The sequence below is a fragment of the Lampetra fluviatilis genome, chromosome 16 (assembly GCF_964198595.1).
Source record: "Lampetra fluviatilis chromosome 16, kcLamFluv1.1, whole genome shotgun sequence".
NCBI classification, from domain to species: domain Eukaryota; kingdom Metazoa; phylum Chordata; class Hyperoartia; order Petromyzontiformes; family Petromyzontidae; genus Lampetra; species Lampetra fluviatilis.
In genome coordinates this window covers 13753407-13897585 of record NC_136290.1, presented here as the reverse complement: position 1 = coordinate 13897585, position 144179 = coordinate 13753407, and the positions used below count along the sequence as shown (strand labels likewise).

The following is a 144179-nucleotide window of genomic DNA, read 5'->3' as shown; positions in this document are numbered from 1 at the left end:
AGGAGGAGGGGGATGTCGTCATCGTGGTCGTCACCTCGTGCAGCAGAGTCTCAGTGGACGAGAGGCGCTGGCGCTGCTCCACCACGGTGGACTCGAGCTCGTGCAGCTTGTCGTTCTGCACCTCCACTTGCTCGGTGAGCACGCCCACCTGCGCCGAGACAGAGACAAAGATCCCCCGTGTAGCCTACCCACACTTTAGCGGGCAAGTGCAGGTGGCGAGGGCCGATTATAAAAGGCAACAGCGGGGACCATCGTCGATGCTGATGGCTCCTACCCCCACCTCACCGGGTACTCATTTAATGGCCAGGGCTGGTTGGGACGTCATTCGCCTCTGATGTCGTTCGCGTAGCGTATGCATGTTGAACTTCTTTCGCACCGTACGTAGCCAACCGGAGGTGCGGGAGAAGGACAACAAACTTTACACGACAACAAACAGTTCTAAAGTCATTAGTTTTCACTCTAGACTTAAACGTGCTTGGCTCCAGTGACTTGCTAATATCGGAGCGTTACGGTGACCACCGCCGTCTTTGTTCGATGCTTTGCCAAAAGCCGCTGCCTCCGCTGCTGCTGCGAGGATCACCACCGGATTTGGCGTGATGGAGGTTCATGATCCAATTCGCCACCGCTCCACCCCCGTGCCGTGACGCGGCGCAGCGGCTACTTGATTTAAAAGCGGCGTCACTCCACGCCTCTTGGATTTAAAACGCAGATGAGAGCCGCTGTGCGTTTCTGTGTGCGCTCGTTAGAGTGGGGAAGAGAGCCACTCATCCTCTTGTGGGGATCGCCACTCAATTTCGATCCCACGTGGTCCTCTCAATCAGCGATCTCGTGGAATCGCTTGAACCCCCCCCCCCCCCCTCAATCGCACGTGCCGGGGAAAAAACATCCATCACTCACCATATCCTAGAATCTCACCCAGATCTGAAAACAACGCTGACCGAACACAGTGGAACAACGCGGACATTCCCGATCCTAACATCATCAATCCCCTTTGCCTTTGCCATTCCTTGAGGACGTTGGTGGTGGAACCATCGACCGCATCGGCACATCACCGGAGTGCGATTGTGGCCGTGCGGCAAAAACAAACTGCGGGTCACTGTGGGCGGCCAATGTCGTCCGTGCTCGTCCGGCGGGGGGAGGGGGTCACCACGCGACACCAACTCCCTCCTGGGGCCCTCTCGTGGCCAGCAGACCTCGCCGTTGGCATTTGGCTCGTGAATTATGGACGCCTGAAACGTGAATTCCTCGGTGATTTGCGGCGCGTGTATTGTCGTCGGTACTCAACGTCGCGGCGTACACAGCCACCGTGGCGCCGCTCGGCGTGGAGCAGACCGAGCAAAAGCTAAGGCAGCCCACCCACCCAAGTAGCTCAAGGGGGGTGGGGGGCGGGGCGGAAAAATGAGATCACGGGTGGGAGAAAGGCGGCTGGTCAAATGTTCGAGCCGGCACCTGCAGAGAGAGCGATTCCTGGTCGCTCTCGACGTGAGACAGACGGTCCTCGCGAGCCGGGTACGACCTCACCAGGCAGTTGGCGCCCTGCAGAGAGGCGTGCACCACACAAAGAGACAAAGATCCACCGGATTAGCCTTCAACGGACTGTTGGGGAAAGGGCTGTAAGCGAGCACCTATGTCGGCCGGCATCAGGGTGGACACTCCAGCTCCCAAGGGTGAAGTCGCCACTTTCGCTTCGTGTGGGGAGCGTACCTGTTCGTGTGTGCGCGTGGTCCAGGCTGCGTGGGTGTGTGTGTGTGTTTGTGTGGGTGTGCATGTCTTTGTGGGTGTGTGTGTCTTTGTGGGGAGCGGTGGTGGAGAGGTTAGCGCACTACGCTACAAACTCGGCGACCCGAGTTCAATTCCCCCCATTCTGGGCCTCCCCTAGGTCGATTCAGCTTTAAAAATGTGTACCCGGAGCAGTGTGTAAATATCAACATTGGGAAGACAAAGGCGGCCGAGGGTGGTGCCGGCAACCCACCACCTTGGTGCGGACATGCCGCCCTTCATAGGTGCTGCGCGCGAACAGCACTTGCTCCAACTGGCATGTGTGGGCTCGACGGGGGAGCGTTGTGTTGCGTGTGCGTGTGCACACACGGGTCTGATTGTAGTCAGGCGGTAACAATAGAACCCCGTGGTGAATTCTCGCATTCTCACAAAATGAGTGAACAAAATTCTCGCCGTGTTCCGAGCGCCGCCGCCGCCGCCGCCGCAGCAGCCCTCAAGGGATTGTACCCCGTGCTGTCAACATAACTCGAGGGGTAACTTTTGGAACGAATCAAAGCGGATCACCGCAGTGTCTCGTGGCTCTGTTTATGGCTCTCAAACCAGACCCGTGCAGCTCAGATGCAGCCGCTGATACAAACGCATCGCCAGCGCTGAGCAACATCTCACAATAACAATGACTGCTACTGACGACGTCAACCTGGAACATCGTGCTATCGCCTGTTCGTCGTTGTCAGCTCAGCGGGGCGGTCACCACAGACCTCGGGACCATTTGGACTTTCCTGTTCGAGAAAATGCGAACGTGTTTTTGTTGCCAAATCTACAAGCGCCCCTTTGCATTTCTCCGTGGTCGAAGTGGCGCCGATTGGGGAGCGATCCTTCCCGGTCGTGGTGGTTCCGTGAGTCGCACTCCGCCCGCAAAGACTACTCACTCAAACGTTGGTCCGGTGACAAGTTTTTTGGAGGACTTTTTATTTATGTGTGTTCATGTAGAAAGGTCTGTCGTGGAGGCGACATCTCCTAACTTTCCGAGGGTTCGTCGGCACGGCGTGGTTTTCCACGTTACGTAAAATAAAGACAAATCAAGTTATATAAATGTTCTGCACTCACTGATCTGTCATCCTAAAAAACTCATTAATTCTCCAGTCTCTTTCAGCGCACAGCTTCCTCCAGACGGCTTTACGCCGAACACTAAATGACATTTAACATTACGATTCATTTCAGGCCCTGCTCTGGTTTAGTTGTGGATACAAATCAATTCTCCAATCCACAACATCACCCCACAGCCTACGCGTGCTGGCGTCACGGCGCTTGTGCAAGCTGCTTATGTAAGATGTGCATCTTTATTTTCGGATGGTGCGATATTCATTATCTGGAAATGTTGTTGGCTTTGAACGCCCGATAAGTATAAAGTGTTTTTTTCTAATTGCCTTTTGTTGACTCGCCACATGAAGAGACATGCCGCAAATCGCTTCTGCCTACACATACACTCAACGCCTTATTCTCCTCTGTGGGCAAGTCACTTAAGCAATTATGCTACTCGTGTACCTGCTGCAGCTGCCACTGTGGTTGACAGCTGTTTGGGTTTGACCCGGGCAGTCCGGTAATTGGCATCTGTGTTGGGATGGCAGGAATTCGATTCGCACCGGGATCTGGTACCGGCATTGCTGTTTGATCTAAGGTTGCGCTAGGGAGGCTCTACAGGAGGAAAGTTGGCAGACCTGCAGGCGAATGAGACAAAAATAACCTTGTAAAAGAATGTTGAGGATATGGCCACACGTTTACAGGCGACGCCACGTGGGGGCTGGAGGAATGCTGCCGAGCGGCATTTGCACCGCTCGCTCTCGCTGCGCGCCGAACTCAGAGACGGCGTCGCGTGTCACCGTCGTGCCGCGTGAGAGACGTGGGGCAATCCTCCACTCGGAGCGCGATCGCACGGAGCGGGGATGGGGGCGAGACCGCGCACGTGGGACCACAGCCTGCGGCCTCCCCTAAGCACGAACGTGGGCAACGTCGCGTGGTCTTGTGAGGAAAAAAACAATTCTATGACAGGCAACGTTTCGGACAATGGCCCTTTTATAACAACGTGAAAGGGAGAGGTCACAGTCGCGGTTGTTTTGCGTTCGAGCGTGTAGTCGAGCATGGGGTCGAGCATGGGGTCGAGCGTGCAACGTGAATTGTATCGATACTTTTCGATTTAAAGCTGCTTTTGTGACTGCAGGGATTCATCTTCTTGGTTCTTTCGGTAAAGTCACGTAGAATGGAAATAATAAAATAATAAGTGAGAATTATTTTATTATGTTTATTATTTTATTATTTCCATTCTACGTGACTTTACCGAAAGAACCAAGAAGATGTATCGATACTCTTAGTTTTTTTCGGTAAAGTCACGTAGGTAAAAATAAATAATGAAAATAATAAAAACCAATAATAATTGTGATTTGTTATTTTATTTCTATTATTATTTCTATTATATCTGTATTATTTATTATTATTCATTCTTACCTACGTGACTTTACCGAAAAAACCTAAGAGTATGAATCCTTGCAGTCACGAAAGCTTCAAATATAGAATTGTATCGATGCCTTATATGGGCAAGCGCACACCCAGAGTAACATTATTTGGACATGAGACACCTACTTAACGTTGTTATAATTCAGGGGGGGGGGGCGAGGAGGAGGGGGGGGGTCTATATTTTCTCGGCAGGGCCCCCAGCAAGGCGGCGCTCTCATCCGGACGCTTCCCGTCAAAGTCCAGGCGGTGATTTCCCCGTTGGTATTTAATCGCTGTGCTGCCTTAGTCACCTTCCCTGTTGCAAAACTACTACTACTAATAATGATGATGATGATTATAAGTATTGTTATGGGAAGCGGTGGCGAGCTGCATTTAGCAGCATCCAGCGCCGTAATTAAAAGCGACTTTTCTCTTATTCCCTTCGACGCCTTTCCTCGCTGCACACGGAGCTGATGAACGACGCTTGCAATTGGGCTGTCAACGACGTCACACTCAACGTTGCGTCACCCTCGCTGACGAACCGGTTTGTGTGTTGCATATACACACATCTGTGTGTATAAAAGTACGTTGCATATTTAACTATATGTCATGTAGGCATGTATAATGTATTTATACACACGCTAGACAACGAACAGCAATGACTCCCCCGCTGTTACAATAACGTTGTAATTAATGGATTTGTAAATGTACTTACAAAAGATAATCCTGCGATATGGGCTGTGGTGTCGAATGGAGAAGATGAATTGAGAGTGGGGAGAGTGAGACGTGGAGAGAGTGAGAGAGATGGGGTGAGTGCGAGAGATGGACAATTTATTAAAAAAATATTACATAGAAAACAGGGGGAACATATACATAGAGTAGGGAGAGAGGGGGTAGAGAGAGAGGGGGGGGTAGAGAGAGGTGGTAGAGAGAGAGGGGGGTAGAGAGAGGGGGTAGAGAGAGAGGGGGGGTAGAGAGAGGGGGTTGAGAGAGAGGGGGGGTAGAGAGAGGGGGTAGAGAGAGAGAGAGGGAATGGGTAAGTAGGAGGAGAGCAGAGCGTGAAATCGTTCGTGAAATCTTTCGTTCAAAAAGGGGTGGGGGGCATATAAAGCAAAGCATTGAAAAAAAACAATAAAAAACCAAATGATGAACGAAGCAAAGTGCCGACTCCACCGAACATCTTCTTGTTTCCTCTGATCGTAAACAAAAGAGAGTGAGCGAGAGGGATGGAGAGAGGGAGAGGGAGTGTAGAGAGGAAGATAGGGAGAAGTGAAGAGATCGAGACATGGACAGAGGGAGAGGAGGAAGCGACTGGTTTTAGACTCAGGGGGAGAGAGAGACGTCAGGTTGTATGCACATTCTAAGTATGTATGTTGAACTTATTTAGCCAACCGTGATAATAGGAGGTCCGGGGGAAAGGAAAAGCAACTCGACTCAATAAGCGGTGAGAAAGAAGTGAGTTAGAACGATCCAGACCGGTCAACATGAGTGAATTGGACCCATTCTCACCGGTTTTGATACTGCCCACGTTTGCGTTGCTTAACCAGGGCGAGAACTCGAGCGAGCCGGAGCATTAGTCTGCCAACGTTGATAATATCTGGCTGTCGCCTGATGAAGCTGGTTGTAATTACTGGCGAAACGTCGTACTCAGTTTGTAAATGTTGTGGCTTGGCTCTCCAACACACATCCGGTGTGCTGTACTAGTGACGAATTGGCACGTTCTGCTTACGTGACAAACCTTACTCGTTGGCTGTGTCGGGTGGTGGCGGGTTTTAACGACACATTTATATATTTACGCGATCTAACCACAAAAAAACCTGCATTATGGATTATATTGGTCGCGAAAGCCTACGTGTTAAACCAACTTTGTTAAGTTTTGATATCCAGTCAGTGTGAGGGGGCATACATGATGTGGTGTGCCGGGGTGGTCGCTGACCCGGGCAGACCCGGCTGAAAATAAAAGTCCTGCAGTCAATCTTGCTTGGCTCCTGTGAATGTCTGTGGTCCGCGTGGTTGGTCGTGTGCTCGTGTAGCAATTAACGCACTGCGCTACGAACACGGCGAACCGAGTTCGATCCCCCCCCCCACAGCCAACATCCGCGATGAGCAATGGAATCCGTCCTGGGCATCTCCCTAGATCGACTCGGCATAAAAATGAGTACCTGCTGCGGTGTGCAAACATCAGCATTGGGGCGATGGAGGAAGGTGAGCAGGCGTGGTCCTGACCACAGCACCCACTCGTGTGCCGTGTCAGCCTTCGCTCACAACTCCTGTCCCGACAGTGTGTGGCGACTACATGGGGAACCTTTGCCTTTGTGTGAGCCTGTGGCTCAGCGCAAAGCCACCCCGGTGATATGAGGAGTCGCGTTTGTTCTCTTCGTGTGGCTGAGCTCTAAAGTCTCTTTGAGGCCCTGTGATTCTGACACAATCACACCCTGGATTGCGAGGCGATATGGACACTATATATGAGAGTGTGTGCACGCTCGTGTGTCGGTGTGTGTCTCACCGTCTGCGTGTGTCTGTACGCACAGGGACTGCTCGCGTAGCGGTTAGCGCGCTGCGCTATGAACCCGGCGACCCGGGTTCGATTCCCGCTGACGGCCAACACCAAGTGACGATTATCTGAACCGGTTCTGGGCCTCCCCTAGGTCGACTCAGCCTTCCAAATAAGTACCTGGTACGGTGTGAAAACATCGGCGCAGGTGAAGAGAAAGGCGGTTGGGAATGATGCTGCCAACACAACCTCCTCATGCAGCACCGTACAGATCCTAATAGGTGATCGCTAACAGCACTTGCCCCCACAGTCTCCATGTACATATGTTGCACTTCTTCCGTATCGTACGTAGTCGACCGTGATAATCTGAGGTGCGGGGTTAAGGACAGCAAACTACAACACCAAAAGCAGTTTTAAAGAAATGAGTTTTAAATTTGAAAACGAGCGATCTTTGTCTTTGTGTTCCCGTACGTGCGTGTACCCGTGCCGTGTGCACGTGGATGCGTGCAGTGTACCCGCGCCGTGTACCCGTGCCGTGTGCACGTGAATGCTTGCCGTGTACCCGCGCCTTGTATCCGTGCCGTGTATCCGCGCCGTGTACCCGTGCTGTGTACCCGCGCCATGTATCCGTGCCGTGTACCCGCGCCGTGTACCCGTGCTGTGTACCCGCGCCATGTATCCGTGCCGTGTATCCGCGCCGTGTACCCGTGCTGTGTACCCGCGCCATGTATTCGTGCCGTGTACCCGCGCCGTGTACCCGCGCTTGCCGCACCGTGCTCGCGTGCAGCCAGCCGAGCAGCGCCCTCACGGTGCCCGGGGGCAGCTGCCTGCGGAGGCCCTCGCGCTCCTCCTGGCTGCCCAGCCGCTCGAGTCGCTGGCAGAGCTCCTCCGTGAGGTGCACCACCTGCAGCCCGGCCCACGGCGCCACGGCCTGCGACTCGCCGCCGCCGCCGCCGTTCCTGCTCGCCAGCGCCCAGCTGCCGGCGCCACCGCCCGTGTCCTCCAACTCCTTCTCCGTGTGCTCCGACTGAGCTGTGTGTGAGAGCACGAGGTCATGGCGGGGAGCGGTGGCGCAGTAGTTAGCGCGCCGCGCTAGCAACCCCTGGCGACCCGAATTCGATTCCCGCTCGCGGCCTCAAACTGGGACCTGTTGCGGCGTGGGATCTCGCGGTCATCACACGCGCGCGCACGCAGTCACAGTGGTGAGTTTCCGCCACGGCTGAACCCCCAAAAATTGGCATATGTCCATCCGGATTGCGCCACATCTTCCAGCCTAATATCCGACGTTTCGCTCCACGAAGCTTCTTCGGTTTCTGCCTCTCAGTCGTCAGGCTTGGTCGCCGTGAATGTCCCCTGCGAGGGCCGGTGGCCTGTCCCGAATCCAAGCACCGCGCGATTGTCTCTCATTCAAATTCGCCCTCCGCCTCACCGCCTGTTCCTCTTTGTCCCTCGGTGCAATTCCCAGCGTGCACCTCTTCCTGTGCCTTCTTTGCGCGTCGTTCATCCTTGAACGATTGTCTTCGCGTTCCGCGTCAGTGTTGGGTTGTCTCTGATCCGTCATATCGCGGCTCGCAAGCATGAAAATAGGTAACCCTTGCACGTCTAAAGTTGTACATCTAACTGTTGTTCAGCTGGGTCAGAACTCAGGGGGGGGGGGGCGAGGGTTCGCCTGGGGTCTCATTTGCCAGGGTGAGCTGGGTCACCGGCATGTTGCTTTTCGTTGTCAAGTACATTTCAATTTAAAAAGCACCTCGCCCTTCTTCACGATACACGAACTCTCCACGTGGTGTGTGAGTAAGGGCCATCACACGAAACGTCGCCTATTAAATGCATTATCGTTTCAGGGCCACGGCGCTATTGACGAATGTAATAATAATTTGCATTGCTAATTTGGCTCATATCATCCGTACATCGCAATGCGCCGCTGTGTATGGAAAGCCAGGAAATGCACAGAAGCTGCAGGGTACACGACCAGAACTAGCCGGGGAGTAGAGGCCGCGTGAACGAGGCGAGTGTCGAGTTTCTCGTGTTAGGAGAAGGCCGGCGTTCTCTCTGAGAGCAGTGGTTCACGTCCCGTGTCCGCGAGGCCGTGGGGAGTCGTCCGTGGATCTGATGCCAGGACGATTTTTGGCACGCAACACCAGACGGTGTGTTTTTGTTTGACCGCACGGTTCTCCACGTTGAGGGGTGAACAGTGGCCCGCGAGGCCAGAACGGCTGGGAATCCCTGCCCTAGAAGTGGCCTCTCTCGATCTCCCCTCGAGAGCGGAGGTCCCTTCACTGCCAAGCAGCAGCGCGAGCACTTGCAGGGGCTGCACCTTCACCGCTACGGACACCCGCGACGTAGGACAATATCTACCGGCACCTTAAGCCTCCCATGTGTCACGCAGGCACACACCAACACCAAGAACACACAATCTGTTCTTTGCAGCCAAAAATATATCTAAATCCCAGCGCACAGGCGTGTCCGTGCGTGCGTGTAATGACTCTGCGGAGTGGATGCGGGAGCGCAGCGGCGAATCCGCGCTGCGCTAGGAACCCGGCCACCCGAGTTCGATTCTCGCTCACGGCCACCAACACAAGTGACGATCATCTGAACCGGTGTTGGGCCTATCCTAGATCGACTTAGCCTCAAATGAGTACCTGGTCCGGTTTGTAAACGTCGCCACTTGTTGAAACAAAGGTGATCTAAAAAATCTAAAGTCTTTTTTTTTTCCCCAGTTAAGGCCCACTGAGCTATGTCGCTCTTTTTCAGAAACGACCTGACCACAAATGATACCTCAACGAAGTGGCTTATCGTGTGGAAATATACACAAGCCAACTATCGGACGTGGTGCTGGCCACCCACCCCCCTTCTATGCCGTGCCGGCCTTCATAGGTGCTACTCGCCAGCAGCACTTGGCCCATCAGTCTGTCACGGCTGTACTGCAGTGGGGGGGGGGGGGTGTCGTCTTTGTCTAACGACTGCCAGTTCGCACGGGCGCGAGGGCCATTGTTTGTCCGTGAAACCACGACGGATGGACGAGCCGGTTTAGTTCCCCTCCAGCTGACACGCAGAGGGAGATAGAGAGAGATGGGGGAGTGGAGTGGAGCGGCGGCGGCGGCTCCACGTTCGCGCATACGCGATCCGCGGCCAAGCGAGATAATTCCCTGCAGCAACTCTCGCCCAGTGGCACGGTGGGTTTGTTGTTGTTGCTGTTGTCTCGCTGCTGGGTTCCTCCTCCCGCCTGTCCCCTTCACCAAGGGTGGCGGTGCTCTGCCTGCCCCTATTCGAGGGCCCTTGGCAGAAACACAATTTTAGCTCCAATTGAAAGGGAGGGGTGTGTGGGGGTGGGGGTGGGGGGCGGCTGAGTTGGGGGTGGTGTGGGTTTTTCACTTCATGAAAAGAAAGCGAGCGAGATGACTCGAGAAGGTATGTCGATGAGAGGGACACGGTGTCAGGTTCCGAACGCTCCTCTTGGCGTGCCACATCCGTCTCGCTTGATATGTGTCCTAAATCTACTCATCACATGACAGGAATATCGGGTGCGACGACTTCGGGTTCGTATTATTATGGATAGGCGGTACCGCGTATTCTAGTGGTAGTGCCTTACGCCGATAATCCCTACTCATAGCCAGCCTCGTAGCAGCGTTTCTAGAGATATCGAGCGATTAATGAAGCCCTGGATCGAGATGCGGTAGTGAGATGAGAAAGATGCCGACAAAATAGTGTCATCGTGTGGGATGAGAGAAAAGAGATTGATGCATTGGCCTGGTCATATTCTTGTTTTTTTCGGTAAGTGACTTTACCGACACAAGCAAGAATATGAATCCCTGCAGTCACGAAAGCTTTAAATCGAAATTTAATAGCCAGGTTATGTTTTAGTATCTCGTTGTGTTGAGCAGGATTTGAATTGCAGTCTGTGTTTAGGGGTAGCCCTATTGTTGCCATGAAGCCAGCACCCCCCCCCCCCCCCCCGAGCTATTTGGTGCCACGAAGTTTTTTGCTTGCCCATCCCTCGCGTTGCCACTGGGTGGCATTTCTGAGACGTGAGCTGCGGGATTATTCTTCATCAAGAACATCATCATCCTTGATCAATCAATCACCGCTTGCAGGTGTAGTAGCACCTTTACAAAGGGGTGGTGGCTGACCGTGCCGTGTATCACCTGGATTTTAAGACGCTGTGGAAAGTAAGAGGCATCCAGAAACGTGTGCCCGGCATCGACAAAGTTGCGTGAATCTGGTTTCATGCACGCCGATTGGATGACACGCAAATGTTGTTTGCTTATTAATCGTGTTAATAATTGACTTCACACCGACGCTATGATTATTCTGTGTTGTATATCGTATAATGTTACGTCTAACTAGGACCCGTATCTAACATAAAGAGCAAGTCATTGTTTCTAAACATCTGGCAGTTCACCAGAATTGGTTCAAGCGAGCGTGACTCTGAGTTCTGCTTCGTCTGCAATTCATGCTAATTACATTATTCACTCCCAGAAGGCCATGCGACTGATGGGATGTGTAAAACATAAACAGCAAAATCTGCACGGACTGATATTGGAAGTAAGATCAATCGTCTGTGTGTCTAATATTCTGCCTGTATTCTCCACAACGACACTCCTAATTACTTGGGTGATATTGGATTATACCACGCGCCCCCGATCTTTGCTTTAAAATACAGGGAGAAAAAGAGTGTGTGAGAATGTGATATCGATATGACGCTCTGCCTCTTCACACCTGGGCAGCCGTGTGTGTATGCCAGTCATCTCAGTCAATCCATGGCACCTGCTGGGTCTGGTTCCGTGACCTCCTCGACTCTTCACGCGGCCTCAGTGCACCCAGCCTGGCACAAGCTCTATGGTGAATTCACCCTCCACTTAATGGGGGAACGGCGGTTTTTGTTGTGCGTACATGTGTGGTTAGTGGTGGCGCATTGGTTAGCACACCAATCCATGAACTCGGCCAACCTTGTGTTTGATTCCTGATCATGGGGAACGTCAGTGGGAAGTTTTGTCGAAACCTATTCTGGGCCTCCCCTAGGTCAGCTGGGTGTGGCGCTGGCTACACCGCCTTGGATCGCGACGTGCCTGGCTTCACAGGTGCTACTCGCTAACAACACTTGCCCCAACAGTCTGTTAAGGCTATACCGGGGTACCTTTGTCTTTATCTTTGCATGTGTCAACTTGTGAAAGTGTCCTATTATGAGATTAGGGGCGTTGTGTTTGCACAGTGGGGGGAGATGTGTCGCAGTGGTGAACATCCTCCACGATCAACCCGGCCACCTGAGTTCAATTCCCGGCCACGGCAGACATCAGTCTGGAGCTCCCTTGCCCGAACAGCAGCCCGTGATGTCGGCTCCCTGCTCCACATACATCCATGCAGGTTCACGCTCCTCCTCCTCCTCTGCTCGTGACTGACAGCATAGGCACTGCACAAACCCGATTTGCATATTGTAGTCCCGCAGTTGTCACGCCACCGTTCCCCACAGACGGTGTGTACACTCGCATCACTTACCCTGCCACGTCATCTGTAATAACAGGGGGACTTAGGGGATATTTATCTCTTCGCGACCATGTGTGGGAATGCGTGTGTACGCATTTGCTGGTTAGAAACATTCGGGCATGGCCTGCCTACGATCTATCCTGGGCTTAACCAGACTGGATTGTGTGAGGGCCTCAGATCTTTGAAAGATCTGGACACAGTCCCATCGGTAAGCTCCTCTGGCAAGCGAGGCTGCGTCGATTTGGTCATGTAGCCCGCATGCCCAGCCATTGCATGCCCAGCCATCGCATGCCCAAGGAGATTATGTTTGGCCGGATGAAGAGTGCTTAAGGGGCGCGGCACGGGCTAGAGAAGAGATCGGCACACTTGGTACGGAAGGATGCGGAACTGATTAGACGTTCAGATGACTGGCACCAGCTGTTTCAAGATCGGCCTCTGTGGAGGAGGTTCGTGAAGGACGTTACTGGGGAGTTTGAGGCAGTCGTCCCCCAGTAACAACGGAGGGCAGAAGATCGACGCTAACAACAACGAGTAGAGCGCCGTGCGGATACAACGCGTAAAGTTGGCACAGTGGAGAGCTCAGTTGGTGAATCTGCCATTCAATCTCAGTCAGTCAACCCATGGCACATAGGTCTGTTCCGTGACCTCCTGCTAGTGGGCCTTCGACACTTCACGTGGCCTCAAAGTGCTCCTAGCCTGGCACAAGCGCCGTGGTGACGTCACGGCAACTTAGTGGTGAATGGCGAGTGTTGTGTGTGTGTGTCCCTCGAGTGGCACTTATCTGCAGTGAGTGACCATGTGGGCGAGTGGCCGTGAGAGTGAGTGACGGCATTCGCGAGTCGTGTAACGAGTGTCACTTGATGGGCAGTGTGTGCACACTTATCTGCTGTGTGTGTGTGTGTGCGCGTGCGTGCGCGTGTGTAATGAGTGTGTAATGCTTCTGGCTTAACCCGTCTATCGAGACAGCTGCGCTGGCCTCCGCCCAGATCCCCGTGCCTGCACTTGTCCCTGCACATCACAGCGCGCCCCGTTGCACAATCGCTCATTGTAGGCTGTACGCAACAATAATAATAATAATAATTTCCGCGTTTATTTTCAGCATTTTATCAAAAAAATAATTTTGAACCAACATTTTCTTTCCTGTTCCTTCAGACGGCGATGACTCACTTTTCCAGTCGTATGAAAATGTGATCGTGATTTTGTGTTGCTGCTGCTGCTGCTGGACTTGCTGATGGGTCGAGTAAGATGTGGATATGCGTCATTGGACCGTGGGCTTGGATTGTGTAAGTGGCGTGCGTTTAAGAGGACTACCGGTCGGTCTTGTTCCGCCTTCACAGGGCGCGATCAGAACGAGAGCCAAGTGGCTTCTGCCAAAACTATGATTATAGTTTTTTGCATTGTCTTTTCTTTTTACCTCGGCTTATTCCGAGAGTATTATCGGCGTCTTGTCATTTGTGCGACTCACAGCCTCCTCCCCCCTCCCTCCTCCTCCTTCCTATGTTTGTTTTACCAGGTAAGGCCCGAGCTGCGTAGCTCTTTATTCAGAAGCGACCTGGCTATTACAAATGATAGCTCAACGAAGTGGCTTATCATCATGTGGTAATGTATAGCAGCCAATTGATATAAACGCATGTTTCTAAATGTGGAGGGAAAAGCCAGAAAAATCCACGCGACCACGGGGAGAAAGACACGCAAACTCCAAATATACAGCAGCAGGCGTCAGGGTCGAGATGGAACCCACGGCCTCCTATAAACCAGGCGAGGTAGTTAACATCTCGCCACGGCACCAAGAACCGAGACCATGGCCATTGCCCGGCCTCGTATCATCCCACTGCTACTGCACATTCGCAGCAGCAGTTGCAGTGCTCAAGCTGCATACACTTTTAAGAGACACTTTAAGGCCCCACCCAGCTCTTTCCTAAAGGCCCCTCCCTCTTTCTCAGAGGCCCCTCCTCTTTATTAAAGACCCCCTCTTTCTTAAATGCCCCAGCTCTTTCTCAGAGGCTCCCAACTCTTTCTTAAAGGCGCCACCTGTTTTGTTTTGTCGCCTGGCTTGTGAGTCGCCACAGGAGTCACGGTCCCTGACATCCGTGAAATATTGTGCGTGCTGCGAATTGCATTTTAATCATTACGATTATTCTTGTTCAGATACAAAGTGTCCCCGTGTATACATAAGGGCCGAGAAAAGGGAGGATGACCGAGATGATTGCGGTGCTTCTGGGCAGCTGAACTCGACGATGAGAGCGCCGTGCCAATGCGTCCTTGAGAAATGAAACAAGTTCTAGATGTGCGCGTGCCACCTGCTGTGCCGTATGGATTGGAAGTGCGACCACGGGTGAAAGGGAGCGAAGAAAGTAAACGAGCTTAGACACGCGCAGAAGGCCACGAAGAGTTGCAAGCCTTTGGATTCGACAGAGAGACGGGACCGGGGGAACGCACGTGTGAAAGATCGAACGAACGCGCTCAAAGACGGCGCGTTGACTCTTCCAGAAAGTACGCGGGCCTGACCGGGACACGGTGGCTGATGGTGACGATGTTGATGATAATCACAACAGCGTGGTGGGTGAGTGTAGTCCTGCATCGACCTGGCGCCAGTCAGGAACGACGTGAAGGTTGTCGCCTCCGAAGGGCTCTGATGACATGGAACGTTGGGCCTACGTTGGAAGGCATTGATCCAACGTCGGTCCAACGCTGGGCCAATGTCGGTTGACGTTGACCCAACGTCGGTCCAACGCTGGGCCAACGTGGCATGTTTAATGGGTAGCGCGCTCAATCAAAACACGTTGCTAATGGGGCAATCGGGACTCTGTGAGCATCACATCCGTCCTCGTTCACTGGGCCCGTGAGCTGGCCTCGATGCTCAAATCCCGGCTGCTCGCTAATTGCGCCCCGCAATGACAGCGAGCGCACGGTCGCGCGCTATCGTTGCTGAGCGTTAATTACACGGGCGCGTGCGTGCGCGTGTGCGCGCGTGCACACGCGTGAATGTGCAGGACAGTAGTGCAGTGGCTAGCGCGCTGCGCTACGAACCAGGCGACCCGTGTCCGATTCCTGCCGCACGGCCACCAACGCGAGTGACAATTATCTGAACAGGTGATGGGTCTCGTGTAGGTCGACTCAGCCTTAACTGCGTAACTGGTGCAGCGTGTTAACATCAGCACTGCCTGGACAAAGAGGGACGGATGTGGTGGTGTAGGCCACACCCCCCGCCCTCCCCCCTATGTGCCGTTCTGCCCTTTAAAGTCGCTCGCTAACAGCACTTGCCTCGACAGCCTGTTGAAGGCTAGACGGGGGATCTTTGTCCGTGTCGTCTTGTGTAGCCGTGTACAGCGCGGGCATCATTACGACCCCGCACTCAATGCTCGCTGCGCAGCCGCTCGCTAATCAGAGCCACAATTACGGGACGAGGTTGTTTAGTAATGTTTATTTATATATTTATTTGCGTTTCTCTTTTTTTTCTCTTCTCCGGGTAAAATTCGCACTACGCCCAAGCGTGAGGCGCACGGGCAGACACGGCCTCGGAGAGGCGGAGAGGCAGGGTGGGAAGGGAGCTATCGAGGACGCCGTCGCAGCAATTAAATCTAAGCAAAGCCACAGTGGCCATTCGCAGCAGCACCTCCTCCTCCTCCTCCCAGGGTAATTCCATCGCTAGACAAACGGCGAGCCCGGTGATGCACCCTGGGCTGAAATGTCATTCTCCTCGGCGGAATGCGCACTAATGGGCTTAACTGCGGCGACCGCGGGGGGGGGGGGGCACTTCCAATGCCTGAACCCCCCGGCACTCACTTCTTCTTCTGCTTTCGTATGCAATTGTGAAAAGCAACAGTTTTTATTTTTTCTTAATGATCGTCCCCCCCCACCTCATGTCCTCAACGCCTCGTCTCTGGTAGTGCGCTCCGACCGCACGTCGCTGGCCCTCGCGTCCGCGTCTCGCTGCCTCTAACGCCGCCTCGTTAGCGCTAACGAGGCGTCGCCACGTGCTCGCCAGGCACGGCCTGTGCTGTCCGTGGCCGTTGAGGAATGCATTTCATCCTTTGTTCTTTATTCGTGTGGGTCTCGTTGCTGTTGCTGCTGCTGCTGCTGTTTTTGTCGAAACGTATATGCGCAAATCGGACGCGTCGACATCAAGGCAAATTTTCGATTTAAAGCTTTCGTGACTGCAGAGATTCATCTTCTTGGTTCTTTCGGTAAAGTCACGTAGAAGGGAAATAATAAAATAATAAAAATAAAACATAATAAAATAATTATTTTATTATAATAAAAATAAAACCTAATAAAATAATTATTTTATTATGTTTTATTTTTATTATTTTATTATTTCCCTTCTACGTGACTTTACCGAAAGAACAAAGAAGATGAAGGCTAATTGTCACCGAAGAGCGAGACGTTGGTAGATGTCCAGTTGCTGTGTTCCGAGTGACGGCGGCACGCGGTGATTCGCGGCTCTCGGCGCCTCTGCGCTCCCCGTCTTCGCCCACTGAATTCGTGCTGCTCACAGCAGCATTGGTGCATCGGTGCTCAGCCCCTGTTTGCGGCCCTGCAGAGTGTGTGGTGACACATCCGCATTCATATGACGGGGGGGGAGTATATCCGTAAAAACAACCGCGGTTGACTTCCCCACACAGTGGTGCCTATTTTATCGACCCCAAAGGGATGATGATGATGGGCTGAGTCAACCCTCCCTCACCAGGATTTGAACTCTCGTCTTTCCGACTGCGAGCCATTTTATCGACCCCAAAGGGGATGATGATGATGATGATGGGCTGAGTCAACCCTCCCTCACCAGGATGTGAACTCTCGTCTTTCCGACTGCGAGCCGCTCGCTCTGTCGCTGAGCCAGCTGGTGGGTTGAGGATGTTACTGGTCAAACGAGGAGTCATCAATTTTAACCGAAGCAACGTTGCACGGACGTGTTTGTGGGTAGCTTTTTTGTTCTTTCCGATGAGAAATGGAGAGGGGCAGGAGAAAATAGATCAGAGAGGGAAGGGCGTTGGACAGAGCGGAGACAATGCACAAAGAACCGCGGTTCAATGCTGAAAGTCATTCACAAATTTGGTAGCGTTTGAAAACGGTGAGTTTATGAATGGAGGGAGGATAAATCAGACAGAATCACCAATGGATGGATGGATTCGTGATTCGATGGCTTGATGGCGGGATGAGGTTAGCGGGTAAATGAATGAGGGAAGGGGAAGGATGAGACATGGATTGGTGAATGATGGATTGGGTGGAGTAATGCGATGGATATATGGAGTATAATTCATGGATAGCTAGAAAAATGTATGGACGGATGTATTTATGGATGGATTTAAGGATATGGATAGATTGATATATATTGAGAAATATATGGACGGATGAATAAACACGTAGATTTATGAACTAATGGATTTATGAATTAATAGATTTATTTATGAATGGCTGAATTGAAGAAGAATGGATGGATATAAGCTAGGATGGATGGATATGAGGAATGGTTTGATGACTAGATTAAACGATAGATGGCTTTCTGGAGGGATGAGTGGATTATTAAAGTCACAAATGTATGATTCAATGATTGCGTGAACGTGTGGCGCTGCCCACGAGTACCTGCTATGATTCCATCCACCTGCTGGATCGCAGCCGCCAGCATCCGGCTCGCATCCGACTCCATCCTGTGGGAAACGAGAGCCGTGCCACGGCGCCATGCGCGAATTACAGTGACTCAATAATTGTCATAATTAATCACCAATATGCTTATTTATCCAGGAGAGCAACACTGAGTCATAGTATCCATGTCCAGACGGCTCCTGCTGCTGCTGCTACATTGGGTGTTACTTTTAAAATGCCTTCAGCCAATTAATTTTGAGTTGTGTTATTATCATTGCGGAGTAAACCGGAGCGCCCGGAGAAAACCTACGCCTTGCGCGAGGGGACAACACTCTATCCCCGTACAGACGGAACAGCTGGTGATTAGTCCCCACTGCGCTGCAGCGCATTGTCCTGGTGAGCCAGGGTTACGTTCTCTCTCGACGCCCACGGGAAGGAAGGGAGTTCCCCAATAATCCGTGTGCGGTGATCCACCAACCCCGCGCTGTTGCCTCTACAGCGAGGGGTGAGTGGCAGCCACGTGCGGCATAGCTACCACCACCACGGCGCGGCTTCTAGATTTGAAGCTTTCGTGACTGCAAGGAATCATATTCTTAGGTTTTTTCGGTAAAGTTACGTAGGTAAAACATCAAAATTAATGAAAATAAAATAAAATAAAAACAAAAATCACGACGTTTCGGAGGCAACACAAGATGACGGAGACTTGTGTTGCCTCCGAAACGTCGTGATTTTTGTTTTTATTTTATTTTATTTTCATTAATTTTGATGTTTTACCTACGTAACTTTACCGAAAAAACCTAAGAACACGGCGCGGCTGTTGTCGCGATTATTAATATCGTTGTAATTTTACATTTGTTTCTTGTCCTGTTTGTTTTTTTGTGGGGTGGGGTGGGGTGGTGGGAGTTTGTCGGCTCGTTTGTTTATGCTTCTTCTCAGTGGGGGGTCGTGAGTGGGTTTGTGAACAGACAAATCGCTGAATAATTGAGAGAAAATTAGCGATGGGGGGCCCCGCGTGGCGCCGCAGGACGCCATTGGCGGAGTTTGGTGGTCGCCCGCGTGGGCTCCTCTCGCGTCCAGGGCTGTTGGCGAGCACCTATTAAGTAAGGCCAGAGCCGCACCCGAACGCCTTTGTCTCCCCGGTGATGATGTCTACGCACCAGGTGCTGCACTCGTGTCAGGATGAATCGCTTTAAGGGGAAGCCCAAAATAAGTTCAAGGATCGTTTTGGAAATGTCTTGTGCATGATGTCTAGTGAACCAATCACACTGTCGCTGCTGACTCGCCCCCGTTTGGGCCTCATCAGCAGATCCAGGCCTTAGCCGGGGGTGGAGGCTACGCTGCACGTGGTAGCCTGTGACCCAGCACTTTGGACGCAGCAGTCAGGGTTGGTGGCTCACATACAGATGGGCTGTGAAACTCTCTTCGCGGGGAAATCGAAGAGCTGCCATGCACTGGCTCGCTAGGAACAAAAAAGCGGTACGGAAATTGTGGACTAATGTCCATCTGTACCATCTGTATGGGATAGAGCGCTGCCCCTCGCACACGTGGCTACTTCCCGATGCCTACCACATGTATACACACGTATTAGATTGCCGATAACAAATTTATATATATATAGTAATGCAGAGCTTAGTCAATTGTCGGTCGTGCTGGCTCATCACCGCCTGGGTGCCGCTGCCTTCCAGCTTTGTCTGTGGTTCCTCGGCGATTGTGAGACGCAAAATAAAATAACCATTAAATAAATTACTTTGGGTTACCAGATGTTATTTCCAAATTATTCTCAACAGTGGTGCCCTGATAGACTAAAGTTCAGCAGAGGAAATGAGTGGCCTCCTTCATACGATGAGCACGGTTGGCTACGTACGGTACGAAAGAAGATCAACGTCCATACATAGCACCCATTTCTACAGAGGGCCCTTGCCTATACACATGTGGTAGTTCACCAGCTCTGGTACAAGGAAGACTCACTTTGCTGATGATACACTGAATGTTAAAACCAGTCCTTGCCTATCAACACGTGGTAGTTCACCAGCATTGATGGATATGGCGAGACAAATGTGGTCCTGAAGGTCGCAGTCAGTCTCGTGTGCGCACGTCTTTCTTTTTGTTCCACACGCGCACGGAGAGAGAGAGAGAGAGCTCGTCTTCACGTCACGGCAAAAGCCAAGGCAATGACTGTTATATAATTATCAGGCCGCTCTGGAGGAGATAAACTTTGTAAAGGGAAAACACGGGACGCGCGAGAGAGAGCAGGGAGAGAGTTTGAATTAAGGGATTTATAGCCAAGAAAATTAAGCGTCTTGTAATTACCAGCGCGATAATCATCCGAGCGCTTTCTTCACGGAACGCATTGAGACGCGAACACGAGCCAGGCTCTAAGACTACACGCGCGTGCTGCAGCAGCAGCATCAGAGACGGAGACAGCGCCCATCAAGTCTCTTAGACTGTTGGGTCCAGACACGGGCTGTTACTTAGCGAGCGATATATTCACGCCGCGAGTACTGCGGCACGGAGAGGGGTGACGTGGTCACCGGCATCCTCACTCGGTCGTCCTTGTCTCCCCCAGTGTTGATGCTTACAACCACACCAGATACTGAACTGATTTGAGGCTGAGTCGATCTAGAGGAGTCGAAGTGAGGGAGGGGGGGTTGGAAGGGTAGGGGCGGCGGCGGGGGGGGGGGGTGAAGGGGAGGGGGCGGGAGACGGAGGCGCCAAGACCGGTTGAGATGTCACTCGCCACTGATGTTGGCCGTGAGCGCAAATCGAACTCGGACCGCCCGATTCATAGAGCAGCGCGCTGACCACTTCGCTCCACACTCAGCTTACGCACAGCACGTACACAGCAGACACAGCGTACACGCACAGCACAGACATAGCCAAAAGACAAAAGTCCCCCGTATAGCCTGAACAGACCTTTGGCGAAAGTGCTGCTAGCGAGCACCTATGAAGGACAGAACGGCGAACGACGGTGTGGGTGGCCAGCACCGCGCCCGGCCGCCTTCGTCTCCTTCATGGCGATGTTTACACACCGCACCGGGTACTCATTTGAGTCGACTTGCTCAGACATACAATAGACACACACACAAACACACAGACAGACACACACACAGACACACACACAGAGACGTGTGCAGAGGCACGACACCTTATAATAAAATGCGTGAATTTACAGAAAGGCTGGCTTACTCTGGTCGGAGCGGCGGCGCGGTGGTTAGCGCACTGCGCCTCTTTAAATCTGGCGACCCGAGTTGGATGTCCGCCCACGAACGACGTTGTCTCCTACTGTAAACGACTCGTTTGACAGGTAAACGAGTCACGGCAGAGTTTGCTGAACCGCCCACGATACTAATCCAGGTGAGGCTTACCTGCCCTCATTTCCATACAGCGCCAAAGTCGCCACCCATAATAGCAGTGACACAATCGCACCTGATGTGTGAGCCCGTCCCTTTCTCGCTCCTTCTCTAAAATCCCTCTTGTCTCTCCCCCTCCACCCAAAATATCACCCCCACGCCCCCTCCCCCGACCCGCCCCACCTCTAAGCAGCATGGAAGAGGAGGCCAAATAACCCTCTAGAGCTCCCTCGAGTGGAAGTTGTTTTTTTCCGGTAGCAGCGGAGCGAACTTGCGATTGCAGCGCTGCGCCTTTAGCTTCGCAAATCTGCGTCGCGATCGCACGTGCGGTTGTTTTAATTGAGCGCTGAGACCGGGTCTCAAACTCAATTTAGCCCGGAGCTAAGGCTCGCCTACTGTACCACGAGCTTTCACATTCAGCCTCACAGTGACCTCGTGTGGAAAATTCATCCGCTGCTGGATGAGGGCATTTCCTCCCCACACCGCGTGTGCCACGGTGGGGTTCTTTGACCCCACGTCACCACTCGTGCCAGTGCAGGTTGGTGAAGTGGCGATGAAGGTGGTGGTGGTGGGGTGGTCAAGGCCGGTTCTGACATCACAAGCACTGCTGTTGGCGGCCGTGTTCAGGAATTCAACTCACACGGACAGGGTCTCATAGCCGCACTGGGCTGCTATAACAGGGTGCCGGCAACGAAAATAAACAGAAGAGAAGATTTATTGTTTGAATTCGGCACAAAAAAACCCCTCCTCATTTCAATAGCCGCAATGCAGTCAATGTGCGGTGAATACGAGACCGGCGGTGGTGCTTAAGAAAGAACGTCACGAAGCAGCCGTCCTTCAAGAGCCACCGCACGCGGCTACGGAGCCGCAGGTTGCCGGAGCCCTTGGGCTATAAACACTGGCTGGAGGCGGTGTGAAATGTTGATTAAAATTCTGCGTTTTCCAATGCATGCCTCCCAAAAAACATCAGTATAAAACATATACACATTCCGTGAAAGTAGTCTTGCGCGTATGCATTCGGGTGAATGCGGTTGAATGATCTGCAGAGCGGGTTACGGCTGTGTGCTCCCAGAGTGGTTGACGAATATTGAGGAACGCGTGGCCTCGCGTTGCGATCTGCGCTCGTGGTGCACCACGTGGGGTGGCTGCCCGCGTGATGCGGGCGACGTTGGTTCATTCATCCCGATGCGTCTCCTTCATCAGAAGCACAATCGCAACGGCATCTATTTAATCACACGGGAGGAATCCGGTGAGCTGTTAAGCTCTTTTTCACACGTGTCCAGTCGGATTTCGGGTCAGAATGTTACAACAACAAACAACAACTAACAATCACACAAACACGATATGAGGGCAAAGCATAGGACAGGTAAACACATCACTTAGAATATTTACGAAGTAAACTCATATTTTTTTCTTTTTAATCTTACCAGGTAAAACCCACTGAACTCTTAACTTATTTTTCAGAAGCTACAAATGATAGCTCAACAAAGCGGTTTATCACGTGGACACTTATGGCAGCAGAATTATCTAAATAATCTAAATGTGTGTTTCTAAATGTGGGCGGGGGGGGACCGGAGCACCCGGAAGGAAAAAAAACATCCACGCGATTACGGGAGGGAGACACGCAAACTCCAAATATACAGGCATCATGGTCGGGATCGAACCCTCGACCTCCTGCATACCAGGCGAGGAAGACATGTCTCCCTAAGTTAACAACAAAATACATAGCATTTAATATTGTTTGTATTTACACATCCCAGCGTGTAGCCGCATTGATTCAAAAGCAAACAAAACTCTGGTTTTGTCATTCAGTGTCTCATCAGCAGAGCCAGGCCTCTGTGCATCATCATCGCTGGCGGATTGCCAGGAGTTGATTCAACGCTCTCTCTCGCGGCAGTGGAAGCGATGAACACGATTCTTTAAAACACCCCCACCCCTTCCCACCCCTTCCCACCCCTTCCCACCCGTCTCTGTTCACCCAGCGGTAGAAGGGGTAACACCACATTCTTGGTTCTTTCGGTAAAGTCACAAAGATAAAAAATAAAAATTAAATAAACAGATTAAAATACAATTGAAAATTTTAATTATAAATTCAAAATAAGAAAAGCAAAAAACAAATGAGTCTACGATCGGCTGGTCGCGTGTGGTGGGGTAAAGTGTGGGCATACTGATACGTCTTTCCAACACGTGGAATATTAGAAGGCTAGGCCAAACTCCCTCCAGTGTATGAAACCATCACGTCAGGGCAGCATTCTGTGGGTTTCGAGGGGCCCTCTAAAGCTCTCCCCGCGAAGCCCTCTCGTCATTGAGCATTCAGCTCCTGATCCGTCCGCTGACCTACAAGGCGCTCATTGGGTGCGCTCCGCAATATCTACAGGAGCTGATCCGTGTTCACTCTCTAACGAGGTCCCTGAGACCTTCAGATCTCCTGCTTCTAAGCACGCCGAGGTCAAGGCTCATTTTCTGGGGCTGTTGCCAATGCAGCGCCTAAAGCTCTGGATATATATTTTAAGTCCTGTCTTGAACACTCACCTTCTTAAAGTGGCCTCAACCTCCCCGAGCTCTGGCAGTGGACCCTGCAGGCTCTGCGCATTCCCTGCTTGACACGCACGGCGGTGGCGTGCTGCAATCTACGGATGAAATGCGACACTTTATACAAATGTAAAGTGGCGCATTACCCCAAGCCTCCGTCGCCACGTCTTACCATCCCGCTATATAATAATTCTAATAACAATTATTATAATATATATTGGTTATATTAATTGTAATATTTAATTATTACTGATAATGACTATAATAATCCACCCAGCGCCTGCACTCCTTGATGAGTGACGTCAGGCCATCATCCCTCCCTCTCCATAATCATGGGGGATTTTTTTGGGGAGGTTAGATCGCGTAAATATAAATATTTTGTCGTTAAACCCGCCACCACCCGACACAGCCAATTTGCAAGGTTTGTCACGTAAACAAAAACGTGCCAATTCGTTACTAGTTCAGCACACCGGTTGTGTGTTGGAGAGTAAACCCACAACATCTACAAGTCGACCGCGACGCAGGGCTGTGCGTTGTTAAACCATCCCTCCTGGTGTGCTGCGCCAGCCCAGGTTTCATTCAAAGACGTAAGCCGATACACATCCGGGAGCAGGAGCGATCCTGTCACTGCCAGTTAATTTCAAAATATTCAATCGGGTTGTTTGTTTCCATCTGCGCAGAGGGTCCGATGGGGGGTGTGTGTGCGCGCGCGTGCGGGTGTGTGTGCGCGCGTGAGGGTGTGTGTGTGTGTGTGAGGGTGTGTGTGTGTGTGTGCGTGTGTCGTTGCTAACCCGCGGGTTCGCGTATGAGTGATCGTCTTCTCTCCAGACACACGTCGAGAGAAGTTCTCTTCAAATCTAGAGCAGGAATCGCCGCCACATGTTGGCTCAGAGGTGAAGGCGCAGCCCTGCAATTGCTCGCTCGCGCACACCGCTGGTGGAACGGCCTCGAGGAGAGAGCTCCCTCTAACGTAGAGGACGCGATGGGTTAATCCACTCGAAGGGTAAATTGTGGCTCCTCTTCCACGCTTAGCAGACGTCTTTTCTTTAGAACTGCTCTTTGAAATTCCGTTTGTTTCGTTCCCCATACACCACGGTTGGCTACGTACGGTGCGAAATAAGTTGAACATGCATGCATAGGAAGAAGTTGGAGTAGACTGTCGAGAGAGGCGGGGGCGATATTTAAGAGATGTGCTCAGAGTTTCAGCTGCAACGCGGTGAGATTGAACCGACGACCTCTGCTCAGCGTGCTGAGCGTTAAACCGCGAAAGCATCAATGCATCGCCACGCGTGTGATGCACAGGGCATCGCCATTCTCCAGTTACCCAATCGTCATCATCGGCAGCCACGTTCTGTCCGCTGCTGGATGGAAGACTCACGACGCCATCCCACACATTTCACTTGACCGCGTGAACTGATCCCATTGCTTCAGCGCGCGTACACACAAACAAACACACGTACACAGGAACGTATCTCCAGTGTAGCCTGCACAGGCTGTTAGGTCAAGTGCTGTTCGCACACTCACATATATACACGCACATTCACATATATTCACACTGCCATATACATTAACTAAGTGGCTCTTGTGTCAGGCTAGGTGCAGTTTGAGACCACGTGAAATGTATATACACAAAGGCAAAGATCCCCCGTATAGTATTAACACACTGTTGGGGAAAATGCGGATAGTGAGCACCTATGAAGGCGGGAACGGCACACGAGGGGGTGGGTGGCCAGCACCACGCCCGACCGCCTTTGTCTCCCTAGTGGCAATGTTTACACACCGCACCAGGTATTCATTTGAGGCTGAGTCGACCTAGGGGAGGCCCGGGACCGGTTCAGATAATCGTCACTGGTGTTGACCGTGAGCGGAAATCGAACCCGTGTCGCCTGGTTCATAGCGCAGCGCGCTAACCGCTACACCACCGCTCCCCACATTACCACTATACACACACAAACACACACACATGTAGATGGACATGCGTTATGGCCATGTTGTTCACCTGGCCTGTCACAACCACGTGGTTCAACCTGAGAAAGCCCAACCACGTGGTTCCGCTGCAGAAGATTCGTTGGACCAGAACTAAGAGCGAATGGAGTTGATTTTCTCGCAAGACGCGAGGTGGCAGTGGTGCAGCACGGGAAACCCAAAAATCGCTTTCATTCAAAAGTAACAAAAACAAGTTGGTTATACCGCGTTGGCATATGGTGCATACAAACACAAACAACGACAACAACAAACTTAACACACTCTTCAATGCCAACTGCTCTAATATATATCAGCCGACGTTTCGGGCAATGCACCTTCTTTATTCACAATTTACTCCTTTGCCCGAACATGTGCTGTTTTCCAACTGCTCGTGCAAGCCCATTTACTCTTCATAACGAGGTGAACGATGCCATAGCAGACATGTTAAAGTTGTGGAGCGGGTGTTGTCGAGTCGACGCAGAGATGATGATGATTGAGTACAATGCGAACAGGGGGGGGTGGGTGGGGAGGAATTTCTCCAGGCGCGACTTCAGCCTGATTGTAATCGAGTTTAGCAGTGGGGAGTTCGTGCCCGGTGGTGATTGCTATCCCAGTGGGCGTGCTCTTCCAATGCGAGAAGAGGAGTGGGAGCAGTGGAAGTCGTATTAGCGTTGGTGTGTGCGTGCATTTCCAATTGAAGCCAGGCAGGAAATATGCAATATTGCACCCCCTATTTAATGAAGGCCACTCCCAGATCTGTATCCGATGGCTAAACATCGAGGCAAGGTTCGGTCAAGAGGGAGCCCAGCAGAGCAAAAGAACCCAGGGGCACGCTGACGTGAGAAGCCAATTTGCTGGTGTAAGAACTCCTGCTCCACAAAGTACTATGTTAAGACGATGCAATGGTCAAACATTTATTTTGTAGGGGGCAGCACGGCGCATATCTTCGACCCGTGAAGGGGCTCTGTTTATTACAAAAAATAACACTGGTCAACACACTTTTTCTGGCGTAAGGTATTCCAACGGTTCTAAGGTAATTTTGGGGTGCTGATTCCAAATCTGGCATCAGTTTTTGTCTATCACATCAGGTTTTTGAGATGTCAAATATTGCATTTTCAATAAACACTGCAGAAGAAAAATATTAAATAAATGTGGATATCTACATAAAATGATATCATAAACACACTATCATAAAAATACAGCACCATATTTTAACACTAAAGCAGTCACTGACTCGCAACAACTTGCAATCATAAGTGACACAGTTAATTTCGGGTAAAATCAATGAAAATGGGTATACCGATATCATAAACTGAGATGTGATAGAGCAAATCTGAGATCAGATTTGAAATCGGTATCCTGAAATTATTCTAAAACAGCTGCAAAAGTCCAGGCTAGAAAAAAATGTTGTTTTTTGTTGACCAGTGTAATCGTAAGTTGTGTGAGAACACCTGAGGCATGAATAGTTTAAAGAGGGTAACAGGTGGCGATTTGAATGGTGACTAACTGACTGACTGCGTGTGAGGGTAATCGTGAAGGGAATGTTTAGTCGTAGTCGGGGGAATGAACACCGCACGGTCTTCTGGGACCAGGGGCGAGCGACACTGGACGTCCACCAGACCGAGGTGTGCGCGACCATTGGAGATTCAAGATCCGGGTGGACACGAGGCCCAGGCGCGAGCAATGGAAGGTGGCGCGGGGCGATCGAGCGGCATCCGCCTCCCGTGACGGCTCGAGGAGACGTTGGCTTGAGAAGTGGGGACTCTCTCTATGTCTGTCACGTGCCACCGGGAGACGAGTGGACACGGGCCTGAGGCCAGGGGAGAGGAGTTGGACACTCTCTGGAGGGGAGGCAAGCAAGAGCTCACCCGAGGGTTTGTGCCTGCTGATGTGGATTTGCAACGCGGGGCAGTTACGTGTTAGACACGTGCATTGACCAGAGTGGTGAAGTATGGTCAAAGACATGGGGGGGGGGGGGAGGTCCTCGTCCGGCAGTGGCGACTACGGGCTGAGCCCCGTGCGTGTTCACAGAGGGCAGTGTTGAGAGGCAGATGTGGAGGTGTCGCGCAATGCGTCGTTAGCAATCGTGATTGTGTCAACTCGTAACGCGCCAGCACTGCCGCCGCACGCCATCCGCATCTCGCCGTCGTCGAGAGTACGACTTGGGGAGGCGCCACGAGGAGGAGCCACGGACTAGCGAGAAGGGCAGCAGCCGCGTAGTAAACGCCAACGCCCACAACAATTGCCCAAGCTCCGCGGTCCCCTATTCAGGCGTTTTTGGCCAATTTAGCGAGTTGTTAGCGTGGACAAAAAAAACGACACTCGGATAATTCACTCGTGAGAAGGGGAGCAACGCTCTATCCCATACAGATGGAGCAGGTGGAGTCCACATGTTTTGATGTCTGTCCTTCTGGCGAGCCAGCGTACGGCTCCTCCCGAATAGATGTCCACGGGAAGGGAGTTTGACCTCCTGCGCGTGGTGACCCACCAACCCTCGCTGCTGCCTCCACAGTTCCGGGTTCGAGGCAGCCGCGCGCAGTGTACCCAGGCTCTCGGCGGTTGCCGGAATCAACGCCGTGACCCCCTTGACCCTTTCCTCCACCACGGTAGGTCCGTTCTTTCCAATACATATTTTTGTATTTGTTTTACCAAATGCGTAGCTCGGCATACACACACCCTCACCCTCCACGTGCAGCCCTCTTGCCCCACAAACCCACTCCGCTAACTGCGATGAATGAAAACGAAACTAAATGAGGTTAATGAAGTGTGCGAAACTAAAATAGCTGCCGCGGTGTTTTGGACATCCCAGGCTGAGAGGGCAAGAGAGAGAGAGAGCGAGAGGGCGACGGCGGGCGGTGCCGTCCGGAGGGGGTGAAGGGGCAGTCCGCGGTGTAAAGTCCAGCGGCGTGGTAGCGTCTCTCTCTCTCTCTCTCCACGCTGTCACAGACGCAGACACGCGCGCATTGCTATGCAAGGCCGACCACCCGTCCGCCAGGGATCGTGAAGACACGGGAGACCCCGTCGGAGGGCGTCGTCGTGTGAGAGTGACACTCGTCCGAGAGGTGAGACCACGGAAGGTCTGACCGGTCATCGGCGAATGAACTTGAAAACGCAGCCGAGAGGTTGCAGCTTGCCGTGTGTGGGCTGTAAGTTTGTGTGTGTGTGTGTGTTGGGCTGTGACAGTTCAGGAGAGCGGTGGCGCAGCGGTTAGCGCTACGAATGCGCCGACCCGAGTTCGATTCCCGCTCACGGCCAACATCAGGTGACGACTATCCGAACCGATCCTGGGCCTCCCCTAGGTCGACTCTGCTACGAATGAGTAACCTGGTGTGCTGTGTAAGCCTCTCAAAGGCGGCCGGGTGTGGTGCTGGTCACCCACCCCCTCGTGTGCCGTTCCGGCCTTCAAAGGTGCTCGCTTTCCAGCGCTTGCCCCAACAGTCTGTCGAAGCTTATACGGGGGATCTTTGTCTTTGTGACGGTTCACTCCCCTTGCAACTGACCCTACACTCTACCCACAGAATGGAGGAATTCTTATGATTTAGGGTCACGGTTTTATGGGGTTTTTCCGTCTCGTTTTGACTGCCTCGTTTGTCCCCTTGCTGGTTGTTTTGACACCAAGTTCGTGGATCGCCTTAACCAAAGACATCGTCCAAGCACTCACAAATCGTCAAATGTAGGACTGAAATAAATTCTGTTCAGATGAATGAAGTTTGATACGATTGTTTTTTTTTTCCCCACCATCAGGCCTCGTGGTATGAATTGCATTCTCCAACTTTTAACTTATCTTTCTGGCCTCTGTGCTATAAAACAGGATAATTGCCTGAAAAGTCGCATGTTAATTGACGAATGTGTCGAGAGTTGGTTTCTGTATTGATATGCGAGTACCACCGTTGTCCCGGTATCTATGAATTTATTTCGGACCGTACGTAGCCATCCGTGCTTATTGGAGGTGCGGGAGAAGGACCACAAACGAATCAAAGCCGTTGTAAAGAAATGAATGGCAAGGGATGATTAGTGGTATCAATGATGGTCATTATGGTTATAATTTGCTTCATTGGCCTGAAATGTAACCATCAGCAAAATGATGTGCGTGAAAATGAATTTAACGCACGAAACAAATCTGAAAATAACAATTGATTCTTGGCGACCAATCAGTGGCGAGAATCTATTCCGGTCGACGCTTGCGTGGCCGCGTAGATTGAGGTTCTTGATCGTGGCTGCTGCTGTGGTCCAGGGGCGGTGAGGAGCCCCGGTTATAAAAACGCGTCTCAGAGGATGTTCACCGCCGCGGAGATGGAGCCACGAGATCAAGCGGTGGCCTAAGGGGAGGAGGGGGACCTTCATCCAGCAGTGGAGAGCTGACGGTGACCCGTTGGTACCGCGTCTAGCGACTGTATCGGCACATTGCTGAAAATGCAGAGGAAAGCCAGGAGCAGTAGACCCCGGCATATCTCTGAACTAATATTAGCACAGCGCACTTTGCTCTTGCCAAGTTGTAACAGTGAGTAGGGCGTCAATAATAATAATAATAGTTGTAGTCACTTTTACAGCCCTCCTTTGTTAATCCGCTCCTGGACGAAGGCATCTCCGCGTCGTGATCGGTCGTGGTGGTTGTTTGACCATACTTCACCACGCTGGTCAGTGCGGTTTGGTGAAGCGTATAGGGCGAGGTAGGACCGAGTCAAGATATTACTCGCCGCTGATGTCAGCCGTGGCCGGGAATCTAACTCGGATGTCCTGGGGTTCATGGCACAGCTCACTAACCACTGCGCCACCACCCTGTGACGACGATTGCCACCCGCCCCGGTTTGACCCGGGCAAAATGTTTGGTAATTATTATTGGCATCCTGTGTTCGAGTGGCTAGGAATTAATTTGTGCCGAGATCAGACGTCGGATATTGTGTTGCGTTTAAAATATATTCGCTAAGTGACCAGATGTGTCCTCTCCCGTTCGACCTGTGATGGACAAGGGTGTCTAGAAACCCGAGTTCCACCCACCCCCCATCGCATAGCTTGCCATCTATAGTTCGCGTGCGTTTTATTGCGTGTTTTGTGTGTTATTTCCATGGCAGGCTTGGGGAAGCACTCTACTGGGTTTGTGTAACGCAGTCACGCGGCGAGATTCACATCCGAGTTACTGCGCGGTTAATGATGCAGAGGGCAGGGCGCGCTCGCTAGGGTCGTGCCTCCGTGGGTCCGCGTTTATGAGACCACAAACCCCGTCCCCCCCCCCCCCCCCCCCGATTTTTCAGTCTCAGGTGACGATAATAATACTACAGAACGACGACGATTGTGCGATGAGTAAGGCGCCCGATCTGTCACTGACATCGCAGTGACCGTGACTTCGAGGTGGCACTTTGGATGCCAGGAGAGCGATGTGGTAGGGGAGGGGCCTTGGAGAGGCGGCGGCGTTCAGGAAGATGCGCGGGGGGTGGCGGGGGTGGTGGCTTTAGAGTGTCGTCTCTTTTGAAAGTCGGTGTCGATTGAACTCTGATGCTCGTGTACAGCAGCAGTAAGATGACGATGGCCGTGTTCTGGACGGCAGCGGGAGTCATCCATGGAGACATTTTAAGTGGAGATCGTTGTGGCTTCGTCATCAGATGCGTACACACACACACACCGATTCATAATCACAAACCTACACACACACAGCTCCATAATCACAAACCTACATACACACACACACATACAACGATCCCCTTGTGAAGTAGAATCGGGGCTGTAGGAGCAAGTGCTGTTAGCGAGCTCCTATGAAGGCCGGCACGGCACGCGAGGGGGGGTGAGGCAGGCCAGCACCACGTGGCCCCGCAGTTGCGATGTTTCTACATCGCACCAGGTGCCCGTATGGGCCGAGTCAACCTCGCAGAGCCGCAAGCCCGGCTCGAATAATCGATGCAAGGAGCTATGGCGAGATTCCGTGCACTGCGGAGATGGGGCGAAGCAATCGTCTCGCGCGCAGGCGCTACAGGGGCTGGGTTGCGTCGCGGGACGGCGCAAGGTATCTATCGACCGCGCGCTCGGTGAGTCCTTCAACCAGCAGTGGATCAAACATGTCCGTCGACGATGACGATGCCGTGTCGCAAGCGCCGCGAGCCGGGGCGCTGCGTGTGTTCGCTGCAGGTGGCTGGGCCACGGCGGGTGAAGTGATGGATGGAGGGGTCACCCTCCGACGCGCCGCGGCTCTGGAACAGATGGACGGCATCGTAGCAGGTGCCGCCGCCGCCGCCACCACAACACCCTTTGTGGCGGGGGGTAGGGGAAAGGAGGGGTCCCGGGGCAGGGGTCCCGTGTGATCCAAGACGTTCGCAGTACCAGCGGTCGCCGTCCACGCCACTCGTGGTGACATTTTTGCGGTTGAGTTTTTTGTTTTCGTGCGCGCGCGCGCAGAGATTCGCCCGTTGACGCGTGGCCATGCGGGTGCCCGCTATTGGTAGATCCAATTGTTACGTGAATTAGAAGCTCGCGAAACGTCGGACATCGTGGGGTGGGGCGGGTGGGGGGGCAAAAGCACGACCGCGAGAACCGACGGAGCAGCGGTAGAGAGAAACCAAATCGATGCACGGATAATGATAATAGGACTTGCTGTGCATCATCTGTAAGGGACTAGCGGATATTAGGGGAATGGACGAAAACACTTTTGAGTTGTCATACGCACAGACGTGTAGCAGCTCGGCTTCACGTTCCCCGTTCAAATCTGAGTCAAGGATTGACTCAGGCCATCATCCATCCAGGGTCGCTAAAATAAAAAAAACACTTATTGGGAAAATCAACAGTGGCTGTCCTTTCAATGGACTTGCCGCTGTCACAAGAAAGTTGAATTTCCAACACGGGGCTCTACGGCTACTCTTCGACGCTGACCCAGACGTCTTGGAGGAGGTCTGAGTAACCCACACTTGACCCCACCACACATCGATCTGCCGACCTACTCCTAGAACTGCGGTGCGTTCGTTTATCCTTCCTGGGTGGCCCGGTGAGGTGGGGGGTTTGTTTATAAATGCCGCGCCGGGAGTTGGAATCGAACCGTCGTCCTCTGGGTTGCATGCCAGCGTGCCGACCATCAGAGCACCGCGTTCCCGACTGTTAATTGTCATCGGCGACGCGAGTAATGCGCGTGCCGTCTCCTGTAAACTTGCCCATGGAGGCGTTGGGGGCAGTTTGTAAGCGGGCTTCACGCGCCATCGCTGTCACGTGTGGGAAAGAAACCCCCGGTTCAACACTCGCCCGGGGAAACGATCTAACGCAGTGGCTGCGTGTCAGAGGCGGTTCGTCGGGAGCAGGTGGAGAGTGGTGGGGGCAACGCGTGGCTTGCTCACACCTCTCCCGAAACGTCTGTCCCACGTGGAGGAGTCGACCAGATACCCTCTAGGGCAGTGGTTCATCACCTTGACTGCAGCCTTGCACCCCTTTGGTTCTCAATCGTAAAAAAAAGTGTAGAATGCTAATAACTAGATAGGGGTTGATGAAACAAAGTAAGTTGTTACTTACGTGCCCGTAAATTAATTTTTTGTTTCGATGAATTACCCTCAAGTCAAATCTGGCCATGTCTCGCACCCCCAGAAAGGGCATCTCGCTCCCCAGGTGAAGAAGAATAAGAAAACCGCTGTTCTAGAAGGAGCTCATTGGAACAGTGGCGTGAGCGAGCAATTGCAAGGCTGCGCCTTTACCCCCTTCAGCTTCATCTACAACTCTGACACTGATCGAGGTGGGGTGGGTGGGTGGGGAGTTGTGAACGTCCCAGCGACAGACAGCGCAGCAGTGGCTCGGCTCCTCGACCGCGCGAGGACGCGGCACGGCCGCCACTCGCGGTTCGCTTCACGGAACCGCGGCGCTGTCGGAGAGCCACGCAGGGGCGGCTGCCACTGGGGGCGCCCTTCCAAATGCTTTGGAATGCGATGCGAGAGGCTTCGAAGCGCCGATCGCATCTCGCGCTCTTTCCGAGTCGCGATCGGTGTCAAAGAGAACGTCTCTAGTAATCAGACGTCATTATCATCATCATTATTATTTTATATATATAGCATGATTAATTACAAAGTGTTCTTCCTTAACGAGCTGTAGATAACGTTCTTCTGATAAAGCTGTCGGATTAAAATAAGAGCACGGGAGAAATGAGGAATTGGTCAGCGGAGTGTGTACATGCGAATCTATTAAATACAACCGCATTGAATCCATTGAAGATGTTTAGTTCTGAGATAGATTGGAATGGACAGCGGGAACGACGTGGCTAGCACGGCGAGAGGTCTCCTGCACGGCAGCGCTCGTCACCTCTCTGCCCTCGTGTGTGTGTGTTGCCCGTTCGTCTCGTCTACGCGGCGTTCTTTTGGTCTGGACTCGCTTCCTTACTGAAATATTATCTCAAAGAATCCCCTTCGTTCGCTGAGCCTCCAACTTCCTTGAACGGTAGGTGCGTTTCAGATGAGAAATTACGGTTGATGGCGCAGACGATTACGATGATGATAATGACGACGATGGTGATGACGACGTTGAAGATAACGAAGATGATGATGACGGTGATGATGGTAATAATGACGACGACGAGTACGTTCCTCCAATCCGCCGGATCACTGTCGAGTCCCCCCCACTCTTCCCGGCTGTCGCCAGACAACAAAGAGGAGGAGTTGGAGGACACGGGCGGCGGCGCCGGCAGCTGGGCGCTGGCGAGCAGGAACGGCGGCGGCGGCGGCGAGTCGCAGGCCGTGGCGCCGTGGGCCGGGCTGCAGGTGGTGCACCTCACGGAGGAGCTCTGCCAGCGACTCGAGCGGCTGGGCAGCCAGGAGGAGCGCGAGGGCCTCCGCAGGCAGCTGCCCCCGGGCACCGTGAGGGCGCTGCTCGGCTGGCTGCACGCGAGCACGGTGCGGCAAGCGCGGGTACACGGCACGGATACATGGCGCGGGTACACGGCACGGATACATGGCGCGGGTACACAGCACGGGTACACGGCACGGGTACACGTGCACACGGCACGGGTACACGGCACGGTTACACGGCACGGGTACACATGCACACGGCACGGGTACACGCACGTGCAGTTACACGCACACATTGGTACCCGCACGGGTACAAAGACAAAGATCCCCCGTACAATCGTAAACAGACTGTTGGGGCAAGTGTTGTTAGCGAGAAACCCCGGGTACAGACACATGGGCACGTGCACATACGTACTGGCACACACTGCTCAAAGTGGCATACAGTGTATGGGACATGCACGGCTACATGCCGACGCATTGGTAAGCGCACGGACAGATGCTTGGCTACACCACATTGGCGCAGCCCTGGGCGCAAGCACGGGTACACATGCACATGGGTATACATAGTGGGTACGCATGGACACCAGCGTTGGTGCACATGTATGTTGGCGCGCGCGTGCCCGTGTGCACGTGCGCGCGCGTGTGCGCGTGCGGCGGGCCCGTCGCGGGGATCGAGTAACGGCCGCGTCGCCGCTCTGCCAAACAAAACACAACAACGGCAACATCGCGTACACACACACACACGCGCCATCAGATGTAGCATCTGCAGCTAATAAGGGTCCGATTACCGACGCAATTGCGTTAGATCTCGCTCGGCCCGCTCGGCACAGAAACATGACCCCCGCGTCTCCGTTATTAGCGGCACCAGCGACCTCCTCCTCCTGCTTCGCTCTACCGCCGCGCAGCGATTGGCTGGGAATTTGAGGGTCTCGGAGGGAAAAAAAGGTCACGCAAAGCTTGTGGGGGTCCCTGATTGCTCGCATGCGTGGTTAGAATTAAACATTTTAACATTTGAATTCATTTTCAACGTGGATTTACCCCTGCACGCGTCTCCTCGTTCACTCTACTCCCCTCCACTCACTCTCCTACCTCTCCCATCTCATCTCACTCGACTCCCCTCCACGCACTCTCCTACCTCTCCCCTCTCATCTCACTCAACTCCCCTCCACGCACTCTCCTACCTCTCCCCTCTCATCTCACTCCACTCCCCTCCACGCACTCTCCTACCTCTCATCTCACTCCACTCCCCTCCACACACTCTCCTACCTCTCCCCTCTCATCTCACTCTACTCCCCTCCACGCACTCTCCTACCTCTCCCCTCTCATCTCACTCGACTCCCCTCCACGCACTCTCCTACCTCTCCCCTCTCATCTCACTCCACTCTCCTCCACGCACTCTCCCACCTCTCCCCTCTCATCTCACCCCACTCCACTCCACGCACTCTCCTGCCTCTCCCCTCTCATCTCACTCCACTCCCCTCCACACACTCTCCTACCTCTCCCCTCTCATCTCACTCTACTCCCCTCCACGCACTCTCCTACTTCTCCCCTCTCATCTCACTCGACTCTCCTCCACGCACTCTCCTACCTCTACCCTCTCATCTCACCCCACTCCACTCCACGCACTCTCCTGCCTCTCCTCTCTCATCTCACTCCACTCCCCTCCACGCACTCTCCTACCTCTCCCCTCTCATCTCACTCCACTCCCCTCCACGCACTCTCCTACCTCTCCCCTCTCATCTCACTCGACTCCCCTCCACGCACTCTCCTACCTCTCCCATCTCATCTCACTCTACTCCCCTCCACGCACTCTCCTACCTCTCCCCTCTCATCTCACTCTACTCCCCTCCACACACTCTCCTACCTCTCCCATCTCATCTCACTCCACTCCCCTCCACGTTCTCTCCTACCTCTCCCATCTCATCTCACTCTACTCCCCTCCACGCACTCTCCTACCTCTCCCCTCTCATCTCACTCTACTCCCCTCCACACACTCTCCTACCTCTCCCCTCTCATCTCACTCCACTCCCCTCCACGTTCTCTCCTACCTCTCCCATCTCATCTCACTCTACTCCCCTCCACGCACTCTCCTACCTCTCCCATCTCATTTCACTCTACTCCCCTCCACGCACTCTCCTGCCTCCCCCCTCTCATCTCACTCTACTCCCCTCCACACACTCTCCTGCCTCTCCCCTCTCATCTCACTCCACTTCCCTCCACGCACTCTCCTACCTCTCCCCTCTCATCTCACTCGACTCCCCTCCACGCACTCTCTTACCTCACTCGACTCCCCTCCACGCACTCTCCTACCTCTCCCCACTCATCTCACTCCACTCCCATCCACGCACTCTCCTACCTCTCTCCTCTCATTTTGCTCGACTCTCCCAAGGCTTTTTCTCGAAGCCCCCAGTCAACATTCACCAGCGCACGTGGACACACGCGCATTGGCACACGTAGACACACACACACGTGCAATGCGCGGAGATTTGTGAGGAGCGGTAGTGTAAAGATTAGCGCACTGCGCTACAAACCAGGCGACCAGAGTTCGATTTTCCCTCAAGACCAACACCGGTGACAATTATCTAAACCGGTCCTGGACATCTCCTAGGTCGACTCAGCCTTAAATGAGTACCTGATGTGGTGTGTAAACATCGCCACTAGGGAGACACAGGCGGTCGGGCGTGGTGTTGGCCACCCACCCCCTCGTGTGCCGTGCCGGTCTTCATAGCTGGTCGCTGACAGCACTTGCCCCAACAGTCTGTTAAGGCTACACAGGGTAATCTTTGTTTTGCTTTGTCTTTGGGGGAGATGTCGAATTTTATGTTTTGCGTCAGCCCGCTCCGAGCGAGCAGCGAAGTCCGTGTCATGGTTTGTTCCGCCCGCTTTGCGATTGGGGAACGGGGCGGTCGGTTTGGGGGGCGGTCGGTTTGGGGGGCGGTCGGTTTGGGGGGCGATCGCGTTGAGCGCGTGGCGCGAGTGAGGGAAATCCCGGAGGGGGGGGGGGTTCCATGGCGGAGATGACCACGAGTCTGACATGGAACCCCACAGTGGTCACCGCGACAGAGTTGGTGCCTCGCGTTTTCGTCGGGAAACCCCAGTGTGGATCTCTCTCGCGCACGCACGCGCGCCACGAGGCTATTTAAAGAATAACTTTGAATCAACGGAGCGAAACTAAAGAGGGCCCTAGGGGTTGGTAAATGAGGGGGGGTGGTGGTGATTTCCCCCCCCCCGCCCCTTTTTGCTCTGCAAGGCAATTTTAGTTTTTCTCTGCTGGGTATTTTTAATTGGCTGGACCTTGAGAGAGAGAGAGACTACTCCCTGGGAAGAAGAGCATCGCTGCGCTGCGCTCAGACGAAAGAAGGTCTCTTTTATCGCTCTGTATCTCTCTTCTCCAAAACCACATGCGTGCCGTGACATCACTCTGTTTAAAACAACACCGTGCAAGTGGTCGCTTAACTCGGGGGGTTTAAGCGTTAAGCCGACGCACAGCTGAGATGCTGGGTTTGAATTTGGGTGTCAGCTGAGTTTATGGTATAAGCCCTTCCACCGATGATTCACACAGAGACGCAATAGGCTCACAAAGAAACGCATTGACTCGCGTAGATACCCATTCACTCACACCGAGACCCATAGACTTAGACAAAGTTGTGATTTTTCAACCTATTCCTCAGGTAGTAGCGAGTCCATGGTCTCTGCCCGATCAACAATGAATGACACGGCCATAAATTCACATAGATACACATCCTCACATAGATACACATATACTCACAGGGAGACGTGTAGACTCACACGGACTTAGTTGACGGGAGTTTCACAAATCCACATCATTGGCTGGGTTGGAGAACGGGCAATAGTTATTTCATGAATGTATGTAGACCTTCTTTCGCACCGTACATATTCAACCATGTTAATCGCAGGAAGATTGTGACATCGACGCCCACGGGTGGCAGCGAGGGAGGTTCACAACCGTCTGGGTCCCGCCTCCAGTCGTGCTCGGCTACAGGGACGTTTGTTCCGGCTGCTCTGCCTCGCATTGCCATGGCTACAGTGCTCTTCATTGCCACGGCTACAGTGCTCTTCATTGCCACGGCTACAGTGCTCTTCATTGCCATGGCTACAGTGCTCTTCATTGCCATGGCTACAGTGCTCTTCATTGCCATGGCTACAGTGCTCTTCATTGCCATGGCTACAGTGCTCTTCATTGCCATGGCTACAGTGCTCTTCATTGCCATGGCTACAGTGCTCTTCATTGCCATGGCTACAGTGCTCTTCATTGCCATGGCTACAGTGCTCTTCACTGCCATGGGTACAGTGCTCTTCATTGCCATGGGTACAGTGCTCTTCATTGCCATGGCTACAGTGCTCTTCATTCCCACGGGTGCAGTGCTCTTCATTGCCACGGCTGTAGTGCTCTTCATTGCCATGGGTGCAGTGCTCTTCATTGCCACGGGTGCAGTGCTCTTCATTGCCACGGGTACAGTGCTCTTCATTGCCATGGCTACAGTGCTCTTCATTGCCACGGCTGCAGTGCTCTTCATTGCCACGGGTGCAGCGCTCTTCATTGCCACGGGTGCAGCGCTCTTCATTGCCACGGCTGCAGTGCTCTTCATTGCCACGGCTGCAGTGCTCTTCATTGCCACGGCTGCAGTGCTCTTCATTGCCACGGCTGCAGTGCTCTTCATTGCCACGGGTGCAGTGCTCTTCATTGCCACGGGTGCAGTGCTCTTCATTGCCACGGCTGCAGCGCTCTTCATTGCCACGGCTGCAGTGCTCTTCATTGCCACGGCTGCAGTGCTCTTCATTGCCACGGGTGCAGCGCTCTTCATTGCCACGGGTGCAGCGCTCTTCATTGCCACGGCTGCAGTGCTCTTCATTGCCACGGCTGCAGTGCTCTTCATTGCCACGGCTGCAGTGCTCTTCATTGCCACGGCTGCAGTGCTCTTCATTGCCACGGCTGCAGTGCTCTTCATTGCCACGGGTGCAGTGCTCTTCATTGCCACGGGTGCAGCGCTCTTCATTGCCACGGCTGCAGCGCTCTTCATTGCCACGGCTGCAGTGCTCTTCATTGCCACGGCTGCAGTGCTCTTCATTGCCACGGCTGCAGTGCTCTTCATTGCCACGGCTGCAGTGCTCTTCATTGCCACGGCTGCAGTGCTCTTCATTGCCACGGCTGCAGTGCTCTTCATTGCCACGGCTGCAGTGCTCTTCATTGCCACGGCTGCAGTGCTCTTCATTGCCACGGGTGCAGTGCTCTTCATTGCCACGGGTGCAGAGGTCTTCATTGCCACGGGTGCAGAGCTCTTCATTGCCACGGCTGCAGTGCTCTTCATTGCCACGGGTGCAGTGCTCTTCATTGCCACGGGTGCAGTGCTCTTCATTGCCACGGGTGCAGAGCTCTTCATTGCCACTGCTGCAGTGCTCTTCATTGCCACGGGTGCAGAGCTCTTCATTGCCACGGGTGCAGGGCTCTTCATTGCCACGGCTGCAGTGCTCTTCATTGCCACGGCTGCAGTGCTCTTCATTGCCACGGCTGCAGTGCTCTTCATTGCCACGGCTGCAGTGCTCTTCATTGCCACGGCTGCAGTGCTCTTCATTGCCACGGCTGCAGTGCTCTTCATTGCCACGGGTGCAGAGCTCTTCATTGCCACGGGTGCAGAGCTCTTCATTGCCACGGGTGCAGAGCTCTTCATTGCCACGGCTGCAGTGCTCTTCATTGCCACGGGTGCAGTGCTCTTCATTGCCACGGGTGCAGTGCTCTTCATTGACACGGGTGCAGAGCTCTTCATTGCCACGGCTGCAGTGCTCTTCATTGCCATGGGTGCAGAGCTCTTCATTGCCACGGGTGCAGGGCTCTTCATTGCCACGGCTGCAGTGCTCTTCATTGCCACGGGTGCAGAGCTCTTCATTGCCACGGCTGCAGGGCTCTTCATTGCCACGGCTGCAGTGCTCTTCATTGCCACGGCTGCAGTGCTCTTCATTGCCACGGCTGCAGTGCTCTTCATTGCCACGGCTGCAGAGCTCTTCATTGCAGGGGGGCCGCCACACATTTGGCTTCAAATGTGTGGCGGCCCTCACACTGACGATGACTCTTAGCGGCGATAGTGCTCCCCCCTCTCCCCTCTGAAAGTGGGCGAACAACGCGGGGCTGAGGGCTCCAGGGCGCGCTGGGTGCCGCCACACGAGTTGATGATTTTGGGTCGCCCACCCCCCTCCACCACTGCCATTTGACTGTCGTCCGATTCTAACTGGAGACAGTCCGGCGTGCGTCTGGGCGGAGTGGACCTAGGGGGTGGTGATGATTCTGTGCATTGATTGTTGTTGTTGTATGTTGTCAATTAGTTTACATCTCCGGGGTTTGGTCTCTTCTGGAATAGGTGGCACACCCGACTCCTCCAACTACCATGGGGGGAGGGGTGGCGGTGGCGGCAGCTGGAATCGATTTGGACGCGTGTCTGGGTGGCGGTGAAGGGTGGGTGGGTGTGAGTGAGTAAGGTGAGGGGTGGGTGGCAGTGAAGGGTGGGTGGGTGTGAGTGTGTGAGGGGTGGGTGGGTGGGTGTGAGTGAGGTGAGGGGTGGATGTGAGTGAGGGGTGGGTGTGAGTGTGTGAGTGAGCGGTGAGTGTGAGTGTGTGGGTGAGTGAGTGGTGGGTGTGTGTGAGTGTGAATGAGTGGGTGAGTGGGTGAGTGAGTGAATGAGGGGTGAGTGTGAGTGAGTGAGTGGTGGGTGGGTGTGAGTGAGTGGTGGGTGGGTGTGAGTGAGTGGTGGGTGTGAGTGAGTGTGTGAGTGAGTGTGGAAGTGAGGCGTGTGTGTGAGTGAGTGAGGGGTGGGTGTGAGTGTGTGAGTGAGGGGTGGGTGGGTGTAAGTGAGGTTAGCACTGGGACAGCTCCACTCTGATTTGTGGAGTGCCCGCGCGTGCGAGTTTCTCTCTCTCTTTCTCTCAATGCCCCCATTGTTCTAGAACCGTATGCGTGCAGTCTGTGCCAATGTGTCTGTTACTCAATAGCTACTATTAACTTCCCATTCACATAAAGTGCAAATTACAATTATATTACATTGGTATGGAAATTAAACCCTGGGTTCAGGATTCCAGCCCTGGATCTGGGTGTCTCTCTCTCAGTGAGTTCATAATGGCCGTGTTAGAGACACTGATGCCCTGGGTTCTAGTGGTAGTGCCTTACGCCGGAAATCCCTATACTTCAAGCAAGCCTAGCGGCGTTTTCGTAAAATATGGAGTGATGATACAGACCTCGTCTCACAGGCGTCTGTCAATCCACTGCTGGATGAGGGCCTCCTCACGCGGCTGTACGGGCCGTGAGCGTTCTTTGACCATACTTCACCACACTGGTCAGCGTGGGTTGGTGAAAGCAAGTGAGTATAGAAGTACAGTACAACCGTGGATGCTGCTGCATTGGTCCGCTCACTAAGGACAGTGGGAAGCATTCATAAACAAAGTTATTAACTCTTAAAAGTGAATAATTAAACACTGGCTTTGCTTAGATAAGGCCACGTCAAAGACAATGTGTTACGTTGTAAATTACTGCAATGTTTTTATTTCACCAATAGCATTGCAGTGTGTGTGTGTGTGCGCGCATGTCTGTGCGAGTGCGTGACGTCACTGGAGGGCATGCGGGCATTCCTGGCCAGGCATGCAAAGTGAAGCCGAACGTGTTTGTCTGTGTGGGGAGCGGTGGCGCAGTGGTTAGCGCGCTGCGCTTCGAACCCGGCGCTCCGAATTCGAGTCCCGCTCACCGTCCAATCCTACATGTGTGTAATACAGCAACACGTGTGTGTATGTGTTTAATATACCAACACACCAGTAACGATTATCTGAACCTGTCCTGTGCCTTCCCTGGGTCGAACCAGAATGAAACAAGTAGCCCGTGCGGTGTGGAAACGTCGCCACCAGAGAGACAAAAGCGGCCACACACTACCCTCCGTGTGCCGTGCCGGCCTTGATAGGTTCCCGCTAACAGCACTTGCCCCAGCAGTCTGTTAACGCTATACGGGGGGTCTGTCTTTGTATATGTGTGCGTGTCGTGCAGTTTGTACACGTGTTAGTGTGTGTGTCGTATATTGCCCTGGTTAATAGGCCGCGGCTTTGGGTTATTCTTCATGCTTTCGGGGTCTGTGACCCTCTGCTCACGATCATTAAGGACCGTCCATGATGGTTGGCAGGCCCCGGTAAATCTGCGTGTCCGACCTCATTTCCGTTCACCTCGGGGTGCCACGTGGATCTCCTCCGACCCCCACGCCATTTAGCATCCTTCCCAGTGGAGGTCCTTCCGCCAGCAGTGGCGTGAGAACGCAATTGCAGGGCTGTGCCTTTATCTTCTACTGAGCCCTTATTCAGATCACATTTAAATCGCAAATGCAAGCAAAGGTGTAACGCATGAAAGCCACTTTGCATAGTTTTGCATAGTGCAGCGATCAGAGTGAGGCTTTATTTTCCGACGAGCCAAACTGCCGCAAGGCACTAACCGGCGCGGAGGGGGTGGCGTGAGGTTCTGATGGATTCCCTGCGAAAGCCGCGCGTCGCTAACGGGAACCGGCGGATGGAGCCAAGAGCGACGCGTTGGGAAGCCTCCCGCGCATCAAAAAGTCCCCAAGGTTCGCTCCCAGCTCTGGGTGGTGATGGTGGTCGTGGCGCTGTTTCTTAAACTTGGCCCACGTTTTTGTTCCGGAGTCAAGCACCGACGGAAGTCACCGAGGGGAAGCGAGTGGGGGGCAGAATCCCTCCCCCCCCCACCACTTCCCTTATTAACCTCTTGTGTTTATTAGGCTCTCATTTCGCGTTGATTGTTATTGGTGCATCGCTGAGCGGTGGTGGCTACGCTGCACGTGGCTGGATGTCACCAAACACTGGAGGCAGCGGCGAGGGTTGGTGGATCGCGCACAGATGTTGTGGGAGTCGAGGAGGAGGGGCCTTACCCCTGACTTTGACAGCAGAAGGCGGTAGAGCAAGGGGACTAATCGCCATCGGTTTCCGTCTGTACAGAGATAGAGCGTTGCCCCCTCGCGCAAGGCGTGGGGTTTCTGCTCCGGTGTCCTCCCCCCGTGAACAATATTAATATTCATAATAAACACAACTCGGAATTCATTGGCTGAGTGTCATCTCGCAAATAAAACGCGAAAGTAGCAGCACCCGCCTGAGGATGAGTCCGATGACTGAGTGTGCCTCTCCTGGAAAGGGCGCCACGGTGGCGAGGAGATGTCAACTCCCTCGCTTGCTATGCAGGTGGTCCTGGGTTCGATCCCGACGCCGACTGTGTATTTGGAGTGTGCATGTCTCTCTCCCCGTGGATTTTTCCTCCGGCTCCTCCGGTTTTCCCCTCCCATATTTAGAATAACATCACGAGTTTAGAATATTCGGCTGCGATACATACGATAAGCCACTTCGTTGAGCTACATCGCTCGGTGGGATTTACCTGGTACAATAAAAAATGTTTATATAGTTTAGTCAGACAGATAAATAAGTCAATTATAATCATCCGCAACTTTGTTTTTTGTGAATCCCCTTCAGCTGCTTGGGGCCCTGCGTGATGCTCATTGCCCAAGCGCCCGCCGCTGGCAGCGTGGGGGCTTAGATGTGGGTGAGACTGTAGGGGGGGGGGGGTTGGACGTGGGCTGAGAGTAGGGGGGGGACACGTGGGTGAGAGTGGGGGGGGGGCACGTGGGTTAAACTGCGGGGGGGGGGGGGACGTGGGCTCTTGCCGGCTCAACCAGTCGTGCCAGTCGCAGCACAGCGCCCGGCCGCGATAAGAAACCGAGAGAAATGCAAACAGGAAACGCACGGCGCAGTTTTGTCCGACGCGTATTTTGGAGCGTTTAAAATACTCGCAGCGACAGTCGGTCGGCATCGTCCTCCGCGGCGCTCGCGACGACATTTGCTCAAACGCAGCCCCGACGCGGTGTTCGACGCGGACGAAGGGTGCCGTCCGCTCTTGGTGAGAGCTCTCAGTCGTCCAAGTTGCTGTTGGAACGCGCGCTGGGGGTGGAGATCGTCACCCTGTTGGCTATCATCGTGCGCGCGCGCGAGTGTTTGTTTGGAGCGGTAGTGTCGCAGGGGTGAGCGCTACGCTGCGCTACGAACTTGGCCACCCGAGTTCAATTCGCGTTCACGGCCAACATCAGCGACGATTATCTGAGCCGGTCCCGGGCCTCTCCTAGGTGGACTCGGTCGTAAATGAGTACCTGGTGCGGTGCATTAAAAAAGCATCGCCACTAGGCAGACAAAGACGGCCGGGCGTGGTGCTGGCCACCAACCCCCTCGTGTGCCGTTCAGGCTTTCATAGGTGCTCGCTAACAGCACTTGCCCCGCGCAGCTTGTTAAGGCTATACGGGGGATCTTTGCTTGTTTATCTAAGGAAGGCGGCAGTTGGCGAATGTGCGACAGCGAGAGATGTGCGTCTCTAATCGGTGTCGCCTTTCGTGTGGCGTGGGGGTTGATGCCCGATGTTTGTAAGCCGGTGTGGGGTTGGGGGGGGTTGGTGGGTGAGCTCAAGGATGGAGCCGTCGTGAGATATCTGGAATTCTACCGGCGAATCTTTCGAACGAGCAGTGGTGTCCCTCTGAGATGTATACAGTGCTATGACTCGCAGATCGATTCATAGATTTACACCGAGACCCATAGACTCGCGTAGAGACTTGGATAGAGACCCATAGACTCGCGTAGAGACACATAGACTTGCATATAAACCTATACACTCACGTAGATATCCACATGCTTAACATCGAGAACCATAGCTCTACATAGAGACTTACAAAGCAATCCACCGTCTTATAGTGATCCACACACTTGCATAGAGAGCCATCGACTTCTAAACATATAGACCCAGACCGCGACCCAAAGGCTTCAACAGACACTTCCTCTCTTTCGTGCTGCGGGGAAGTTTGCTCGGCGGCGTTTCTATGCCCACGTGGTTTGTTGTGAGTGGACCAGGCGACAGCTGCCACCGATCTTGATTGCGGTTAATACAGCACAGCAGCAGCAGCAGGACGTATTAATCAGGGCGGCCCGCTGGGTTCGAACCGCTGAACCTCTGCAACAACGAGCGGCGAACGCAGCTGGGCTCCCGCTGGGCTCCATCTCCATTGCCGGCAATGGGTGGCGGCGACTCCGCAAGGCGCTGCGTGTGTCGAGTCCTTGTTGGTGCAGATATGACAACTGACGCGGGGGGTTGGGCGAGGCGATAGGAAATCATAGGGGGGGGGGTGTGGAGGGGATAGCGGTGTAAACATTGTTCGCAGGTGTTCGCTAAACAGCACTTGCCCCAAAATCCTGGTGAAGGCTACACGAGGAGGGGGGGATCTTTGTAACAATGTCATCTCCTTGGGATTTAATCGATTGATTTGTTTTTTGTTGGGAGTGGGTCACAATTTCATTTAAGAATCGACTTTCGTTTGTGCACATACAGTGGCATCTCGCGGCTGAAGTGGGCCCCTGTCGAAGCCATTCGCTACTGCTGGTAGTCGTGGGGCGCGGTCGTGTCGCGGTTAGCGCGCTGCGCTACGATCCCGTCGACCCGAGTTCGACTCCCGCTCACGGTCAACGCCAGTAAGGATTATCTGGATTGGACATGGACCTCCCTTAGGTCGACTCAGCCTCAGACGAGTTGCTGGTGCGCTGTGTAAACATCGCAACCGGGGAGACAAAGGCGACCGAGCGTGGTGCTGGCCACCCACCCCCTCGTGTGCCGTGCCGGCCTTCATATAGGTGCTCGCTAACAGCACTTGCCCCAACAGTCGGTTAAGGCCACACGGGTGACCTTTGTCTTTGTAGTGGTACGTGGTGCCCCTTAATATAAAAGCTTCACCGAGTCATCTGGGTTTCGTTAAGCCACACCGACGGTGGAATTGGTGCCCCGATAAATCGCGACGGGGGGGGCGGTGAAGGGGGGGGGGGCTGGGAGCTCGGGGTGGGCGGGCTGGGGCCGACGGGGTGGGGGGGGGGCTCCTACATCGTTCCCCTCCGGCGGCGCTAATTCAACCAACCGGGTTCGGTTACAGACGCCGGCGTTTTTCTGTGAATGCAGCATCAGCAGCAGCAGCAGCTGAGTCCCCCGTGCGCCAGTCTCGTCACCAGGGGCGGTGGTGGACGAAGCGGCGATGCTGCCGTTGTCGCTGCCGTTGTCGCTGCCGGCTCCGTGGAGCTGAGTCGAGCGGGCGGGCGGGTGAGTGCGCGCTGTGTCCACTCTGGAGCTCGCTGACCCTGCCGCTGCTGCTGCTGCTGCTGGTGCTGCTGCTGCTGCTGGTGCTGCTGGTGACCTCGGCTGCGTATTCGCGGAGTTGCCCCGACCGGCCAGGCGGTCTCAGCGGTAGAGCCTCTAGGACGACACGGAGTTCAATCCCTGGTGGGGGCGGTTGACTCAGCCCATCATCATCATCATCCCTTTGGGGAGGGGAGGGGGGGTTTAGCTCTTTGTGGGGGGGTCAACAGTGGCTACCCCCATGGATAGACGAGCTCCTGTCAGAGTAATGTGGAGATTTCCATCACTGAGCCTTGAGACGGGTGCTCATTTCAGCAGGACATATCTCCGACTTGCCATGAAATTGAACATTGCTGTCTTTGCAGCTTTTTAAAAGGAGGTCTTCACGTGTCTCCAGTTACTTTTAAAACATCGATTGTGTGTCAAGCAATACTGGAATGATCCTCAAGCCCTTTTGGGCTGACTTCCTATGTGCATTACCAAGGTGATGTGTTTTTTTTACATTCGCTCGTGCAGAGCAGACGACTACTTCCCACACAATCTGATGATTATTTTTACTTAGTTACGGGTGGAAGAGCTGGGGTGGAGAATGATATGCCGTCGCGATGCATTTTAGAATTATAATTTTACTTTCACTGAACTAGTTTATCTACTAGTAAATACTTTTAGATTATTTAAAGGGTTGACTTGGTACTCTATCTACTATTCTCTAACTACAGTATTCATTCTTGATTTGAAGCTTTCGCGACTGCAGGAATCCATACTCTTTGGTTCTTTTGGTAAAGTCACGAAGGTAGAAAAATAAATGATAGATCACGACGTTTCGATCGCCACACAAGCAACCTTTTCTAATAAATATTTTCCACTCTCTCTCTATATCCACGTGCTACGAGGAAGGTCCACTGCCCGAAACGTCGCCTGTGATATATTTTAGTTTTCCTCTTACGGCCGCACACACGCGGTGTCATAAGGACTCAAGTGTTGAGTTATCTGTCTTGCTGATGCGCTTGTGCACCGCTGCCAACGCAACGTCGCTGTTTAATTTACAACAAAAACCCCAAACGGTATGCTCTCAGTGAGCTCCCTTCACACACACACACACAGCGAGCTCATTCATTCCCAATCCACTGCTGGATGAAGGCCTCACCATGCCGTATCGGGCGATGGCCCCTTCATCGTAACACACCAACAGCACTCGTGTGTTCAAGGCTGTGCCATTGACGCGTGCGTGGTTGTTGAGTTTGTTTTTGTCGACCGTGCAGCGGGGCATCATCGCCAAGTCATCTGCTCCAAGGGATGTAACTTTGACGGCCTTGTGTTGTTTTCATTTAAACCTCACGTCGAGTGTGGAACAGGTGACGTCGTCACCACCACCACCATCACCACTGTGCTGCCCGCGATCCGCTCCGACGGCAAACGCGTGTCCACGCTGCCCATCGGCTCTCGCCCTCTCCTCCCGCGCGTCGCAAACATTCGGATAAAATCATCGGGGGGGGGGGGGGCTGGTAAAGCTTCGCTAATCAAATTGCACTGTAACCCCCCCCACATACCCATTTACAAATGTGTCCCTCCCCTCCCACCCACTCCTCTCCCCTCCCCCAGCACATCGTAGAGGCTGCTCTGGCACGTGTAACATCAACACGCGCACAACATTGTGACGGCGCAACAACACATTAGATATATATATTTATATACCAAATATATATACACACAGCAGCAGGAACTCCCAGAGTCAGCATTTGCTTGGTACGTGAAGTGGGTGCATTCACTGCCGCTACGCGTACCCGCCAACCTGGGTTCGATTCCGGGCCACGGCTAACTTAAGTGGCGAATATCGGAGCAGATATTGCGGCCTCCCCCTAGGTAGACTCAGCCTTAACCGCGAGTACCTGGTGCGGTGTGTTAACAGCGCATGGGGGTGCTGATCGCCCAGCTGTTCGTGTGCACTTGCCTCTACAGTCCGTGGAGGCTACACAGGGGATCTTTGTGTCATGTGCACGCCCACACGCTAACTCGCTGTGCGCTAACTCGCTGTGCGCTAAGTCGCGTCGCGCTAACCCGCTGTGTCACCGCTCACCACAGCAACAGCTTCAACCACCGCCAGCCACACCACAAACTGTCACGGGCGCTGTCGGATTGCGTGACATAAATCAGACGTGGAATGCGATGCTCGCGCTGGCCGGGGGATACCCCCCGCCCCTCGATTGTTCGGTACGAATGACTCTGGATGGTTAGTGGGGGGCAAGGGGGGGGGCAGGGCTGATAGCGGTGCTGCTGCTCAGCACTTGGCGGTGAGCGAGTGCGTCGCTTCGCCAATTCGAAAGAAGTCTTGGACAGACGCGGGGTGACAACTGAACCTGATGGCGGGACCCCGGGGTCCCATAAGCCCCCGGCTCTCGCATCAACTGCGTTCGGACGTCATTTTATGTCTGTTGAGGGCGAACGACACGGCAATCTATTCCTCTCGACGAGCTCTACACGATGCGCTAATTAAAGTTTCAGAGTTTAGTTTATTCTGCGAATTCTGTTGCCGTGTCGTCCAAACGCAGCGAGGACGACACGGCAACAGAATGATTCGCGCCAGGTGGGTCGCGGCATTTATGTGCGCGGTGGGACGGAGTCGCCAGAAATAAATAAATATCGCTTCTATGATTTAGATTTTTATTTTTTACTTCCGTTTATTCGGGACCCCGGAGTCCCGCCACAAGGTTAAAATCATTCTTTAAACGTCACCTTCTCTCCGAGTTTATCTCGGAAATTTGACGTCATTCACAAGCGCGCACGCGTGCGTGTGGTGTAGGGAGCGGTGGCGCGGTGGTTAGCGCGTTGCGCTGCAAAACCTGCGAGCCGAGTTCGATTCTCGCTCACGACCACTAATAATAGTGGCGACTATTTGAACCGGTCCCGGGCCCTCCCACAGGGCGACTCTGCTTCAAATGAGCACCTGGCGCGGTGTGTAAACATCGGCACCTGGGGAGACAAATGCGGCCTGGCATGGTACTACAGCCACGACGCCACCCCCCTCGTGTTGTGTTGAGGTGGCCTTCATAGTCGCTCGTTAACCGCCCTTGCCCCAACAGCCGGGTTTTCCCCTCCACATTTAGAACCGTGCCACTTCGTCGATCTATCATTTGATAGCCAGGTCGCTTCTGAAAAAAAAGCTCTCCAGCTCGGTGGGCCTTACCTGGTAAAGTAAAATAAGCTAAATTTCGATTTAGAGCTTTCGTGACTGCAGGGATTCGTATTCTTGGTTCTTTCGGTAAAGACACGTATAAGGGAAAACAATACAATAATAAAAATAAAGCAATAAAATTCTCACGACGTTTCGATTGCAACACAAGCAATCATCATCAGGTGTGAAAACCACGGCAAGAAAATTTGACAAAAGTGGTTTTCACACCTGATGATGATTGCTTGTGTTGCAATCGAATCGTCGTGATAATTTAATTGTTTAATTACAATTTTTATTATTTTATTATTTCCCTTCTACGGGACTTGACCGAAAGAACCAAGAATATAAAATAAGCTAGTTCAGTGTGGTGTAGGGAGCAGTGGCGCAGCGGTTAGCACACTCCACTGTGAACCTGGCAACCTGGGGACGATTGCAAAGCATCATCACAGTAGCACTGGAAGGATGGCGCAAGTACAAAAGTGTGTTATTGTATTTGTATTGTCATCGCATCGTCATTGTACTGCCGTTGTATTGTTAGTAATGGTCATGCGGACTCACGCTCTGGTCTCCTTTTGATGCCCCGTGACCCGCATCTGCTCGATTCTCCCCGCTTCCCGTAAGCGTTGAGTCATTCGAGTTGGAGTTTGCGGTGCGTGGCGAGCCCTTGTTTCTTCTCCCCCTGCCCACTTTTGTCTCTCCTCCCCATCGCACATTCCCCGCGCTGCCCGCCCCCCCCCACGCCCAGAGGATATCATCCTCATTCCTCACGCTCATCATCCGCTCGGGTTTGAATACAATCAGGACCGCTCCGCAGAAGTTCAGGGAATCATCGTCGTTATGTTCGCCATCATCGTAATCATCATCGTAACCCCCCACATGCCACCTCCCCCTCCCTCCCCCCCCCCCCAAAAAATCTCTCCCTTGCGGGGTCGAGTCGAGAAATCAACGTCACGTAAATCGCAACGCACGATACCAGTAGCGTCCGTCACCGAGACGCAATTTCGTATTGGGAAAAAAAACTGTGACTCAAAAAAATACACGGACACGTTTACATTGGAAGAAGCCGCGTTGTTAACGGTTGTGAGACTCTCTTCGTGTGCGCTTCCACGTGTTCCAGCTGTGGCCCCTCACACGCGCGTGGGGTTTTCTCCGTCGGTGGTTTCCCTCCCGAACTGAGTGGAGTTTCAGGGGCCAAAGGTCGTGGACAATTTACTTCGCCGCGCCGGTTCTGGGCTTCCTTCCCATCGTTTCGCCTGCGGGGGGAGATTCTTTTTTTTATCCCCCGCGCCGCTGATTCCACGCAAACCGGCGACGATTGACGTGGCTTGGAGAGTCTGGAGAGTGGCCCATTTAACGGGACAAATTCTGACTCGGACGCATTTCGAGTTATGTCGAATGCACTTCCCCCTCCGTCTCCTCCCCGCCTTAATTCCCGATGGGCCCCCCCCCGCCCCTCCCTTCCACCCCCGGCGCGTGCGTCGCACAAAACGGGCCCGCGGATTCCTCGTCTCGGTCTCGTTCCCATTCTGTGGCTCCTACATCTTGAGCCGTTTGCCCTGGGCACACACGCACACACAGAGACACAAAGATCTCCAGTATAGCCATTGACATGCTTTTGGGGCAAGTGATGTTAGCGAGTAGTAAGCACCTAATACAAGCCGGCACGGCACACGAGGGGGTGGGTGTCCTGCACCACGCCCGGCCGCCTTTGTCTCCCCAGTAGCGATGTTTACACTCGGCACCAGGTACTCATTTGAGGCTGAGTCGACCACACACGCACACACGCACATGTGCCAGACGCGTGTGCGGAGAGCTCTGGGCGCTGTCGGCAGCGGTGACTTCCCCGGGGCTCCCACGCTCAGAGCGGGCGAGCCACGGGGTCACTCATTCCCAGGCGTGCGTCGTTGTCCGAGTCGTGTAAACACCACCGAGTGTGTGAGTGTGTGTGTGTGTTTTATCTCCCTCCCTCTCTGCCCGTGTGTGTGTGCCCGCGTGTGCGTGGGGAGCGGTAGGGTAGCGGTTAGCGCTACGCAGCGCTTCGAACCCGGCCACCCGAGTTCGATTCTCGCTCACGGGCAACACCAGTGACGATTATCTGAACCGCTCCTGGGTCTCCCCTAGATCGACTCAGCACCAAATGAGTACCTGGTGCGCTGTGTAAACATCGCCACTGGGGAGACAAAGGCGGCCGGGCGTGGTGTTGGCCATCCACCCCCTCGTGTGCCGTGCAGGCCTTCATAGGTGCTCGCTAACAGCACTTGCCTCAACAGTCTGTTTAAAGGCTGTACGGGGAATCTTTGTCTTTGTGTGCGACTGTTTAATTTGGACAGGGAGAGAAAGGGGTCAGGACGTGTCGGGGGGCAAGGGGCAGGAAATAGACGAGAGTGTGGAGGGGGGGCGCTGGGGGAGTGTTTGTTCATGTGCGCCTCTGTTAGCGTGGTGGTGGCGGCGGTGGTGCGGGAGTGGTGGCGGTGGGGTTGGGCTGGGGGCCGAGGTTGTGTTGTGGTGCGGAGCTCCTCGCCGTGCGGGTGACGTTGCCCTGGGGGGTGAGAGAGGCATTTTGCGTCGGCGCGTTCGTCTGTTCGTGTGTGTGCGTGTGTGTGCGCGCGCGTGTGTGTTCGTGCACGTGTGTGTGCGTGTGTGCGCGCGCGCGTGTGTGTGTAGTTGAGAAAAGTCATCCGCCCTCCGCTGTGACGTCTCCATAATTGGTTTCAGCAGCCGAGGGGGAGTCCGGGGCGGTCCGGAGCGGGGAGCCGCTGCTGCTGCTGCTGCCGCTGCCGCTTCGCTCTTTGGCCGTGACGCTGGCGCGGTTCTCGCCCCACTCCGCGCGCGCCCTTCTCCTTGACTCGACTTTCGACAACTCGGCCGCCGTCGTCGTTACTTCACGTTGGGGTTTTTTCCCGCTGCCCCCGCACTGCCCCCTGTCCTGCCCTCCCCTCCCTGCCCTACCGCAAGCCTCGCGGTGGAGTCGTTCTGCCCTCGCGTGCTTTGCCTCCTGAAGTTTCTCGCTGGCTTGCTGCTGCTGCCTCTCCTGCATCGCCAAGCGAGGCCCACGTGGATGTGAGCATGGACTTGTCCTAGCGGGATGGATTTGGAGAATGAGCTGTGCACACGCTTGCCTTGGCTCCACAAGAGGGTAAGCGGTTTTTTTTTCCTTTTTATTCTCTCTTCAATTTGAATCTTTCTCTTGACTACAACCTTTTTTTAAAAAGTATTTTTTGTCTTTTTTTAAAGTGAAAAGAACGTTCCAAGCCATTCACCGCTCCTCCGTTGCCGAGCAATTGGACGACCTGCCATTCACGCACGGAGTCCGCGCGCGTGTACAGTGCCCGCATTGTGTCGTTCTTATTCCGAGCAGGGCCCTTTGATCTCCCTCCGTCTATGGGACTTGCAACTTTCCGTGTTGTTTTGACTGTGGAGGTCACTCGCACACACGGTCGCACACACTCGCACGCGCACGCCCAGAGTTTGATGGAGCATGTCCTTTGAATTTTAATTGCGTGATGTAACATGCACACACTTTATATGAGAATCTGTATTCATACTGCAGGAATCCGATGAGCAATGAAGCTCTTTTTCACAAATGTCCAGTAGGGGCGGTTAGAACGACGCAACAACAAACGATACTTAACACGTCAGGAGTGCAAAGTACAGGAAAGTAAACAAAACAACACTTAAAAAATAAATCTACAAATAATACGAAACAATTTTTTTGTTATCTTGCCAGCTAAAGCCCACTGAACTATTAGCGTATTTTTGGCCATCGGTCCAGGCTGCAAAGCAGTCCTTAAAAAAGAAAATCTGAAACAAAAGTTTGAAAACTATAAACATGTATTCCAATTCTTAGGTTTTTTCGGTAAAGTCACGTAGGTAAAAAAAATAAATTAATAAAAGTAAAATAAAAATCACGACGTTTCGGAGGCAACACAAGCTTCCGTCTTCAGGTGGAACTTGCAACTTTCCGTGGGCCAAGTACGGCACACTTTTTAAAAAGTGTGCCGTACTTGGCCCTTCCCCTCTTCAACCATTATATATACGGAGTGGTAGCTCTTGTAATCTCTCATTTACGTGATACAGCTGTCGTGGCTGTGACTTTACCGAAAAAACCTAACAATATGAATCCTTGCAGTCACGAAAGCTTCAAATCTAGAATGTATTCCAATTGTGTCATCGCCAATCAAGTCGTGCGGCGAAATAATCCATTCGGAAATCTCACAGAGCGCAGTGAACAGAGGATGACCCCCCCGCCCCCCGTGCCTTAGAGGGGGCAGCCGTTTCAGAGATGCCCACACGGGACGGTTGTCTGTGGAGTGCTGCACGTGACCAGTAGGGGGTGCACTCACCCCCACGCTCTGTTGTGAGTTCGTCGCATGGCCGTCAAACTGATGGGGTTTTTTTATTCTCAGAGCTAGAAGTTCGCTAATTAATTGCAGAAATGAATCAATGTAATGGATCGTTGTTGTTTTTTTGTGAAGTCACTGGTGACGAAGCTGAGACCACTAACCACTACATTTATGGTCTAAGCTTAATCTGTCTCTGAGAACCTGGATTAATCACGGGTTACTCCAACTCGGATTCAACCTCGGGCTCCGAGCAATTGCTGGCTCACTATTCCGATCTCTCAGCCACGCACTCGCCTCCATTCGACTTTTTAAAGCCATTCACTTGGACCAACCCACGTTTCAGAATCGGAATATTTGTTTATCCCGAAGGAATCCGATGAGTTATAAAGCACGTTTGCACAGATGTCCAGTAGAGTCGGGTAAGAACGTTACAGCAACGAATAATACAAAAACACGATAATTTATTAAAATAAAACCCATTGCCCGGCCCGGTCAGGGTGAGCTGTTCACAGATGACAAATCCTGGTTAGGGTGAGGGGTTGACTCAGCCCACCATGTCACTGCGCGTGAAACGATGAGTACCACTCTGTGGGGAAGGCGACAGTGGTTGTCCCATCATAGGTAGGTGGAATTCCCACCACTGACTTAAGGCTCAAAACAGTATATGAGCACCACTGCAGTGCTCAAATAAAGAAATCACTTTGACTTTTAACTTTTCCAGTGCTGGATGAGACCGATGCTCAGAACCGCCGCCGAATGTCCTTCAATCAGTGAATAAATCCATCGCGCCGTCCTTAGGTGAAAAGTTCACAGCCATGTATTCAAATCTTTCCCAGACCGTTCTCCTGGGGCCTTCTCGTCCATGTGGAGACCATTCCATTAGCTGGATTCTCTCACTAAATCTCTCTGTTTAGAGCTCTCCGGACGTGTTTACGGCTCGTGACGCGTGTCGTCGTTCGGCGCGTTGTCCGACGTTTCGCTCCCTGTGCCGGGAGCTTTTTCGCTTCCCTGTGCTATGCAAGACAACCGCTAATACCCGTGCGGTAGCACCTCTGTCTTTGTCTCCCCAGCTTTGCTCTTCGTCCGTTAAGCTCCACCGTAAGACGCTCTCTCCACACACCTCCTCTGATCAACCTGAACGCGAGGGATCTTCTTCTTCCTCTCGGTGTTGTTCCGTGAAGTCGCGAATAGCCCAACGTCGACTCATAACACACGCCCGATAGACAGGGTGCTTCAACAAAAATGTTTTTAGCACTTCTGAGAATTTGCAACAATACCACGAGAAATGTGCCCTCTGGGCACTGGAGACTACCTGGAGAAGATTCCAGGCATGCGTTGACAATGATGGCGAGCAAGCGGAGGCTCTTTGACTTTTTGAAGCTATTAACATGCATTTGTTTTCATACTACAGTATAGTATCTATTCTTTTTCCATTAAAAACGATAGTCCCATGTAAGTGTTAACATTTTTTTGAAGCACCCTGTATATACCTGATTATATATATACACCCGAACTCGTGAAATCTCAGAAGCCGAGTAGGCGCAGCGCCTGGTTAGTAGTTGGGTGGGTGACGATCACCAGAGCCTTGCCGCCAGGTGTTGCAGGTGTGGCCCTGGAAGGTGACGGCGATGTTGAGGGTCACCATCGAAGTCCCCCGAGATCCTTGGATTGCCGTCTTCTGAGGACGCGGAGGTCAAGGCCCTGTTCCTGGGCTGACGGGGCTGTTAGCAGTGCAGCTCCCAAGGTTTGGAACGACGCTTTGCCTTTGCTGATATGACGATCAGAGTCTTTACAGCTATTTGAGTCTGTCTGGAAAACTCGCCTCTTTAAAGGTGGCCTTTAACACCCTCTAGTCCTGGCCGTGTACCCTATAGGTTGTCTATTTCCTGCTTTCCATACACGGTGGCGCATTGCAATTTACGCATTAAATTCGTCACTTTACAAATGTAAATGTATTATTATTAATACCTGCCATGAGGGTTTTCTTGGTCGTAACTGGTCCAGTCTAGGAGCACTCAACCTCTCCGAATCTTGCTCCGAGCAACTGGTTACCCATCTGTGTGGAGTTTGAGCATTAACCCTCGTACCCATCGCACGACGAGTGACTCGTCCCGCGCATCGCCCAATCTCGTCAGATCTGGGAAGCTTCGGCGGTTTTGAGCCTGGCAAGCAGTGCGTGAATGGTCGACTACTTGGGAGCATCGGGTGTTGTAGGCTTCGGGCTTTTCAAGGTGGTCTGGAGATGACGGTACAGCAATGGATTATTGAATCGACCTGTACGAAGATGTTATTGTTACCGCCTCGTATGCAATGGGTTTTCGCCAGGTACTACCACTACATTTATGGTCTAAGCTTAATCTGTCTCTGAGAACCTGGCTTAATCACGGGTTACTCCAACTCGGATTCAACCTCGGGCTCCGAGCAATTGCTGGCTCACTATTCCGATCTCTCAGCCACGCACTCGCCTCCATTCGACTTTTTAAAGCCATTCACTTGGACCAACCCACGTTTCAGAATCGGAATATTTGTTTATCCCGAAGGAATCTGATGAGTTATAAAGCACTTTTGCACAGATGTCCAGTAGAGTCGGGTAAGAACGTTACAACAACGAATAATACAAAAACACGATAGTTTATTAAAATAAAACCCATTGCCCGGCCCGGTCAGGGTGAGCTGTTCACAGATGACAAATCCTGGTTAGGGTGAGGGGTTGACTCAGCCCACCATGTCACTGCGCGTGAAACGATGAGTACCACTCTGTGGGGAAGGCGACAGTGGTTGTCCCATCATAGGTAGGTGGAATTCCCACCACTGACTTAAGGCTCAAAACAGTATATGAGCACCACTGCAGTGCTCAAATAAAGAAATCACTTTGACTTTTAACTTTTCCAGTGCTGGATGAGACCGATGCTCAGAACCGCCGCCGAATGTCCTTCAATCAGTGAATAAATCCATCGCGCCGTCCTTAGGTGAAAAGTTCACAGCCATGTATTCAAATCTTTCCCAGACCGTTCTTCTGGGGCCTTCTCGTCCATGTGGAGACCATTCCATTAGCTGGATTCTCTCACTAAATCTCTCTGTTTAGAGCTCTCCGGACGTGTTTACGGCTCGTGACGCGTGTCGTCGTTCGGCGCGTTGTCCGACGTTTCGCTCCCTGTGCCGGGAGCTTTTTCGCTTCCCTGTGCTATGCAAGACAACCGCTAATACCCGTGCGGTAGCACCTCTGTCTTTGTCTCCCCAGCTTTGCTCTTCGTCCGTTAAGCTCCACCGTAAGACACTCTCTCCACACACCTCCTCTGATCAACCTGAACGCGAGGGATCTTCTTCTTCCTCTCGGTGTTTTTCCGTGAAGTCGCGAATAGCCCAACGTCGACTCATAACACACGCCCGATAGACAGGGTGCTTCAACAAAAATGTTTTTAGCACTTCTGAGAATTTGCAACAATACCACGAGAAATGTGCCCTCTGGGCACTGGAGACTACCTGGAGAAGATTCCAGGCATGCGTTGACAATGATGGCGAGCAAGCGGAGGCTCTTTGACTTTTTGAAGCTATTAACATGCATTTGTTTTCATACTACAGTATAGTATCTATTCTTTTTCCATTAAAAACGATAGTCCCATGTAAGTGTTAACATTTTTTTGAAGCACCCTGTATATACCTGATTATATATATACACCCGAACTCGTGAAATCTCAGAAGCCGAGTAGGCGCAGCGCCTGGTTAGTAGTTGGGTGGGTGACGATCACCAGAGCCTTGCCGCCAGGTGTTGCAGGTGTGGCCCTGGAAGGTGACGGCGATGTTGAGGGTCACCATCGAAGTCCCCCGAGATCCTTGGATTGCCGTCTTCTGAGGACGCGGAGGTCAAGGCCCTGTTCCTGGGCTGACGGGGCTGTTAGCAGTGCAGCTCCCAAGGTTTGGAACGACGCTTTGCCTTTGCTGATATGACGATCAGAGTCTTTACAGCTATTTGAGTCTGTCTGGAAAACTCGCCTCTTTAAAGGTGGCCTTTAACACCCTCTAGTCCTGGCCGTGTACCCTATAGGTTGTCTATTTCCTGCTTTCCATACACGGTGGCGCATTGCAATTTACGCATTAAATTCGTCACTTTACAAATGTAAATGTATTATTATTAATACCTGCCATGAGGGTTTTCTTGGTCGTAACTGGTCCAGTCTAGGAGCACTCAACCTCTCCGAATCTTGCTCCGAGCAACTGGTTACCCATCTGTGTGGAGTTTGAGCATTAACCCTCGTACCCATCGCACGACGAGTGACTCGTCCCGCGCATCGCCCAATCTCGTCAGATCTGGGAAGCTTCGGCGGTTTTGAGCCTGGCAAGCAGTGCGTGAATGGTCGACTACTTGGGAGCATCGGGTGTTGTAGGCTTCGGGCTTTTCAAGGTGGTCTGGAGATGACGGTACAGCAATGGATTATTGAATCGACCTGTACGAAGATGTTATTGTTACCGCCTCGTATGCAATGGGTTTTCGCCAGGTACTCTGCTCTCCTGCCGACATGAGGCCAGACACTCATTCATACGGAATCGGTCAAACATCGTAATCCCGCGCCCTGTTGTAAAATACCATTTAAACTAAGCGAAGCTTTTGCTGAGCAAATAATATATTACATCATGATAATATATTACATCCGCCAAGATCTCGCAACCGGTCTTTGCCATTCGGGGAAACCTGTTCCACTTATCTTGATTTAGCTGACGTTCAGCAATCTTACGAACGCCAAATGTCTCGGCTTCCGAGTTTCTTTGCGAAATTCACGGGGGAGCGATGGAGGAGCCCTTCCTGGCTTGCCATGGCACCCCGCTCTCATCCCGCCGTCTCTGGGACACCTTCTGCAGCCAATTTTTTTTTATATAGGGGGCCACGTTCCTTGGGGATCGCATGCTTGCGGCCTGACATCACGGGGGCCTCCACAGTTTTAGCACAAGTCTCTTTCCGCCTGTTCCTGGCACAAAGCTGCCTCCCATCCCCCATGTCCCATGCCCCCCCCCCCCCCCCCTACAAAAAAGTGCGGATGGACAGACGAACGAACGAGTTAGCGAGCAGGGCAAGAGAGAAAGACACACACAAGGGGAGGAGAGAAAAAAAAAGAGAGACCCTTGCAGTTGCCACGTGTGAACCGACGCTCCCAAACACGCGTACACTCACGCGTGCCCGCTCACGCTCACGCGCGCGTGCACGTGCGCACGCGCTCACGCGCTCGCACGTGCGCGTGAGCGCGTGAGCGTGCGAGCGCGTGCATGCTCACACACGCAGGCACGCGGCTCTGGGGCATCTCTTCAACAATCCCTGCTGCGAGCGATCCCAAACTCTCGACACCACCCCCCCACCACCACCACCCACCCCCAAACTCTCCGGCACACTCCCATAGTTGGATCGGCAGACCCGTCTCTCTCTCTCCCCCACCCGTGCACGCTCCCTCACTCTCTCTGTCGCACACTCGCTTCCCCCACAAATCCCTGCTACCCCCCCCCCTCTCTTCAGCTGTGATTCCCTCTCACAGTCTCCGCACTTCTCCCCGCGGACCCCACTGTTCCACCACCACGACCACCACGACCACGCGCCGAGTTTAAATTTAACAGCCCCTGGGGGGTTGACCGTGAGCCACAACAACAACCACCGCCCCCACCCACCCCCCTCGCCCCCCCCCGACTCCACCTCTCTCCCCCCCGTCTCTCTCTCTCTGTTCCAGGGAAAATGTAAATAATAAACTCGGCACGGCATCTCGCAAGGCCGAGCTGTGGCCTTCACGGGTGAAGTACAGTCAAGGACGTACTTGGGGTTTGTTTCGGGGGTTTTTTAAACAAAGAGAATAAGAAAAACTGAAATGAGCCCAATGCATTTCCGCCCGATGTTTTTTTTTTTAGCCAACTAAAATAAAATAATTCACCGAAGTCTCCGTCACATCACGAACGGAGCGGCCCAAATCGCTGAGCCGCAATGCGTTTCGGGCCACGTTGCCAAGATGCGAATCTGGCTCTTAATGTCACACTTTGTTACACACAAACTCCTCTTCTGGAAGGGATTTATTTTCCACTGGATTCTTTTAAAATAAATAAATAAACTAATTCACAGCGTTGCATGGGACACGGGCGTGGGACATCGGCTGGCCGGACCCTGGCGCTGTTCCAGGGCGAGGGGGCCACTTCACTGGCCTCGTCGTTCGTAAATTTATCGCTCGTTCACGACAATCGACGTTCTGTGACCTCCCCCCCCACCCCACCCCACTCGGCGTGGGTGGTGGGACACAATCACGCACAACACGTCCACTGTGGCGACGCGGGCTCGCGATGCGGAGTCTCCGCTGTTGAGCAGAACGGACACGGAGTGGGCTGCCAACTTCCTGTGTTTCCGAAAGCGTTTGGTGTAGCAGTGGTCCTCGCTGCCATGCGCGCGGGGGGGGGGCGCTGGTAACCCCTGGTGGACTTTAGTGCGGCCCCTGATGTGCGGCCCCCCGACAATACACACAGTAACAACACCCCCATCATCAACATCGTGCTGCTGTCAACCCCCAATGGTGTCAAATGTGTGGCGGCCCTCGCACTGACGATGTCTTATCGGCGAAAGTGCCCGTGCCCCTCTGAGTATTAGTGAAGTTCGCTGGGCTGGTGGCAAGGGCCGACCCCCCCCCCCCCCCTGCGCAGAGTGCGGGGCAAGGGGCTGCTGCTGCTGGTGGCTGTGTCCACGTGGAAATACGACCGACTTTTGTTTTTCGGATTTAGACGTTGGCACGATTCTGACTCTCGAGTGAGTCAACACCCCCGGCCGGCACAGCAGCGGGCACCTGCAGGGGGTGGTGCAACGTGCCCGGCCACCTCTGGCAGGACGACCCGTGCCGTGCCCAGGGGGTCTGTCCAGTCACCTCCTGGCGGCGGCGAACCTTCGCTCGCGCTTTTCGTGACGGCCTCGCCGTGCACACACGCGGCACGTTGGTGGCGTCACTGCCACTTAGTGGCGCTGTTGTTATTATTATTAACTACCTTGCGTGGTATGCAGGTAGTCGTGGGTTCCATCCCGACCCTGACACCTGCTGCTGTATATTTGGAGTTTGCGTGTCTCTCTCTCTCTCCCCCCGTGGTCGCGTTCATTTTTCTCCGGGTCTACTGGTTTCTTACTTCACATTTAAGGTATTTGACTGCAATAAATGTCCATATGATAAGCCACTTCGTTGAACTCTCATTTGTGATAGAAAGGTCGCTTCTGAAAAAGAGCCACGTAGCTCAGTGGGCTCAGTGGGTCTTCCGTGGTCAAATAAAAAAATAGTTGAAGTCGTATTTTTTAATCACTCCACTTGTTTACGCAGGAAAAGCCTCATATATTTGTTTTTGCAGTAGGGTCCCTGCCAAGTTTCGCAAGAGATGTTTGTTGTTGCTGTGTGCGATACAAATTGCAATCATTTTCAGGTGAAGTCCAGTATTGGAATGGACGTCTTTTGGCCAATACCATTGTTTGTGTCTATCTGTGTATGTGTGTCTTTGACTTTGTGTCTGTGCGTGTGTCTGTGTGGGGAGCGGTCCTGGGCCTCCCCTAGGTCGACTCAGCCTCACATGACTGCCTGGTGTGATGTGTAAACATCGCCACTGGGGAGACAAAGGCGACCGGGCGTGGTGTTGGCCACCCACCCCCTCGTGTGCCTTGCCTGCCTTCATAGGTGCTCGCTAACAGCACTTGCCCCACCAGTCTGTTGAGGCTATACAAGGGATTTTTGTTTTTTATTTGTGTCTGTGTGTGTTTTTTTTAGCTATGGGAGGTCCCGTAGGAAACCCACACAGAACAGATTGGAGAACATACAAAACTCCAGACAGAAAGACGCCCGAGTCGGGGATTGAACCCAGGCACTTGCTGGCTGTGAGGCACGACTGTTACCACTGCACCAACCCATGCCGTCATGTGGTTATATATATTTCATTATAATAACAACAATGATAACGGCCTTTATTGAAGCTTTCCAACTGAGGTTGAAGGTACGAATGCGTTCGCGCTGCCAGCAGTAACGAGTGCGCGCGAGAACTCTCACGTAGACAAGTCGATCCAATGTGAATGAATCCTTACAATGACGTCGTGTTGCTGCTCTTAGCGACTTTCCCGGACCTGATGGTATTGGTTGTGGAGGAATGGGGGTTGGGAGGGGATTGCACACTAATGTTAACTACCTCGCCTGGTATACAGGAGGTCGTGGGTTCGATCCCGACCCAGACTCCTGTCCAATATTTTGAGTTTGTGTGTCTCTCTCCCCGTGGTCGCGTAGGTTTTTCTCAGGGTCCTCTTGGTTTTTCTCTCCACGTTTGGAGACACGCGTTTAGAGTATTTGGCTGCTATACATTTCCACGTGATAAGCAACTTCGTTTAGCTATCATTTGTTTGCCATACCGCTTCTGAAAGCGAGCTACATAGCTCAGTGGACCTTTTTATGGTAAAAAAAAATGAGTTTATGTTACATGAACATTTAAGATTTTGACCAGGTGGTGCATCAGTCATCTGAGTCAGTCAATCCATGACACCTGCTGGGTCTGTCCCGTGACCTCCTGCCAAGCGAGCATTCGACACTTCACGTCGCCTCAAAGTGCACCTAGCCTGGCACAAGCGTCGTGGTGACGCCACCGTCGCTTAGTGGCGAACGACGGCTGTTGTGACTCAATGATTCAGTGGAGTGTTGTTGTTGTGACTCAAGTGAGTCATGAGCGAGTTTTCGCAGGAGGGAGGCGATGGTTGTGCTTTGTGTATTCCAATTGAGTTATTTTCTCAAATTATCGTTGAAAGTGTCCTGTAATCTGCACTAGAGTTGGTTTCAGAGCTGAGCTGAGTCTGTGTGGCCCAGGCGATGGCTCTATGTCGCCCCCACTTTGCCATTGTTATGCAGTCTCAAATAAAAGCTGTTAATGAAACGCGATAACTTCCTTTTTGTTGAGTCAGCGCCGGAAAAAGGCTGACTCCTCGCCACGAGGAGCCACGACCCGTTCTCAATAAATAAACCCCCCAACAGAATCCCACGTGTGGTGTGTGTGGTGCGCGTTAATCTGTGTGTGTGTTAGCCGGGCTGCTGAAATGTAGCAAGTTGGCACAGCAGGGGACACAGGTGGTGCATCTGTCAGTCGTCTCAGTCAGTCAATACATGGCACCTGGGTCTGTCCCGTGACCTCCTGTCAGCGAGCCTTCGACACTTCACGTGGCCTCGGGAGTGCACCTAGCCTGGCACAAGCGCCGTTGTAACGTCACTTGCCACTTAGTCGTGAATGGCGGTTGTTGTGTTAATCTGAATGGTTAGTGAACTGCGCTACGGACCTGCAACCTGAGTTCCGTTCCGGGCCACGGCTAGCATCAGTGACGAGGAGTCTAATCTACACTGGTCCTGGGGGGCGGGGGAGGGGGCACTGCCATTGGGTGACCAAGGTTTACATGAGGGCAGTGTGTGTACTGGGGAGACAAAGGTGGCCGGGGATGGTACTGGCCACACACTCCACCCTCGTGCTCGCTAACGGCTATTTGTCCAACTGCCTCTGTAGGCTACACGGGGAGGAAGGGGATCTTTGTCTTTGTTAATATGAATGTGGACAAGTGGGGTACTGAATAATGAACCCCAGGTCGCCTCCCCTAACACGTGCTTACATTCCCTCGTTCGGCTGCCGCTCCGTTGCCAGTCTCGACCCCCGGCGCCTCCATCATCCCTCAAGCCCAGAGCCCACTCACTCTCACTTAACATTCCATAGGATGTCTCTAGCCTGCATATGTTTAAAAGGACAACGGATGATAATAAGAACAATGATGATACTGTGATTGTAAGAAAGGCAACGCCGCAGTTGCACGGCAGAGACGGCTCGTCTCAATGGGGGTCGGTGGCTGCTCCCGTCCAACGGAACGCTCCTCCTGCTCGCTCGCCCCCCGACTCCTCCCGCCATGCCCTCTCCACAATCCCAGCCCCGTTCCACCCACCCCCCCCACCTCTTCGTGCTGATGACGATGTTGGTGCTGTAGCGACGAGGGTAGAAATGTCGATCCCCAGCGACTCTGGCCCCGCGATGGGCTTGTGGTGGCGCCAGTGAACCCCCCCCCCGTTCCCCCAACCTCCCCCCACCCCCTTAACCGAGTGGGGGTCTCGCCCACGTGCGTGTGGCTGCAGGAGGGGAGTGCTGACGGGTGAAGGCGCAGCCCTGAGATTTGCTCTCTCGAGGAAGGGGGGCGCCCCCCTCGCGGGGCTTTGTTCTCGCACCCTCCCACGCTGGCCAGTTCGTCTTGGGAGAAGAGGTCGGGGGGTGGGGGTGGGGGAGGAGTACCAACACTTTACCCCACACTTTACCCCACACTTTACCCCACCAGACACGTCCTGCCGGTCGACGCTAACTGTGGGGTGCCCGTTCCTACTGCTGCTGCGTGGACAGAGGCGGTGGGGCCTGGCGGTGGGGGGCTGGCGGTGGGGGGCTGGCGGTGGGGGGCTGGCCGCGGGGGGAAGGGGGGCTCACTCGTCCATTTGTATCAACTGCCTCACCAGGAGATGGAATCGTTGCGATTTCGGTGTGGATTACAACGCCGTTGTTACTGGCCGTGACGCCGGGGCGGCCCTCCATGGCTTGAAGAGTTGCAACTTAAAAATAAGGCTGCGATCTTGAAATGGCTCGGATTGTTGTGCGGCGGATGGCGTTTGTATGGTGCTGGGTAATAGTGGCTTGGGCCCATACTGTGGGGCGCCACGGTGGTGAGATGTTAACTACCTCGCCTGGAATGCAGGAGGTCGTGGGATCAATCCCGACCCTGACACCTGCTGCTGTATATTTGGAGTTTGCGTGTTCTCCACGTGGTCACGTGGATTATCCTCCGGGTCCTCCGGTTTATTCTCCTCGAAATTTCGAGTCAACGTCACCCGTTTGATAATATTTGGCTGCTATACATTTCCACATGATAAGCCACTTCGTTGAGCTATCATTTGCGGCCAGGTAGATTTTGAAAAAGAGCTACGTAGCTCAGTGGAGCCTTACCTGGTAAAATAAAAAAGTAGTTTATAGTTTTATAGGATCGTGCACGTTCATGCTGATGCCTCTACTCCCAGATCTGTTGGGTCCCAGGCCTCTTTATTCCGAAGTCCCTTAGCAGCTAGTCTCCTGCGTCTGAAGCGTCAAGCGTCTTGAGCCCCAGTTGCCTTCAGTCCCGTGTCCCTCGACACCCGGGTATCTCGAGTCCCAAGTGTATTGCGTCACAGATATATCTTAACTCCCCGGCCCATTGAGCGCTGCATCTTCTCGTCGTTCCCGAGCCACTTCACATCGGTTCACGCCGAGTCCCAGGGGCCGGGACCTCCTCGTCTCCAGGAGTCACTCAGCCGGCGGCACGAGGCTTCACGAAATCCGCGGCGTCACCGCTCTCGGGCGGCGTGCGCGGCGCGTTCCCGCGGCTTCGCAAGTTTTGGCAGCCGGGGCGTCTCTCCTGGGAAACGCGCCGTGGCGAGCAGCTCCTGAGCGAGTGTGCGTGCGCACGCGTGCGCCTGCGGGGGCGGAGGGGGGCCCGGGGGGAGAGTGCGGTGCCTGCGTTTTTCTCGTCGCCCGGGCTGGGTGGCGGAGACATTCCTGCAGCGCATGCCGCCCCGGCGGCTCGCCACGCCAGCTGTTGCGTTGGAGAGACACGTGATGTCCCGTGCGGCTGTAAAAACGGGGAAATATTCCCGTGCGCTCGCGGCCCCTGCCGAAGGGAAGAATGTAACGGAACTCGCACAGCCCCTGGTGGTATTCACGTGGCGAGTACCCGGTGCGGTGTGTAGTAAACATCGGCACTCACGAGACAAAGGCGGCCAAGCGGGGTGCTGGCAATCCACCCTCTTGTGCCATTCCGGCCTTCACAGGTGCTTATTAACAGCACTTGCTCCCACAGTCTGTTAAGCCTATATGGGGGAATCTTCGTCTTTGTACTGTATATGGGGATCGGTAGTGCAGTGGTTAACATGCTGCGCTACGAACCCGGCCACCCGAGTTCGATTCCCGCTCACGACCAAAACCAGTGACGATTATCTGAACTTGGTCCTGTGCCTCCCCTAGGTCAACTCAGCCCTACATGAATAACCTGGTGCGATGCGTAAACCTCGCCACTGGGGAGACAAAGGCGGCCCGAACTGGTGCTGGCCACCCACTCCCTCGTGTGCCGTGCCGGCCTTCGTAGGTGCTACTCGTGAAACAGCATGGGCCCCCCACAGTCTGAGGCTATAGGGGTGACTTTTGTCTTTGTGCGTGTTTGTGTTTGCAGAAGAACGGGCAGCCTGGGTCCGAGGGGGAGGACTACCAGGAGCGGCTGTCCCGTCTGGAGGAGGACCGGGAGTCACTCGTGCTGCAGGTGAGAAGCAGCAGCAGCAGCAATAGCAGCAGCAGCAGCAGCAATAGCAGTAGCAGCAGCAGCAACAGCAGCAGCAGCAGCAATAGCAGCAGCAGCAATAGCAGCAGCAGCAATAGTAGCAGCAGCAGCAATAGCAGCAGCAGCAATAGCAGCAGCAGCAGTAATAGCAGCAGCAGCAATAGTAGCATCAGCAGCAATAGTAGCAGCAGCAATAGTAGCAGCAGCAGTAATAGCAGCAGCAGTAATAGCAGCAGCAGCAGCAATAGCAGCAGCAATAGTAGCATCAGCAGCAATAGCAGCAGCAGCAATAGCAGCAGCAGCAATAGCAGCAGCAGCAGCAGCAATAGCAGCAGCAGCAATAGTAGCTGTGTGTGTGTGTGTGCTGCTTATCCACACCACCTCTTGTCAATGGACATTAACCTTCACCACGTGAACTGCGGTCATCCTCCCAGCAGCGGCTTTTGGCCGGCCTTCAATCAAAGATGGGGACCACATCGCGCTTTCAGATGCGCTTCTGCGGCCGCCTGCCGAAATTTGGAAGTGGCTGGAGCGGCTACCCACTTTTCGATCTCATTTCTTTAGAGCAGTTTTTTGTGCTTAGTTTGTCGTCCTTCCACCCCCCGCGCACCTCCAATCAGCACGGTTGGCTACGTACGGTGCAAAAAAAGTTCAACATCAAATACGCGAATCAACCACCCTTGCAAATGAGACTCGTCCAGATGTCTTCTTGAGCCCTCACCTAGTTAGACTCTGAGCGCTCGTTAGTAGCGCTCGCCCCACACCCTACGGAGAGGCCACGTGGGTGACAGCCGTCGTGTGTGTGTGCGTATGGCTGTCCGTGCGTGTGTGCGTGTGCGGTAGAGGAATGTTGAGCGTGCCGCTCTCAGAAACCGACGACCCAAGTTCTATTTCCGCCAACACCAGTGGCAATTATTTGACCCGGTTCTCGGCCTGCCCTAGGTAGACTCAGCCTCAATTGAGTACCCAGTGCGGTGTGTAAACATCACCACGAGGGAGACAAAGACGGCCGGGCGTGGGTTCTGGCCACCCTCCCCCTCGTATGCCGTTCCAGCCTTCATAGGTGATCACTAACAGCACTTGCCTCAACAGTCTGCTGAGGCTATACGGGGGGGTCTTTGTCTTTGTGCGTGTAGGTGAGCGTGCTCACCGACCAGGTAGAGGTGCAGGGGGACAAGATCCGAGAGCTCGAGTTCTGTCTGGATGAGCACCGCGAGAAGCTCACCGGCACCGAGGAGATGCTGCAGCAGGTGAGGGCACGTGGTGGGGGTACTCACTCACCCACCCACACACCCACCCACCCACACACTCACTCACCCACACACCCACTCACCCACACACCCACTCACCCACCCACACACCCACTCACCCACCCACACACTCACCCACTCACACACCCACCCACCCACACACCCACTCACCCACCCACACACTCACCCACCCACACACCCACCCACCCACTCACCCACTCACCCACTCACCCACACACCCACTCACCCACCCACACACCCACTCACCCACCCACACACTCACCCACCCACACACCCACCCACCCACACACCCACTCACCCACCCACACACTCACTCACCCACTCGCTCATTCCCACACTCACCCACTCACCCACCCACACACCCACTCACCCACACACCCACTCACCCACCCACACACCCACTCACCCACCCACACACCCACTCACCCACCTACCCACACACTCACCCACGCACTCACCCACTCATTCACCCACCTACTCACCAACCCACGCACTCACTCATTCCCACACTCTCACACCGACCCACCTACCCACTCACCCACCAACTCACCCACTCACTCACCCAATGACGCATTCCCACACTCACACACCCACCGACACAAAAAACCCATGTACGAAAATGAATTGGCCGAACATCCCGGTGTTATTATTATTATCAAGATTTCTACCCTCGTTACTACTGGAGACATCAACGCCCTCATCGCCCTCATCGCGATGGCTTCCATGCGGCCGTGCCGCGTGTTCGTTGCCCATTGTCGAGCGCCGTGCGTGGTTACATCTCAGGCTCGCGTACGGCCATTGAGGACGTCATCGGTGCAGGGGCCGATTCCCCCGGGGTTTAACTCGGTATCTTCGCTGGCATGCGTTGTTTACGGAGGAGGGATGATGAGGGGGGTGAGGGGGAATCCGGCAGCCCTACGGGGCCCTGGGCGCTCGGACAGCCGCTGACTTTCTCTGAAGATGTCGGAGAAGTAACTCGGCCTCTTCGCCGCCTTCCTGCTGGAGAGTTCCCCCACTCGTGTGGGCTGCTGCCCCTCTCTCTCCCCTCACTCCAGTCCTTTAATAAATAATAATAATAATAATTGTTATAATCACGATAAAATCATGAAACAATTTGTATCGCACGCTCATCGCTTGTCCGCTCGCGAGCCCGGAGGCGCGTGGCGATGTCCCCCCTCGGCCGCCTGTGCGCCAGCCGCGACGAGCGCACGGCGGCCTCCAGCAGCTTTGGTTGGAACCATCTCCTCCAAGTTTACCCCCAGAGCCCTTCTCACCCTGGTCACACCGCTTGGAGTCCCCCCCCCCCTCTGTCTCTCTCGGCGCTGCCTCGGTCTCCTGCCTTGGTCTCCTGCCCCGGTCCTTCCAAGGTCTCTCCTTTCTTCTTCCCGACTGGTTGCCCTCCCTTCTCGAGACGTCTCCCTCCCCCCCCCCCCCCTCGAGCCATCCGAGTCGACAGTCCACCAGCAGGGTCTCTAACGCAGCTTCTCGAACCCCGATACTTGCCGTGCCTCAATTTGCGCAAATCGTTTGACAATTTCCCCAAATCGCAATAAGTTTCTCCCACGCAGCCCACCCATGTGTATTCGCTGCTTGGCTGCGAGCGATCCGGGCGGATGCCGTTCGACGATTGTAACAAATCATCTCAACGCGGGTGAGTCGGCCAAGATGGCCTCTATGAGGAGGGGCTCTCTGGCAGAGGCCTCTTCCGCCAGCGGTGGTGCAAGAAGAGCACTTGCAGGGGCTGCACCTTTATTTTAAAGCAACATTTTTTTTTATATTTTATTGTTGAGCGAGATGGGGTTAGTGGTCACGTCTCGGAGTGGCCCCGTCCGTCGCACGGTCCACGGAATGGCGAGCGTGTGCTGGGCGAGGATTTAAAATAACTACAAATCTGGTAAATCCGTTCACGGTCTCTCGTTTGGTTTAAATAGCGGTTGCGTTTCGGCTGCACAATGCCTCTTCCTCCACCCCCACGCCTCCTCCTCCTGCGCCGCCGTTACAGAGAAGAAAAACCGAGAGAAAAGTGGCCCCTAATCACAGCCGTGTCATTCGCTTCAAAGGCAAAGTCATATTTTAAGCAAAGAGGAAAAATAAATATTAAATCAAGATTTTTCCAGCACCTACCCCGTGGTTTTTGCCAGGCTAATGTGGGCATCGCGTCCCGCGCCACCGCGAGACCTGACGGGGCTGGCACCACCCCCCCCCCCCCCCCGCTTCAGCGTGGCGCAGCCGCCCATTACGCGCAGCGTGCGAGCGCGCCGGCCCTACGCGGTGCCGCCACGTGGGACTTCCGGTGCAGCGGGGCTGTCTCCAACCCTACGGCACCACCACCACCACCAACCATGCGTCTTTGGGGGTGGCGGCGGTGGTGGCGGCGGCGTGGCGGTTTTTGCGAGCCTAGCCGTCGCGGCTTGTTGACGTTTCATCCATCGCGGACGTTTCGTCTGTCGCTCCGCAGGAGCTGCTTGCTCGGAACAACCTGGAGACGCAGAAGGTGGACCTGGTGACGGAAGTGTCCTCCCTCAAGCTGAAGATCACCGCCATGGAGGTGGAGGATGCTGGAGAGGCGCGCCCGGCTGACAGAGAGGTACGGGAGGACGTCTCGCTCGCGCTCGTCTGTTACGTTATCGCCACTGGCCGTTTGTTTGTTTTACTATTTACGAGTCACCGTTAGACCGCGGACCACCTTGCTCGGAAGTAGTTCTGTGATATCCGCTTTTGTGGGCCCGTTTGGCAGGACATCCCAATAGATCTGTCGCCGCCTCGCGACTCGGCACCAGTTGTGCCGATTCGCGTAGAATTGGCGCGAAAGGGATAACAATTATTTACGTGTTCGTATATATATATAACAAGAAGTAAATACAAAGACAGACTCACGCGTGACAAACCACGTTTCACCGAGCTGACCGGGACGCGGAGGTGGCGGCGCGCGGCACGGAGCCGGCGCGACGGAGACGGTGACTGAGACGGAGACTGAGACGGAGACTGAGACTGAGATGGCTGGCAAGCGTGGAGAGGCGGAACGCTTCGGGGCCTTCTCCACGACCCGCGTTCCACACCCCCCTGTGATGATGGAGCATGTGTCCCCCCCCCACTCCTCACCTTCCCGGCGCCCCCCCCAACAACTCTCACCTCCCGACCCCCGTGCCGCCGTCCCGGCCGCCCCCCCGGCAGTGGGTGGAGGGCCTGGTGGGCGCCTTGCAGCTCCAGATGAGCCGCCTGGAGGAGGAGGTGGTGTCCGTGCAGCGCGACGCGGGCGCAGCTCCTGCCCAGGTCGCCCGTTTGCCAAGTGCCGCTCCCCTCGCCGACCCGGCATGAGTTTGGCCCCCTCCTGGTGTGCAGAAATGGTCTTCGGGTCAATGCCCCGAAAATTGCTTGTCAGTACCACCCTGGGTGGCAAATGCTACCAGTGATTTTCCTGAACGGTTTTATCTCCAGATCACAAATCTGTGTGACAGCAAGGGACTCGTGGTAGCTTGAAATAAAAAATATTGCTACCACAGTGTGTTTGATATGGAGAATTGTCATTTTAGAAATGAACAAATAATTAAATGTGATGTGAACCTTCTACATAAGATCAAAATAAATAGATGTGTTTATAAAACATACATTAATACATAGGCGGAGATTTAGCCCATTGTGGACACAGCCCATGGTGCATACTGGAAGCATTTGCCCCCCCCCCCCCAGGTGGTACCGACCAACCCAATTGGCTCGTGGGTGTAAATGGGCGCGATGCGGTGCGGTGCATGGCTAATTAAGCAGCGCATGGTGTGTAATGACTCGCCAAGACCCACCCACCGAGTCAGTCATCCACCAACCCACCCACCAACCCACTCAGCCAGCCTGTCAGCCACCCAGCCACCCAGCCAGCAAGTTCATAAAGGTCACGTTTGTTTATTATTTAATATGTTATTCTAGTTTGAAATTTGCCGATAAAACTACACGGACAAACAAAGCCACGTGGCCGTGTGTATATCTGCCGACTCGTAATGTAACGAGTGTTGATCTGGCTCAGAACTCTTTATCAAAGCCCCTCCTTGGCCTGACAGCCAATACATCGAATCGGTGGTTAGCGCGCCGGTTACCACTGATTGGTCTCACTCGCCGGCGGAATGACTCTCACGGCGAAATAGAGCGTTCTAGACGCGCGGCGGTTCGCTTGAGACTGCATCAAGCATGCGTCAGGCATCTCCATGCAACCAGGATGGCAGAGTAACCGTGTCACATGGTCCGGATCCTGCAATCGGGTGCCCTCCCTTCTCGTCCCACCTTATCTTTCTCTTCCCTCCTCTCTCTCATCATCATCATCACCCTCTCATCATCAACACCCTCTTATCGTCATCATCATCATCACCACCCTCTCGTCACCTTTCCGCTCGGCGCTCCATACTTCGTCCGTCCACGGCTAACGAGTTTTATTGTTCATTGGAACCGCTCATGAGTATGCCAGTCTGTAGATTTGCATCGTATGAGTCTCATCCCTCTGAGCCTCCGCGTGTCTGCCATGGCGTTTTCAGCGACAGTAGAAAAAGCAGTAGCAACAACAGCGAATTCTGGAATATCGCCTTAAATATCCATATCTCTCGCGACGTGACCATCTTGGTCTCTCTCTCTCTCTCACGACCCGGCCGGGCGCTCTCCCTCCCCCGTGGCTACCCTCCACCCGTCTCCCACGGCCGTGGAAGTGTGCGGAGTAACTCCACCTGTGTGCTGGCAGCGTGCGGTTCGTTGTTATTTTTTGCAGACGATGACAGCTGCGATGGGGTCGAAGGTCAGGGTCGCGGCGAGGGCTGTTAAGCTTTCGGCCCACCCCCTCTTCCCAACACTCCTTGCCCCATCCCAGCTGTTGAAATGAGCAGCTGCTATTAGCCTCAAATTGAGTCCATAACAAGCGTTAATTGATAATTGAATTGAAGCGCCGTACCTGTTGGTGGCAGCAATAGGGGGGTGCGGAGAGCGGCGTGGGAGCAGCCGGTCTGCTATTAAATCCGCCTTTAAAATCCCTGCGGTGGTTTAAGATGTTGGGGGGGGGGGGGGGTGGAGGAGTTGGGGAGGGGGGCAGCGGTGCTACGGTTAACGCTCCGCCCTACGAACCCAACCCAGAGACCTGAGTTCAATTCCCAGCTCCCGTTGTGGAGCGAGCGTGCAACTGATTGTGCGTGAATGTGTGAATGCGATTGCGCCGTAGTTTGGTTCGCGTGTGAGATGCCGCCGCGTCGCAGGATGCTAATTCAGCGGCACGGCTGTCACTCCGGCGTCTTGGGTATCCGTGTATGTGTTGCGTGTCGATCTTCATTCGCGACGCACGTAGCCAGCCACGCTTATCGGAGGTGTGGCAGCTGCCCGAGATGCTGCTTCCTCGTGTGCCACTGCGCCTGCGTGCTGCTGCCGGTACCAATTGAGGCCGCTCCCGCCCCCTGACCCCCAGGGCTCGTGATGTAACGGCTTGCTTGTGCGGTGGCTGGGTTCGTATTTTTGGAGTTGGCCCAACATCCCGCTACGGGACCGCAGAGCTTGGACAATTTGTTGGCACCGCCGGGTCTGGCTGCCTCCCCGGGCGCTCGCCTGCTTCCGATGTCCCCCCCGATCACCGCGTGGCGCTAGGAGCCCGACGGGGGAGTGACGTGCAGTTTGCGGGAATGACGCTCGAAAACAGTGGAATTATTATTATGAGTATCGTTATTGCTATTAGTCGGTGGCGGCTGATTGGGGTGGGTGGGTGGAAGAGGAGATGGGGCTGGGGGGGGGGAGATGAGGAGGCGCTCACCGACGCTCGCTCACCGCTTAATGAAGCACTTCTTCAAAACGAGAAAATAATCATTCATCATCGCCGGCTGCGTGACCCCCACGCCAACGCACGGTCCCCCGGGCCACTTGAGTCGTCGCGTTTGCTGGCGGAACGCCAACGGAGCCAAGCCACCCCAATCGTGGAACGACCACCCCCATCACCCCCAGCCCCCCAGCCCCCCATCTCCAGTTTCCATCCCTGACCACCCCCCCCCCCCAACATCTTTACCGCCTCTTCTCCGCATCACACCTCTCCTTCTCCCCAGCCTCCTATTTGTGAAAATAGGAAGCAGATTCAGCTGATTAGCTGTTAAACTGAAACGCGGAAAAAAAAATAACATTTTACGTGACAGTTCCCAGAGATAATGTAATTTTCGCGAGTTTCAAGCGATTAAGACGCGCGTGCGATGTTCATGATTTTGCATCTCATCTCGTGGCTGTCCGCTCGTTCCCAACGCTTAGCGTCATCATTATAGCGGGAAATTAAGCACGGATGAAGATTCTATTTTAAGTGTCGCGGAGATGGAATCTGAGCGCCGCCACCCCCCACTGCTCCCCCCGCCCCCCGTCTCCCAACCGTATCCGTGATGAAGCCTCGGTAATTAGTTACACTCTTGACGCAAAGGTGTTAATTGTTTTGTGTTTGGGATTTCTCCGTAAGTTCGTTGGTGTGCGGTGTGCCGCGTGCGATGCCGATGGCTGTGCAGTGCCACACCGTTGGCTCCGTCCAACAGAATCCCTGCTCATGCATCAACCATCACCACGCGAACTTCGCGTGTCCTCGTAGCAGCAGCAGCGGCGGCCATCGAACAAAGACGATGCTGGTGGTCACCGCATCGTGCTTCTGCGGCCGTCTGGAACGCTCCTCCTTCCGATATCAGGAAGCCAGTGGGAGCGATGCACTTTTAAATCTCGATTGAAAACTCATTTCTTTCGAACTGATTATTGTGGTTAGGTTGTTGTTCTTCCCCCGCACTTCAAATTAGCACGGTTGACTGCGTACGATGTGAAATAAGTTCAACATACATGCATACAGTGTGTGTTTTTGTTTCAAGTTGAAGTGACTAACAAATGCACTACTGGGCACGTGTGTGACATCCCCCGTGTGTGACAACCTCTGTGTGACAACCCCACGTGTTTTTGAGCTTCTCCGATTGCCGAGCGTGGCATCTGTAGTTCTAATGACAACGCCTCTCTTCTCCGCTCCCCATTCATGCCCTTTTTTTCCTTATTCCCAAATCAGTTAACAATACAAATATATATGTATATCTGTGAAATATGCATGCCGACATACACGCAGGCAATTAATGAGATTATTCATTTGTTGGTCGTGGTGGAGAAATATTTTTTATTATTACCTGTAATCCTGGCAGCCTGTAGATGGGGTTGGTGGATCATTCAGATGGAGACATCTGCCTCTATGATAACGTGTGTGTGTGTGTACGCCGAGCTTATGTCTGCCAGTTAATGCTGGTGAGAGTCTGCACTTAGCTGTTAACATTTGATAGGCAAACAGATTCAGCCAAATGGTACCTGTGAAGACGTGCGAGTGAGTGAGAGAGTGAGTGAGTGAGTGAGTCAGTGGGTGGGTGGGATTGGAGTGAGTGGTTGAGCGAGTGAGTGAGTGAGTGGTGCAATGAGTGATTGAGTGAGTAGGTGAGCGACTGAGTTCGAGCGAGCAAACGTGTGCGAGTGAATCGGTGAGCGAGTGAATCGGTGAGCGAGCGTGTCAGTGAACGAGCAGTGCCTGCGTGAGCGCGTGGCACGATGAGCGAGGTGAGTGAATGCGAACGGTCGAGGTGAGCGCTCGCTCGCTCGAACGAGTGAGCGAGCTGTGAGCTGTGAGCGTGCGAGTTGACGGGTGACTCTGTGGCCCAGGTGTTGCTGGGTGAGCTGGGCTCTCTGCGGAGCCGCGTGGCAGAGCTGGAGGAGGAGAAGACGAAGTGTGAAACGAAACTCAGCAGCACCGCAGTGAGAGTCCTAACCCCCCCCCCTCCCACAGCGCGACCCCACACGACCCACCCACCCATCCACCCCGCCCCCCCCGGCACTCCTCAATACGCTCCACTCACCCACTCGCCTTACTCGCCCTCGCTCCATCCTCACTCACACAACCAATTGCCTCACTTGCTCCACTCTCACCTGTTCAACTCACTCACCCCGACATCGCCCACGCAACCACTCGCCACGTTTATCAATAATCGAGGTGGCACGGCGTGGCACAAGATGGCTCGTAATGGTCACGTTCGATCTCTGAGCCAGCCACCACCAAGAGCCTGGATTGGAATCTGTGATTAAACCGAATTCACAAGTGTTGATGATCTTAGCCCATTCACCAGTGACTTGCACAGAGACCCATCGATATCAGAATAGAGATCCAAAGACTTGCGTAGATACCCATAGACTCAGGTAGTGACCCCATAGACTCGTGCAAAAACCCACAGACTCGCACAGACTGAGCTGTGATTTAACCGGTGTATCTAGTGCAGTGAGATGATCTCAGCCCGGTCACGAATGACGCGCACACCGAAAAAAATATATATAATCATCGTGTTAAATTTGTCCCACGACTTAATTTTGGCAAAATGTTTCAATGGTTGAAATATGACGAACACTTCTTTTTTTATGACGGCATAAATAATGTGTGCCCCTAACCGCTAATGCAAGGTGACAGAAAGATGCCTGAGAAGGGGTTCTGTGTGATGTCCCATTCCACAGACCGTCTCGAGACTTCCTCATAGAAACGTCTTCATCTCGCCAGCAACACGTCGCCAATAACAGCATCAATGGATCTTCTTGGTTCTTTCGGTGAAGTCACGTAGAAGGGAAGTAATAAAATAATAAAAATAAAACATAATAAAATATTATTTTATTTTATTATATTATTATATTATTTTATTATGTTTTATTATTATTATTTTATTACTTCCCTTCTACGTGACTTTACCGAAAGAACCAAGAAGATGAATCCCTGCAGTCACGAAAGCTTTAAATCGAAGCATCAATGGATTTTAATTGGGAGCCAAAAGAGAGGAACGTGCTGCACTTCAACATTTTTAATTAGCAACGAAAAAAATAACTGCAGCGCACAAAATCACTTTGGTCTTTGTCTCGGCGCTTTACGCTCTCCTCATCCCGGCTCGTTAGGGCTGCCAGCGCGCTGCCATCGTTGGCAGCGCTATTTCCGAACGGCGCGATGTTCGTGCCCCCCCCCATCTTCCCGCCCCCCCGCTACCGACTCATCGCCGCCGCGACGACGACGTGTCCGCGTTTCACCCCAGTCAAGGTTCATTCCTGGCAACGCTCATCGCTAGACGCCGTGTATTTTTCCTCCGATTATAAAAAGAAAAAACCTGGTCCTTGTCATCGCCATTGTCACATCAGCTGTGTTGTTGCCGCTGTCGGTCGGGTCATAGCGATGCATAGAGACCCATAGAGATACATAGAGACTCATAGGGATACATGGAGACTCATAGAGATACATAGAGATACATAGAGACTCATAAAGATACATAGAGACTCGTAGAGATACATAGAAACTCATAGAGATACATAGAGACTCGTAGAGATACATAGAGACTCGTAGAGATACATAGAGACTCATAGAGATACATAGAGACTCATAGAGATACATAGAGACTCAAAGAGATACATAGAGACTCAAAGTTTTGGCCAATCCTGGCCAGCTGGCTCAACAACTGAACAAACACGGCACCGACGACGACGACGTTGCCTCCCTCCCCACAGGCGGAGCTGGCGGAGCTGCGAGAGCGCGTGGCCACGAAGGAGCGGGAGATCGAGACGCTGCGGCTGGAGCTCGCGTCGAGGCCGCCCGACGCCGTCGTTGCCGCCGCGTGCAAGGGTACGAACGCGCGAGGAACACCGCTCGATCAGTCGCTCAGTCGCTCGCTCGCTCAGTCGCTCGCTCGCTCGCTCAGTCGCTCGCTCGCTCCGTCGCTCGCTCCGTCGTTCCCTTGTTACGTGGAAAGTCCGGTTGTGTAGCCAGTTACCCAGCTAGCTTTGCAAAGGGTAGAGATCCGTGGTGTGCTTTGGCGGCACAGAAATGACACCATCATCATCATCAGGTCACCGCGCATGCGCAGACCGCCGATGGTGCGTATCGTGCACATTTCAGCCACCCAACGCGGCCGAATAAACAAAGTCGCCGATTGACCGAACTCCGCGAACATGTTCCTCAGCCTTGGCCTTTACACAGGTCGTACCAAATGTGTTACATTCTGGAAAACAACAAGAACAATAATAATATTTAATCTTTTGTAAAAACAAAAAAGTGCTGCTTGGGCACGTGTTATTTAGTAATTAAATCACGACTTAAATCAACAGCAACAAAATTGGCCATGGTATTTTGAAATGTTTGGCAATTTATGAAGAGACGATCTGCGCTAATGAGCGTCTGAACGAGCGAGTGGGACGATAACGCGACGGGTAGAATCGAAGGCACGAAGTGTCTCGTGCCCAAAATATAAGATGCAGGCTGTGGAGACATTATATTACATTATCTCGGTTAAATCAGCACCTTAGCATAAAGCACATGGTACCGCTGTGTGCTCTATGAATGCAAAATCGTGGGGTGCTTTTATTTAGTTATTTAATAATCTGCAACAGTTGAGTTCCTCGCCCGCTCGCTAGGGAGGCAACAACCAGACGCAACAACCACACGCAACAACCAGACGCAACAACCAGACGCAACAACCAGACGCAACAACCAGACGCAACAACCAGACGCAACAACCACACGCAACAACCAGACGCAACAACCAGACGCAACAACCAGACGCAACAACCACACGCAACAACCACACGCAACAACCAGACGCAACAACCAGACGCAACAACCAGACGCAACCAGACGCAACAACCAGACGCAACAACCAGACGCAACAACCACACGCAACAACCACACGCAACAACCACACGCAACAACCACACTCAACAACCACACGCAACAACCAGACGCCTCACCATGCAACCGTCTCGTGACCCTTCCGCTGACGAGGAGGTCAATAGGTCATCGAGACCAATGCCACCGCACCCGTCACCTAACGCGAGCCTTGCCCTGGAGCGAGTGCTGCTAACAAGCGCCTAATGAAGGCCGCCAAGACACACGAAGGGGTGGGTGACCAGCACCACGCCCGGTCGCCTTTGTATCCCGAGTGGCGATGTTTACACACCGCACCAGGTGCTCATTTGACGTAGGGGAAGCCCAGGACTGGTTTCAGATAATTTTTGCCGGTGTTGACCAGTGAGCGGGAACCGAACTCGGCTCGCCGGCGCCGTAGCACGGCGCGCTCAAGTTAAGACCAGGGACCGCTTACAGGTTGCACCGGTTCATTTGTGCGGTGAATCCGAGGGAATTACTTGCCAACGCCGCTCATTTCCAGTGCTTCATGAAGGTTTATCTTTAGTTATATCGCGTAGATATAAATGTGTCTTTAAAGGCTTTTTTTCACGTAAGCAAAAGGTGCCAATTAGTTGCTGCTTCAGCACAGGCCGTGTGTGTGTTGGAGAGTAAACCCACAACATTTACCATCCATTTCCACCGCATACCGCACCACTCACCAGCATTGGCCACACACGGGGGATACATTGTAAGGATACATTTTTTAGTTTTGCCAACTGAGGTGGGTAGTGACGAGTTAAACACATGGCCTGGGCTCCTGGCCCCACCTCCGCATTCAACAAAACTTGCACCGAGGTCACGCGTGAAAGCGTTGTACTGTACTTCAAAGTCGCGCGTCCCAGGTAAGCAGGTGTTTGGCCTCCAAGATGTCAAACGCCCGCGAGCTAATTAAAGAGTGGACAAAGAGTCACAGGAAGCGCTAAGCAAGGTCCTTGTGATTTATAACAGAAAATAACAACCGTGTGTGTCGTTGTGGAGAATATAAATAACAACACAGAATAAGCAGACGATGTCTCCATGTACATAGATATCTGTCCCTTCACGGAAAAATAAAAAGTATCCTTTACAGTTTACACAACTCATCGCCTCACGGCCTTCTGGGACCAAATCAACACTTCTGTCATGACTTCACTGCCAGAAGGCCGTGGTGCAGATGGGTTGTGTAAAGTGTAAAGGATACTTTTTAACTTTTATGTGGACAGACAGAATAATATATATATACACAGTGTACGAAGGAGTCATCGTCTGCTTATGAGCATACGAAGTCCCATCGTCACCATCGTCATCATCGTCATCATCGTCGTGAGTACATTTGGTTTCAGTGCCATTCTCATAGCGCAAGGCTATCTATGTATGTATGTTGAAATTCTTTCGCATTGTACGTAGCCCACCGTGCTAATCTGAGGTGCTATCACGACGGAACGCAAGGCGGGCAAAGTCTGCGGCCATTTCACAGTCAGACGGGTGGGGGGAGGGGAACGTTGCAAAGTGGTTTCATCCGATTCGGTGAGTTTGGCAATTCATGATCAAACTTCGCTTACGTTTTACACCATGGTGACGACCCTTTAATGACCCTAGTGTCCAGCCTCAACTCCCTAAATCTCCCTGGAGCCGCCAGGGTCCTAGCTGAGAAACCTGCTGACGTAGTACATCCCGTCGGCAGGGAGCGTGACACGAGGTGGTGGTTGTGGTGGTGCCTTCCTCGTGTCTCTCGACAGACGAGGAAATTCAGAAGATGAAGAGCGCTGTTGAGTCACTGCTGCAGTCCATCCAGGAGAAGGTGAATCGCGAGGCCTCGCTGGGCGGCGACGTGACTGTCATGCTTAACCGGCTTCCGCGCTCGACGATTAGAGAATTTTTCAAACCGATAATATGCCACGGTCGCTGGCGGTCATTTTACGATGAGAATGACATCCTTTACATTTTATTTTTATCGGCAAGTGAATAGTTACCCTTGTAGCAGCTGTCGGGTTTACGGTGCAGTCGGTGAGGCATACGCTTCCCTCCCTAGGACCGCAAGATCTCAGAGCTGCACGAGGCTTTGGAGGCCTATAGAGAGGCGCAGGAATTGGGGGGTCGCCTTGCCCCCCGCGACCGAGGCAGGCCCTTCCCCCCGGCGCCGGAGGCGGCCGAGGGGTCAGGGCCTTCCCATCCGACCTCCCGGGCCACACGTGACCCCTCGCCCTACGACAACAGGTACCCAACGGCGGCTTGACGTGCTCTCGCTCCAATGCGCTTTGCCGTCGTACCCACCGCATCTCCTTGGACACGATGTCCGACGGTTCGCGCCACGTGCTGGGAGCTTGTTCGGGAATTCAGGAGAATGAAGGAGCTGAATTTCCTGGAGGAGCTTCCAACAGGTGGAGTGAAACATCGGACATCATGACGATGCAACTGAGGTTACCGATGTGGCCCCACCGACGCGCAGTCTACCGTCTCCCTCCCGCAGGTCTCCCTGCCGGCACAGGTCCAACAGCCTGGAGGATCTGCGGACCGAGTCCGGCGATAAGGTGGGGCACTCTTTGTCACCATCGCAACACGCCCCATTCCGCACGCTTTTATTTTTCTCCATTGAATTTTTTTTGGTTTGGTTTGTTTTAAGTTAATGGATGCTCGTGCTAACGGTTGTGTGTGTTCATTTGTGATTTGATTTGCTTAACGCTTTGGGTGCGATCGCCGCGCTGCGTCCGTGCCGCGCGCCTGCTTTGTGTTAACGCTCAGCCGTGTGTGCCACGCGTGCAGTGTGTTGTTTGGGAGCCAATGGTGCCGCATCCTGCCGACAAGGTACCACGTCTCGCACCCCCAGTAGACGTGGCAACGTCGGGCTGACGTCACGACGTCTGTGGTTGGAACCGTTGGCCCAACGTTCCCCCAACGTTGGCCCAACGTTCCACGTTTACTGGTGCCCATGCGAATGGGGTCGCCCCGCCCATTGGCAGATAAGACGCGGTTCTGCGCTACGCTGAGTCTCAAGTTCAAGTTTCAAGTTGAATTTGTTCGACCAGGCCACAACCGAAGATTCAATGATGATGGCGGTGATTTACGTCAAGCCTCCATTGATTGAGATCAGAATGAGGATATGTATTGACATTGGAGGAATCCAATGAGCTGTAAAGCTCTTTTTCACAGATGTCCGGTAGGGGCAGGAATGGTTCCCCATTCGCAGGAATGCGAGATTGGCTTCACATGGGAGGAAACCAAGGGCAAAACACTCAAATCCCCGCACAGATGGATTGGAAAAATAAATTTGCTATACTGCCATCTTCGGACCTCCTCGCATACCAAGCCTACAACACTTGGTATTCCCAGGGAGTTGCCCATCCGAGCACGATCCGGGCTCAAATCCCTGCTCGGCTTCCGTCGTCACTGGCCCCCAATTAACGATGACTCCGTTGTCTCGCCATCGTTTCGGTCCCCTGGGGGCAGGCGAAGGCCGGCGCCAACGGCTCCAAGTACCAGACGCTGCCGGCGCAGCGAGTCAGCGGGAACCCCTCAGGGGGCCCGCTGGGCCAGTCGCCACGGACACTCCGCACCACCGCTCAGCACGACGGGGCCTACTCCTACCACGGGTCCGACAGCAGCCTCGGTGCGTGCGTGTGTGTGCGCGTGTGTGTGTGTGTGCGTGCGTGTGTGTGTGCGTGCGCGTGCGTGCGTGTATGTGTGTGTGCGTGTGTGCGTGCGTGCGTGTGTGCATGTGTGTGTGTGTGGAGAGCGATAGGATAGCGGTTAGTGCGCTGCGCTATGAACCCGGCAAGCTGAGTTTGATTCCCGTCCACGGTCAACACCAGCAACGATTATCTGAACCAGTCCTGGGCCTCCCCTAGGTCGACTCAGCCTCAATTGAGTACTTAGTGCGATATGTAAAAACATTGCCACTAGGTCGTGGTGGTGGCCACCCACTCCCTCGTGTGCTGTTCCAGCCCTCACAGGTGCTCGCTAACAGTCTGTTAAGGCTACACTGGGGGATCTTCTGTGCATGCGTGTGTGTGCGCATGCTTGTAGCGTAGTGGTTCTGCGCACTGCGATACAAAACCCATGATACGAGTTTGATTCCTGCTCACGACCAGGAACAGTGGCAAACATCTGAACCGGTTTTGGGCCTCCTCTAATTTGAGTAAATGGTGTAGTTGTCACTGGAGAGACAAAGGCGGTCGGGCGTGGTGTTGGCCACGCACACCCCTCGTGTGCCGTGCAGGCGTTCGCTACACCGTCTGTTAGAGGCCATACGGGGGGCATCTGCGACACCGCGCGATTAAACCTATGGGAGCGACGTCGCCGTGGCCACAACGACGCTCGTGGTCGTATCTTTGAAGTCTTTTTTTCCCGGGAACTAAAAGATTGAAGCCGACGCGAGACCCGTAACCCCAGGCGCGGTCAGCGTCTCCGCGATGCCGATGGCGTCTCGCCGTAAGTTTCCCGTTGTACCTCTTCGGCTCGGCGCTCTCTCGCGCGACGCGAAGCCCCCAGGGAGAGCTTCCACGAGTTTCCCGCTCCGCCCCCATCGTGTCGAGGCCAGCACGTAGTAACGCCCCCCCCTCCCCTCCCCCCCGCGCTATGAACCCCGGCTACACGGGCTTGTTGGATTCCCGGCCATGGCGAACGTCGGTGGTGAGCAGGCCGCCCAGAGCGGGGAGGCAAAAGAGGCAACTTGAGATGAGAGGGCCTCAGGATGGGGGATTAGGTGGCCAATGAATGAGGGGGGCCGCCAGGCGGCGTTCTGCCCTGAGCCTCCGTGAGCCTCGGAACTTTTGCAACCCACACTGACCAGGGTGGTGAAGTATGGGAGAGAAAAAAAAATCCATGAGCAAACATGGCATGGGGTGGCCTTCAACTATCGGTGGAGTGATAATGATCCTACATTTGTGAAGTATATATATAGCGATATTAAGAGGTAATATTTTCTCTTCCTACGGGAATGGTACATTTTTTGCCTCAAGTTTGCCTCTTAAAATCGTTCCTCCTTGCCAGAGGCTCGCAATGCGTCCATGACTTCTGCTGTCCGTGACCTTTGCCGTCCGTGACTTCTGCCGTCCGTGACCTCTGCCGCTTTATTCGCGCGTTACCTCTTAATTGGTTGTGAACCGACTTGCCGCACGGCTATTCACATCCGTTTTCTACCCTCCTCTTGCTCTGCCCCTGGTGATCCCACCTCTCCTGAACCCCACTCCCCAACCCCACTCCCCAACCCCACTCCCCAATCCCACTCCCCAATCCCACTCTTGAACCCCACTCCCCAACCCCACTCCCCAACCCCACTCCCCAACCCCACTCCCCAACCCCACTCCCCAATCCCACTCCCCAATCCCACTCTTGAACCCCACTCCCCAACCACACTCCCCAACCCCACTCTTCAAATCCACTCCTAAACCTTATTCCTGGTAACTACTCCTAAATCCCACTCCTCAACCCCACCCCTAAACCCTACTCCTGATCCCGACTCCTGATCCCGACTCCTGAAATCCTCAATTCTAAACCCTACTCCTCAACTCTTGACCCCGACCCCTTATTCCTGCACTGCCTCTGGACCCCCCCGGATGCTCCGTGTGGTCAAAGATCGTCACCGGAGTGCGAGCGCGCCCGCCCTAGGTAACGATCGCCTGCCTAACAAGCTCCCCCCTCTCCTCGGTGGCGTCGCTAACGAGTGTGCAGGCGGTGCAACCGCACGGAGGCTCACGAGCCTGAGGGATGGGGGCTGGTAGAATTTATGTGCTGAGGCAATTTTTACTCGTACACTTTATTTATTTTGCCGTGGCTTGCTGACCTTTTCTCTTTTTTTGCACGCCTGTTGTGTTTTTGTATCATTTTGTTTCTGTAACTTTGCTGACCCACCCCTACTGGACATCTGTGAAAAAGAGCTTCACGGCTCATCGGGTTCCTCCATGCAGTCTAAAGAAAGATTCTGACTCCGTTGGCAACCCACGCTACGCCACTTCCTCTACCCGATGTGATGCACCCGTCTCCCTCTCATTAACCCCCAGCGCTTTACAAGCCAGAGTCGGTGTGCGTGGCTCTGTGTGGCTTTGTGTGCTTCTGTGTGCCTGGATCTGTGTGGCTCTGTGTGCATCTGTGTGCGTGGCTCTGTGTGATGTCTCGTGCGACGTTCCATTGCTAAAAACATAGAGCAGGAGTGGGAATCATTGCACTTAACCGAGAACTTTGCTATAGATTATATATATCACTATGTAACACTATGACTCTCTATGCAACTCTATGAATCTCAATGCAACTGCGATGTCCTGTGGCTGCCGCCACTGCCGACGGCGTTGGCCTGTGGCCGTCCTTGCAACAGAGCCGCTTGGCTCGGTGGAGCCTCCGCAGCAGCTGGAACAATCAAAGTCTGAGTCCGACCCTGGACTTCTACCGCCACTTAGTGCCCAGACCTGGTCCATAGAGCCGTGCTCAGGCACAGTCGGCAGTGACGTCCGAAAGTATCGCTCGCTCGCCCAGACGAACCGTCAGCCTGCCTGCGCCCGCGGTCGATTTTGAGTGTTTTTTTTATTATTTCCAACCGATGTTTCAGTTTTTGTTCTGACGACAGTTTGCTTCATTACTGTGTTCTGTTTATATTCTTGGTTCTTTCGGTAAAGTCACGTAGAAGGGAAATAATAAAATAATATAAATAATATACATATATTATTTTATTATTTCCCTTCTACGTGACTTTACCGAAAGAACCGATAATATGAATCTCTGCAGTCACAAAAGCTTTAAATCAAAATTTGTGTTCTGTTTGTTTTGCTTTTTGTAATTCTGGGTGACCAGCCAGGCCAACGAAACAAATGAGACTCTATCCTGGTCTCTTGAATCATTACCTGGTTCAACAACATCAACTTGAAAAAATGAGGGTTGAAATTCTTTACGGGATAGCTCTGTCCGTCTGTCCATTTGTAATGGGGGTGGGGGGCGATAACTCCTGTAAAGATGATCTAATTTGAGCAAAACTTTAGTAAATAAGTTGGGTTGCTATTGGCGACTCAGCTGATGGAAACACGGCCACATTGATCAAACTTGTATTGCCACAGCTCGAACACACACACACGAACCAGAGGAAACAATGAGTCACGTACATCAGCACTCCTCACTAAAACTATAACCTCGCCACTCTAGAACACGTGAACGCAAGAAACATTCGCACACACGAGCAGATTCTAGATCCGACTCTCCGAGGAGCAAAATAGCCCAACTCCTGACTGTGCCCGCCTGCTCCCCTTGACAACATTCGCCATTGCCGCAGGATGGTGGGTCGGCGCCTGGTACAGGATATGTGCAGATGTCGAAGACTAACACGTGTTTGTAAAGCCTTGCGTAATCCACGCGTGCGTGGATCTTGGGTAGACAGCAGGGTGGTGGTGGTGGTGGTGGCAGGGTGATGGTGGCAGGGTGATGGTGGTGGTGGTGGCAGTGCGGTGGTAACCACTCCTGCCTCACAACAAGAAGGTGGCCTGAGTTCAATTCCCGACTGGGGCTCCTTTCTGTGTGGAGTTTGTATATTCTCTCACTCTTCCTGTTCTGCATCGATTTCCTCTGGGTTCTCCAGTTTCATCCCATAGCTAAATAAAAACCGTACAGTTCAGGGAGTATTGGCCAGGAAACATCCCAAAACTGAAATATCACCTTCAAATCACTCAATTGGGATTCCACAGAGCAGCGGCTCCCTGCTGCGAAAACGTGGCAGGACCCTCCTGAGAATAAAGCCTTGAGACTCGGTGAGTCTCACCTGGCTAAGCGACGGTAATATTAATGATAGTTAATAATGGTTAACAATGAACGCGCGGGGATTGAACTTTTTATTTTTCCCTCCACGCGTGGAACCCTGACCTTGGGCCGGGTGCCGCAGGCGAGCCCAACGGCTACTCCCCGGGGTCACGCAGCGGCTCCGAGCGGGGCCAGGGGTCGCCACCCTCCGCGGGGGTCGGGGTGGCGCCCGCGTCGCCACCGCCCTCCACCCGTGACGCTCGCAAGAAGGGCAAGGGCATCCGCCGCCTCTTTGGGAGGTGAGCAGCAGTGGCGGCGGCGGCGGCGTCGGTGCCAGCACCTTCATTACCGTCATCATCGTCGTCATTGTTATTACAGCCATCATCATCGTCGTTCATATTCTTGGTTCTTTCAGTAAAGTCACGTAGATCGAAACGTCGTGGTTTTTTGCTTTTTTATTTTAATTATTTTTTTCATTTTATTTTATTTTTATTTTATATCTACGTGACTTTACCGAAAGAACCAGGAATACGACTTCCTGCAGTCACGAAAGTTTTAAGTCAAAATTCATCGTAGTTGTTGTCATCAGCATTCCCGTCGTTATCGCCATTACAATTATCATCATCATTGTCGTTATCATCGTCATTATCACTATGACAACCATCATCATCATTGTCATCAACATCGCTGTTGCGTTCGTCACGTGGCGGACAGCGCGTGGCGCTGCGCCCGACGTGCCAAGCCCACCGTGCGGTGGAGGACGCGGCCCAGCGAGGTGCCGTCAGCTCCGCGGGCTCATTGCCAATCGTGGCTCAGGACGGGCTCGTTTACCTGCTTGGCTTGCCTCGCTCACGATCGCTCTCCTTGACTCTCCCCGACTTCTCCCTCTGCCTCTCTCTCCACCTGTCTCCGCCTCTCCCTACCTCACCCCCTCCGCCGCCCCCAGGCTACGACGCACGCAGTCCGCGGGCCTCGCGGGGGAAGTGGGGGGCCCAGAGAAGGAGTTCCTGCGGGGGGGTCTGCGCGCCACCGTAGGCCCCTCGCTCGGCTGGCCCCGGAACCTGCGCAGGGCGGGCAGCAGGTGACGCCTGCCGCCAGCAGCGGCGCTCAGAATCCGAATCAGATTTATTCATAACGGAAAATTCCGATGAGCGAGAAGAGCTCTTTTTCACAGATGTCCGGCCACGGGGGCGCGACTGGCGGCATGTAGCGAAGCGACGGATTCGTCGACTGGAGCTGATTTACGCCGATCATTTTTTAAACGCTTCCCAACTAAGCTTGGGGGTGGGGGGCCCTCATTGTTTGAGGGGGCCCCCCTTTTTTTACGGTTCCTTTACTGCTTCACCACCACCAATTGCCATGAGCCAAACGCTGCCTCTGCCATTCCCCAAGACGGCCATTTCCGTTTGGAAATGGACGTGCTGTAGAGAGGCCCGTACCTTCGTCCGCAAAGCATCTCCTACCACGTACCCCGCCCCTCCCTGCCTGCTCCCCGACCTCCACGTGTCCCCACGTTAACGGTGCCACGTGGCCCACCGTCTCCCTTGCCGTGCCGCCGTGCAGGGAGCTGGAGACCCCCTTCGCCAGCTGGGGGGTGGAGCAGGTGTGCGGCTGGCTCAGCGAGCTGGGCCTGGGCGCCTGCGTGGGCCTGGCGCGGCAGTGGGTGGTGCGAGGGGACACGCTGCTGCGGGCCACGACGGAGGACCTGGAGCGGGTAGGCCGCGTGCACGAGCGCAAGCACGCGTGTGAATGGCATGTAAACACACCCGGCAGCGTCATCGTGATCGGCGTCAAAGTACCACCCATCATTTGTTAAGCGTCAAATCATCGGACATGGAGGACGGGTGGCCTGACGTGGTGCTGACTACCACCACCCCCTTGTGTAGTGCCGTAGCAGCATTCGCAAACTGCGCTTGGCCCAGCACACTGTGTGTGTGCGTGTCTGCAGGAGCTGGGGCTCAAGAACCCCCTGCACAGGAAGAAGCTCACGCTGGCGCTGCAAGCGCTCGGCTCCGGAGAGGCAGTGGGGACCGATGACCTGCACCACACCTGGGTGACGCGTAAGCCCTGCACCACACCCGAGTGCCACCGATGTTAGCCGTGGCTGGAGGTAGAACCGAAGCCTCCCGGTTCCTCGTGCAGCACGCTAACCGCTGCGCCGCCGCTCCCCCTGCACCCGCGTGTGTGGCGGCTGCTGCTGCTGCTGCTGTGCCCCAGGCTGGCTGGACGACGTTGGGCTGCCCCAGTACAAGGAGCAGTTCCACGAGGCACGCGTGGACGGGCGGATGCTGCACTACATCACCACGGTGAGCAACCACACTCTACCCCACCACCACCACCACCATACACCCCCGCACGAGACACCACCACAACCACGATACACCACCCACGATATAACACCACCATGATACAACACCGCCAACACTACGATACACTACCACCACGATACACCACCACCACCACATGACACCACCACTACATGACACCGCCCCCCCCACCTCCACGTTGACCGCCGCGTGTCTCCGTGCGCCACCAGGAGGACCTGCTGCTGCTCAAGGTGACGAACCTGCTGCACCACCTGAGCATCAAGCGTGCGGTGCAGGTGCTCCGACTCAACCACTTCCAGCCGGACTGCCTCATCCGCTCCGCCCCGGAGGTGAGGCTCAGGGGGGCCGCAGTGGTTAGCGGTCGTGGGAAGAGGTGGTGTGGCGGTGAGCATGCTGTGTTACGAACCCGGCGACCCGAGTTCGATTCCCACTCTTACGGCCACCAACACCTGTAGGGATTATCTTAACCGGTCCAGGGCCTCCCCTAGGTCGACTTAGCCTCAAATGAGTATCTGGTGCGTGTAAGCATCATCACTCGGGAGACAAAGGCAGCTGGGTCCGGTGCTGGCCATCCACCACCTTGTGTGCCGTGCCGGCCTTCATTAGGTGCTCGCTAGCAGGACTCGTCCCAACAGTCTGTTACAGGCTATATGGGGGATCTTTGTCGTTATATTTTCCAGTGGTCACCACACTGCCATATGAACCCGGCGACCCGAGTTCAATTCCCGGCCATGGCAAACACCAGCGAGAGAATACCTGAACCAGTCCTGGCCCCCTGCTCCCACCCCCAGGTCGACTCAGCCTAAAATGAGTACCTGGTGTGCTATGTAAAACATCCCGCACTTTGGGCTGTGGTTGTTCTGGTGTCGGGCAACAGTCCGTCCGTTCAACAACTCCGTTCAGAACAACAACACAGAACAACAACACAACAACACAACAACACAACAACACAAACTCAGCGGGAAAACAAGCTAATGTCGTGCGTGGGTTTCCTCCCACAATTATGATGTCATCGCTCCGTCAATTTAATGATAACACACCTTAGTACAGCGTTCTTCACTAATTTTCAGAGGGGTGGGGGGGGGCACTAGTGCCGATGAGACATCGTCAGTTTGAGAGCCGCCACAGATTTGAAACCATTTGCGGATCTGACAGCAGCAGGATGATGATGGGGGTATTCTCACTTGTTGTGCATTGTCGGGGGCCGCACGTCAGGGGCCGCACTAATAAAGGCCAGCAGGGGCCGCCAGTGGCCCGCGTGCCTTGCAATGAAGAAAAATGTCTCAATATACAGGGGACCGCAGAGCTTGGGCAATTGTTGGTAACGCCAGCTCGTCACCGCGTCGCTGCCCTTCCCGCTCGTCTGCGGTTCCCCGTCGCGCCTCTCTCTAGGAGAGCGACGAGTGGACACTTTGCGGCGGTGCGGTGTTACGAGTTGACGTCCTTGGTATTGTCATTATTCTGATTATTAATCTCACCCAGGGGAAGTCGTCCACAACGGGAGTCTACCGCTGGTCCAACCAGCGGCTCATGGAGTGGATGAAGCAGATCGACCTCGCCGAGTACGCGACCAACCTGCGTGGCAGCGGCGTTCACGGTGGACTCCTGGTAAGTCGCGCCATCGCCAAGAGGATTATTATAAGTGTATTTATTTTTGACCATCGCATGTCCAGGAAAGTCTCGCCGAGTCTCCAGAGTTTTCCTGCAGGAGGGTCGTGCCGAGTTATTCGCAGTAGTGAGCGATGTTGTTGCTGCTGCTGCTGCTGCTGCTGCATGTGATCCCAATTGAGTGGATTTGCAGGTGATTATTCAGCAGTGAGATGTTTTGGTGACATTGCATCTGGGTTTTTTTTTTGTTTAAGCTATGGGAGAAGGAAACCGGAGAAACCGGAGGAAACCCATGCTGAACAGGGGGAGAGAGGGAACGTACAAACTCCACTCACTCGCAATTTCTCAATCTCACCAACACACCGACTCAGCCCCTGCAGAGCAGGAGGAGAGAGATAATTATACAAACTCTACACAGAGAGGACCCCCATTCGGGAATCGAACCCAGGCCACCTTCTTGCTGTGAGGCACGAGCGTTTACCACTGCACTGACACCACCACCTTACCGCCTACCCATAATCTACTCGAGTGGATGATACAACGCTTCGCGACACGCGTTAGTGTTCAACATCTGCACATATCCTGTACCAGGCCCGGAGCCGCCATCCTGTAGGAACGGCGAATGTTGCTACGATGAACTGGTGAGCTCTGTCGAGTTGGGCTCTTTGCTCCTCGGAGAGTCGGATTTAGGATCTGCTCGTGTGTGCGAATGTTTCTTGAGTTCAAGTGTTTCTAGTGACAGTGAGCACTGAGTGTAAGTGAGTTATTAGCACCTTGCCGCCCCAATGATGTCACGCGATACAATGTAGATTTTCACGATTACGATTATGGCGATGTCGGTCAACTCTCGATAACCCCGGGGCGGTGTCGTGACCGCTGCCACCACCACCACGGCCACCCCCGCCACCCCCGCCGCAGATCTTCGAGCCGCGCTTCAGCGTTGAGACGCTGGCGAGCCTGCTGAGCATCCCGCCCAGCAAGACGCTGCTGCGCCGCCACCTGAGCACCAGCTTCAGCCTGCTGGTGGGCCGCGAGGCGCAGAGGGCCAAGCGCGAAGTCATGGACACGGCCCACTACTCCCCGCTCTCAACCACCGCCAAGGTCAAGGTGAGGGCGGCTGCTCGATCGGCCGTTACGTTGTTTGTTTGATCGGCCGTCCGTTCGTTCCATCGTTCATTTGTTCATTCCATCGTTCCTCTGATCGTTGGATCGGTTGTTCATTCGTTCGATTGTTCATTTTCTCATTTGTTCATACCATTGTTCATCCAATTGTGAGATCGTTTGTTCCGATGTTCATTCGTTCGATTGTTTGGTTCGCTCGTGGTCCGTGGACCCCAGGTTGGGATCCACAGGAGCTCTAGAGGGGCTCTCTGGAGCTCCTTCTAGCAGGTGCTTGAGCAGGCAGTTGCAGGGCTGCGCCTTTCCCCCCTAACCCGACCTAACCATAACCCTACCTAAGCCAAACCCTACTTAACCGTACCTGACTCTATCTAACCCACACCCTACCTAAGCCAAACCCTACCTACCCCAAACCCTACCTACCCCAAACCCTACCTAACCATAACTCTACATGACCCTACCTAACCCTAACCCTACCGCCGGCGTTTGCCCATTCGCCGCTCATTGCAGAGGTTCGCGGTTCCAACCCGGCAAACCGCCCTGGTCAATACTGCCGGCACATTAACCGTAAAACACTGTGCGCCGTCCGCTTCGAACACTCTACGGCAAAGATCCCGTGACGTCATTCGGAATTAGGAGGCCATTGCGTGCCGACATTATGGTCCACATTTTTACCACGTTCTAAAAATTACTCGCAACGTACCTCACTGGGATTTACCCATAGCAATCATTGCCCTCTAATGGCAGACTAATGGGCAATCTCAATGCAGGCCTGAGTTGCCTTGTGCCACGCAGGGACAGCTGCCGCTGGGGGCAGAGAAATGGAGACGGTGCTCATCTCCCATTTACGGCCTTGAGTCAGCCGGTGGAAATTCCACGTTCATATGGCGGGAGTGAGAGTATGTCCGTAGCAAAACCACGGTTGACTTCCCCACAAAACTGTAGATAGTTTATGGACCCCGGAGGGATAATGATGGGCCGGCCAGGTCAACCCCCAACCAGGTGAGTCAGTTTAACACGTCGGCTTTCATGACCAATATTATCCAACATTGTTGGAGAGGAAAAAGATTATAAATGTAAATCCACAACATTACAAATGTTGTGGGTTTACTCTCCAACACACCGGCATGTTGAAGCAGTCACTAATTGCCACGTTTTGTTGACGTGACAACCCTTACTAATTGGCTGTGCCGGGTGGTGGTGGGTTTAGCGACACATTTTCCCCAAACAGGCATTAAACTCGGAACCTTCCATTTGCGAGCCGCTCGCTCTTACCGCTCAGCCTCCGTGGCTGGTTGTGGCACAAGTCGGGTTAGGACCAGTTTTAAGTGGGGGGGCCTGGAGCCGGGCCCCTCCCCCCTGTTAGAAGAGCGCTATTATTATAATATTCCCAGTGTTATTGAGTGGCCGCGCTGTCTGCGCTGCACGCAGCCCAAGCGGCTGGTGTTCGCGGCGCTGGGGGGCGGGCGGCGCCGCAAGGGGGGGTGCTCGGGCGGTGGGGGGGGCTCGACGGGGATCCTGGAAGACCCGGAGGAGCTGCTGTGTCCCCTGGAGCTGGGCCGGGCCGACGGAGACCCGGAGCGGAGCAGCAGCCCGGATCCGGACTCACGCGACGGCCTCGCCCAGCCCTGCCTGCCCCGGGTAACTAATATAATAAATAAATAGAAACGGGTAAATTAATCGCGAGCACGCACGGGATTATGTGCCGATTCCCCAGCATGCGTTTCTCCTCAGCAATATTTCATTAGATGATAATAATAATCATAGCCTTACATACAATCGAGATAACGCGCCAAGCTCCTGCACAGACAGATTCAACAATCCGTTGTGGTGCTGTCATGTCCTCGTTGCCGAGCAACACGAGCCCACAACACCGAGTATTCCCCATGCCGGCTCCCCTTCCGAGTACTAACCAGACCCTGCTTTCGCTTACACGATGGCACGAGGTTGGGTACGTCCAGTGTCATTTGTTTGTTGGATTAGTCGGTGTGTGTGTGTGGCCTTCAAGCAGGGCTGCTGCCCAAACTAAAAAGTGATTTAGGACTGATTGATATTCCCGCCATTGTTATAGTGCAAGGCTGTCACCGCGAAGGCAGGCGCTGCTGTGCTGGCCAGGCGGGTCTCGTCGCTGGTGGTTTCACAGGAGGGAGGGGGCCGACGTTGCTGCTTGGTTTTACCAAATTCGGTATTTTGCGGTGACATTTTTCAAAATTGGCAAATCTGGACCGCGACATGGGCACGCATCCACGGTCCACTCTGCTTCAAACAGCGGTATCCAAGCCCCGGACTGACCACAGGGCAGCAGCAGCCCACGGGGCAAATGGCCGGTGGGCCGGTCCATTCCGAGAGGCGGTGGGCCGGTCTGTGTGGGCAAATTGAAAGTGTGATGAAAGTAAAATTTTAAACATTTATTCAAATATTTTATTAGCTCTAATGTGTACACTTCATTGCTTATTTGTGCCCTCAGTTGGCATTAAGTCCTCATGTATTCGGCAGCCCCAAAGATTCTTCCTCACCGGCCCATTTGTGTGTTTTGGGCCCAGCCCCAAATGGGCCGATGAGATCGCACGGATCACGCGAATGCGTCGTCACATCGCAACATCCATCACCGCTCTATGACATCACCGCTCATGACATCACCGCTCTATGACATCACCGCTCTATGACATCACCGCTCTATGACATCACCGCTCTATGACATCACCGCTCTATGACATCACCGCTCTATGACATCACCGCTCTATGACATCACCGCTCTATGACATCACCACGCCACGACATACCCGCCCCACAAACGGCTAAACCCAGCCGAGGGTCGGCAACAGAAATAACAAGTGGAGCCGTTTTCTTCGAATTGAGTGAAAAAAAAACCTAAACAAATGGAGAGCCCCAATGCACGTGAATACGGTACTTAGCGAGTAACGTTAAACCATATTCTTAGGTTTTTTCGGTAAAGTCACGTAGGTAAAACATCAAAATAAATAAAAAATAAAATAAAAAATCACGACGTTTCGGAGGCAACACAAGTCTCCGTCATCAGGTGGGACCGTCACAGCCGGATTAGCTGCATCAAGTGAGGCAATGATTCAAGATGTAATCCCTTATAAGCAAGTTTAGGGGGGAGGAGAGGGGGGGGAGCTCATCAGAATGTGGTAGCCAATGAATGGAACGTATCGGGAGGGAGGGGGGCGGGGCTCAAAGACGGCACGGAGTGCCAACGTACAACGCATCGGGAGGGGGAGGGGGGCGGGGCGAAAAGGATGGACGACGGCTTGGACGCGTGTGCAGCAGACTTGTGTTGCCTCCGAAACGTCGTGATTTTTTATTTTATTTTATTTTTATTAATTTTGATGTTTTACCTACGTGACTTTACCGAAATAACCTAAGAATATGATTCCTTGCAGTCACGAAAGCTTCAAATCTAACGTTAAACCACTTTTTTTACTACTTTTTTAAAGAAAAGCACACAGCACAATGATTTGTAATGCCGCATTACAAGTCGTCGTTGGGCTTTTGGACGTTCGCCGCTCATCTAAAATAATTGGCAGGGTTTTTTTTGTTATTTTGCAATTATAGTACCGGGAGCCAAGAAGCATCCCTTTTAAAGAGCCGCACGTGGCGACGGAGCCGCAGGTTGTCGACCCCGTGGGCTACACCCAACCGAGAGGCGTGGAACGAGTGCGGTCCGCGAGCAGTCACTCGCACACCGTCACACAACAGCTCACCGCGCAGTAAAAACTCCTTAAACTCATAATGTTGTGAAATTAAATGAAGCTGAACACGTTTAATTTAATTTGGTTTCACACGCGAAATCATTAAGCTGATGAATTGTATTTATCACGATGCATGCTCTGAAGTGATGTGATGTGGGGGTGAGTGGTGGGTGGGGCCTAGCTGGGTGAATGACTACAGCCTCAGACCCACATGCTTGTTCTTTACATCTCTCTGTATATGTTCTATTTCTCACATCTACAATCATTGCATATTGCTACTCTCTCTTAAATATCATATTCTTATGCCAAATAAAGCTCCTGTGTGTCACTTTGGAATAGATCTCCGATATCTCTCCTCTTGTGACTCCGTCTCTGCTGAATACATCTCCATCTCTGAGCTGTTCTACCTATTTAGGACGCACCTCCGACCACGTTTCTCACATCTTTGCTGAACACATCTCTGTCCTACCCCCCGATAGGTGAATGTGTCGGAAGGGACTGTCAGGCAGATAGGCGCCTTCTCGCAGGAGCTGATCAACCTCACCGTGAGTGACTGCACGCGTGACCCCCCCTGATGTTTCCGACTGCGAGTCCGACTCTTAGTCATCATCATCACCGTCGTCATCACCATCAGCCATGAACACCTCCCGCCCAAGCCGTCGCCATCCCTCACACAGTCCCGCCATCCACTGAACACCCTCACACTGGCCGAGTTTCATCGCTCTATTTCCACAGCGGAGGTCCTCTCGGGCGCATTTCCTCCCTCGGCCGTTCGTCTCGACCACCGGCTGCTGTCCAATCTGACCTTCACGCGTCCGGTCCAAGCCCCTTCACCTGTCTCACCAGTCAATGTGATGTCCAGGCATGGGCTGGCCATAGGGCAGCAGTCCATGGGGCAAATGCCCGGTGGGACGGTCCATTCCGAGGGGCAGTGGGCCAGTCTGTGTGGGGAAATTGAAAATGTGATCATAGTAAAAAAAAAAATCTATTTAAATACTTTATTACCTCCAACATGTATGCTTAATTGCTTAATTAATTATTTAGGCTCTCAGTTGGCACGAAGTCCAAAGATTCTTCTTCACCAGCCCATTTGCGTTTTTGGAACCAGCCCCAAATGGGCCAGTGAGATCGCACGGCATTTTGGGCCGCTGTGTCTTTACAAATGCCTGGGCCCATTTTTCGTCCCAGTCCATCACAATGATGTCCTCAACCGGCGTGCGTTCTCTAACTCACACGTGTTGTCTGTCGCTTGATTTAATTTCAAGCAAGTGCCACCTCTTCATGCTTCTCTGCACACTCTGCTCTTTTTATTCAACACTGTAAACGTGTCCGGCCTCCTTTCCTGAACTGACAGCGCGCACTGTGCAAACATGTGGGTGCTACGATCAGCCCTTTAACAATAATTGTATGTGACCCATGTCAGAGCGAGCCGCGTAAACATTGCCAAGGCATTGAGATAATGATCCAGCTAGTCCCGTGCAATACGTTTCCTTCCACGTGTTGCCACCAGATGGCAGATCTTCGAAGCTAAGCAGGGCGGAGCTTGGATAGTGCTTGCATCGGATGACCACCATGCACAGCTGGTTGTTAGAGGCTGCATGGCGTCCTTATAGGCAACAGAGGGCAGAATAGAAACACATCTGTTGTTGCACTTCCACGTCTATGCTGCTCACCTTCAACTCGCAATAACCAGTGCGGTGAAATATGGTCAAATAACCCCCATGGCCCACGTCTTGGGGAGGCCTCATCCAGCATCGGATTGACAGGGTACACACAAGAGAGCCGCCGTCACGGACCTTTTAGAGCAAGTTTTAACATTGACACGACTCAAGTCCCCCATGGAGAAGGCGTGGTCAGTAGTCGGAGATGCCTCTCACCTCGTCATAACCTGTGTGGATGAATGCACGAATGGAAAAGAAAGAAACGTTTCCCCGAGTGTTCCAGATGTGTTCCACCGACTGGTACCTCGGACCATTTTGCAGACTTGTTGTTCACAATGTGTTGCTTTTCTCACATGTATCCCGAGTCTTCTTTACCGAGTCATTCTAACGGTTCCTTGTGATTTCTTCCCATAGGACACTGTAATGATGAGGATGATGATTGTCGCTGTGTAGCAGCTGATGCTCACGTCGTGACCTCACCGCTCCACACAGAGTCTCCTGGCGGAGGACGGGGCCTCCACGAGGCCCGGTCGGGCAAGGCCTGGCAGCGGTCGCTCGAACTGGGACCCCCCTCACAAGTGACGTCCAGGACGGGCTCCCCACCACCAACCTCGCCCGCTCGGCTGCTCGCCCGCTCGCCCGCCCGCCCGATCACCCGCTCGCCCGCTCACCCGCCCGCTCGCTGGGTGAGACAGCTGCTGCTGATCGCTGCTGCGGGCAAAGACTTCATAAGACGTCAAGATCGACTCAAAGCCTGAGAAGCCCAAATGACAATACCTTGAGAAAGATCGGTCCAAATCCGGGCCGCCAGGTACGCGCGGTTTTAAGGCATCGAGCGTAAAAGATTAGCAGCGGGGAAAAAAAACAACTTCGCGTGTACGCAACGGTCGATTCGTCGGTCGAAAATCAAAATCAACTCTCGACGTTCGTGCCACACGCTCCGCCGAATCGCTCGTGTTTTATTCTCGGTTGTTCGCAATGTGCTCTCACCTGTTATGCCCCCTCCCCCACACAGCCCCCCAACCAGCCACTGAAGGCTGATGGAGAATTAAACGGCGAACCTCAAGCAATGACAATTCATGGAATCACAAAGTTATGGGTGGGAGGGGGGTACGAATCGTGAACCTGCCGCTCTGTGCCGGCAGTCTTGTCCGGGACACGCGCGGTGAGAGGTAAATTATTGCGAGAACGCTGTAACACCTATTTATGTTGTGTGGACGTCCGTTGTGTCTGTGTTTGTCATTTCATAAATCACTGTCCACCAGCCAGCCACGCGACTCGGCGTTAGGGGTTGCGAGATCCAATCCTGGCTGCGGGGTTGACTCTTCCCACATCATCATCCCTCCGCGGTCGGTAAAATGAGCACCACTCTGTGGGGAAGATCAACGGTGGTTTGCCTGACGGTCAAGACTCACCCCCGCCACAGGCGTGTGGACTTTCCACCGCTGGCTCAGGACCTGTAAAGCAGGGGATGGGCACCAACGCCGCGGTGCTCACACGAGCAGGAAATCGCTTGGAGCTTTATTTATTTTCTTGCGAGAGATTACTTCAGGTGACTTGCACGTGGACTTTCAGGGTAAACGGCCGTCGTGTAGGCCGCTCGACTTACAAAGAATTCGGCGCAAAAGTGACCCCGGTGGGTTTAACGGATTCCCAGCGCACCTTGGGGGGGGGGGGCTTATCGCGTGAAGCCTACAAGATGAAAGTGGATTACCTTGAGCTACCAACGATCACAAGCACGATGACAACGATATCATGGCATGTTAAACAAAAAAACTAAAATCCCCCGTGTAGCCTTAACAGACTGTTGGGGCAAGTGCTGTTAGCGAGCACCTAATTAATGCCGGCACGGCACACGAGGGGGTGGGGGGTGGCCAGCACCATGCCTGGCCGCCTTTGTCTTCCCAGTGGGGATGTTTACACACCACACCAGGTACTCATTTGAGGCCGAGTCGACTTCGGGGATGCCCAGGACCGGTTCAGATACTCGTCACCGATGTTGGCCGTTAGTGGGAATCGAACTCGGGTGCCGGCTTCGTAGCGCAGTGCGCTAACCACTACACTACCGCACCGCGCATGTTAAACACACGCACACGCGCAGACACACACGCGCACACGCACACACAAAGATAAAGATCCCCCGTATAGCCTTAACAGACTGTAGGGGCAAGTGCTGTTAGCGAGCACCTATAAAGGCCGGCACGGCACACGAGGGGGTGGGTGGCCAGCACCACGCCCGGCTGCCTTTGTCTCCCGAGCGGCGATGTTTACACATCGCACCAGGTACTCATTTGAGGCTGAGTCGACCTACACACACACGCACACGTAACGTGACACGCATTGCGCCATCGGACTCGCATCGCGCGTGCCATTGCGATTTTTTTTTATTTCACGCGAAACCAAAGAAGTTCTCGTCAACGATCGCTTGCTTTGGAAAGTTGGCGATTGTTGGAAATGTCTGCCCGAAGTTGAAGCTGTCGAAAAGCAAAACAATGTCCGTCTTTGTGCGGAGCCTCAGGCGCTCACCGCTCTGTTGCCCCACGCATTGCTGCGCACTCAACTTTAACACAAAATATATGCTCGTGATAATTATAATATATGTACTTAAAATTATATATTCACTTGTTGTGTGTGTCCCCCCCCGCCCCAGACAACCGTTCAGTATTATTTTCCGAGGCGCTTTAAATTCAGTGTGTGGCTGTCGACAATAACTGTAGGGATTCGAGTTTGTGTGTTGTCCGTACTAAGTAATTGTCGCATTTTTAAGTTAACGCCGGTAACTGCATTTTAATGAACCAAAGTGTTTCCTCAAGCAAATTTTTAAATAAATTTGTAAAGAAACGTTCAGAGGGCTTTGAGGATGCTGTTTTTGTTTTGGGTCGCACCACACGCATCGGCTATGTGGCTATGTCCGTGACGGCAGAGGAGGTGGTCACGCCATCGTAACAATAATAATAATGTCAACTTTGGAGAGTTGCATTTTTGTTTCTTCTCAGTTTTGTTTAACAACAGCATAGAGACTCAAAGTGAGTCAAAGTAAGAGTGCCTCTTTTGTGTCCGTCAGTGTGTGGGCGACACAGCCGCATGCCTTAACCAAACAACGACCCATTGATTGGCGAAGGGGCATTGACTGCAGCGATGAACGCCGACGACGACGCCGCGTCCGCACCCTTTGGCAGGAGCTGCGGACAAGAGCCGCAGCATTCAGACGGCCTAGGGGGGGGGGGCCTGGGCTGCGCGGGCTGAAGAAGAGGAAGCGGGCAGATGCCGTGCAGTGCACGCACACAAGAAGCTCGCGGCTGGCGTGCAGTGCGCTTGGAATGACTCGACGTCGAGAGGCGTAAGAAGGGGAACGCGTGGGCTGTGCCGCCTGTACGTGCGTGGAACTCATCTCGCACCGTGCGTAGCCAAACCGTGCTGAGCAGAGGTGCGGGAGGGAAGGGCGGCAGAGGACAACAAACTGAACACGAACAAGCAGTCGTACGGAGATGAGTTGTGGAGAACGTCGTGCACTTCGGAGATGTCTAGTTGAGAAAAGTGCGCGGGGCTTGGGGGTAGGGCGGGGTGAGACTAAAGACGGAGTAGCAGCCAAATGATGGACGCGCCCGAGTAGGAGGACGACCGCTGTGGAAAGGAAATAAAGAAGCAGGGCTAACACCTTCCCATATCTGTCTCTCCACATAGCTCTATGAACTCAATTTAGTTTTTTCGGTAAAGTCACGTGGGTATGAATGTCTCTAAATTTGAGTTCATGGGAAGGTGTTAGCCCTGCTACTTTTCTACCCACGTGACTTTACCGAAAGAACCAAAAAGTGGATTCCTGCAGTCACGAAAGCTTCAAATCAAGATTTTAGAGACGTTGTTTTGTGACACATCCCATCGGGAACACGGACTTCTTGGGAGTGATTTTGTCGTCGTTACACAAGCAAACTCTGGACCTGTTTCTGCATGCAGTGTCTCATCAGACTTTGATTAAACAAATACTGTAGAGCCGCCAGATGTTCTCGACAAGGACCCCCCCCCCCCCAGGTTCGATATGGGCGCTAGTTCGATGCGAAGCTGTATGACACGGAGCAATAATTACATCTCATGTTCCGGTTGCGAGCGTGAGTTATACATCATCGGACCATGAGAGAAACAGCTTTGGGGAGGCTCTCATCCAGCAGTGGATTGACCATGGCTGATACTAATTAATATATTATTGGTGGTGCCGGTGCAACTTTCACTGTTTAGATTCTTCCCTGGCCACTCCGTTTAATTCGCTCGTCACCACATTAGGGTCGTTAGCGATAACCCGCGAAACCGGTAACCACTTTCATAATCGATTACCGGGGGATGGGATACCGAAAGTCAATCGGAGCCAGTGGGGGGGAGGGGGGTGGCACGTGCCCCCCCCCAATGATCCAATAGAAATTAGGGATTTAGATCGGATGATTGGGATGTATTAGTAATAAATCGGCATTTTGCGACCCCCACTGCCACTGCGTAGCATTTTATTATTATGTGCCAGGGACTCTATGAGATGATAGGACCATAGTCTGAGTCCATAATTGGCAATAAGTAACGGCAAAGCAGTTATAAGTGACTCGCAGAATTATGCGCATTTGCGTATACAGGACACGACTTCCCTGAAGGCATCAACAGCTTCAGCGAGCGCGAGGCCGATCACACCACGCGGTTCGAATTCGACCCTCGATCGATGGCTGCGCCATCGCCGCACACGCGTCGAATAAAAAGCAAGGGATAAGTCCTTACTTACTAACAACTATCATTTCTCATCGCTGGAGGGGTTGCCCCCCTGACCTGAAAATCCTGGCTCCGCCATTGATCCCATTGGAATGCGAGTGACGGATGCAACCCCCGAGGTGGTGTCAACGTTTCTCGACGTCCGCTGAGCCACGTGACCGGTTTTTGTTGTTGTCCTTCTATGCGGTTCGCGGTTACGACTTGAACTATTTCTGGCTCCCCAATTGCTACCCTTGCAACCTCGCTCTCACACGCGAGGTGTTCCATGGACACGCGGGGTAAAATCAAATTAAATTTGCTCCGAGTCACGGCGGAGGAGCATGCTTCTCGCGTGAGTCTCACGCGAGATATTTGTTGTTGAGCTCTTCGGAGAAAAAAATAACTCCGCGCAGCAAAGACACATTTCGGTTTAATCACGCGAAATACAATGTGTGCGGCTCTGAAATAGCGTGCGATGCGGTGAGTCACCAATTAGCAATCGCCCAATCATCTATCCACTGCTGAATAAAGCCCCCCCCCCCTCCAGCCCCACCCTTCTAGCCCCTCCCCACACCGCCCTACGCCGTCGGAATCCCTCCACATGGCTGCTGCTGCTGCCAACATTCCATCGTTGCAGCGCTCCGTCTCCGCGGTGAACGTGCCTCCCGGCGCGTGTTTCCACCACTTTGGCTACCATTCCGTCACCAGCCTCGTCCATCGGACATCCATCCCCGAAGCCGGCGATGTTGTGTATCCCGCCCGCGCCGAATTGATTTTTTCTTCTTTTCTGAACTGTCGATATGTCGGTTAATAAACTTACCATTAAATATGTATTATTCACCCACTCGCACTGACCAGCGTGGTGAAGTATGGCCAAACAGCTCCCATAACCGAACGACGTCACGGGATCTTTAACGTCCGCCGTGAGTGAAGCGGACGGCACGTGGTAATATTTGTTTTAGGGCGAGGCACGCCCGCAATAATAACCAGGGCGGCCGCTCGGTTCGAAACAATGAACACAGAAAATTTTTAACGACGTGGTCACGTGACTGCCCCTTCCCAAGAATGTGATGTTTATCGCATGACATGTCCTCTCCGTGCGGCAAATATGGTAACCGGTTTAATTTCATACGGTTACCGGTAAAACAGTAATGCGCAACCCGGCTATTTTAAACCTTGTCAATATTGTTGTAAGGGGCCGTCCATAAATGACGTCACGCACCAAGAGGGGGGGGGGGAGTCAGACATTTGTGACGATGTGTGACGAGGGGGGTGTTTGAGAAATGTGACGTCACATCAAAAATGCGCAACTTTAAATAAATATAGACAAAACGTTCTCCTTAATTAAATAGACGTTTTAATAAATGTTTTCTCCTACAACATCAGAGTGCAGCGCCACAATATATACGCACTACAATGACAATAGTTTAAAGCGATTTGAAGCATGTTTTTTTTTTGGGGGGGGGGGGCAGAGCTTTGTGACGTCATATTTCAGGGGGGGGGGTCTGACTGTGAAGCTATGTGATGAGGGGGGGTCAAAAATCGTCCAATATCGCGTGACGTCATTAATCTCCATGGCGAGCTGGCGTGGTGTTACGGACTGCGCCCTCTGGTGGCTAACACGGGAATTCTAAACCAGCATTGGCCATCGATTAAACAAAACCGGACTGCCGACACCTGGCACGTCGATATCGATCCAGGGTGTTGCTCGTCTTCAATCAATTCTGCTGAAATTATAGGCACAGAAGGGCGCGCGTGCATGCAGATGGGTTTGTGTGAGAAATTATTGTTTATGTTGATGCGGAGAGACGTTGATGTGAAGGAGACGAGTATAAAAGTATGCTTATTTTATTCAAATCAATGTGATGGAAGACGGGTGGGGGGGATGCTGTGTCTGTGAGAACAAGTTTGCCTTGCGTTGCAATCGAAACGTCGTGAGAATGCGATTGTTTATATTTTTTTATTATTTTATTGTTTCCCTTCTGCATGACTTTACCGAAATAACTAAGAATATGAATCCCTGCAGTCACGAAAGCTTTAATAAAAATGTAAGTTTGCCGAGCTTTGTCCGCCAACAATAAACCCCGACATATCAATAACCCATGACGCTTTGGGTCCAAATATCGGTGAAAATGTGTCCTCTCCATTTGATAGTTGAAAACTGATGTTATGCAATGTGTTCATGTTAAATATGCGATATATTAAATAAAAAAACAACCCTAACATTGATGCTCATTTGGCACATTGAAAAGTGCTGTGGCAATTTCACCCAAATGCGCACTTCCAAAAAATATGGCCCCCAGTTATGTTGCCGTACACGCAGCTCTTACAGCCAAGGCAGCGACGACACTCGGACACGTTCACAAACGCCTTCCGTACAGCCTTAAACACACTGCTGGGGCAAGTGCTGTTAGCGAGCGCCTATTAAGCCCAGCGTGGCGCCATACACACACAACCCACGCACATTTAAACTCACGTTTGCATCTATAATCGTTGCATTGTGCATGCGCCAGCACATTTGCCTGCTGCGATAATATGGATCACACATGGATGCGAGAACGTAAAAGCGATTTTAAGACATCATTGTGTTGAGAAAAGCGAGTGGGTTCGGGCTTGGGCAGGACACGTGGTCGAAACCGACGATGGAGCGACGAAATCAGCCCGTGTGACGGTGCTACAGCTGCCGTCTTGTTTTAATCTTCTAAATAGGAAATAAACAAGCTTTCTAATAGATGTTTAAAATGTGTAAACATTTGAAAATGAAAAAAAACCACAATTTCTTTGGCTTTTAATGTGGTGAGAAACAAAAACACACAAAGCAGTACAACTACTCCACTGGCTATTATCACAATTCAACATTACTTGCATCGCACCCCACAACACAAGTAGCATTTATTAAAGCAACGGTTTTCAACCCGGGGGCACAGGCTGCAGCATGGATACCGTGCAGAACGAATGAAGGTCAATGGATGGGTCACTACATCCTGCACACAAGAGATTTGAGCCACGTGGAGTTCATCAGAGGAAGATTCCACACGCGATAGTTGTGTGTACAGGCAGTCCCGTCATTGTGATAGAATTTCAAGCCGGTTTTAGGTTTAAACCGACGATGGTGATCGGCCGTTGGCGAGGAAAGCGGGCATCGAGGGTTGTTGCTTTTAATTGGATGTGGGCCTGAGCAGGCCACACGGTGCCAACAAGGGATGGCAGGCCAGTGGTCGAGACTAGCAGTGGAGCAGCAGCCGAAGGGAAACGCCAGAGGACATCCACTCAGGGCGATCGGTAAGCCCGAGAAACTCACGGCGCGCCAATGCAGCAGTACGAGCGCCATGAGTGAGCGGGAAGGAGGGAGCAGTGGTGTTGATTGGGGGGAAGGGGGGGATACCACCACTTAACAGGTTGAGAACTCCTCCATTAATTAAGGGGGGGGGGGAGGGCGATTAAATCAGACAAACGCTTTTTGATGGGGAGTATATTTAGAGCAAACGGGGTTCACTTCAAATGCCAGCACGCGTGAAATACAGAAAAGTGCACCACACCCCCTTGGCTTTTATCAACGCTCAACGTTCAGCGGAGAGCAAAGCAACATCGGGAACGACGAACAAAAACATTTAAATCGCTAACCTCGGGCGGCCAATTTAGTGCACGTTTAATTAAAAGGCACGACGGAAATGAGCGCGATCAAATTAAACACGTCAAAGACGCTCGCGTTTTACACGTAATGGAATGCCAGGATGGTGGGGCACAGAATAAGAATAATGATAAACGGATTTTCAAAAAAATACATTTAGCGCATCTCGCACTTAACATGGGTAAACCACACATTGAAAGCAAATATTAAACTGAAATAACGATGAATTTTTGTTGTTGTATAATATGGATATATTATTAATATGGTATAATAATCACCACTATTTTTTCTTTCGGTAAAGTCACGTATGTAAAAAAAATATATAAAAAGAAAATATTTCTTTTTATCTTTTTTATTTTCTTTACCTACGTGACTTTACCGAAAGAACCAAGAGAATGGATCCTTGCAGTCACGAAAACTTCAAATCTAGAATGAAATAATAATCATCGTAGGTTGTATACATTTATCCGTTTTGTTTATCAAGTCCGACTTCAATCTACACACGCTCTCTTCGGCTCGGAGAAACAATCACCTTGGTCGAATGCTGGACGGATGAACTTAAAACTGTACGGTTTCTTTGCATGTTATTACTTGACCTAATAGGCGTGTAACAATGCATCGATGGATGAATATAAATACTTTGCACATAACGACACGTGCAATAGATTGCGTGTACAAGAATCGTGATATTACAATATTACCAGATGTCGATCGGTTCATGTAATTCTCTACAGGCACTAGAGGCACTAGACACACCGCAGTGGCAACAAAAATCAATCATGGTATTGAATTGTGAACCCCACCCCTCCAATCACGGCAATCCATTGAATGCCGATGGGGACAGAGTGTTACATGCCTACTAACAAGGGAGCCAAAGCAATATCCGACGGCAGTTTCCGATTACCATGCAAATCGGGCACATCGGACAAAGCCGCACCGGCTTCACCCCGTCTTGATTGAGGTCCGAGCGTTCCGTGTGGGCGTGACAAGCGGGTGACGCTCGCCAGCTCCAGACGGTAGCGCTGGTCACCCTCCGCTTGGCATTGGAGTAAACCGCATTTACGTAAACAAAACTTTGGCCTAAAAGTAGATTCAAAACAATACGCTATTATCGGAGCCTGCAAGCTGGCAGGCTGCAGCTCGGAAGCCGATGGACTTTTCTGGGCTACAGTCTTATGCAAGCAATGGGACACATTCAACCACCCGCTTGAGTAATGGTTCCTATATAATATTATTTTGCGTTCTAATAAAAAAAACGAAAATCCCAGTCACGGTGCACACGTGAAGGAGGCCATCTCGTCCCAATTTTTTTGCATGGCAATTTGCTACGTCGCGTCGCTGTGGGACCACCCAGGAAAAATTGGTGGATCGCCATCTACACTGCGCTCAAGTGGTTCGTCGGTACGTCCATCTCTTAAGGCTCGAGGATTGTGTTAATTGCCGGCAGCTCTTTGAAAAGCACGGCAGCTGCTGATATAATGAGTGCAGGAAGCATGCAAAACACGCCGACCGTTCCGTCGGTCCTCAGGCTCGCGCAGTGCGTGCGGCTTTTGGCGCGTTGCGAGGGCGGCGCGGTGGGCTGGTGACCAAGTTTCAAAGGCCGACTGTGACGTGGCTCTTAGCTTCATCTCACAACTAAAGAAAACAAACCCCGGGAGGCAATCCATCAGGAATACAAAAACCATCTGGTCAAAGTTCCTGGCAGCAAGAGCTTTCCTTTATGAAGTTAACTTTAATGAAACAAAAATTAAGTTCCATTTGAATTGCGCCCATAACATAATCAAATATCAGAGCAGTTTTTTTTTTATCCTAGGGGATCCCACAATGGCAGCTTGTCCCTGTGCAGCACAACAGGGGAACATAGGACTGGCCTGAATGTGTGCATTTGTAAACCAGTTTTGGGGCAATTGGTCGTTTCAATTAATCGATTTCATTTCTCCAAATTTGGAACAGGGCCCTGCTGCTTTAGGTGCGACACTGAGCAACCGCGATGAGGATTTCTTTCATCTTCTTGGTTCTTTCGGTAAAGTCACGTAGAAGGGAAATAATAAAATAAAAAGAAAACATAAAATACAATTCTCACGATGTTTCGGCCACAACGCAAGCAGCCGTCCTCAGGTGAAGAACAGAGCTGTCGGAAAGACAGCGTCTTCACCTGAGGACGGCTGCTTGCGTTGTGGCCGAAACGTCGTGAGAATTTTATTTGATTATGTTTTATTTTTTTTATTTTATTATTTCCCTTCTACGTGACTTTACCAAAAGAACCAAGAAGATGAATCCCTGCAGTCACGAAAGCTTTAAATCGTGGATTTCTTTCATCAGCGTAAAAACAAGCACCATTGTTTTTTTTTTGGTTTCACTCCCTTTTCACAGCTACCTATGAAAACTGCTCGAGCGGCGTTAATACGACGGTGCCATCCATGGCTGGTTGAGCGGCGGCGCAGGCCCTCAGTAGGAGAAGCGCATGGCCTGCGTGTACTCGAGCTTGTCGAGGTTCGGGTAGCAGGCAAACTGGATCATCGGAGGAGGGCCGCACATGAGGATGAGGACATCATCCGCCGGAGGGGGAAGGTGATCGCGGATCATCTCGGCTGTCACAAAACCCTTGCCGAAATCCCAATCTGTCGGGAAGAATCAAACAGAGGTGCCCGAATGAACGGCGGGATCTAAACACAAGCGCTCACGTACAAGTCCTCGCACCCAAGCGATCACAGTTCAATCATCCCATGCGAGGAGAAACAATTGTGACATTAATGGAGCAATAATACAAAACACAATTGTGGTAATCCGTTACTTTTGAACATCATATTGAGGGCCTTGGGCCTCCACAATTACCCCAGGCAAGCAAAGATCCATTGATTTGCCGATAAAAATCGATTCTGGAGCCAAACACACGTGCATCGAACTGTACACATTTACATTATTTACTTATATATAAATGTTAAATTCAGGGTGAGAGAATGAGACTAAACATGAGACAAGCAGTACAAAATGGATGGCGCATACGAGACAAGAAAGAATAGATTCATTTAATTAAATCGTGATCCTGTATCGTGGAAATTCATCGACTTTCAGGTGGTAAGGGGAGGGCGAGGATGGATTGGTGGATTCATCCCAAGCAGCACACCCCGACGTACCTTCCGTGGCGGTGTCGAGCGTGAACCACAGATTGAACTTGTTGGGGTGACGTGCCTGGATCTCCTCCAGCTCATCACGGAGCAGGATGTCCTTCTCCGTCTGGGAAAAGAGATGGCGAGATGTTAATTCCCACGCCCGGTATACAAGAGGTTGTGGGGTCGATCCTGACCCTGACGCCTGTTGTATATTTCGAGTTTGCATGTTCTCCCCGTGGGCGATTGGATTTTTTTCTGGGCACTCCGGTTTTTCCCATCACATTTAGAAACATGAGTTTAAGAGTATTTGGCTATACATTTCCACACTAAGCCAATTCGTTGAGCTATCATTTGTAGCCAGGTTGCTTCTGAAAAAGAGCTACATAGCTCAGTGGGCCTTACCTCGAAAAAAACCGTTTAGTTTAAAAGAGGTAGAGTGTAAGGTGGGGTGGATGGGCAGGCATGGCAAGCGGGTGGCCGGACGGGCGTTAAGCGGCAAGTAGGAAAAAGACGATCCCAAAAAATATATACAACGCCGGCATATCGGTCAAAACAACTGCGTGTTGTTTGCTCGTGCAGTTTTATAAAAGAAAAAAAAAAATGGCACAATAAAAAACACATTTTAAAAATACAGCCCAAGATGTTCATCATTAATGTGTCACTTGCTCGCGGCGAGAGCGAGCGTCGTCAGGAGCGAGACGGAGCACGCTCGTTGGTCACAGCGCGAGCGGGTTGGACTGCTGCCACGAGCACAGCTTTCCCCCCTTCAGGAGGCGAGGAAGCTCAAACACTACATGTGGTTTTGGTTTTGTTTTTCTGGTGCTAAATGTCACTTTCCAGCCAGTTTGTCACACTTGTCACAAGTTGCCAGCGGTCACGGCCGTGAGAAGATGTACTCCCGCGGCACGACACGCAAGACGTTTCCAAAAAACAGCAGCGCGGCTGCTGACAAGCTTGAAATGTCGCCCTCTTCCACGTTGATTTTTTATTGTTTCGTTTGTATGGGTGCCTTTTTTGTGTGTTGCCCAATTTATTTTTCACATTCACCATGATTGCTGATTTGTATTAATAACTGCAAAAACATGAGCGGATATATATATCAGTCCCGAGTACGAGCTGGCAAAACAACAGCCATAAACCGCAGAAAAAAATATTCACAGCTTAAGATGTATAATCATGTTTTCACCGTACAATTAAAATGTGAAATGTTCGTGAGGTTTAATGATTGCTTAAAAAGTGGTAGGATTATATGGTACGGAATCTCTGGCCAATGTTCATCAACGCATTGTCACGATGACTGCCAACAAAGGCAGAAACGAGGCATCGATTTCCAATTGAAAAAAATTATTATGCTCAACGTACATGCATGAAATCAAGCATGCTAGGGACAATTAATTTGTATTTGTATGCTGCAATTACTTTATGGGGCCCCTACAGCCACAAGAGGCACTACACAAGGAAATTTTTTTACGAATCACAACCCCACATTGCAACAATACATTGACTTACGATGGGAGCGGGGTGAATAATTGACATACCAACTGGGAACCAATACAAAACTAGATTATAATAAAGCCAAAACATTCCCCCGTCTGCCTGTACCTGGTTAGCGAAGATCAGCAAGCAAGTGGTGTGGTCGTCAGAAGACTTCATCACCTGTCGAACAAGCTGCAGCATCGGGGTGATCCCTGCTCAATGTAAAAAACAACAACGGACGACATCGCCAAAGCCTCAAGCGAATTCAAATGAACCCGTGTTGTAGCAACTACCTCTCTCTCGGCAAACACGCAAGGCAAAAGGCCAAGGTGCAGCCCTGCCATTGCTTTCTCATGCCACTGAAGGGGACCCCCGCCCCACCCTTTGAATTAGTAGAGAGAACTCTAGAGCGGCGGCCCTCTATATGGTATTTGGCCTACTCTTCCATCTTAAAAAACTGTGGAAGTACCCACACTGTACCCCACCACATGCGACCCGCTGATTGACTGGTGAAACCCATTATACTGCTGCTGGATGTACAGAGGCCATGCCGCATGGCAAGTCCGTGGCAGCAGAATCCCCTTAGCAACACATAAAAGGAAAACATTAAAATAACCTGCAATAAATTAAGTCCTGCATCAAGTTTGTGTAATTATTTATAATAGGTTTTTTTCTTCTTCTTCCGAAGGCTAACATTCATTATGCAAACATGGCATTTAGACGCGATGTGACAGACAGCAGCTCGACTGACCTGTGCCACCGGCAATCATCCCAACCTTGGTAACCTTTTTAATTTTAGGCTCCGACTTCTTGTCCGGACGGATGGCAAATTCACCTTGACAGGAGACCAAAAGAGACCAACGAAAATATTTTAAAAAGATATAAGGCAATAAAGATGGAGTTCAAAGGCGATATATTTTAAAAATATATATTCTTAAACAGATTTTTCTTGAAAAAGAAACGCAAATAAAAAGGCATGAAATCAAATTCATAAATGACAACATATTATTGACATTAAATTACTATGTAATGAGACACGCGCATTAAAATATAATGATGTTCCGATTAAAAATAAATACATGGATATGGGATGACCCCAAAGGGCCTTTAGTGGCGCGTTACCGACATCTTTGTGAAACGTGACACGTCTGTGCGAAGTTATTTTTAGCCATCTGATGCTGCCCATCAAGCAGGATAGAGCGTCCGCTATCTTGTGGCTTGTGCCATAGAAGTGCGGTTAGAACTACCCTGGCGCCATGTGCGACGTTCGTTATTGCCGTGGTCTCAACTAATTTACACAACGGCTCAAAGTAAATGTGCGCAATGTTTTATCGTGTGTGGGAGTGAGACGGAACATGCTGGCGTTTATGTATCTATAACTTCTTTCACAACGTACATAGCCAGCATCGCTAATTGGAGGTGCGGGGGGGAAGGACAACAAACTAAACACACAAAGCAGTTAGAAAGAAATGAGTTTTCAATTTAGATTTTAAAAAGTGCATAGCTCCATTGGCATGAGCGTATATCGTGTTCGTTTTTAAATAACTATAATCATGACAACTATTCATAGAGCGTGGAGAGTCACATTTTAAAATACAACACATCAAAAGAAACAGATCTCTCACTGGGCAGTGCAACCCTTCGTGTTCAAGAACGGCACGCGGAAGCGGATATCGCAGAACTTATTTTAAGATCCCTTTAAGTAAGTTCTGGTGCACACAGGAGGGGGCAGCACTTTGCCATCCAACATGTGACAGTCAACGCCTAAGAATTTTATATGCACAGCTGTGATTTGACCATATTAATCGGAGAAGCAAATTTAACGGGATGTTTTTTTTTGTGTGCAGTTATTGGAGAATGGGCTCTGACCATCAACTTGCCACACTTAATTACAACATAATCTACATGAGACAACAGTTCTTCATGCGAGTTTATGGGTCTCTTTGTAAGCCTATGGGTGGGATCTCGACATCATTGGTGACTGGGCCAAGGCCATCAAAGCAGTCCCAGTTGAGAACCCATCTGAATAAAATACAGAACCTCAGCACATTAACCTCTGCGCTTCCATTTTTGGCAACGTTCATACGTGGACACGCGTAACAATAACCAACACGCGCAAGTACATTCGTTATTCGTGTGGCAACGGTGCAAAGCAGAGCGCTGCTTTACGTGGAGCTTGGCGATAAACGCGTGCAGCAGATGGCGAGTGAGACGGGCGGCGGGGCCCTTACCGTTGCCGTTATAAACCAGCAGACCGCTCGGCCCGCGGAACTCGATCGCGTCACCCAGCGGCAGGCTGTCCAAGTACTGGGACATCTTGCCTCCCTCGGGGAACTTGGGGTGAACACCCTTCAGGTACACCTACAGTACAACACAAGCCACGCGCGTTTCGTAGGTTTAACGACGAGTTGTTAACGACACCCAGCAATACCGGCCAGCCGTTTTCAGAAGCGATTTGCAGTTGCTACGGTCAGGGGCCGCTTACCGTTTCCAGCGCAGATTGAGTGAACATGCCGTTTGGCACCGTGCGCTAACGTACAGACGGCACGGTGGGCCAAGCGCATGTCGGCCTCGTGCTTCAGTTAAAGGGTAAAGGTGCAACTCTGAAATTGCTTTCCTTGGTCACGCCACTGCTGGCAAAAGAGCTTCCACGAAGAGGGGCATTGGTCTACTCTTCCACGCCGAAGAGACGTCTTCAAAGTGGCGTAGTCACGCTTCACCACACCACAGACTCGACCTGCTCTTTGACTGCGATGTGCCCACTTGTACAGCGTCACAATCTTTATTTAGACTGTAGGAATCCGATGAGATATGAAGCTCTTTGTCACAGATGTGCAGTACAGCAGGGTGGACAGAGCTGCTGCTGGTGGTGGAATTTAAGACACTTTCCCCGCTTAGTTCAGCTGACACCCTGGGAGATGGCATCAAACCAGTGAACTCTGGATTACAAGTTCAGTGTGCTCACCATCACACCAGCGGGATGGACAGAGCTGCTGCTGGTGGTGGAATTTAAGACAATTTCCCCTCCTAGTTCAGCTGACACCCAAGGAGATGGCATCAAACCAGTGACCTCTGGATTACAAGTCTGGTGTGCTCACCATGACAACACTGACGGCTCACTTCGTTTCTCAGTTAGAAAAAGGCAAAACGTGCATGTTTAATGCCGTAAACTTTTTTACGTGGGCGAATTGCCAAAGGGTTTTCTTCATCTGGTTACCGTTAATTCAAAAACAACATTAACAAACCCAGCTTTATGTTCTGTGTAATCTGAAAAAAAGTGCTACAATTAAAGAGTTGCACGGAGAAAAGTAAAAGTGCTCCGGAAAACCTTTTGCCCTCTCTTTGGAAGACAGCGTCATCTTGTTAGCTGTTTGTGTTATTTATTTATTTGTTAAAAGGTAATGAGATACATCGTTTATTTATTTCTTTCAACATGGGTGCAATTATGCCTAGCTTGTGTAATGAAGCACATGCATTGGGATATACAGCGAGCAAAAGCTGGACTCTTAAAGTGGTTTGCATTTCGCTCGACCGCAGTTGAGAGATGTACGCTTTGCGGTGCCCAGGATGGTTGCGAGCGGCTCGCCAATCACGAAGGTTGCGACTTCAAATCCTGACTTGGGGGGGGGGGGGGGGCAGTCGAAATAGTCCATCATCCCTTCGGGGGTCCAGAAAATGAATGCCACTTTGTGGAGAAGTCAGTGGTTTTCCTCCTATGGCAAGACCAGGGGTAGGCAACCAAAACAACAAGGGCAGACATCTTTTGTCGAATTCTGTACACGAAGCAGAGGTCGCAATCGGGTACCCGATACCCGTACCCTACCCGATACCCGGCTACCCGTTTGCAACCCTGGTGCGGCCGGGTACGGAATCAAAACCCGCTTGCGACCTCTGACACGAAGGTCCTCAAAAAATAACATCACAAAGCAATCCTGAAAGAGCCGCATGCGGCTCCGAAACTACAGGTGGCCAACCCCTGCCCATGGTGAACTGGACTCCCACGGTGAACTGGACTCCCATGGTCAGAGGTCAGCAATCAAAATAACAAGAAGAGCCATTCTTTTCGAATTTCAAGGGCCGCACTGCCATCCTTAAAGAGCCGCAGGTTGCGGACCCCCTGGGCTAGACTCACCCCCCCTACCCCCATAGGAATGTGGATTTCCCACCACTGGCTCATGGCAGTAAACAGGATATGAGCACTGCTTCGATGCTAATTTCAGCAGGAAATCACAGACTTTTGACACAGGAGCACACAAAATTAAAACCTGCAGGAGCCTACAAGCTCAAAACATGGGAGCCTGTATGCAAAACCTGAGAAGGCTTTGTGTAGAATCTACACAAATCTACACAGTAGATACTTCTAAGCATTTCATCGTTTCGTCAATTCAACAATTTTTAGTCAAATTTTTTGCCTTCCATACGTGTCACTTCTCTTTTCTTTCGCATCGCTTCATATATATGTTTTTTGCGCCTTTAGCCTAAATGTAACTTCAACATACCATTTACATTTAATCGTACATTATTGATCTAACAACGCAATAGGACACATGTATTGTAAAGCCGAAGAATCAACTTCAATCAATGCAATCAATGCATCTTTCCATGTCTCGCGTGAATCCAATATTGGTGTTTGCCCTCGAGTCATGTCATATTTTTTTCATTTTCAAACAGTTAGGACCTATAAATTAAATCTCAACACCTCCACTTTGGCTGTAATCTTGTTAATCGAATTGGGTCACATGCCTCACTTGAAACGTGGCTTATTGGATTTTAGGATAGATTTTTTTTATATACATGTATGTGGAGGCACTTTGATCAGGATGCAAGTTGTGCTTTCTAGAAATAATCATTTATTTATTCATTAACTGCACAGCACAAATAAACATTGATTCATAAATGATTGGGTTAAGCCTCAATGATGTGGCCCAATTTGTGTTGCAAGACCATCCCACCACCCAACATACTCAAACCAAATAAAACTTCCACGTTGACAGACGTTACATTTTTCTGGCTACGTCGGGTGGCGGAGGGTCTTACAACAAAGTTTGGCCAGATCATTACGTGGCCAAAACCAAAAAAAAAAATCTATCATGAGCCATGACATTGCTTGCAAGTGCTCACAGGTTCACGTGACATTCACCTTGACGACGAGGTCAACGTAACCCTTGTTGTCGTCGCTCGTTACGGGCGTGTAAGGGCGCACCACCAGGTTCCCGTCGATCGTGGCCGACAGGTAGATGTGTTGACCTGTGAGTACAACAGACAAGCAGAGACACCAGCCAGAGTGGTCTTACTCCTCCTCCTGCAAACATCCACACGACCGCAACCACTTGTAAATAAACTTGGCGAGGGCTTACCGAGTTGTAGCTCGGTAAGCCCTTACACAAACACCTCATCCTCGGCTCTAAATCTGAATACATACGCAAGGGCCCTGTAAAGCTTTCCAACATGCATTTGTGTCCCTCCAAATTAATGAATTAGCAACGATGACGTTACGTTTCAAGCCGCACAACATGATGACGTTGCACGTGATGCGGTCTCGCGAGGAGAGGGGGGGGACGCCCGTTCATGTCAGCCAAGAGCGCCGACACCGAGGCGGGTCGCTTAATGACTGGTTTTAGTCTCCAAAAGGTTGTGCAACCCTTTAAAGGGCTTTGGCCAGTGTTCAACAGAGTAAATCCCTGATCGTGAAGCCACTTTATACAACACCGGATAAACAGATGTTGGTGGACCCTCGCTTAATGTATTCGTGACGGACAGCGTTAATGCAATTTTTTCAATCTTAGTTTGGAGGGCATTAGCAAGTTTAAAGAAACTGTAAATCTTGATTGACAGAGAGAGTGAGAGAGACTTCTTGGTGGTGGCGGCGGTGAAACCACGAGTCTGTGTGCGTACCCACGGGCAGGCCCAGAATGTGCCGTGGAGTTGGCAGAGCGAAGCGGAAACGTCGCGTGTCATGGCTGATGATCTGCGGTGGAGGGGGGGGGGATGGAACATTTGACATTTACAGAAAATGCACGCGAATATCTGCACTCCAGCGCGGTTGGTTGACGGACACTTCTTGGGAACGGGAGAATATTTTTAGGCCAGCCGTCCTGCACCTCTATTAGACACTGGCTCCAGTGCTCGGCAGATTAATTTCGCTTGAGGGCGAGGGGGTGGTTAGTTTCCATAATCGCTGTATTCGGACTGTCCCAGGCTAGACATCTACAACCCAAACCGCCTTAAAGACTAATCTCATTATATCAGAAATTCTGAACAAGCTGCCCTGGCAATGTATCCAGCGCACCCTGAATGAATAACCAATGAAGTGTCCAAATCACCTTTCACTCTTCTGCAGGTACAACCAAATTAGAATTCAAAGCAGATAAGCGAAGTAACAATTGGCATGCTTTCGTCACAGTACCGATTACTGTTTTTGTGACCACCAAATTTCCATCAATTTTAAGAGCAAAAGTGCCACACACCATCCCTCCCTCGAGGCTACCAAGTGCCCAAGACAAGCGTGCAGCCAGTTTACGTCCGTTAGTTAGCTCCCCGCCAGCCACGAGCACGGTAACATCCGTGTGCAAGCTTCACCTCCTTGTCAACGAGACGCAGCGGGTACTTGATGGCCGGGTCTTTGAGGAGTACAGGCGACTTGCGCTTGCGAGCGTTCCACAGGGTGTAAGCCACCACGCCCGCGGTCGTCAGAGCGATCACCCCGAGGGCCACCACCACGCTCGTCGTCTGTGGGTGGCGGTTTGTGGGAAGCAGGAGGGGACGTTAAATGCAGGTGCATACCACCGCCCCGCGTACGTGGCACAGCCGCACTGAGGTGTACGTCACAAACACGTGCTTCCAGGGAATTTATGGTTACAATCACCCAAATTTGTTTGAAATGCGAAGAGATAAAATAAATCAATCACCCAAAGCCAGCCTCTGGTAGGCAAGTGTAACTCAACTTTTCTCATAGCTTTGGGGTTCAGAAGGAGTTCAAACATTTTATAAAGCAAAAGCAAACTAAAGGCAGCTCAAACAGACCAAATATAAAAATCAATACCACACAGATAACCTCTCATACTGTTCGATGAAAAGGTCGTGAGAATCAGTCAGGTTAAATAATCCAAGGAATCCATGTCATTCCAAGCAATAAGCACCAACCGAAATCTTTACTCTTGTAGCACAATGGTAGAACGCTCGTCATTATAAACTTCACCCCTGGTGTGCATACCACCAATCAGCAAACCCTGAGGCTGTTGAAAGTCTTCAGGATGTGTGTGGAGATGAAGAGATGCCTCAACGAGACACAAGGCTGATTTTTTTAAAGAGGTGCAACTAAGATCATTATCAGTCGGCGATTCCACAATTTAGACGTCATTGTCAAAAGTTCTAAAATCACTCACAATACACACGAGTCATTGTGATGGTTATCTACAGATTTAGAAAACATGGCTTATTTATGTAATAAGTCAGCAGTTTGACACACAACACAAAATGCACCAAAATAAATTAGCAAGCTAAATAAAGGCTCTGCTTTGACATTCGTCCATGCTCTGGTCCCCAACCAGACGAAAGTGCGAGGTATTCCTGTACCCGCAGGTTGGCATCCTGAACTAACAAATAATATCCGCTGGAGTGTAGTGGATACGAGAAGTTTCTGTTGCCGAGCCAGCCGAGTAAGAGTGTAACAACAGCAAGCGCCCGTCGGCGGAAAATCTGCAAACACACTGGTCCCAACAGACATCGACGAAATCAAATTCAAGTCCACGCCCAGACCACAAAAAGAGCACACGCCAAAGGGCGGGGTGGGAGGACGAATTCCTTTTAAATTGAGCATCTTCCTGTTACGAGATGTGCCAAGGGGCCTGAAAGGCAGGGGCGGTCCACTTTGGGTGGGAACTCAAACAAGCCACGAACATCGTTCCATATCCAAAACGCCTGCAGCGAGCTCCTTTCATTCACCGTGTGACAGTCACACCTCGAGAGAGAAAAAAGGGCTGCCACCTCCACAACTACCTCCATGTATTTAGCAAACTCATAGAACAGCGGCTAAACACAACTCCGATTAGCACGGTTGGTTACGCACCATGCGAAAGAAGTTCAACACACGTACAATTTAGTGATGGGCGATCCGATTATTTAAGTGGAAGATTATTCTCCGTTGTATTGCTTACTTGAATAATAACATGGAAATAACTGGGGGGGGGGGGGGGTCATCACAACAACGTTCCCACGTGTGTTGCTGGACGGGAGGTGATGGGCGGGGCTTGATGAACCCGCACTGCATAGTGGGCGTGGTCTGTGGGGGGGGGGGTTCCTGCCTTCGGGAGGCTTCCAATCCATCGACTCACCGTTCCAGTTATAAACATAAGCATCTGTAATTAGCTCAGCCTACTCCTCTTGCAGTGTTTAGATTATTGTGCCGCTATAAATATCCACGTGATAAGCCACATTCGTTGAGCTACCATTCTTGGCCAGCTTGCTCCTGGCTTTACCTGGTAAGACAACAAAAGTTTAATTGGTAGAATGTGAAGCGATTTGTTTACCTTTGTTGTTGGAACGTTCTGACCTGCCCCGACTGGATTTGTGAAAAAGGAGCTTTATCGCTCATCGCATTCCTCCAAAGACAAATACATATTCTGATTCTGAGATGGCTCCCTATGACACTGTACAAGCTAAATATCATCTGTCCGCACTCACGCCTGAGGGCAACTCTAAAAATACCGTAGCAAGACGTGCAGACCTTCCTTTTGAGGATAGATGCAGGCGTTTGTGAGTTCAAAAACACATTTCTTCTAAGGCACTGTCCTCGACGAATACGTCTGTTGTGCAACGGCTCTCTTACTAAACAGCGTGCCATTCAATTTACGAGGGGAATCAATACCCACTGAGTATTTATTTGTTTATATATCTGTATATTTACAGAATCCACTCCGAATGCAGTAGTCGAATGTGTACATCGTCTGCCTTGTTAATGGTTAAGCTCTGCCTCTATAAAGCATGACGATATTAATGTCCTGAAGGCGAATCTGCTCCAAAATGCGGACATTCATTCTCAATGACACCAACAATTTAAATTCAACGCCGCAGTAAGTTGTTACCGTACAAGGCATTATTATTATCATTTCCCACCAGCACCACCATCGACACAAGCATCTCCTCACCATCATCTCCCATCACCATCACGCACCCCATCGGCTCAGGCAACGCCTCATTGCCCCCCTGGCCCCCCAAACCATTGCGAGAGGAAAATGTGTGGACCAGAGCACTGGGCGTGGGCGCGCCGTCGCCGTAATTAAACACCAAGTGGAAACACAGAAGAAGGCGCGAGAGAGACGACGCGCATTGACCGTTTGCTATAAGTAAAACACAGCAAACAAAAGCAACTGTACAACAAGAACCACCACTACCACCACCAACCACACCTTCTCAAGAGGGCCCACCGTGGTCGGGCCTGACCGGCCCTGCCACCCCCACAGAGCACACGCGACAACCCGCCCCGGGATAAACTAAAATCAATAAAATAAGAACACATTTACGCCACAAGCCGCATGCGTACTCGCTTTAAAATGCACACGGGGGCGGGCAATTCGTGCGTCTCGTTAAAAGTAAAATACTCCTTTAAGAATGTGAGAGGGTTCTTAGGAAAAAAAACCGAGGACGGTGCCAGGCAAGGTCAAGTGAAGTTGGTGCCGAGACGCCCCAGCGATGGCGATGCGGACACCACCGAAAAGGGCCCTCAAATCGACGCCTTACCGTGCTGCTAATCATGGCTGGCGCCTGCCCTCTGCGTTACCCGTTGGGTGCCGAAGTTGAATGAACAGCGGCGTTAATGGAACCAAAGAGGCTGTTAACGGCAACCTTCAAACGACGACTACAACAACAAACACCACCAGCACCACCAGCACAACACTCTCGCTACAGCTGATGATGCTGCTGCTGCGCCTCCGTTTTTATGGCGCAATTCTGGAAGATGAATTCCGCTTCCGGAAGATGGATGTTCGCTTCCGGAAGATGTAAGATACCTTCTGGAAGATGGATGTTGCCTTCTGGAAGATGGATGTTGCCTTCTGGAAGATGGATGCTATTTCGAAGGGAAATAATAAAATAATACAAATAAAACATAATAAAATTCTCAAGCAGCTGCTTGTCGAAACGTCGTTGCCGAAAAGTCGTGAGAATTTTATTTTATTATGTTTTATTTTTATTCTTTTATTATTTCCCTTCTACGTGACTTTACCGAAAGAACCAAGAATTTGGCTGTTATCGTCCGAATGATGGTTGTTACCTTCCGGATGATTCTACCAAGCCAGAAGACGCTTCTTTTATTTTGTGCCTCTACCGGTAGTCAATGTTGCGTCTTCCAGAAGCGGCAGTCTCTACCGGAGTGACCCCGAACTGCCCAGTTGAATCACAACAGATTCACAATCTTTATACTGGTAGGAACCTCCTGGTTACACCAGCCCACAGGGGATTATTGTGTCCGTCCGTCGTGCAGGGAGGGGCTGGGTGTGGAGGGAGGGGCTGGGTGGGGAGGGGCTGGTGGGGAGGGTGGGGAGGGGCTGGGTGGGTAGGGTGGGGCTGGGAGGGGAGGGTGGGGAGGGGCTGGGTGAAGGGTGGGAGGGGTGGGGCTGGGTGGGGGGAGGGGCTGGTCACCCCGTGGTGCCCTTATAAAACTCAACGTTTAACCTACTCACGCCGGCTTGTGCCCGCCCTCACAGTCGGGCATATTTGCGGAATACACCACGCCGCCGTTGACCCTGGCCATTGACCGAGCAACCCAACGTTCCTACCAGCTCCCTCCCCTCCGCAGGAGTGTGTTAGACTGCAGGAGAATCCGATGAGCTGTAAAGCTCTGTTTCACAGATGTTTAGAAGGGGCAGGTCATAACGTTATAATAACAAACAATCACAAAACACGATAGGAGTGAAAAGTATAGGAAATACATAACTAAATAAATATATACAAATAAATCTAAACTATGTTTTTAGCTAACCAGGTAGGGTCCACTGCCTCAGTAGCAGACCATGCTTTCCCACCTGATGACGGATGCTTGTGTTGCACCCGAAACGTCGTGATTTATTTTATTTAACATCTACGTGACTTTACCGAAAGAACCAAAGAGTACAGAAAAATAATCTAGACGCTGCCCCCTACTGGACATCTGTAGCAAAGAGCTTCACAGCTAATCAGATTCTGATCGTCCCAATGCTAATGAGATCTTCAAATCTTCCGGCGGCCGTAGAAGAAAACAAAAAAAATCCTACAAAACAACTGCGATTCTTCCAGAAGATCTTAGCTGCCGCCGTTGCCACGGTGACGAGGCCTACTCAATTACTCTTACAACAATTCGGCCCCTTAATTATAATTACGAGTAATTAGCAGAGCCCAGACACTTTGGCGGCTTATTTTGCAATTTGCAGTCCTAATGGCCGCCCTAGGCTTCTGAGGGTCACGTGAACAATTTTCATTAACTTTAAATCCGTGGCGTAGCTAATGGAGCATGCTCCAATGTACACAGTTTGTCATCTTTAATGCTAATGTATGATGCACCACTATATGGCATATTTAATACATTGCTAAGTGAGATTAAATCTCGTTGCCTGCTTGTAAAATGTTCATTCCACTTTTCACCACTTGGGAAATATGCAATTAATAACACTGCATTGCCCTGTACTTAATCCAGCAAAGGCTCACTTGAGTCTCAATACTGATTTCTTAGGATGGTCTTGCATTAGGATGTTTGGCAAATGACATTAAAGAGTAGTTTGATTTTCTTGCAGGAGTCACGGTTATTTATGTCTGAACTAGTTTGCACGTTCATTTGCTTGAAGCCATCTCCTGGCCACTTCGCAACCCAGGCTTACAACACACATAAATCTTACAGACCAACATAGACCCATAGTATCACACAGAGAGCCATAGTCTCACAGAAAAACCCATGGACACACAGTCGCCCACAACATCCCACATGGAGACCAACAGAGTCACAGAGACCGGCTTGCACAACGTCAGGCTCAAACCTGCTTAGCTTCCAAGGTCTGACTAAATTGAGCACATTCAAGTAATTTAGACACATACTCTTTGTAACTCAGTGGGCTGGGTAGTTTCACAAATGCACTGCGTGATCCACCAACCATTGCCATAGAAGGTGATGGCACCAACCATATGCACTTTGGCACAACAGATATCCGCCCACTTTTGGATATACTTAGAGAATTAAATCCCACTGATCTACCACCTGTAATGAATAAGTAGAGGGTCAAGCTACAAAACGTGTGTCCATGTCTTTCACCGCCACATCCTTGAAACCAGGGAACCACAGCCCCCTTTACAGGGGCCCCTGGGTCCACTAACCTCGGGCGACAGTCCCCCACTGATGAGGATCATGCGACATCTGTTGCCGAAGTTTCCGCCATCCTAGTGCCTCTTCCACAGCATCACTCCACATTTCATCGGGTCGCCTCGCTGCCTCTTGTTTGTCCTCTGTAATTCCACCGCACGAAATGAATTAATAATGTTGGATCGCTCCACTGGCGCTCATCCAATGCACGTCACCAAACACTGTTGTACCCTTGTGGATTTCAAAACTTAATTCGAGTTCTGATCAGCACGATCAGCATTGTGGACAGAGCCGCCTCGAGTCATGCCCAGTGCAGAGGCACCATCATTTATCGTATACAAAATCAAGATTTGGCCACAAATTCCTTGCCCTCCTCTGCAACCGTCACTTGGATTAAACGAGCTCCATCTCTCGTCACAGTTTGCGGATGGCTTTTTCGGGGAAACTGATGATAAGACTCGGTTGTGCCAGAGTTACGGGTTGAAACTTGAAAGCACACGATGAGTTTCCAGCTACGGATATTAATGATGCCGAGCTAGATGTTGATGTTACTGATCGCCCTTGTAGTTCGAGTTATCTCTCGTGTGACTTCATCCCTTGAAAGCCTTGCCAAAGGCCCTCAAAACACAAAGACACAAACATGGTTTCCATCCAGGCAGCAATTACCAGAAAGCCACATTTTATCTCTCGTTTTTTTTCTTCTCTCCAAATGTTATCAAAATATGCTATCGGCGTAAAAATTTAAGAGGCGAAATGTTGAGCTGGTACTCCTGCAGGTCAGTGCCGTAGTGGTAGACAATGGCCTGCGGGTGTTTTTACGTACACATGAAAGTTGAACTTCTTTAGCACCGTACCTAGCCAACTATACCCTCTTTAATGCACATACCAGTGGTCGCTGCACATCCGCGCACACCCCGCGCACAGAGGGATGTCCATTGTGTGGAAGTCAAACAGTTTATTTTCAATTCTTCGAGCTGGAATGTTAGCGACACTAAGTAAAGAAGCGAACATAATGCACTGCAGTGGGTTTTAAGTGGTGACAGGGCTGACACCGTAACCTCACTAAACGTTAGAGCCTATGTTCATCGCGAGTGGCAGAAACACAGAGTTGAACCCAGGCTCTCGGTGGTTGCGGCCTCAGCATCTCTTGACAATCTGAGATACCCGACCATTTTCGGGAGTCATTTGATCTCCCTTGGTGGCACCTACGATAAAGATGAGGGAAAAATCAAAAAGTTAGAAACTATTTCATCTACCACAATGGCCCTTGAATATGGAATAATATTGCATTCCTTTTACATTTAGATGGATTGAAAATGATAACTTTGATTTAATGGAAAAATAATATTCGTTACTTTGTCAACGTAAATGTAAGTGCTATGCAGCTACGGCCGTGCACACAGAGGTGGAAACAAGCCGGAACGCCGTGGTGCGAGTCAACATTTGAATCCGAATTCATTCCGGAATGAAAAAGTGACAAGTGTAATGATGGGTCGTCTGAGATAGGAAAAAATCCGCAAACGTCCATACATCACGTTTTACATCTCCCAACATACACGCAATTGTGTGACAAGTCATCATGTATTCTTTGTTATCTTAACGAACTTGCTCAAACAGACAATATGAATGTGAATTTGTTCGTCATTGCAATTGGCGTTATGGGGATCTTTAACATCCATCATGAAGTGGACGGCGCAGACTGTCATTACGGTAAAATACTCCCCCAGTGTTGACCAGGGTGGGCGATAGTGTAGAGAGTCATTACGGTAAAATACTCCCGCAGTGATGACCAGGGTGGCCGCTACATTCCACCCGTGAACGTCTGCAAGAAGCGCCACCGCCAAGGCCCCATTTACGCCCGATGTGCGCCAAAATGCGCGCACACACACAGAGAACGAAGCGTGAACGCGCAATCAACCCATGTCACCAAAACCCTAAAACAAAGCACCGTTTATTAGTTATATTATTGATCTCTTATCATCACACAAATTGGACAAAGCGAGCTCGTTGAGAAGTGCCCAGGGCTTCTGCGCTGTCGATGTCTGGTGCTGACACGCTGCGGTGATGTGAATGAAGGCTGCTAAACCCACATCTAAGGGGGTGGGGGTGTGTTTCTGTTGGCATGGGAAAACAGCTGTCGTGCCTTTTTGAGGCACGAGCTGCTTTTGGAGTCGCTTTGCCTGGAGGTGACATAAAACCCACAAAGGGGCGGATGATCTGATAACTTGCATGCTAATTTAAGATTGATACGCTTTGGTTCTTTCGGTAAAGTCACGTAGGTATAAAATACAATATATCACGACGTTTCGATGGCAACACAAGCAATCATCATCAGGTGGGAAAACCACAGCAATAATTAGTTTTTTTGCTGAAGTGGGAGAGAGATGCCGTGGTAAGAGGTTATGTAGGTAAGAAAGGGGGAGGGGCAAGGGGGGAGGGGGAGCGCTGCGTGGACGCCAGGAGAGGGACGTGAGGCAGTGGGGGGGGGGGTAAGTGGGCGGGGCTGGAAGTGGGAGGCCGAGAGAGCTGGGGATGTAGAGGGGGGGGGAAGTTATCTTGGAAAAATAGACGCGTAGTAGTACCCAGCAGATATGATAGACAACCATACAGCAGTTAGGGCTTTACCTGGTTAATAACATCCTTCCAATGGTATCCATGGATACACTTTGTATCCAGCAATTTGTATCCAGATTCCATGGTATCCATGGATACAAATTGTTGTCTATTATATCTGCCGGGTACTACTACTAGTCTGTATTTCCGAGTTATCCCCCCCCGCATCCCCCAGCTCTCTCGGCCTCCCACTTCCAGCCCCGCCCACTTACCCCCCCCCCCCCCCCCACTGCCTCACGTCCCTCTCCTCGCGTCCACGCAGCGCTCCCCTACCCCCCCTCTCTCCCCCCTTGCCCCTCCCCCCTTTCTTACTTATATAACCTCTTACCACGGCATTTCTCTCCCACTTCAGCAAAAAAATAATCTTGCTGTGGTTTTCCCACTTGATGATGATTGCTTGTGTTGCAATCGAAACGTCGTGATTTATTTTATTTTCTACCTACGTGACTTTACCGAAAGAACAAAAGAGTATGGATTCCTGCAGTCACGAAAGCTTCAAGTTGAAATTAAAGGTTTGTTCCAAGATGTAAGCTGAACTATTTGAAAAATAATGGAGGGAGGGGGTGAGGGCGGGTGATGCTGCAAGGTTTATTGTATCGATCAGTTGGCAAAAACCAATCTGAAGCCACAACATCAAAATGAACGTCAAAGACTTGGGACTTCCTAAGCGGTGAGATTCCCGTGCCAATGCGTGGCGATGTTGGCAGGAGGAGCCGCTGCTGTTGGCTGAACAGCAGTGGCAGCATTGCGATTATCGTGCCCCTTATTAGCATGATTTATTGGAAGGCAGCACAGACACCACAATTCCATGGGAGTTGTCGGGGTGCTGCAAAGGAGCCGCTTAAAATCTCAGCGACTCCTACACGAGGGAGAAATCTGACGAACGGGGCTCGACTCGACAGTCAAGGGACATCATCAACATTCGTATCATCATCAAAAGTATCAGCAACCGTGGTCCATCCACTGCTGCAACGAACGCCTCCACAAGCCGTCACAATATCTCACGATCCTGCGATGTAATAAAAATAAGCAATATTAAAATAATATAAACATTATTAAAATAATATAAACCGCCAATAAGTGGCGGTGACGTCAATCTGGATTTGAAGCTTTCGTGACTGCAGGAATCCATACTCTTTGGTTCTTTCGGTAAAGTCACGTAGATATAAATTTTTATTTAAAAATATATAAATAAAGATTTTTATTTTATTCCTACGTGACTTTACCGAAAGAACCAAAGAGCATGGCGGTGACGTCACTACGGCGCTTTGACAGGTTAGGTGCACTTGGAGGCCACGTGAAGTTCCGAAGGTCCGCAGGCAGGAGGTCACGGGACAGACCCAGCAGGTGCCACGGGTTGACTGACTGAGACGACCGGCAGATGCACCAACTGTGCTCCCCCACTCTGCCAATTTGCCGCGTTTAAATCCGCGCGGCGCTCTGCTCGTTGTTATGAGCGTCGCGGTAATTGTAGTAATCCACCCAGTACAAGCGCTAGATATGTTTCCTCGCTCCACCTTTTTCGCGGAGGTGCTCTCGATGCGGATTCCATTCCTCAGCAGACGCTGAGTAATCATTCATGACCATCGTTCATCATAGCTTCGATCAACGCGCCTTGCCGAAGTCAACTTAACTTTTCTCAATACGTAGTTTAGAGTTTAACACGCAGGCTTTCGCGGCCAATATGCTATATGCTATGACCCCTTGTGCGTGCTCTAATCCGCGCGCGCTCCTCGTTCCGTTTCTCAATGTAATGTCAAGCGTCATATCTGCATGCTTGGGAGCTACAGGGTTCATTGTTGCTGAGAATGGTCTCATAGTCACAGTAAATGACCAAGGCTAAATTAATGACATTATCAGCTACCATAAATATACCTCCCCAATATACCGTGTCAATAACGGAATTAATGGAAGCAGGAATTGCCGTAGATTAATTGATACAAGTGAATGAATCCTAGACGATGTCATTAATTCTTAATTTAATATCAATTCTGCTTGACTTCCTCCATGTATCATTGCCCCGTTGCGTGGCAGGAGACAATGATAGACATTTTACGCTCGCACAGTGATTATTAATATAGGACATGCAGTCTTTGCAATATTAAACATGCCTCTCCCTGCCGAGCATGTAATATTTAATTAACAGGGCACTCAATACTCGTGAACAGATATTAATAATTCAGCGCAAGATCCATCAATTATTACTGTTGACAAAAAATATCTTGTCATCTTTTCAAGTGAGATTTAATGTAGCGTGTGTGTTTTCTTTCTCTCCAAAAGTTGAAGCGAGTTCAATTGATTGCTTATTTATTCGAGAGGCACAGCTCTCAATAAAAAAAAATCTCGCATCGATTTATTTGATTCTTTACACGCGTGTACATTCCAAAGAGAGGCTTTTAGGTCGAGACGCCAATGATAATCGTCGGCAATAGACGAGCCATTTCAGCGGTCATCCACGTTAACCTACAAAAGACATTCTCGACGTGTTCGTAAGCAACACCGTGTGTGAGTGTGGGTCGCCTTCAAAAGTGGCGAGCAGTAGCACAGCGGTGAGCGCGCTGCGCGTGGGCTGCCAACCCGGCATCCCGAGTTCGATTCCCGCTCACGGCCCGCACCAGTGACGATTATCTGAACCGGTCATGGGCCTCCCCGAGGTTGATTTATCCTTAATTGAGTGCCTGTGCGGTGTGTAAACATCGCCACTGGGGAGACAAATGCGGTCGGGCGTGGTGCTGTCCACCCCACCCCCTCGCTAACAGCCCTTGCTGCTACAGTCTGTGCAGGCGAAACGGCGGATATTTGAACCTCATGGCCGTACCCCGGGGTCCCGAATAAACGGAAGTAAAAATCGTAATTAACTGATTTATTTTTGGCGACTCCGTCCCACCGCGCACGTAAACGCCGCGACCCGCCTGGCGCAGGTCGTTCTGTTCTCGTGTCGTGTCCAAGCGCAGCAGCGGCGAGGACGAATGCGCACAAGAGCTGAACAAGCGAATGCGCTCCATGCTCGGGTATGGGCAGGATCATGTGTCTTACCCAAAGCTGCTCAAACTGCCTACACGACTTAAGTCCTTTATTTGTTATAACGGTATGTATAATACAGTGAAACTGCTCTCTTATCTTCATTATTATTTCTGACCTACTAATGTCTGCAGTGAGGATCAATCGATGACAATCCTATTACCTGCAGATATTTAACAGATGAGATGCGTCGCACCGTTAATTCATCCTGTTTGATAATACTTTTCTTGTCCGTATGCATCTGTGCAGATAGGTTTTTTCTGCGGTTAAGCCATAGTCCCCTCATACCGCTCGTAGCAATGCTGATAAGAGGAGTGGCGACCCACTACTCTGTAAAGTAACATTGTTATAAACGCTTGTTACAATATCAACAGCGCATTGAAAACGCGTACTATTTTATGTACTGTTTACAAAATGTGTTCACAAATTATTCTTTCTATAGTGTATTTAAATAGAGGTACTGCAGGTAAGTAGCTTTCAGTTTTAAAGGCGACATAGTTTAACAAGACAACAAGTGCCACCATCATTCAAACCCAGTGGTGAAAAAGAGCTAAGTTTTAGTTTACATTATAATATAATGTTTAAGCGAGAGCCACTGGCTTCTGGGGCCCCGGGGTCCCGCCATAGGTTCAGTTGTTATCGTGGCCTTACAACGAAAACAATCACGTGATGGGCGGCGTTTCAGGCGATGGCCCTTCTTCATGATCGTGCATCAACAGAGAGGCCTTAGGGATAGAGGGGACAGAGGGGATAATGAGTGTCGCGTTACCAAACGACGACACGTGTGTGTGTGCGTGTTAAACAAAAATTTAAACTAAATTAAATCCGCCGACTGGAAGCACATTGAATACGCGTTCGTGAAGTGTTACGAGGATTTCATTAAAAAATACGACAAAAAACGTCGCGATTTCGCGTCCCAAGCTCCGTTCTCCGCGCGTGTGCCGTGGACCACAATCGTGGGCCATGGGGTCAGCACAGCCATTAACGAGACGGCATTTCGTGAAATTGCTTCACCCGACTCCGCCGTGAAGTCACGTGGAGGCGCGTGAAGTCACGGCCGGTTTGTGCGGCGGGGCAGGCGGCGTGCGGCAGGCGGGAGAGCGTCCTGCGTGAAGGTTCGAGTCCAGGGACGCGGCCACGGTGGGTGTCGTGGGATGTCCGGACACTCCACCCCCCCCCCCCCCCGAACACTACAGTGTTAAGATGTGGCTATATGGCCCCTTCATCTTTCGTATTGCCGATGTAGATGCAGAGCCACAGCTACAATTTCACATCGAGGTGCTCAAGCTCAGACAACCGCGTCAGGAGCAGTAGCGGCGGAGTGTATCGCTGTGATGTCTCCCTCGTATCTGTGGATCGGGCACCGCGTCGTTGTACGATGTATGGTCTGTTCTAGATGACCACAGTCGCACACGACTGGAGAGTTTTGTGCATCCGGTATCATCCGCATCTACTGCCACTCTTTGTGCAGTGGATACGCTTCTGGGTGGACCATGAGCTTCGTCAAGAGGCAGCTGCAACATTGCGGACGAAGCTCGCGGTACGTTTAAGTATCCGACGCTTTCTCTCCCTCCCTCTCGCTCTCTCTCGTCCGATTGTGTACCACGAGCAGAGCACGCAAATAAACAAATCCCACGGACACTTTCTTGAGACATCGAGATCTCGCAGAGGCTCGAGCTTCGCACCGCTAAGGAGGTGCACGAGGCGGGCTGAGAGGCGACAGGACGTGCCCCGCATGGCGATGCGGGACGAGGCGGCGGGGAGGTTGCCCGACTGCTCCCACGAGCCGAGACGCGTCAAGCCAAGCAGCTAATGAGCGCTCCGTCAAGTCGCAGCGCTAATGGTGGCCCCATGTGCTGTGATTCAGGGCCGTTGCCCGAAACGTCGCCTATTCTATACTTGGTTCTTTTTAAAGGGCACGCAGTGTTCATAGCGAATGTGTTGGGGTTTTTTGTGGATTTTTTTTCATGGAGGGAGGGCGAGATGCCGTCGAGTCAAGGAGGTTTATATATATATTTAAACGTATATATATTAACTTCTATATTTCAACTTTTACATATATGAACTTTTATATCTATAAGTTCGAATTCCCCTCCACCCCACGCCGTATTTAGCCGGGAGGTGGTGGTGGCTACGCTGCACGTAGCTGCCTGTAATCCAGCGCTGTGGAGGCGGCAGCAGCAGCAGTAGCGGCAGCGGCAGCGGCAGCGGCAGCGGCAGCGGCAGCGGCAGCGGCAGCGGCAGCGGCAGCGGCAGCGGCAGCGGCAGCGGCAGCGGCAGCGGCAGCGGCAGCGGCAGCGGCAGCGGCAGCGGCAGCGGCAGCGGCAGCGGCAGCGGCAGCGGCAGCGGCAGCGGCAGCGGCAGCGGCAGCGGCAGCGGCAGCGGCAGCGGCAGCGGCAGCGGCAGCGGCAGCGGCAGCGGCAGCGGCAGCGGCAGCGGCAGCGGCAGCGGCAGCGAGGGTTGGTGGTTCACCGCACAGGCGGCGTGAATCTCCCTTCCCGTGGGAATCGAGGAGGAGCCGCGCCCTGGCTCTGCCAGGAGAGGGCGGCACAGCAAAGTGCGGACTGTTATCAATTGTCGCATCTGCATGATGGGGTTGAGTTGAGCATTGCCTCCCTCGCACGCGTGGGGTTTTCCACGCGCGCTCCGGTTTCCTGGCACACGTATAAACAACCTATTGCCTGAAAACAACTCAATATATTGAGAACCGCAGAGCTTGGAATTCGTTGGTAGCGCCGGCTACTCGCCGCCGCATGTCCGCTGCCTGCGAGGCTCTGTCCGTGGTTCCGCGGCGATTACGAGACGCACTTTACATGAGCGGCTAGGCAACACATAAACTAAAGAATTAAAATTGTGTTCTGTGGCGCTGTGCTCATATTTACGATCATACTCCACTGTGACTGCACATGCAATGCAATGTTCTGCACTAGAATGGAACGGAACGATAACGGCTCGCAGCCACGCATGTTTCTTTTGTCATGAGAACGAAATAAATGTAATATCATAATCATTATCAACCAAGGTCAATCCTCTGCTCCCCAAGCCGTCGCCGCCCTGTCGCGATCTTGCTATGCAACAAACAGTCCTCTCTCAAACACGGGCCGTTCCTTAGCTTACTAAACATATAGTGAATGTAGTATTTTATCAGTTAAAAACTATTTTTTTTATTTTACCAGGTAAAGCCCACTGAGCTATATAGCTCCTTTTCAGAAGCATTAACAATTTGAGTAGAGCCGTGGCGCAGTGGTGAGTGCGCTATGAAATGATTCTGGCATCCTGAGTCCGATTCGGGCCACGGGTAACATCAGTGGCGAGTGATTTCAGAGCCGGTCCTGTGCACCCCCCTTCCCAACTCCTTCACCAACCCGCACTGACCGTGGTGGAGAAGTATGGTCGAACGACCCCCGTGGGGAGACCAACAGTGGATCGACAAAGTTCTGTAAACAACGAATCGAAATATTGACCCAAATATCACAAACATTTAGCAATGCACTGCTCGATGAAGGACCGTCCACGCGACATGGGAGTTGCGTGAATTTATTGCCACACTGCTTAGTGCGTGTTGGCGAATGGAGGCAGCACTGGCCACCGATGATATCCGTGGCTGGGAATCGAACGTAGATGGCCAGGTGTTAACGGCGATAGCCATTGCATCACCGCTCCCCTATTAAACGTAGCAACCTCCAAAATCTGATGCGAGCGCAGTGTTCTAAGCCCATAAACATGCGCACAATATATGCGAACGTCTCTGCCGTTTGGTATCTCATTAGCAAAATATATTGAGCACCCATTGTTTACGCTAAATATTGATGCGCAACTGTTAAGGCCGAGCAAATTTAATGAGCTGATGAGAGCCAAAAGGTCGAAACGAGTAGAGAGTTGTTTTGTTTAAATTAACACTGTCTGGGTAATAGTGAGCGCTGCGAAATAGAGGAGGTGATATTGGTTGGAACCGCACTGCGCTATGAACCCGGCGACCTGAGTTTGTTTCGCTCTGGCGACGGCAAACATCAGTGGCGAGGGGTACACCCCTCCACCCCCCCCCCTTCCCCCCCACACACACTTCCACCAAACCTCCCTGCCCAGCGTGGTGAAGTATAGTCAAACAACCCCACGACTGATACGGTGTGGGGAGGCATTCATCCAGCAGTAGATTGACAAGGGGGCTGCATATTATTACTCAGTTATACTTGTGGTATTGGTTCAGAGAACTCATAAGCTGCATAATTACGATATATCATAGATACGGAAGGAAGGTGTGTTTATACTGCGTCGCATATAGTTGTTCACATTTGTTCTGTGGGCCTATACAGCTCCGCCCGATGTACTTTCGAAGTGCACCACGTGTTGTTCGCCAACGATGTCCGACGTTTCGCTGCACGTCCTCGACAACTAGAAGGTCCCAGCAGTTTCCGCAGAAGCGCCCAGCACGTGCAGCGAAGCGTCGGACATTTAGGCTGAGAAACGCGCGGTGCCACCCAATGATGCAGAAGGCTACTCCGTGTTTATTTATTGAATGTAACGTAATCGCCATATAATGGATTTCCAAACTCAACATACAGCAGTTATAACCTCGTCCGCTGCTTCCCGGCAATCTTACGAGAGCAACACAATAATACTCTCATAATAAATATAAAACGTAATCAGTATTCACGAACTCGTGAAAGTGTTGCCCATTTAACGGAAACACGGGCCAACATTGCGCAGTCATCATAGCCAACAACGACAACAACAAATCCTCAACACAATTGACAATAACATCACTCATATGTGTAAAATGGCCCTTCTCCAATTACGCTCTCTCCATGTGCTACGCAGGATTATTGGTCCGAAACGTCGCACATTACACGTATAATTATATTAAAGTCACACACGATTGTTGACGAGTGTGTTGATTTTAGGGTTTTTCTGTGCTGGGCAGCGCAAACTAAATCTCCGCATCAAATTATGAATTAATCCGTCTCTGGCAGCGTGCGATGAGAGGATGCGGTTTCAAATCTCCGTTGGGCATCGGCCGACTCAAAACTAAAACAGTTTCTATTTTATTTTACCAGAAAAGGCCCACTGAGCGATGTAGCTCTTATGTAGCTCTTATTCAGAAGCGACCTGGCCACAAGCTCAACGAAGTGGCTTATCATGTGGACATTTATCGCGGCCAAATCCTCTAAGCGCACGTTTCCAAATGTGGAGGGGAAAACCGGAGGACCCGGAGAAAATTCCATGCGACCACAGTGAGAGAAACACGCAAACTCCAAATATACAGCAGCAGGCGTCAGAGTCGGGATCAAACACACGACCTCCTGCATACCAGGCGAAGGAGTTAACATCTCCTAGCCACGGCAGCGCCTTTCCTCAATCCTGCTGCAAGTTTCATATCTCAGTTTTCGATAGAACTCCCCCATCCCCCCGGTGCAGGACGTCAATCATTCATCACTTCAGAAGGCTCGCGGGACGGTCATCTCGGGCAAAGACACTGAAGTTTGACAGGCGTAAGTGGGTTAAAGGCACGGTTATAAATTAACAACAACACACACGCAACACACTCCTCTCTTTCTCTTCCTTGCGAGTCCCGGCCTGAAAGTGGGAGGCAATAAATAACAAATAATACGGGAGACTAATTTATTGCCACCTTTCCCAAGAAATATAGAGAAATAACAAATAAAATATTCGGTCAGCCCCCCTCCACCTCCCCCACCCCCCATATGCTGCTTGGTCCAATGTTCGCTGGCAGCATTTTGATAAAGCAGGCAGACGGAACGTACAAAAATAAAAATGTGAAAATTGCAAGGAGGCTTGTGTCCTTGTTTGTTGAGTGTTAACGCCAGCCAGAGACAGTCCGGAACACAGTTGTTCCGGGAACAATGTTTGGTTTCGCCAGCCAAATCCGTCTCGCCCCGATCTGTCTCTTCTCTTGATCCTGCAGTATCAGAGGATTAAAGGAATCTATGGGGCGCAATGGGCAGTGTCTTTTGGCTCCAGTGGTAGTGCCTTAGGCCAATAATCCCACTTCAGAGTCAGCTCAGCAGCGTTCCAGGAACTATCGAGTAAGAAATGAATCCTCGGTTATGATAACTATTAATGTCATTGTCTATAATCTTGATTTTGCACTCTAGCGGCAGAGTGCAAATATAAGACGACTGACAGAGGCATACTTTGTTCATGCACTTTGTGTGTGATTATTTGATGAAAGCAGGGCTCTATGGAGATATCATCATTTGTTTTACATCCGATAATCAACAACACAATCTCTTGACCAAATAACCCGCAGCGCAACCAACCCTAAGCCAAGCTAGCCAAGCTAAGCGGGGCTTGAGCCTGGATATTGTTGGGATGCCACCACCATTGCCGTGGAAAAACGAGGTTCATACCACAAAGTAGCCACGGGGGCTACTTTGTGGTGGGCAGCCAGAGGGCAGTACAGAAAAAGCCACTGTTGTACTGCATCTCTATGCTTCCACGTCCAGGCTCCTTCACTTTCACCAACCAGCATAGGCGAGCGTGGTGAAGTATGGTCATATCACCATCACGACCTGCAAAAACACGGGCATGCCTTCATGCTAGCAGCGGCTTGCGTCTGCTGTTATTCTAAATTCCGCACATGACAAACAAAGAAAAATATCCCCCATATAGCCTTAACAGATGGCGGGGCAAGTGCTGTTAGCGAGAACCTGTAAAGGCCGGAAACGGCATACGAGGGGAGGGGGTGGCCAGCACCACGCCCAGCCGCATTTGTCTCCCAAGTGGCGACGTTTACACATCATACCAGGTACTCATTTGAGGCTGAGTCGACCTAGGGGATGCCCAGGACCAGTTGAGATAATCGTCACTGGTGTTGGTGGCCGTGGGCGGGAATCGAACTCGCGCGGCCGGGTTCGATGCGCAGCGTAGCGCTAACCACCACACCACCGCTCCCCACATGACAAACACACACGCACGACGCGCATGCGTGTTGTAGATATATGCGTGTGTATGGCATGTTGTTGTTGTTGTTGTTATTATTTTTGCAGGAGCCGAGTGGCTACCGGCTAGATCACAACACTCCTCCCCCCCCCCCTTGTCAATCAGAGAAGCGGGGCTCGCTGCCAAGTGACCGCTGACCTCTGTGCCTCCCTCGTGAAGGTCACCTGTGATCAGGTGTCGCCGATAGAGATGAGGCGCGTGCGGCAGCGGGCGGGGGGGGGGCAGTGGGGGGAGCGAGTGGGGAGGGGAGGGCGGGCATCCGTCGACGCGCGGTGACCCACGGGGTCAGCCGTGCCACCTCGTGCCCTTATTTTCTCTCTCTCTCCACGGCATTTGATTGATTGCCGCGCTCCGCCAATAATAATCTCGACCGTGCGACGGCGGCGCACCTAATTAAAGCCACCCCTGGGCAGCGGCGAGTTGGGAATTGTGTGGCTTTTTGTTTTTTAAATGTTAGTAATGAAATTGTGTACGGCCACCCCCAACCCACAACTCCACTGCCCCCTCCTCTCCACCCCCCACCCCGTCTCTCTCCCTCCCACTTCTCCCTCTCCGACTCCCCCGTCCAACGATCCCAACAAGCGAGTGTGTAACGCAACGCGACGCGGTCGTGTGCGGTGGTGGGAAGGGAACGGTGGACGTGGGAAGACATTTGAGCGCAGGTGAAGCATGCGGCTGGGAATTATAAACAATCCGTGCAGTTTTTGTCAAATAACTATCACGTAAATATAAATGCGTCGTTAACCCGCCACCACTCGACACGGCCAATTACTAATGTTGGTCAACGTAAACAAAAGGTGCCATTGAGTTACTACTTCAGCACACCGGTGCGTTGGAGAGTGAACCCACGACCTCCTGTGTACCAGGCGAGGTAGTTAACAACTCGCCACCGAGATGCTCACGACCCTCTGCGCCCATCACGCGAGTGCGGGGCCGTTGCAGCCAAGTCGGCAATTGCTCCTCGCGCGACCAGGGGTGGGTGGTGGGCGAGAATATTCGCAGCGGTTCGGAATAGGCGGCAGTCAAATCAGTTAATGAGCAGAGCGAAGGCAGGCGTCAGGAAATCAATGGGGTGAAATGGAGAAGCGATAATCCTTTAGTCAAGAAGTGCGGCAGCCTTGGAAGAGAAAAACAGGTGACAGCCAGCCGATGATCGGCGGCTCGTTCCGGACACACGCCATCAATTGTTCAGCTCACGACGCAGGCATCGAATCGCGCGTGTGAGAATCAAATGGGTCACAATTCATGATAATCATACTATTTAATTAACACTAATTCTGGAATTAGTTTTTCGATCGTAACTTAACTACCCTTCTCATACCAGGTAGCTAAGTTGTGTAACTTCAGAGACAAAGTGTAAACATCGCCACTGGGGAGACAAAGGCGGTCGGACGTTGTGCTGACCACCTATCCCTTCGTGTACCGTTCCGGCCTTTATCGGCGCTGCTCGCTAACAGCACTTGCCCCAACAGTCTGATAACGCTATACGGGGAGGGGAGTCGTTGTCTTAACGTAACTTCTCAAGTAATCGTATCGCGCGCGTAAATTACACAGCCAAAGCTGATAGCGGCCGAAGCGAGCCGCCACCCTCCTCCCTCCGACCCTCCCCCCCTCCTCCTCCATCCACTTCGTAGGCCTCGCTCGGTCGGCGTGGGCTCACAAATGAGGCAGCAGCTAGCCCCAGGCACCGTCCACAGCCGTCGTGGTGGCCGCCGTGGGCGAGGGGAGGCGAGCCAGTAGGTGGCTCTGTGAATGCGCTGTCCGCTTTTCTGCGCGGGGCAATTCCGCGAAGAAAAAAAAACTTGCGGCCGCCGTTTTCATTCGCGGAGTCGGCGGGGCCGGTGGTGGCTCAATGCTGCTCCCACGGACAACATTGACAAATATAACAAAAAATATTCCACTTAACACTAATTTTCAACTGCCACGTGGTTGTGCTGGATACATGGGGAGCGGTGAGCGCGCTGCTTCGCTACGAACCCGGCACGGCCGAGTTCGACTCCCGCTCGCGGCCACCAACACCAGTGGCGATTGTCTGAACCGGTCATGGGTCTCCCCTTCCCCTATGTCGACTCAGCCTCAAAGGGATATCTGGTGCGATGTGTAAACATGGCCACTAGGGGAGACAAAGGCGGCCGGGCATGGTGCTGACCACCTACCTCCTCGTGTGCCGTGCCGCCATTCATATGGACTACTCGCTAACATCACTTTCCCCAACTGCACGTTGTTAACGCGATGCGGGGGATTTTTGTGTTTTACATTTGCGATATACTGCGCTACGGTTGTGTGTTCTGGTTATGCCGCGTGTTGTTCGACACGATGCCAGACGGTTTACTGCAGTTCCTGAAGAAACTCGCTCCAAAGACGTGAAGCGTAACGTCAGACAACCCTTGTTTTTACTCCCACAAAGCGGTACTCGTTTTATCGACCGACCATTGAGGAAATGATGATGGTCTGAGTCAACCCCCTCCAACAGAACTTGAACTTGCAACATCCCAAATTGCGAGCCACTCGCTCTTCTGCTGAGCCACCAAGGGTCCCTGTGTGGAATGTGGTAGCTGCTTTGGGCACTGGAGCGAAACGTCGGGCATAGTGCCGAACAACCCTCGATAACCACCACAACAAGCTGCCGTGACGTTCCCCGCGCTGATCTGAGTTGGCTCTTAAATGTCACTTCACCAGCACTAACAACTCCTAAATGTGCCCCCTCAGCCCCCTGCCACCCCCCGCTACGCCACCGCCCCCCCTCCCCCACGGCCCACGGCCACTGCATCGCGAGACGTGGCGCTCAGCACGGACCGCCAGTTTTGACAAATCTGTTCGCTGTGTCTTGTGTCAACAGCTATTCACGGCACAGCGAACCCCGCGATTAAAATGCATGCGTGCGCATGCGCGATCGGGTCACAGCGTCGAGCAAGAACCAAGGTGTGTGTGTGTGTACGTGTGTGTGTGTGTGTGTACGTGTGTGTGTGTGTACGTGTGTGTGTGTACGTGTGTGTGTGTGTCGGCTCAGCATCAAATGAGTACCTGGTGCGGTGTGTAGTAAACATCGTCACTGGTGAGACAAAGACGGTCGGGCGTGGTGCTGCCCACCCATCCCCTCGTGCGCTGAGGAGGCCTCCATAGGCAATGGCTAACACAACTTGCCCAAAAAGTCTGTTCAGGATAAAATTGGGATGTGTTTGTTTTGGCATTTGTCGGGAGCGGTGGCGCAATGATTAGCGCACTGCGCTAGGAGCTTCCCTGTGGCCAGAGCCGCAAGTTCGATTCCCGGCCACTTCTAACATCAGGGGTGAGTATTCGAACTAGTCTTGGGCCTCCGCTTGCTCAATACATCAACAAAAGAATAATATAACCCCACGTATGTAAACACACGTGTGTGCATTTGTGTGTACGCTTGGGGAGCGGTATTGTAGTGGTTAGCGTACAGCGCTCCGATCTCAGCGCGCCAAGTTTGATACCTGGCCACGGCTAATGTCAGTGATGATTATCCGCATCTGTTCTGGCCCTCCCCTAGATCGACTCAGCTTTAAAACGGGGAAGACAAAGGCAGCCGTGGTGGTGCTGACCCACATCTCGACCCTCGTGCCATCCTTCAATAAGTGTTCACCACCTGTGCTTGCCCCAACAGTCTGTATGTGCTATACCGGGGAGGATCTTTATAAACTAAACTATGTTTAAACATTTTAGCAGGTAAGGCCCACTGAGCTGTATAGCTCTTTTTCAAAAGCGACCTGGCCACAAATGATAGCCCAATAAAGTGGTTTATCATTTAGAAATTCATAACAGCAAAATAGTGTAAACGCATGCTACTAAATGTGAAGGGGAAAGCCTGAAGACCCAGAGAAAAAATCCACGCGACCACGAGGAGAGAGAGACACGCAAACTCCAAGTATACTGCAGGCGTCAGGGTCGAGATCGAACCCACGACCTCCTGTATACCAGGCGAGGAAGTTAACATCTCGCCACAGTGGCGACTTATCTTCATGTGGCAGAGGTGAGGGGAGTGTGTTTAGGGGACTACACACGGGAGGTAAATTGATGGCTATCGTGTGGACGGATGCTCAATCCACGACTGGCACAGAGGAATGTAGTCGGAGGAGCACTGACGGGGGGGGGGGCGGTGAGCGAGGCACGAGCTGGCAAATGCCAGCGCGCACGAACCACCACCTCCTCCTCCTCTGTGTTCTTTGGGTGACAGACGGAGCGAGGAGGAGGGGGGAGCCGTGCCTGCGTGAGAAATGGCTCTTGTCCCAGGGCAGCCCGACTCGCCAACCTGTCTCCCCGTGCCTCCCACTGCATTCTTCAGTCGCAGCTTGCGTAGAGGGAGGGTGGGAGAGAGAGAGAACGCGGTCTAATGTCAAGCCAAAGAACAGTCAAAGTGACTTCATGCTCAAGCAAGCGTGCGGACGAGTTCATCTCATTGATGTGTGTATGTATGTTGAACTTCGTTCGCACCGTACGCAGCCAACCGCACTCATCGGTGGAATATTCTCAGGTTTTTTCGGTAAAGTCACGTAGGTAAAAACATTAAAAAAAACTCTAACAGATAGGTGGAATTCCTCCCCGTAGAGGGCATTAATTCTAGATTTGAAGCTTTCGTGACTGCAATGATTCATATTCTCAGGTTTTTTCGGTAAAGTCACGTAGGTAAAAACATTAAAAAAAACTCTAACAGATAGGTGGAATTCCTCCCCGTAGAGGGCATTAATTCTAGATTTGAAGCTTTCGTGACTGCAATGATTCATATTCTCAGGTTTTTTCGGTAAAGTCACGTAGGTAAAAACATTAAAAAAAACTCTAACAGATAGGTGGAATTCCTCCCCGTAGAGGGCATTAATTCTAGATTTGAAGCTTTCGTGACTGCAATGATTCATATTCTCAGGTTTTTTCGGTAAAGTCACGTAGGTAAAAACATAAAAAAAAAACTCTAACAGATAGGTGGAATTCCTCCCCGTAGAGGGCATTAATTCTAGATTTGAAGCTTTCGTGACTGCAATGATTCATATTCTCAGGTTTTTTCGGTAAAGTCACGTAGGTAAAAACATTAAAAAAAACTCTAACAGATAGGTGGAATTCCTCCCCGTAGAGGGCATTAATTCTAGATTTGAAGCTTTCGTGACTGCAATGATTCATATTCTCAGGTTTTTTCGGTAAAGTCACGTAGGTAAAAACATTAAAAAAAACTCTAACAGATAGGTGGAATTCCTCCCCGTAGAGGGCATTAATTCTAGATTTGAAGCTTTCGTGACTGCAATGATTCATATTCTCAGGTTTTTTCGGTAAAGTCACGTAGGTAAAAACATTAAAAAAAAACTCTAACAGATAGGTGGAATTCCTCCCCGTAGAGGGCATTAATTCTAGATTTGAAGCTTTCGTGACTGCAATGATTCATATTCTCAGGTTTTTTCGGTAAAGTCACGTAGGTAAAAACATTAAAAAAACTCTAACAGATAGGTGGAATTCCTCCCCGTAGAGGGCATTAATTCTAGATTTGAAGCTTTCGTGACTGCAATGATTCATATTCTGAATCATTGCAGTCACGAAAGCTTCAAATCTAGAATTAATGCCCTCTACGGGGAGGAATTCCACCTATCTGTTAGAGTTTTTTTTAATGTTTTTACCTACGTGACTTTACCGAAAAAACCTGAGAATATGAATCATTGCAGTCACGAAAGCTTCAAATCTAGAATTAATGCCCTCTACGGGGAGGAATTCCACCTATCTGTTAGAGTTTTTTTTAATGTTTTTACCTACGTGACTTTACCGAAAAAACCTGAGAATATGAATCATTGCAGTCACGAAAGCTTCAAATCTAGAATTAATGCCCTCTACGGGGAGGAATTCCACCTATCTGTTAGAGTTTTTTTTAATGTTTTTACCTACGTGACTTTACCGAAAAAACCTGAGAATATGAATCATTGCAGTCACGAAAGCTTCAAATCTAGAATTAATGCCCTCTACGGGGAGGAATTCCACCTATCTGTTAGAGTTTTTTTTTAATGTTTTTACCTACGTGACTTTACCGAAAAAACCTGAGAATATGAATCATTGCAGTCACGAAAGCTTCAAATCTAGAATTAATGCCCTCTACGGGGAGGAATTCCACCTATCTGTTAGAGTTTTTTTTTTAATGTTTTTACCTACGTGACTTTACCGAAAAAACCTGAGAATATGAATCATTGCAGTCACGAAAGCTTCAAATCTAGAATTAATGCCCTCTACGGGGAGGAATTCCACCTATCTGTTAGAGTTTTTTTTAATGTTTTTACCTACGTGACTTTACCGAAAAAACCTGAGAATATGAATCATTGCAGTCACGAAAGCTTCAAATCTAGAATTAATGCCCTCTACGGGGAGGAATTCCACCTATCTGTTAGAGTTTTTTTTAATGTTTTTACCTACGTGACTTTACCGAAAAAACCTGAGAATATGAATCATTGCAGTCACGAAAGCTTCAAATCTAGAATTAATGCCCTCTACGGGGAGGAATTCCACCTATCTGTTAGAGTTTTTTTTAATGTTTTTACCTACGTGACTTTACCGAAAAAACCTGAGAATATGAATCATTGCAGTCACGAAAGCTTCAAATCTAGAATTAATGCCCTCTACGGGGAGGAATTCCACCTATCTGTTAGAGTTTTTTTTAAATGTTTTTACCTACGTGACTTTACCGAAAAAACCTGAGAATATGAATCATTGCAGTCACGAAAGCTTCAAATCTAGAATTAATGCCCTCTACGGGGAGGAATTCCACCTATCTGTTAGAGTTTTTTTAATGTTTTTACCTACGTGACTTTACCGAAAAAACCTGAGAATATGAATCATTGCAGTCACGAAAGCTTCAAATCTAGAATTAATGCCCTCTACGGGGAGGAATTCCACCTATCTGTTAGAGTTTTTTTTAATGTTTTTACCTACGTGACTTTACCGAAAAAACCTGAGAATATGAATCATTGCAGTCACGAAAGCTTCAAATCTAGAATTAATGCCCTCTACGGGGAGGAATTCCACCTATCTGTTAGAGTTTTTTTTTAATGTTTTTACCTACGTGACTTTACCGAAAAAACCTGAGAATATGAATCATTGCAGTCACGAAAGCTTCAAATCTAGAATTAATGCCCTCTACGGGGAGGAATTCCACCTATCTGTTAGAGTTTTTTTTAATGTTTTTACCTACGTGACTTTACCGAAAAAACCTGAGAATATGAATCATTGCAGTCACGAAAGCTTCAAATCTAGAATTAATGCCCTCTACGGGGAGGAATTCCACCTATCTGTTAGAGTTTTTTTTAATGTTTTTACCTACGTGACTTTACCGAAAAAACCTGAGAATATGAATCATTGCAGTCACGAAAGCTTCAAATCTAGAATTAATGCCCTCTACGGGGAGGAATTCCACCTATCTGTTAGAGTTTTTTTTAATGTTTTTACCTACGTGACTTTACCGAAAAAACCTGAGAATATGAATCATTGCAGTCACGAAAGCTTCAAATCTAGAATTAATGCCCTCTACGGGGAGGAATTCCACCTATCTGTAAGAGTTTTTTTTAAATGTTTTTACCTACGTGACTTTACCGAAAAAACCTGAGAATATGAATCATTGCAGTCACGAAAGCTTCAAATCTAGAATCATCGGTGGAAATTCCACATTCGTATGCCAGGGATCGGGCATTCCATAGGATAACAAATGTTCTCGATCTACAATAGTCTCCTTATTGTATGGTCCCCCGATTTAATGTATGCCAGAAATACATAATAACAATTATTTAGTTAGAAAAGAATCACGTTAATTGTTGTTGTTGTTGTTGTTGTTCTGCTTAGTTTATTGATTTCCACTACCCTCCAATGTCGGGAAGCTGCCGCCACTGCCCACTTTCTTGGGCTGTGATCGATGAGCCTCAATGTGCCTCTGTGGCTCTCTTTGTAACTCTATAGATATCTACATAACCCTTTGCATCTCTATGTAACGCCACGAATCTCCATGCAACTATATGGATCTTTACGTTCTCTATGTAACTCTGTGCATCTCGATGTACTTGTGCATCATTATCTAACTCTATGCAACTCTAAGGATCCCTATGTAACTCTGTGGAATCGCGATATCCTGTGGTGACTCCTGCCGATAAATCTTGGACTGTGGCCGTCCTTGCAACAGAGCCGCTTTAGCTTCCATAAACCAACACGAACTCTCTCGCTCTCTCTCTCTTGAAGCCCTCTCGCTGTGGCCATCATCAGATCTCGACATTGGCGTTAAGCCCCTGAACCACATGGGTGGCGTCATGCGCGAGAATAGAACAGCAGAAACAATCACATTCGAGTCTGAATTTCGGATGATTTTGTCGAAGGAAAACTTTTAAAAAAACTGAGATAACCCTCGGTCCGGAATCGAACTCGCGATCCTCAAAACGATTGGTCACACTCCTTCCACCACTGCACTGCCGTGGCTGCGTGACCCTCACGGTAATAACCGTAAGAGTCACCGAGCCGTGGCTCTCCCGGGTTTATTTTTCATTGCGACGACGACGACGACGATGGTGATGGTGATGATGATGATTCTATCCACTTGAATTAAAGACCCTCGGCGGCTCACGCTCCGCGCGCGCGGGAGAGGGCGAAGGGGTTTTGTTGTTGTCGTCGTCGTTGAATTCGCACGTTTGGAGGACTCTTTAGCCGTGACAAATGGTGCTTCAGACCTACACAATGGCCCATTGCCAAGGGACGCATCATTGGCTCTCACCGAGAGCCCCCTGTGGACTAACACCTCACACCCCCCCCCGCAACTCCCTTTACCAACCAGACGAGCAAACAATAGCGAGAGAGAGAGAGGGGGGGGGCATTGAGAGGCAGGGCCCAAATGTTTCCAGTGACACCAGCGCCGAGCCGAACAATAGGTGGCCGTGACGTAATCGCGCCTTAAACCACACGACCGCCAAAGACAAAGGTTCCCCGTAAAGGGTGAACAGACTGTTGGGGCAAGTGCTGTTAGCGAGCACCTATGAAGGCCGGAAACGGATAGGGTGGGTGGCTAGCACCACGCGCGGCCGCATTTGTGTCCACAGTGGCGATGTTTACACACCGCACCAGGTACTCATTTGAGGCTGAATCGTTGTAGGGGAGGCCCAGGACCGGTTCGGATGATCGTCAACACTCCTGTTGGCCATGAGCGGGAATCGGATTCCGGCCGCCGGTTTCATAGCACAGCACGCGAACCGCTGCACCACCACCACCATCACCACCACGTGTCACTGAATCAGTGAACCTTGACTCCGATAATGAGTCATTATCTTTGAATAGTGAACACGGTTGCTATCATTAATACGGACCAGACGTGGATAATATTTAAATCAAAAGTCAAAGGCAAGATGACTTGTTGCTACATTTGGGAGCGGTATTGTAGTGGTTAGCGCGCTGCGCTACAAACCCCGGATTAAACGAGTTCGATTCCAGCTCACGGCCAACATCGGTGACGAACATATGAACAGCTCCTGGGCCTCCCCCTAGGTCGACTCAGCCTCAAATGAGTACCTGGTGCGTTGTGTAGTAAACATCGCCAACGGGGAGACAAAAGCGGCCGAGCGTGGTGCTGGGCCACCCTCCCCCTCGTGTGTCACGTGCCGGCCTTCATAGGTCCTTCTCGCGAGCAGCACTTGCACCACGAAGTCAGCGAAGGCTAAACGGGGGATATTTGTCTTTGTTGTTTGTACGACGGTGCCACGTGTGATCATGATAAGTGAAAACATTTGCATCGGCGGCGAGCGCTGACGTGGCCGCCTCACGTCG

The 144179-nt window shown here is 51.7% G+C and overlaps 2 protein-coding genes and 1 long non-coding RNA gene across 3 annotated transcripts; 2 read left to right on the top strand and 1 right to left on the bottom strand.

Annotated features, from left to right (window-relative positions):
- The first annotated feature begins 44258 nt into the window (after positions 1–44258).
- LOC144936577 (liprin-beta-2-like) lies at positions 44259–91267 on the top strand. The gene is made up of 21 exons (XM_078863798.1): positions 44259–44304; positions 46367–46530; positions 66326–66412; positions 67567–67680; positions 70160–70288; positions 75370–75462; positions 77239–77353; positions 80131–80192; positions 80424–80608; positions 80862–80922; positions 81155–81196; positions 81839–81998; positions 83966–83998; positions 86250–86406; positions 87054–87188; positions 87671–87821; positions 88056–88167; positions 88325–88413; positions 88644–88763; positions 89917–90042; positions 90961–91267. Exons 2-21 carry the CDS (start codon positions 46387–46389, stop codon positions 91189–91191), a joined length of 2346 nt encoding a protein of 781 aa, XP_078719924.1. The 5' UTR covers positions 44259–44304; positions 46367–46386; the 3' UTR covers positions 91192–91267.
- Positions 91268–92663: 1396 nt separating this feature from the next.
- Positions 92664–99412, top strand: LOC144936578 (uncharacterized). Its single transcript, XR_013637435.1, has 3 exons — positions 92664–92802; positions 95354–95419; positions 97028–99412. It is a non-coding gene; the product is annotated as an uncharacterized LOC144936578 (long non-coding RNA).
- A 4621-nt stretch (positions 99413–104033) lies between these two features.
- On the bottom strand, positions 104034–119402 carry LOC144936576 (NADH-cytochrome b5 reductase 3-like). Its single transcript, XM_078863797.1, has 9 exons — positions 119219–119402; positions 116060–116209; positions 115376–115448; positions 114621–114727; positions 111712–111841; positions 110232–110315; positions 109607–109692; positions 108029–108128; positions 104034–107512 (listed from the first exon to the last, which is right to left on the bottom strand). The coding sequence occupies exons 1-9, from the start codon at positions 119231–119233 to the stop codon at positions 107340–107342; spliced, it is 918 nt and encodes a 305-aa protein (XP_078719923.1). The 5' UTR covers positions 119234–119402; the 3' UTR covers positions 104034–107339.
- Positions 119403–144179: the final 24777 nt, after the last annotated feature.

What these genes read in the sequence shown, in the direction of transcription:
- LOC144936577 (XM_078863798.1), top strand. Translation starts at nt 46,387, where the DNA reads ATGCAGCATCAGCAGCAGCAGCAGCTGAGTCCCCCGTGCGCCAGTCTC. An exon ending in CGTTGCCGCCGCGTGCAAGG is followed by an intron (nt 77,354 to 80,130) that starts GTACGAACGCGC and finishes GTCTCTCGACAG; the next exon opens with ACGAGGAAATTCAGAAGATG. An exon ending in GCGTTCACGGTGGACTCCTG is followed by an intron (nt 90,043 to 90,960) that starts GTAAGTCGCGCC and finishes CCCCCGCCGCAG; the next exon opens with ATCTTCGAGCCGCGCTTCAG.
- LOC144936576 (XM_078863797.1), bottom strand. An exon ending in TGCGTCTCGTTGACAAGGAG is followed by an intron (nt 115,449 to 116,059) that starts GTGAAGCTTGCA and finishes CCTCCACCGCAG; the next exon opens with ATCATCAGCCATGACACGCG. An exon ending in TGCTGATCTTCGCTAACCAG is followed by an intron (nt 108,129 to 109,606) that starts GTACAGGCAGAC and finishes CTCTTTTCCCAG; the next exon opens with ACGGAGAAGGACATCCTGCT.